Below are 140953 nucleotides of genomic sequence, written 5' to 3'. Positions count from 1 at the left end.
TAAGACTTTCATCACCATGTCAAACACAACAACGGTGCTCGTCGAAAACAGGAGTAACATCACAGCCCACTTCCAGTGGAAGGCGTTTCCTACTGAGGAAGATGACAATAAAGAGAAGAGGAGGTTGGTTTGAAAGATGCATTTCAGTGAGATACATGGCCCAAGACTGAAACTAATGTATGGCCTCAGGGGGGTGTTGGTGCTTTTGAATGGTTTAGGCCAAGTAAACCATCCCTGGCACTAGTGTGTGTTCCTGGCCCTCAGGAGCTCAGCACTCAGCATTTCAGTTCCATTTATATTCTAACCAAGGATGGCATTTTGGGAAGGAAAGGTTGATGGCAATGACTGGATTTCCTCAGGTTCTAATTAGGCTCTTGTCTCTCTAATCTTCTTCCTACACGATCTGGCAACATCCCTAAATATTTCCTGAGTTGTCAGCCCCTCTTTCCAAAGGTGATGCCCATCCAGGTTGTCTTCACTGTCAGCTTCCACCATCAGTGCATCTTTCAGCACAAAGGGACAGTCTGTTCCTGTGCCTTCAAGACTTCTTTCTTGAAGTATATCCATTCTTCCTGGACCCCTTTGTTTTAAGGTCTGTTTGTCAATGTACTCTCCAAATCAATCTCTTGAACAGGCCAAATCTGCCCTCCAGAACTCCAGAGTGGAAGTTTTGCTGATGCCCATCCTTGTTTCACCAAACATTGAGAACTCTAGTATTTCACGGTCACTGTACCCAGACAGCGATGAACAGATGAAGTTCACTTAGGTATTAGGGGATCTCCTGGTGATATCCAGTACCTGGACCCCAGGGAGGCAGCAGACTGTCCTGTGAAATGGATCTAGTAGACAACCAGGACCCTCAGTTCCCCTTAGAAGGGAGTCACCTACTACCACTACCCTTCTTTTCTTTTTAATACTTGAGGCTGTGATCTGTCTGACAGACAAAGTGCAACTGGGAGATTCTCCAGACAGAATTCTTTCTTGAGTGTCATCTGCCAGAGGCTCTGGATCCAGGGTCTCATACCTATTCTGTCAGGGCGCCTGGGTAGGTGGTGGGGGTAAGGAAGGAATTTTATTACCTTCCCAGCAGAGACCCATTTCTATTCCCCACTGTCTCTTAGGTCCCCTCCTTTTGCCTCACCGCAGGAAGGGAAGGGCTCCTCTGGCTTCTGCTGAGCTTCTCTCTGGGTTAGAAGGGTGTAACTCCACCAGTTTATTTCTGTTTCACTCTCCCTAATTCTTCTCAGCTTTTCCATTTCTTCCTTAAGCTCTGCCACTGGACAGAGCAGACCATTCAGCTGCTCACACCGCACACAGGTGGCTTTTGCACTGTCCTCTGATATTAACACCAGGCTCAGACCCTCCCTGCAGCCAGGGGCTTGGACAGCTGCGTCCTTCCCGGGGGGTTCTGTTTGGGTTAGTACACTCCTGCTGGCAGCAGCAGCACCAATGGCTTTTCATTATTTTTAAAACATTGCTGGGGGAAAAAAAAGGCAGAAAGAAGAAAGGGGATAAAAAAAAGGCAAGCACCTGACAACCAGCCAAAAGACACAAGGAGCTGGCTGAACCCTTTTTGCTCAGCCTGATTGTGCCAACTGCCACACAAAAACTGAAAAAAACTGTGCAAACTGCTGTGCCCAAATTGCTGTGGCACAGCCCTGTTTGCTTCAGGCCAGGTTGCTCACACTCCCCAGAGCCATTTTGCATCACTGCAAAGTGGAGTATAAGACTTTCATCACCATGTCAAACACGACAACAGTACTCGTCGAAAACAGGAGTAACATCACAGCCCACTTCCAGTGGAAGGCGTTTCCTACTGAGGAAGATGACAATAAAGAGAAGAGGAGATCTACCCTTGCCTGCTTGAATGGCTGCTGAGAGGGTCATTTAGTGCCCTGGGCTTCTTGATTTTCCTCTGTTCTCTATCTACTTATACAGTGTCTGACTTCCATACAAGCTCTTTGTGTTAAAAGAAAATCCCTATAACTTCTCCAGCTACTTCCCTGGGCTGTTTATTTCCATTTTTTCCCACTTTTCTGCCTCAGCCTGGACCCTAGGTGATCTACTTTTCCCTCAGAAGCAACTAAGTTTCCCCAAAGTAAACTTCAACCTGGTTTTGGTTTTGAGGATTTTTGTCCAATTACATCTGTTTTCATGCTCATTTGTGTCCTAGACTGTCACCAGGACATTTTGTTCTTCTTACTTCCAGCCTTTGGGATGGTTGTAGCTCCAAGGCCACTGTCCTGCTGTCAGAGAAGCATTTGAGATCTCAGAGCAGAGAGGATGTTTTTAGGAGAGGAGATAGTGCAGGATCCTTTCCCTCTCAGGATATTTACTACCATGCACTGGGATGGGACCCAAAAAGCTCTGGATCATGAAAAGGTCTCTCCAGGAGTTTGCTGTCTCCCTCCTGCACAGCAAAGTCCCTTCCCCTCTGAGAGCCTCTGTTTTCATGCATAATGCATATAAAACCTTGAATGTCACTGAAGCGATGCCTGAATTCATCCATTTCCTTTGGAAGTGCTCTGGGATGCTCTTGTGAAAGGCAGAGTAGGGAACAGGGCAGGTCCAAAATGGAAGAAACAAAGAGTGATGCTGGTAACACGTAGCTGCAACCCAGCTTCATCTCCCCTTCCCAGGGAAGCCCTGCAGTGGGTGCTCTGTGATCTTTATCTGATCTTTATCTGCGTCTCCCTGAGCAGCTCAGTGGGAGGAAAAGCCAGCTGAGGTGGCTGGTGGATTCTCCCTCAGTTTTGGCAGAGGCTTTGAGCCAGGAGGTTCTCTGGGGGGTTGCTGGCTTTGGAAGCCTCTCCTGAGCCTGCAAGTGTGGAGTAAAACTACCTGCTGTGCCAGTGAACAACAGGTTATCCTCTGATCCATTTGGGACCCTCGTGGCTTGGGGTCAGCCTTGGCTGGGGAGCTGCTGCTGCTCCTCCCTAACTGCTTTGCTCTCCTGCACTCACACTTCTCTCTGCAAATATGTGGCTTATTAAACCATCTGCTGACCTTGTCTCTCCCTGGGGCTGCAGGCAGTGTGATTTGCTGGCCCCATCGAGTGAGCTGTGGGTGGGAAGCTACACAGACGAGAAAGAAACACAAAAGGAGAAGGGCTTTTTTGGAGATCAAGTTGCCCTCCTAAACAACATGGTCCAGGAGATGAGGGCAAAGGTGCAAGAAGATCCCCTGCTGTTCTCCAGTGACATTTTTTTCATTGAGCCGATGGTAAGTGATAGCTGAGAACCTCATTTTCCTCCTCCTCCTCTTCCTCTTGCTCCTCCCAAGCACCCTACCCCACCCCCTTCCCCCCAGCTGCAGCCACTGGGCAGATCCTCAGCTGGCCCGATGTGCTGAGAGGGAGGACATGGAGTTTCTGGTGCAGCTGCAGAGCTCCCTGCTAAAGAAGCATTTCTGCCCAGCAGGCTCAAGGCAGGGCTGGGAGCCTGACAAAGCCGAGCTCTGCTGCCAGGGCTCGAGCCCAAGGGCACTCACTCTGTGTGTGTCCTTGCAGTGTCACAGGGAGCAGTTACTGTAGGTAGGGACTCCCCCGACACGTGGGGTTCAGCAGAGGCTGTTGCAGCACTGCCAGCTCACACACTGACCTGAAGGTTGCAATGGTTCCCTGGGAAAAGGAGGCCAAATTCAGCCCAAGGTTAATCACAGAAATGCCAATCCCCTCCTGTTACCATGCCTTGCACAATTTCTGAGTCTGCCTTCCAGTGCCATCTGAGCCTGGACACAAGGGTGGAAAGTTGAAATGGGCCTTTGGAGTTCTCCTGCACACAGGGACAGAAAACCTTTTCCTTTTCTGTTTATGCAAGCAAATTGCCACATGCTCCCATCAACCAGAGCCCTGATGCTGAGTATTGGCATTGTGAAAGAGGATGAATGCCTGGTGTCTGTACAATGCAAAATCCCTCCTCATCTTGGAGTAAACCACAGAATAATCCCAACCTCTGCTTTCTCTCAAGACAGGTTAACTAATACTTGTATTTCAAGGAAGGGGATCATGTTCTCTTCTTGCTTACTCCTACGGCCTATCTAAGGCCAAGAGCCACCAGTGCACAGTGGCAGTTACATCCCATGTAGCTGACAGCAGCATGATGTGACCAAGAGCTTGTGTCAGAGCAGTAGCAATGTTGTGGAGAGTGGGAGCTGATCAGCTGAGCACTGAGAGCTACCAGCAGTGTGTTGAGCTGGTCTGGAGCACTTCCTTGGCTCCTTGTCCTGTTCACTCATCATTGATGCTCTAAATCAAGGCTTACAGGCCTGTGGTTGAAAACAAGCAGTGTGAAGTTTGAAGAGAAATGTTTTGCTGTCTCTTTCTGTTGTAGGAGGGAGAAATCGAGCCGAATTCTTCGGCTGAAGTCAAGGTGACCTTCACACCCCCGGAAGCACAGGAGTATGAAAGTGTGGCATACTGCAACATCTCAGGTACAGCTCCTTTGCCCTGCTTCTCTCACCCTCAGTGAAGCCACGGTGCAAGCCTAAGCCCACTGGACTCCCATGGAACTGCTGGGAAGAGTCCCTGGTCAGCAGGGCAGTGCTGGCACATCCCCACTGGCCCTGCAGCTTCCAGGGAGTCTCCCGTGCAAGGCCAGGCATCAGAATGCTGTGTCTGGGTAACTGATCCCAGAACAGCCCAGGCAGTGCAGGCAGAGGTTTTCATGCCACGGCTTTGCCAGCATTTCTTCAAAGGCCAGAGAGCTACAGAGCAGAACAGCTTCAGTGAACAAGCACTGAGCCCCTCTAGAGACCTCCAGGATGGGTCCATTTGACATGGATCCATCATCAGGTGGCAGGAGCTGAGTCAGAAATGTGCTCCCTGACCCTGGATCAGCTCCCACTGCCCAGACACCACCAGACCAGAGGTGGCTGAGCCCCACTGAGCCCAGGCTGTTTGTAGAAGGAGCACCCTTAGCCAGCACCTGCTTCTCTCCCTGTGTGGGAGTTGACACCTTGCAGCTCTCAGGCTGTGGCAATCGAAGCCAGTGCTGAGTGTCAGAAGGGGAGGACTTTGGCAACAAAGTCCTGTGCTACTGGGCCAGGTAGTTTGGTAATTGCCAAACTCTTTCTGAGCTTTGTGCCTTTACTGAATGCATTTCAAAGCTCCTCTAGGTTCACAGGAAGGAAACCACAGAATCATAGTATGTTAAGGATGGAATGGATCTTAAAGATCATCTAGTGCCAAGATGGGACTAGATGTCTCATGGGCAGGGACACCTCCCCCTAGACCAGGTAGCTCCAAGCCCCATCCAGCCTGGCTTTGAACACTTGCAGGGCTGGAAACTCCACAACCTCCCTGGGGAACCTGCTCCAGTGTCTCACCTCCCTCACAGTAAAAAATTTCTTCCTAATATCTAACCTAAATTTGCTTTCTTTCAATTTCTGCCCATTACTCCTTGGCCTGTCACTACAGGACACCAGAGATGTTTTAAACTCAGCAAACTGGTGGCTCAAATTGGAAACCAGCCCAAGGAATGGGTTAGAAATTAGAAGTCAGCCCCAAGGGACATCTCCTGAGGGAAGAGTAGGGTCCGTATCTTCTCCTGCAGCATAAGGAGCTGTTTGCATCCAGCTCAGAGTTGGGGATTAGCGCTGAGGCAGCCTGGAAAATACAGTGTAACAGAGGGAATGATTGTACTGAAATGGACATCTCTCCCCAGGCCATGAATGCAGGATGCCCCTGCGTCTCAGAGGGGAAGGCCAAGGACCCTTGGTTGAAATCAGCTCTCCTGCACTGTACCTTGGGAAGATTTTTATCAACACCTTCTATGTCCATGAGGTGAGCAGCAGGGCTTGGGATGGATTCTGATGGCTCCTGAGGCAGCAGCAAGCCTGGTGGAGCTGTGGAATTCCTGCCAAACTGGGCAGTTGTGAGCAGGGAATATTTGATGTACTGGTCAAATCTGGGGGCTCAGAAAGGTGTGTCTGTTGTTCGTGAAGGCCCAGTCCCTGCTTTTGGGCAGCCTTCCTTAGGGATCAGCTGGGAGGCTTCCTGCAAAACAGCCCCTTGGCACATGAAACCAACACTGGGTCAAAAAGCTGCATGTTCAGAGGCTTTTGTGGCAGTGCCAGACACAAGGCACCTTTGGGCTGGGCTCTGCAGAAGCAGCTGGAACAAACTGGCTGCCTTTGAGCTTCAGTCTGCTGCAAACAGCTTCCAGTCAAGTGTCCCTGCTTATTCCTGCAAGTCACAGGAAAGCCATCAGCCTCCTGCCTCAGTGCTGGCCCTTGCTAAGGGCTTGGGATTCTCTCCCTTGCTGACCAGTCCCTCACCACACTTCAGCCTTGGTGCATCTCTGGCTCTAGAAAAAGAAAAGTGCTCCTGGGAATAAAGCAAAGGATTTTTCTACCCATTTTCCTTCCCCCCAGTAGTGTCAAGTTTGCAAAAAAAATCATGAGAGAGCAACTGAAAGAGGTAGAAAATGAGGCACTGCATCATGGCAGACACTTTCAAAAGCTTGCCTGGGGAAGGGAAAGCCACGCTGAGTTTTCTTACCAAAAGATGGTGCTGTCTAAACATTTTGATGCTGATGCCTCATTATCAATGAATTGTTTTCATGGTATGGCAAAAGGTGAATGAGCAGATGGTGCTGTTGGAACTGTGCTAACTGGGGCAGCAGCAGCTCTGGGGTGATTCACTATGCAGCTGCAGTCAGCCCACGTTGCTCTCAGGGCCAATGAGCTTGGTGATGCTGAGCAGAGGTGCACTGCTCTGTGTCCATGGGACAACCCCAGGGGGACTGCAGTTCTGTGGAGTTACCACTGCTCTGCAGGAAAACCCAAAGGCACAACTTGTCCTGTTGTATCTTTTGACTTCTGCCATTCAGCAGCACAAAGCATCTTCGGCCTTTTCTGGGTGTTAATTGTATCATTAGACAATAACTCACAAGAAGGGAAGATTCCACATGTAATTTCCACTTTGCTTTCTTGCTGCTGCAGGTGAAGCTGATTAACCAAGGAGCTATTGATGCTCCCTTCACCTATATCCCTTCAACCACAAACGCAGACTTCTGCTTCAAGTTTGAGCCTGAGGAGGGCATTATTGCACCAGGTGGGAGCCAGACTGTTCAGATCTCCTTCCATACCACCACCGAGCTGGGGTGGTTTGAGGAAGAATTCCAGTTCAGTGTGGCTGGATCTCCTACACCTGTGATCCTGACCATCACGTAAGGACCCTGGGAGCTCGGTGGGCACATCTGTAGCTGTCTCTGGGACATCCCCCACCTACCTCATTTTGGGGCAGAGCAGAGAAAAAAGGTGTTGCCTGAGATCTTAATTTCTGCTCTGATCCTGGCATTGCCTTAGTGTGAGGATGCCTCCTGCCCTGTGTGTGGTACCCAGGAGCTGGATGACTCCTCCCTGTAGGGATCTTCTTCTGCCTTGGGCCATGGCAGGCAGTGGGATGGATCAGCTTTGGGCAGTAGCTGCTCTGGGATTTCCCACCTGAACACCCAGCAAAGCCCCCAGGGCTTTGGAGATGGGCCAGCCTGGGTGATTCTGCACCAGCAGCAGTGTTTTTAAAAACTTCTGTTAATAATCCATGCCAGATGGGCAGCAGCAGCCTCACCTCACCCCTCCCAGCCATGCTGTGGGGGACAAGCTGTGCTCCCAACTCCTGTGCACAGAGGGCTCTGGTGCCTCCTTTCCACAGCCAGCAAAGGGCTGATGTGGGAGTCAGGGAACTGTGCAGCAGAAACTGTCCCAAGGACTTGGGCATCCTCCCATGGGCTGGTGCCATGGCAAGAGGCAATCCTGGCCCAGCAAAAGGGAGAAGGGCTGATCCCAGGGCAGGCAGAGCTCAGTCCTCAGGACCACAGCAGCATAAGGCCTTGTCCCTGCTAGCCTGAGCCCTGTGCTGCTAGGATAATGTAGTGGGAGCAGGAGAGCTGATGCTGGCTGCTCTGGAGCTTTGGAGCTGGGCTGCTGCTGTTGGCAGGCACTGGGTCAAGGCAGTAAAGAAATGAAAGCAATCTGCACTGGATTATACCAATAAGATAAGGGAGATGGATAAAAAGGAACAAGGAAGTTATTACTTAGCGAGAGAAAAGGGGTGAGTAGGTCTGCCCATAGTGGAAAAACAACTATGCTGGCTTTGTTTTTGGAGGAAAAGTGCTGGATTTTTATTTTGGAAATCAAGAGGGAGCCTTTCACCATCAAATCATTGATTCTCCTCTATCCCTCACCCAAAGTGGCCATGGGGTGTTTCTGCATAAGCAGCTTTCTCCTTGAGCAAGGGCAGGTGTTCTCTTGTTGAGATGTGCAGAGCAGAGCCAGGGGCAGTCCTGTGAATACAACAGAAGGCCCAGTTCACTGGTCCTTGATTTTGAACCAAAAGCCAGAGCGGGCATTGATTGGCATCAACCATGAAATCAACTGGTGAATGTTGTGCAGCTTCAAGTGCTGATTTCAGTGGATGTTGGTGACTTTTGGAGTCTGTCTGCCGAGTTCAAGGACAGGTCCTTGCTGAGCACATGGTGCTGTGTTGATTGGAAACCCAGGGTGCCCTGAGCCCAGGTTTTGTGTCCCTGAGCCACGACAGCCGAGCCTTTGCAATTCCTTTAACCGAGCCATTTCCTCCTCTGTCCATCCAGCGGCAGCGTCACTGGACCGGATTTACACTTCGACCTCGATGTGCTCAACTTCGGGGACATCTCCTTTGGTGAGTGCCCCTGGGCTGGGACACAGCATCAGGGATCTGTGCCTTGCAACAGAAAAGCCTCCCTCACTCGTGGTCTGCCACAGCAGCCTCTTCAGGGGGTGAGCTCCAGGGCTGCTGCTGCCTCAAGCAGCATTTTGCCATTGTGAGATCAAATAGAGGCAAGGAATAGAAAGTTGGTATTTTCTGGCGTCTCTGTCCTGCTTTAAAAGAAAGATGTCTGCCAAGGAAGGTGGGAATCCTCCTGGAATGGAAAGCTGAGCCCCTCCCTCCAAATTATTATCCCTTTGAAATTACAGGCTCACAGGCAAAAAGATGGGAAAAGGAATAACAGTTCTTTCCTAGACTATATCAGGACAGCACAGACAAGAAGGCAAGAGCAGACGTTTCCCAGCCGCCAAGTCCCGTTTTTCTCCTTTGCTGTAGTTACAATCGCAGCAGGAGGAGCTGTGGGCTCTGGCAGGGCAGTGATCCCCTCCCAGACGGCACGGGAAGGAAGGAAGGGAAGGAAGGGAAAGAAGTGTTCCTTTTGCACACTCCCCATGGGCAGGGGGCTGTCGGCAGTGCGGAGCAGCAGCAGGCAGGAGCGGGGCAGGCAGGCAGGGTCGATGCCAGCGCTGAGCTGCAGCCAGGGCAGTCCCGGGGCCAAGCTCACAACCTCCCGCAGCAGCGCCGGCTGAGCTTCCGTCCCCGAGCAGGAGGAAGGGAACCTCCGCTCCCTGCCCAAGCTCAGCTCCGACTGCACAGCCGCCCACGGCATCACGCCACAACTCCCAAAAACCCCGAAGGGAAAAGCCCAGCCCCAGGGCCAAAACCCCCCCAAACCCCTCTCCCCCTTCCCAGACCAAAGGCAACACTCACTACGGGGCCTAAACCCATAACAATGAAGTCCATGAACTTTTTAAGGAAACTCATTGCCTTTCCTGAGCTGTTTCTTCCCCACCCTACATCACCATGGAGGCACTTGTCAAGTTGGCTTTTGAAGAAATGAAACAAGAAAGGCAACAGATAGAAATATGGCTCTGAAACAGGAGATTCATCCTGCTGAATCTGATTTCATTCCTAAGGTCTCTTCAGCTGAAGGCAGCTGTTGTATCTTTGCTTCTTTTTAACTGTTGACTGTTGTCTGCTTGTGGTGACCTCAGTCTTATTTGAGGTTTTGACATCTGTGTTTGTCCTTTTTGTGCCTCTCTTGCCTCCCTGCTGGAGTCATTGCTGGAGCTGGCAGTGGTCACCGTTGATGGGCACAGAGAAGCTCTGGGCTGCACCTGCAGTTGCTTTTTCTCCCCATCTGTGTTCCAGTGACTCTTGGTGGGCAGGCCCAGGGAGAAGTCTCCTGCCCACAGAGCTGGCCAGCCCAGCCAGATGTGCACTGCAGAGCAGCTTGTGGCTGCTCTCTGGGCTCTGCAGGACATGCCCACCATGAGTGGCTGTGTCTCTGGCTTTCCAGGATGGAAAGCAAATCCCAGAGCTAAAGTGGGCTCAACCCTTGCAGGCAGCAATCCCAGTGAGCAGCATGGGTGTGATGTCCCTGTTTGTTGGGTGAGGTGGGACCTGGTTCCTCATTGCTAATCTCAAAGCAAGGCTCGGGTGTGCCCCCAGTTGAGTGGGCTCTGAGCTGTCACGTGCTCACTCTGTTTGGCCCAAACCAAGAGATGCCTTAAGGATCCTGCAGAGAGAAGCTGCATTAGGGTGGTTTGTATCACGTTCTACTTCCTGATTCCATCCTCACTTTCTTTTGCTGTAGCTTCTTCTCAATGATGACTCACTGTTTATATATCTTGAAAGCAGTGGGAGTGTTGGCAGACTTAACAGGGAATTTTACAGCTTGAATTCTCAGAGTAATGCTCATCATGGAGAGATAAGTGGTGCTGGTTTGGGGCAGGTGAGGGAGCTCCTCCCCATCACAAAGAGAGAAGCTTGCAGTGTTGAGCAGGGCTAGGAGTGGGCATTTTCAAGGCTGCAGTCTGGAATCAGTGCCAAAGGGAGCTAAGTGACGATTAATTCCTCATGCAGCTTCTTGGTGAGCTGTAGTTCAGATAATAAAGAGCTAAACTCCAATCACACTTTCATCCTGCCAGGATATTCACACCAGGAGTTGTGACATAATGGGTGCCTGAATGGATATTTGTGTTCTTTCCTAGGCTTTCCCTCCACCCATAGCGTTCGCCTCACTAACAGCTCCGTGGTGCCCGTGACGTTCAAGCTCCGCATGTCGGAGGATGGCACGCAGCCGGCTGTTAGCAGCTTTGATCAAATACTCAGAGAAAATGACCCAACCTGGAAGAGGGGAATTCACTTTTATATGGAGCCAAGGGAGTTTACAATGAATCCCAGCCAAGGGACCATCCTCCCCCAGGGACACCAGGAAATCGAGGTATGGGAAGAGTCCAGCCATAGACGCTTCAGCACCAGGGCTGAAGCTTCACTGGAGTGTGGGAGGGCTTTAGCTCTGGTGCCAGCTTTGAGCATTGTGTGAGTGAGAGATCTGCACTGGTGTGAGGCCTCTGCTAGCTGGCTTGCTTGGGATGTTCCTCAAGGAGCATTGTTTTGTTTCCAAAATCATACACTGAGATCAATACCATATGGTCAAGTCCTGAAGCCATTCTTGTGTTTTTGAGAGCGATTTATTTGATTGCAAGTGGGCAGAGCAAGGATGAGGGCAGAAGGTGGCTGTTAGAGAGATGCCATTGTATAAAGCAGTTAGCTTTTCTTCTTGGTCTCATTTTCTCTCTCCTGGGAAGCAGAATGATTTGTGTTCATAGCAGGGATCTCCAGTGGAGACAAAAAACTCTGCAGCCATGAACTGCCCAGCACCTGCTGGGCTACACTTTGCCCTCAGCTTCCTGCTGTAAAGCTGAACTCTTTGTGTTCAAGTAAGATTTCCTCTTCATTGTAGTCAGATGAAAAATTGGCCCCTTAATTTGAATACAGTGGTGTGTAGAGCTTTAGTCTGATGTTTTAATGTAGCTGACCTATGCCCTGATAGCAAGGTGTGTTTAACAAATCTGGTATTGGCAGAAGGCTTTTGTTACTCTGAGACTGTGCTCTACACATGGACCAGCAGAAGAATTAAGGCCAAATCCTCCCTCAAGAACTGGAGGATGTCACACGTGGGTAATGAGGTTTTGTAAGGAAGAATTTACTGCTCTTCTCTTCCACCAGGTGACCCTGTGTTCCAACACGGTGATGAGGTACAAACGGAGAATGCTGGTGGACCTGGAGGGTATTGAGGAGGGAGTGGCAACACTGATCGTCACAGCCAGGTACCAGCCCTTCCCTGGTCTCCCCAGGCACTGCCTTGCACAGGGTTTGCTGGCTGCAGCTGCCAAGGAGAAGAGCTGTTTAATGACCTCATGTTGTGCCAGCTGGACATGAGAACAGCAGGGCTTGGACAGCAGCCTGTGGTGAAAAGCCGCCCTGCTCACAGCCCAGCATGGTCCTGGCCCCTTTTCTAAAGGGACCAGGAATGCTATCATTTATTGACCTGGGTTTTGGTGCTTTGGAGGTGGGACAAATTTCCTGAGGGCCACCTCTCCTTCTTGCTGCAAGAGGTGGAGTTGTGCTGGTTGCAGCCACCGTGCATTGGTTTGGGACACACCAAGCAGCCTGCTGAGAGCCAGGGTCTGCTTCTGTTAATAAGGGCACCTGGCAGTGGGGAAGTGGCTCATAGCAAGAGTAGTGAGAGCAAGGTCTTAGGAGGGGAAAGCAGCCCTCGATGTGGCAGGTCAGCTCTAGTTTTTCTCCTTCCCTGTGCTTCCCATTTTGAGCTTTAAAGTTCTCAGACTTAAACCAAAAGTCGTTGTTGCTGCAGCAGAATTCCACCCTGCTGTGCTGCTGTGGGTGTGAGTTGAATGCCAAGAGGGATGCAGTTCCCTGGTGCTGTTCCCTGTCCCAGGCAGAGCCATGCAGTCGGTGCCTGGGCTGCCATTCTGTAAAGCAAGTGCAACTGGGGACAGTCAGTGCATGGAGCTGTGGAGTGAAGGAGCGAGGGAGCCGCAGGGCCTGGGGCGGGGTGATCAGCCACTCTGGAGGGCAGCTGGTGTCTCGTGCCTCCAAGGCTGGGGCCAACAGCAGGCAGGGCAGCAGCACCATGGGAGAGAAGGGAGTCATTTTTACTGAGCACTGGAGCTGTGTGTTCCTTGAGCCTTAGTGAGCACTGACCCTTGTTGGGAAGGCTCCCCCAGAGCTCGTGGATCACTGGGACTGCTACAGGAGTCCTTGCAAGCCTTCTTGGGTAAAGGAGGGGCTGAGGCAGCTGTGGCACAAAGTGCTCTGCCTGGGGCACTTGGCAGCCTCTGGTTGCTGCCTCTCAGGGTTTGTTCCTCCTTGACAAGAAATGTTTGAGTGGGAAGACTTAGAAGGCAATTTATCCCTGTAGGGCTGTTAAATGTCCGTTTGACAGTGACAAATGTGTTATGCTCATTTTCACAATCTTTGGGGGTAAACGTTCTCCATTCTCTCAGTGTCTCTGATTCCCTTGGGGTCATTTCTTTGCCCAGATGTCTTGTTCCTGAGGTGCGAGTGTCTCCCCGAGTCTTGCCATTCCATGAGTGTCTCCTGAAGGTGCCATACGAGGGGAAGCTCTTGGTTTTGAATTCCACCAACTTTCCTGTCTGCTACGGGCTTATTTCCCAGGTTTGGCATCACATCCACCTCCTCCTGTCAAATATTATTGAGGAGATTATTAGGGGAAAAAAGGGTTTGGATAAGATCTTGCTGGTTTCTATTCAGTCTTAAAGATCTGCTGAAAACAGGATTCTACCTGAATGTAAACTTTAGGATGCAGTTTAACCTCCTGAGGAAGCAGTTAATGTTCTAGTCTAGTCTTCATGGTGTTTTCTTGTGGGAGATCTTAGAGGGTTGTGAAAAGCTGCTGCATCCACAGACACCGATGCCTGTGCTGGCAGCCTCCTTGCAGGACTCCCTGAGAATGCTAAGCCTACAATTCTTGCATCTTGTTTGTGCCTTTTACCTTTGTCCTGGGGATTTTAAACATGTGTGTAAGTTGCTGTTGCAGTGGATGTTAAGGAGTCTAAAGTTTCTTCAGAGGGGCCTCTGAAGTTGCATTTCATTCTGTCCCTTCCAGAAACGCAAGGAGGACTCTGCTGTACTCTACTCCAGCCCCAAGCCCTGTGGGATTGTCCAGCCTCACAACGTGGCAGAGATCCCAGTTATAATCAAAGTGCAGAAATTGGGCGAGCATCGCACCAGGGTTCTCATCGGCGTGTTTGGGGATGAGAGAAACCCACGGGTGAGTGCAAGGGGAGATGTGGGCCTGTGTGCAGCTGCTCCTGGCTGGCTGCAAAGGGGACAGGGATTCTTCTGGGGAAAACGGCCCGGGCTGCTGTGGAGAAAGACAGGAGGGATGGGTGGCACAAACAGCTCATGCCTTATAGGTGGTAATCTCAGTGTCTGACACAGAAGATAGTTCATCTAAGCTGGAATCGAGGGTAGTTTTAGTTAATTAATCTTTAAAATGCTATTAACTTGGGAAACGTCTGTTTGAAAATGTCATCTCACTGAGCACAAAAGAGCACGTCAGAAGACTTCTGGGAACCTTGAGCTTTCTGTAAAAGAAAGGAAAGGTGGCATTTGAAGAGTGGTCACAAGGATTTAAACTTAGATCAAAACATGAGGAAATGATGATGCCAAATTCCCTGGATGGCACCAAACATCTGAACCTGAGCCATTGTGGCACTGCTTGTAAATCAGTGAACAGGAAGGACAGGCAATGCAGGCTGTGCCGGGGAGCCTGAACTGTTTGACAAAACAGCTGCTTTCAGCTATCAGGCTGCTTACCTTAAAGAGGAGGGTTTCTCCCCACCAGAATAACCAGTTGTTTAACTGTCAGCCTGGTCTTAACTAGAGATTTCTTGCAAATCTTTTACCTTTGGGCCAATAATTTGTAGTTTGAAAGGTTCTCTTACCTTAATCCTTTTTAATTTGGAGGTGAACATGTAATTTTCTTTTTCTTTTTCCCCCAAAGCCCAGCATTTCAGCTGGAGAGGGCTAGCTGTCCCTAAAGAAATAACTTGAGCAGGGTTGAGCTGTTTAAGCTTTTTTAGGTTTCCATATTGTGGTTTGTTTTGGGTTTTTTTAAAAATCTTTCTTGCCTTCTTCCTGGAACAGAGAGTAGAATTACGGAGCTCTGGAAAGCTGGCAAAAATCTACCCAAGTCCAAATCACATAGAGTATGGCAGGATCCGAGCTCTGCAGCCTACTTCAAAAGGCTTTACCCTCTTCAGTGAATGTCTTGTCCCTGTAGACTTCAGGATGGAGGTCGTAAGTATCTGTGGGGCTGTTTTCCAGGGAAATGGACTGGCCAGTAGCAGCCAGGACTTGGTTTTCCTACGCATGATTTCCATATTGCCCTGTGTGAGAGGAGGCAAAATACTCCAATACTCCATCTGAGTGAGGCAAGAGGAGCCTGGCTCTGGAATGGTTTTAGCTGGGGCAGCCCTCAGTGAAGCCAGGTGCAGAGATGTTGGAGCAGAAATTAATTTGGGTTGTGTTGACAAGTTCTCCCTTAGTTTTATCTTGTATCTTTAGCTGTGCGTGTCACATTTTGGAGCTCCGAGATCAAGAGAAACCTGTGGTCCTTTGCTCCCCAGAGCATGGATTTCACTGTGGTTTCCTTGTCCATCTACATTTGCTTTGTGCCAAACTGCTGTTAATAGTAGAGAGCAGGGTGTGAGGTCTGTCCTCAGACTGCTTGGGGGAGGCAATTTTCATGACTGCTGGGGGTCAAGGCAGCTGGGCTGTCCACACAAAGACAAGTGTGGGGGTTGTGCACCCCCCCAGCCTGTGATCTCTGTGCTATTGAAGAGCATTTTTGGGGACAGCTGCAGAGAAAGGCTGTTCAATATGTGGAGGCTGCATAGGGCAGAAGGAGCTGGGGCTGCTCCCCTGGCAGGGGGAGCAGGGCTGCTGCAGCCAGGAAGGGCTGGGCCTGGGGCTGGGTGGCATGTCTGCTGGAGGGGGAGATCTATGAGGGGCTTGAGGTTTGTTCTTCTTCATGCTGGGTGTGTTGAACTTGTGGGGCTGGTGAAAACCTGATACTAAGGTTTGTGTCTGTGGGTAAAGTATCAGGCCATGTGGGAGAGTCCAGCCACAGCCTCCTGGGCCAAGGAGGAGGGGTGTGAGTTTTCCTCTTGCTGCTTTTCCAGCTGTTTGAGGGATAAACGTTACCCTAAAGTGAGGGTTTTTTCCAGGGCAGCTTTTCCTGACTCCACAATGGAGCTCTGCTCTCAGCCTCTGCAGGGAGCACTGCACCTTGGCTGGGTGGTCATGGTGTGTAAAGGTTGGGTTTCCCATGCTCCTACCAGGGCCAGACCTGCAGAGCTGTGCCTGTACAGCTGAGCTGGTGCAAGGCCTTTCCTCCCTCCTTTGGGCAGCTTCCAGGTCTCTTGCCCAGTCTGTGAAGTCCATGAGAAAGCAAATGACAAGAGTTCTTGGGAAGAGTGGGCCATGCCCACAGAGCACACGTTGTCCAGTTTTCTTTCTGCTTCCTGCTTTCCTGCTCTGTTCTAACCATTTGGAGGTGACTTTTCCAAAGCAGAGGGCACTGGGGCACCTCCCACAAGCTGATGATTGGTGGGGATTGAGGGCTTCAGTCCTTCAGGGGGTGTTGAGAAGCACTGATGGCACCTTGGGAAAGAACAGTTTGGTGTTGGGATTTTTCTCACCTAGTTTTGCAGCGATATTTTTCAGCTCTCAGCAGTGTCCTGCAGGCATGTAGTTTCTGCAGTGGGATTTGAGCAGTCATGACTTCCTCTGGCCTTGAGCCTTTTTGAGAAGCCAGGAGAGAGAAAGCAGCTTTCCTTGGCTCACACTCCAGAGAAAGACTGGGGAAGGAACTGTCCTGAGGATAAGCATCCCTTGGGTTGGGCAAAACAGGGTTAATTGGGTGAGTCCCTTACAGGAGGGGAAAATGCAGGTTGTATGACCTCTGCTGTTGCCCAGTACTGTAGCTTCAGGGAAATTAAGCCTTTAGGATTTTTATCCTCCCCTCTTTAGTCTTTCCTTTTCTCATATCCCACAAGACACCAGGGTGTATGGTTCCCATCCTAAATGCATATTATGTTTGTCTTACAGGCTTCCAAATCCTACTGCTTTGTTATTGAACCCAGTGAAGGAGTGATCCCTCCTAGGAGCGAGGTTCCTGTGACTGTCACAGCAACCCTGGATGACACTGTGCTTTTTGAAGACTCTCTCCAGCTGTTCATTATGAACAACCTTTGGAACACCATCTCTCTCAGGGCTTTGAGCTTTGGCACCACAATTGTCATAGACAAACCATTTGCCCCAGAGATCAACCTGGGATACCAGTTCAGGTAGGAGATCCCTCCTCTCCCCCTGTCTCAACAAGGAGCAGTTTTTCTGTAGTCCTTCAGGCAAGATCTTCTTCAGTGTTCAAAGGCCTGACCCCTTCCCTGAAGGCAGAGATTCCTTTAGAAACATGTGATGGCCAGTTGAGAGTTGTTAGCCACCCTCAAAAGCCACTGAAAGGGAAACCAGTTGCTAAATTGCCACTGAATTTTCTTTAGTTCTAATACATTGATGTCCTCACTTGATCAAGTAATGATCTCACCGGCGGCCCCAGAACAAAAGGTTCCTGGAATGGTGCCCAGATGAGGCGGTCCCTCCTTGGGCTGAGGGAGCAAGGGAAGATCCTTGCCCTTTCCCAGTGGCACCTCCCAGGCAAGCAGGGGCCCTGGGAACAAAGACACAGGAGGGTGACAACCCCCACCAGGAAGGCAGGAGCCCACAGAGAGCACTTCTGGAGGCAGAGTTGCCTGCAGAGTTTGCAAAGTTCACTAACAAACAGTTTCTAATTGCAAAATGAAGTTTCTACAAATGGCTACCAGTGCAGAGCCAAGGCTGCTACGAACGAGAGAGGCTCTGCTCCCCTGGAGCAGGCAGATGATTTTTACCAGCTGCTGGAATCATCCAGAAACTGCCTCTGAGCTGGCTTTTAGAAATGCCTGCAATCATACCCCCACACACAAGGTCCCCAAGGGCAGCATCTCAAAGATTCAGTTACAGTTTTGGGCACAGATTAATACAAAATACAGCAACAGTATCAATCACCCCAGAACAAACATTTTGGGGGAAAACACCAGGTCCTGTTAGCCTCACCTGGAAAATGTTACATTACCATTATAAACATATTTCTCTTTCCAATAATGACATCAGAAGGGCAGCTTATCAGCCACTACTTCTGGTCCACATTAAGAGCTGGAAATGTAGACAGTCTCCAAGCTATTAACACCTCAGGTTGCTCAGTGGGAGCAATCTGATGACCAGGGAAATAGCAGATTTTCCATCCTGCCTTCTATTCTAGCCTTGTTACCTGTAATCGTTGGTTCAAAGTAACCAACAAGGGCCGCCGTTACCATCAGCTCTTCTGGAGTGTGGAATGCTACAGCCCAGCTGCGGAGGAGGGCCAGAGTGTCTCAGCCCGCAGCAGCCGCAAGGATGATTCCCAGAGCCCCGAACGGGACAGCCCTGTGTTTTGGCTGGAGCCACCGACTATGGGCCTGCAGTCACACAAGTCTCAGAACATGGTGCTGCGAGGCTTCTCCAACGTCCCACAGGTGAGGTCCCCACCACGGGCTGAGCCTGGGGAGCCATCAGATCCCCTCCCCTGGGCCTGTTCCACAGTCCCTTGGCATTTGCCTGGGGAAATGAGCAGGGGCCTTCACAAAACTGATTTAAGGCCACACATTTCTGTGGCAGCACCAGTTGATTTCCTTGCTGGCCACCATCAGACCAGCTAGACTTTATTGTGATTGCACACCTACCAAAAGCCGGTGCTGATCCCAAAGCAGGGCTGGAAGGAAATATTGCTCTTTTGGGGCAAGCAGTGTTGCATACTGAGTCAGCAAAGAAGGGCAGAGAAATAAGTTACACTTAGACTAGGGGCCGAAAAAGAAAATGAATTAAACAAGCACCAGGTGGTTTATCTGGGGTGAGCATGGAGTAAAACAAAAGCCATGTCAGGGGAGGGGGTTTCTCACAAGTGCCTTTTGTGGTTATTGGGGTGCAGTGTTACAGACAATTGAGCACAGGAAGAAGAGGGGGCAGTGACTGTAACTGTGGCAGGAATAGGGCCCGTGGTGAGTGCAGAGCCAATGCAGGGTGCCCTGCCACTACCCACTGGTGACAAGTGGCTCTTGCTTGCAGGAGGTGCAGGATTATGTGTTCTGTGAAGCTATCATTGGGACAAACCTCAAGAGGGAGAAGATAATAGAAACTGTCATTACCTGTGAATTTATTCACCCCTCTATAAAAGTATCACGCAGACAATTCTCTTTCCGGGTGGACAAGGTAAGTCTGGATTGCATCCTGGCATTTAACAGCATGGCTGAGGGGGGTGTGTGCTTGTGTTAAAGGCCCTCTTTACCCTTCCTGAGGCACTTTGTAAAGTGAGTGAAGATGCTTTTAGAGATGAGACTGGTATTTGACTTCCCCAAAGTAAAATTGCAGTTACAGTGCCCTTCCAGGAGATGGTGGCCACTTCCAGAGAAATGCCAGTTTCTCTGCTCCCTGTAAAGGGAGGTTTTTGAGGATCCTTCAAGGCACGGTGGTGTCTGTACACTGATGCTGTAGGGAAGCTGGGAAAACTGGAGATTCCTGTGAATTCCTGAGGCTGACAAGGAAAAACCCAACATCTCCTGTGTCTCTTTGCCTCCTCTGCTGTTGGCATGGATGCTTTATGGTATAGCTATATGGTACAGCTCTGTGCATTTCCCCAAGCCTCCTCTACTTCAAAGGGCCCCCAGACATCCTGCAACTGCAGTGATGATAACACTGAGGCAGAGCAGGTGCCCTTTAGTCTCTGGATACCAACTCCAGCATCATCTTTCTGTCTCCTGCAAGTTGTCTGAAAAAGAGAAGATGGTTAATGATTTGGTTTCTGTAGTTTCAGGCCTCTCCTCTGGTTCCCAGGCTTCCAGTGAAGTACAGAATCCCTGGAACAGGCAGTTCAGATATAATTTAGAGGCTTTTCAGCTCTCCCTGATTCTGCCTGGGTTTTGCTCGATGCCACGCACACAAACTGATTTATTGTATACTATGGTACAGCACCTGTTTGGTATCAGTACATGCAGAAGTCCTTCCCCAAAGTCTCTGGTTTCTCTAAACCATGCAGGAAGCCCAGCACAATGCATAGACAGGAAGGAAGAGCCCAGGCTGATCAGAGCTTTGAGACCACAGACGCCTTGTCCCTGTAGCAGGGGCTGCAGGACACGTTACAGACAAACTGCTTTTTGAGGCTGCTAGAGCCAGGAAGGTTGTGAGAAATGGCTGCATGTGAGTGAAGATCCTCTAGTGCTGTTCTGCCCAATAGAGAGACAAAACTGGAGACAAATGGTCTGGATTCACTTTCTGCTTGAGATCTTGTTCAGCAGCCACCTCCTCTCAGGAGCCTATTCCCTCATCTGTACTTGGGAGTGTTTCCCTGTCCTTCAGAGGATGCTGTGGTTTCTAAACATGAAAAGCATAAAGAAAAACCTCCTGGAAGGGTAGAAACAAATAGAAAGGGTCAATAGAAATGTATGCACTCCTGAGGCTGAAAAATGTGAGCTGCAGCAGAAGCAGAAGGAGGTCTGTGGCTGGTTGAGGCTGTTTTTCCTTATCTGTTTTTCCTTATCCTGTTTCCATAGAAACCCAGTGATGTCCTGACAATGCAGTACCAGCCTTTGGCTGTAAAAAACACCTGCCTGTTGCCACTGGACCTTATGCTGGACTTGGAGCAGCCATTCCTGGTCTGTGATAAGAACCAGCAGCCCCTCCCAGATGGCCAGGTGAGCAGCCCTGGGCTCCTCCAGTGGGGTCTGAAGAGGAGGGATGTGATGGTGCCTTTCTGTTGGGAGCTCCTTGAGTCAAGAAGTTTATTCTGTAGCAGCAGCAGTGGGCTGGCCTGAGCTGCATCAGCAAAGCTGCTGAAGGAATCAAAATCTTACCTGGATTGAGAAGATCCATCCTGGCTTTAAGGCGCAGGGAGAAGGGAGCAGGCAGCTGGGTCTGGGAATGCCATGCAGTAAAGGTGTCTCCTGGAAAGCATGCCAGCTCTCCAGCAGCCACCCCCTTGTATTGAGCTGAGCACAGAAACCTGAGCCTGAGGGGAATCCTGGCTGGACTGTGGTGCCTGCAGTCAGACCCCTGCTGCAGAGAAATGAACCATGAACTGAGAAGCCCATGCTGGGGTCACACTTTGAGCATTTGCTGTTTCATGCTGTCAGACCTTGGGACATCATGCCACAGGTGATTGATTACTGCTCATGTCCTTGCAGCCTGTGAGAGTGGATGTAGGGGAGACCTGTCATCTCAACATCGCATTTGACCCAGCTTATGAACTGGGTTTTAAGAGCTGGAGACAAGAGAAGATTCTGAAGATAGACATGGTCAGGGGCCATCCTTTTGTGGAGTGCATCACCCTTCAGGGAGAAGTCAACTTCCCAAATCTCCAAATGCCCAGCGCCCTGGAGTTTGGCTGCATCGTGGCTGCCACTGAAGAAGTGCGTTCTCTGGAGATGACCAACTGCAGCCCACTTCCCGTGGAGTACAGCTGGGCATTCCATTCCAACAGCCTGGTGACCAGGTTGAGGTATGTGCTCCTTTGCCCTCTCCTTGAAGCTCTTCTTGCTGGTGTCCTGTTTGTACTTGGCAAAGAACAAAGCTCTTTGCCTGGGATCTGACAAATAACACTGAGCAGCCGTGCTCAGGCTGGATGCTCAGGGAACAGGTTTTCCACCAGTTTGGTGCTGCATAGCCCCCACTGTGGTTTCCCCTGGGAAGGAAAGCTGGGGTGAAAGCTGCTTTCTCAGACCTCTGTGGCCTGAGGCAATGTCCACCTTGACAAAGGGCTCCTAGTCCCAGCTCCCACAGTGCTGCTGGAGGCCCTTCTGGCCCCTCTGCTTTGGGTTGGGTCCTCTCTGCTCCTTGCCTTCCTCCCTTGCCTTGTGCTGGAGGATGCCCAGAAAGCCCCAAGATCAGAGAAAGAGCCACTTAGCACCAGGGCTGATGCTGAACATCCTGTTACCTTTCTTTTCCTTCTTTGCTGAGACAACTCCTTTAGTGCCAGGACGATTTCTTTCCCAGGGATCGGCTTTCAGTGGACACCTTGGAGTCTTCACTCCCTTTTTTTGTCACACTTGTTACTCATTTTGACTTTTCCACCCTGCAACATGTCCCTTATGGGTTCTGAATTGCTTGACAGCAGGACTTGTTCATCACATCATCTCCTATCCCTGCCTCCCAGCGAGTTTCTACTTTAGAGTGAAAAATGTTGTTGTCCGGGTACCATGGTCCTGGGAAATTGCCTGAAAGCACTCATTCAACTAAAGACAGTGGAGTAGATGATTAGGCATCTCTTGGGGATTATGTTGAGAGAGCCAGAAAAGAAACCCAGCCTTAGGTAACAAGCTACAAAGCAAAAGACAGTGATTCTTTGGGGAGCAGGTCATTGCAGGCCCTGAATGCCTGTCTGGGTGGTGTCTGACTGTGGGGAGCACTTGCAGCTCCACAGGGTGACAGGAAGGCACGGCTTGACTGTGTCCCTCACGTGGCATTAGAAACACAAGCAGAGTTACCCTGAGCACCTGCTTCAATTTAAAATGGGGAATGTGGCCTGAGTCACCTGGGAGGGTAGGAAAATGTCAACCAGCCCCCCAACAGTGTCAGGGAAATGTTCCTGATAAATCCCTGGTGGAGCTGCAGAGTTTCTGGTGTTGGGCCCTGGGGGGGCTGTGCTGGCTGGGCACTGGCTGGGTCTGCCCCTCGGTGCCTCAAATCTCACCTTTTTGCTTGCCTTCTCTCTTTTCCTCTCCCACTGTGCTTTTTGCATCCCCACAAGATAGTAATCCCTGTCCTCTGTAGTTCTTCAATGCAAGCAGTTGCAGCTGCTGCAGCACCTCAGTGCCATCCCTGGGCTGCCTTTAGAGCAGAGCTGCTCCAGCCTGGATTGGGAAGGGCTGGATCAAACCATTTCTCAGTTCAACGTGCCAGCACCCACCCAGGGGCTGCATCCTGACCAGGAGCTGCTGGTGCAGGTGTCCCTCCCTCCCACTGCAGGTCCCTGTTCATAGTTCTCTTATTTTCCAGAGATGAGCTTTATCCACCTAAATTCAAACCCCAACCACCAAAGGGGAAGGTAACCTATTTGGATCGCATGGCATCTCGAATGAGACACTTCAAGATGAGAAAGGCGGAGAAAGACAAAACCCAGAGAAAAGTGCAGGAGTTTACCGAATGTTTTAGAGGAAAGGTAGAGTTTTTTGTACATCTACTGCTTGTGTTGCCTCCCCAGCCTGCCACCAACAAGTCATGCTTGTGCTGACCTCCCTTCTTGCTGCCCTGCTGTCCTGTGCCCTGGCAGTGGGCTGGGCAGCAGGGCCAGTGGCTGGACATGGGGTGAGTGGGAGGGAGAAATAGGAGAGTTTCCTTGGAGAAGCTCACTCAGATCCTACAGACCTGTGCTGAGTGTGGGATTTTTTGCCTTGTTTCCTTCCCAATGTAAGATGAGGCTTTTATCTGCATCATCATGGTAAGACTCCAGCTTCCTTCCCAGAGCAAGCTGGGATGAGTCCTGATCTCCATGGAGCCTCTTCCCAAGCCAGCCAGACTGCCTGTTCCAGGGCTCTGCTTTCACCCCAGAGCTGCTATTGCACTGCTGGCCCTGAAGCTGTCTTACAAACTGAGACTTTGCAAAGTGGCTGTCTCTTCCTCCTAGCACAGAAAATGATTTGTTTTTCAGGCACCACCACAAATTCCTGAAACCCCTTGCCTCCAAGTAGGGTTTGAGGGATTCCAGTGCTCCATGGACATCCCACACACTCGCCTCGAAGTGGAGGAGGTAAGAGAGAATCTGTGTCACTTGCACATTGTCAGTGTGGCAAGCAGGGCTGGAGCTCCCAGTGCCACTGGGGGCCCTCAGCACTGGCCACAGAGGGGCCTCCCATCCCTCCAGGCCCATCCCAAAGTGCTGCTAAAGCAGCTGGTAGTTGGAGAGGCCGTGCAGGACACATTGTAGGGCTGCCCAAGGATGCTGTGCAGCACCTATGGAGGGCACTGCTCCCCCTGGAACTCCTCAGGTGGTCCATAGGAAATTTTTGTAGGAGCTTTTGCTGTAGCACCTTGAGAAAGCAGCATTAAATCGGAGAGAGAGGGGAAGAGCCTCAGGAGTCAGATGAGCTGGGCTGGAGTCCTTCGCTCAGCTCCAAGAGCTCTCACTCTGAGTCTCCTGCTTTGCTAAAAGCAGTAAGAAAGGCAAGTTTTTTAAAGGCAAGTTGTGCATCAGAGAGAATTTCTACTGCCAGGAGACATCCCAGTTCACTTTAATGTAATGTATTAATGAAAGCATTGATCCGTGAGTATGGGAGAAGATTTTCCCCATGGTCCCTTCACTGGTCAGTGGCATGGATGCAGGGTGAGATTAGGGTTGGGGAATAGGCCCTTCCAGGTACAGCTGCACTTTGCTCCACGATGCTCTTCTGCATCCATTTCTATGCTCAACACCTCAATCTCTCCTGTCTTCCATCCAGGCTTTCAGTATCGTGCCACTGTCAGGTGTGCTGCAGCCAGGAGAGAGCCAGCAGGTCTCCTTCACCTTCTCTGGCCACCTCAACACCATCTCCAATGTCATGGCGCTGTGCCACGTGGTGGGAGGCCCCACCTACGAGGTGGTGGTGACTGGGGAGATCTCACGTGTCAGCTACTCCCTGAGCCCCCGGGAGATCAACTGTGGCTTACAGGTACCACACACGTCCCCTGGCACAGCTCCTTGCCTTGGCACCACGGCCAGCAGGTTCCTGCCCACCTCGCTCCAGGGCTCCCTTCCCTTCCCAGCCCCTTTGTTGGCTCTGGGGCTTGGAAGTACAACCTTTGAGGGACACATCTGGCATCCAGGCTGGTTTTAAATGGCCATCTCCAACCCTCTGCACAATGCTGGGAATGCCTCTTTTTCAGGATACCTGACACTGCCTCCTGGGGCAGGCAGGGTCCCAGTGGGGCTGCTCTGAGGGATGTGTCCCTGAGACATCGCTCTGCTGATCCACTCCTAAAGCCTGACCTCCAAGGAGATGCTCTTGGCTAAAGCTCTTGCTTAATCCACACAATAATCAAGGGAAGGAGTTGGGCTTCCAGTCACTACAGCTGGAGAGACTGTCCCAGCATAATCCCCACTTCATCTTTCCCAGTTGAAAGCCCACAGATATTTCCAGCTGCTGGCCCTGTCTGTGTTGCCCTGTGTGGCTCCCTTGTTGCATGCATGTTGTTTGCCAATACTTGCATGCAGGTGCCTTTTCTCCTGGAATGCCTCAGTGCTGCCTCTGTTTCTCCTGGCTGTTGGTGACCCCTCAGAGTGCAGAGGGCCTGTGTCCCCTGCTTCATTTATTGCTGGCCCTCACATGGTTGCTACCACACCTCTGTGTGCTGCCAGAGCTCCCTGGTCCTGTGCAGGTGCCCGGTGCCTGGGGGTTCCCCAGGTTCCCAAGTGCCCTTATCTCCTCCATGGTGCCTGCTCCCATGATGTGTCTGCTTGCAACCCCAGGAGAGAGGAAGGAGATTCCCAGCAGCAGGCCTGGCTCTGTAACTTCCCTCTCCTGTGCCTTCTCTCCAGATCTTTAATGAAGTTTCTTACAGCAAGATCACCCTGGCAAACACTGGCAAGATTGAATTCAGCTGGGTGCTAAACCCTTGCCCGGAAGAAAAGTGTCTGCCTGGTTTGTTTCTGGTCAAGCCCACCACTGTAAGTAGCACAAGTGACTGATGCCAGCCCTGAGTCAGGTGGGCCCAGGAGAGTGTTAAAGGGGGGGGTGGGGAAGGGGGAGAAAAGTCAGAGGGGAAAAGCCCAAACCCAGCCATGAGAGAGACAGGGCTGTAAGCAATTTCTGCTGGGGCCAGAGAAGGTCAAACAAGTGCTCTCCTGAGAGAATCCCCCACGGCCTTGGCTGCAGGGTGGCTCTGCTGTCACAGGGCAGACACCACTGGGAGGCACAGGTGTGTGGGTCACTGTCCGTCCTGCTGTAAGGGGAGCAGAGGAGAATTCTTTTTGATAGATTTCTTGGACAAAAATGAGGCACAAACGCAGCGAGTATTGTATCTGAAAACTGTTTCTTGATAAAGAAAAGGCATGGTCCCGACCAGAGTGAGGATAGAAAAGAGAGCAGAGAGAGAAAATGAGAAACGGAGAGAGCAACAGAGGACAGGGACAGAACATCACCGCTAGAGCCCTGGGGAGCTCTGCCGGGTCCGGCTCGGCAGATGGAGCAAGTGCAGTTGTCCTAGTCCTGGTCGTTTGTAACTTTTCAACACATTCAACAGGTTTCCATTCCTTCATTGGTTAAATGTGAATATTGCAACAACTCTTCACCAACATTGCTATCACAACACATTTTCATTAAAAGAACTCTATACTTTAGCAAAACTTCTAAGTCAGCATTATAGACCACATAGTATTTAACAGCTGTGAAAGCCAATACATTTACATACCTACATTTATCATGAAGGTAATGTGATCTGATGGTTTCTTATAGATGAGAACCTGTCTCCTCAGTCTGTCTGTCCCCTGAGCCATCCCCCATCAAACACTCTGCTGCATTCCCTCCCTCTTCTCCTGTCCCTGCAGGGCTCCATTGCACCTGGCAAGAAGCAAGTGCTGGAATTCTCTTACATGCCAGGATTACCAGGGGCTTTCAGCACGACTTACCGGCTTAAAGTGGGTGACCTGGACCCAGAAAATATCTGCCTGAAAGGAGAAGCATCCTTTCCCATGATCAGTATGAACTTGCCCTGGAACATCAAAGGTGGGCACTGCCTGTCTGCCCCCAGGAAGGGCCCCTCTGGTTTTGTTCCCTACCATATACCCATAGGGCAGCTCATGCCAACCTCCACTGAGCCTGGAGGGTTGCAGGACTCCCAGACCAACTCAAGCTCCCTGGTTGCTTCATGAGTCTTGAGCAGAGGATCCCATGTGGGCTTTGTCCCAGGAACCAACCTGCAGAGCCTGCCAGCACATCTGGCAGGGTCCTGAAGGATGATGGATTGAGTGAAAGGCTTGGGAAAGCTGTAAGAGAGGCTGGCAGGGCTTCTGGCAGGGTTGGATGTGCGTGACAGTGAAGGGGATGAGATTCAGAGAGGAACAGCAGCATCCACTTTCCATAGATGGCTTGAAGGATTTCCTTTTGGAAGAAGCCAGTGTTGGGAGGCAGGGACTTCCCAGCTTAAATAGGACTGGCACTTTGCTCACACTTCTCTTTGTGGATGCTTTCTTCCTTCAGGAAATGAAAAATATGAGAAGACACTGAAACGGCTCATAAAACACCGGCAACTATACAGTCCGGGCTATAAATCAGTTGTTCAGAAGACTCAGAGCCCAAAGATCAAGACCTTGAAGTCTCAGACTCCGACAGCTCAGACCTTGAATATTCAGAATCCAGAGACTCAGGACCTGCAGCCCCACATCCCTCGTTCTGGCACTGTAGTAAGAACAGCAGCAGCTCCATTTGGCACATGCCACCCTCTCCATGTCACCTGAGCCCCTTGCAGCCCACAGCAGCTTTCTGGTTCCCTGGTCACACTTGGGACCTCCCTGCCCCCTCACAACCTTGTGTCACCTCAGCATTGCCCCTAGGGCTGCCACTCTGGTCATGGTCTCCTCTGGGGCTGCACCAGCTTCCTGGCTACCCCAGGGAGAGATCCTGAAGGCCATGCTCCAGCAATGGAGTTGATGGTGCCTTGAAGGAGATGCAAGTCCTTGCTGGGGAGTTCATTGGTGGTCCCAGCCCAAGCCCTGCCAGATTTACAGACCTTAACAGCAGCTGCCTGATTGTGCCCTGGGGCTGTGCTGGCACTGCTCATCTCCAAGAGGCACCAGCTTGGTCCCAGTTCCCTTTCAAGACAGCTTTTGTCCAAGCTGCCTTGGTACAGGCTGGGGACAGGCAGGTATCTGGAGCTCTGGAAGGTTCCTGGCTTGTCTGTCTGCCTGGCCAGATCAGCTTTGCTAACAGTGTCTGGGCAGGCAAAGATGCTGGAGTCACTTCCCTGGAGATGAGGTCCTGGCTAAGAGAGCAGGAGGTGTCACAGGCACTGAGCAGCCAGACAGGAGGACCCCACACCCCTCCCAGAGAGAGCAGGGTGGGATCCTTTCTCAGGTGCAAGCTGGGCCTTGGGAAGGACCTTTGCTAACCAGCCACTGTCTTCCCTTTCCTCAGTCAGACGCTCAGCTGCAGATAAAGATGATGAGGATGCTGACTGAGAAGCCTTTTCTAGAGCTGAAGGAAGTTCTTCCATCCCATCCCCCGAAGAGCAGATTCCCTGACAAGGAGCTGTGCCAGAATCTTGTCAAGTGAGTAGGGACTTCCAGCCCCATCTCCAGGTGCCCCGTGGGAACACCCAGCCATGCAGCCATGTGCCCTTCTGAGAGCTCCTTGTGTCTGCAGAGCTGGGAACAGCCTGGACTCCAGAATGGGTTGGTCCTGGTGGCTGTGACACGCTGCATGTCAGCAGTGGAGTGTCCTCCCTTCCCACGCCCCACTCTGAGCTTTGGCCTGCTCAGCTCCCCACAGGTGTGGGGTTCTGTCCCTAGAGCTGGGGGACCCATGCAGGCCTTCAACCCTTCCAGGCAGCATAAATTCTGTCCCTGCCCACTAGCTCTGAAAGAGACAACTCCCAGCTGATGTCTTGGTTCCAAGTAACAGCTGTGCAGCTGTGACACTAAACAAAAGGAGAAGGGAATTGCACATGTCAGCAAACTCTTTAAAACCCAACATCAGATGGCTTGAATCCTGGTGGGGTGGCAGGGCTTATCTAGGTGACTTGGTCTGTCCCTTTGCACCATCATGATGCAGCACAAGCACAGGAGGCTTCAATTCAGGAAGAAGATGCTCTGCAGAACAGCTCATGTGGTCTGGTTGCAGAGCAATGAAGATTTCCTGCCAGGCAAACCTTATTTCTAGACCCCAAAGCAATTTCAGGCTCAGGCTGTACACCAGGCTAGGCAGTTCCACTGAGAGCAGTGGAGGCCCAGTGGACTCACCCATACTGGCTTTTCATGGCAGATGAGCTGTGGCCAGTGTGCATTTTTAAACTAATTTTATTTTCAGGTACCATTAGTAGCTGATAAAACCTAGGACCTGCACTCCTCCTGACTTCCCAGAGTCATTGCCAGGTGGTCAGTCAGGCCATGACTTTCATGGGCTTGAGCTGAGTTTTTACAGCAGTGAATAAAGAAATAGCCGCTGTATTTGTATCCTCCATCCACTTGGGCATGTAGCCACACTTAAGGACTGTGGTTTAAGGTCTGTCCTTACTCTTCCTTGCAGAGTTGAGCTGCTCGAGTATGTCCTGGACATGGGCACTGTCATTAAGGGTTACACTGAGACACAGACTCTGGAGATCTCCAACCCTGGGCAGCTCCATGTGTCCTTCCAGGTCAATGTATCTGTCCTGCAGGACACAGGTAAGCAGTGCTGGAGACACTTCCTGAGGCCTTGGAGGAGGTGTCTCAGACAGATTAGCTTAAGCCCCTGAAGCTGGGGAGGTTTCTGAGCTTTTCCTTCTCAGTGCCCCTGCTGGCAGCTTTAGAGGCAGAACTCTCCTGGCCAGCCATGCCCAGGCACCTGGCCTGCCTGTGACTGCCCTCATGCTCCTGTGCAAAGGCCAGTGGGCTCATCACCCTGGTCACCTCGCAGCATCTTCCACCCTTGGCTCCCACGAGCAGCAAGTTTCTTTGGGCACTCTGTGGGCTTGTTTTGCCAACCAGTGGGGTCTGCTGTGTTTTGGAAGCGCTTTGTTTGGAGTTCACACTGTCACAGCACCTGTATTCAGCCTTTATTGAGGGAGCAGCCTGCGAGATCCTCTGGTGGATCAAAAGAGGCCTTGAGGCAAGGCTGCCCTTCCATCACACAGCTCGCTCTTAAGTTTTTGTCCAGGTCACAGCACGGCGTGGGGCTTTTCCCAGACCTCTCAGCCAGTACACCTGAAAGGCCTTATGGTGCTTATACACATTTTGTGTTTGCTGTGTATCTCAGCTGCTTTGTGTTCATCTGTTCAAGGTTTCAGCGTGGACATGGACCAGATGAATGGCCTGCCCCCCAACCACACCTTGACCTTTGACGTGTGCTTTGAAAGTGCCCACAAGCCAAAGGGTGACGTGGAGGTGGTGCTGCCTGTAGAGGTACCACAGCTCTTGGGGCAGGCAGCAGGCTGGGCATAGCTGCAGATGTCACCTGCACGCTCTGCTGAATTCTCTGTCCTTCTCCAGGTGACAGAAGGCCCTGTGTACAGCATCCGCCTCCGTGCCACTGTGTTGGAACTCTCACTCGACCTCTCCAAGAACAGGCTGCATTTCTCTGACATATTTGTTGGGCAGTGCCAGGTTGATACCATCCGACTCTACAACTGGTTCCGAGTACCCTGCAAATGGTTCTTTACTTCCAACGAGCCTGTTCTGAAGGTAAAGCACAGGTGACATTGAACACATAACTGCTTGGCTGCGTTTTCTTTGTGACTCTCTCCCTTTCTGCTCCTGTGGCTGCCTGAGCACTTGGGTCTACAGTGTGTTTGAGGAAACTTCTGAGGGTCTAGATCAAGGCTGGTTGGCCTAAACCTGTTCCATTAGCTGATGCTTTGCTTTTCTGCCATCTTCACCCATTTCTCCTCCTCCTCTGAGGACAGGAGTTCCCTATCTGCCTGCCCTGTCTACAGGGCTTCCCTCCAGCTCTCCGCTTTGGGGCCACACTTGGTTTGGCTGTGGGTGCTCTCAGCACCATGTCAGTGTCTCAGAGCACAAGGACACCTCACGTGATTGGTTTCTGTGCCCAGAAAAATCAGCGCCAGTCCTGTGCCTTTGAAGTGACGCCCTCCAAAGGAACCCTTGATCCAGGAAAGTGGCAGAACTTGCACATCCAGTTCACACCCAAGGAGGAGGTGAGATTGGCAGGTGTCAGCCCAGGAGGCCTGTCAGGGCTATCTGGAAATGAGGGCCTGGTGCAGAGAGTGTGGTAGGAGCTCTGCCTTCACAGGCAGCTTTCTGCAAGCCCCGTACTCTGTGTGGCTCAGTTCCCCCCACAGAGCAGTCCTGTGAGATGTGCTTTGAAATGCCCACAGGGAGCTTGCACAGAGAACCCCAAGGCTCTGAGGCTGCCCCTTGGCACATGGGGGGGACGTGCCCAACTCCCCTCAGCCTCCCCCTTGCCTGGCTGTATTTGCAGCTGTGACACTCGGTGCAGAGCAGCTGCCCACTCGCAGAGGGCAATCCTGGCATGGCCAGTCTAGGCTCATCCTGCTGCAGGACTGACAGACCAAACAGGCACCACACACCTTCCTGGGCACGGCAGGACAGTCACCTTAGTGGTGTGCTGCCAGCAGTCCCTGGGGCTCTGGCCTGCCTGCACATTCCCCTGCAGCTGGGGATTCAGCTTAAAGGATGGAGCATTCCCAAAAGTGGTTTGCCTGTGGCCGCTGGGTCTCGTAAACTGGCAGTGTGTCCCAGCATGGACACAAGTGCTTCTGTGCCCAGACACAGTCCCAGGGATCTTTTAATTGCTCAAGAAATGTAACCATCTTGTGTCTGGCTTGGACCAGAGCCGAACGCTAAGCAGAGAAGATGACCCTTATTTCTTGCCAGCAAGAGCTCATTTGCCTCTCTCCTGGAGCTGGTGTTTGCCTGATGCAGCAGTGCCAGGACTGTGTCTGGACACTGTAATCCCGAGGGCCCTTCCCATGAGCATTGCATTCCTGCATGACTAGGGGAAAATGTCTGACAGTCCATTGTACATCCATCTGATACCAAGGACCCAGTTACAGTGCACACCAAGATTCATCCCAGTTCCTCACACCCAGACTACTAGAGATGTTCTAGTCCATAGCATAAGTAAATATCTGGTTTCCATTCACCTTGGCAAGACTGACAACACCCTGACCTTGGGGCAAGCATTGTTGTATTTGGGGTCCTGTCACCTGGGACTTCATGGATGAGTTTTCTGCACTTTCCTCTTTTCAGATGTCTTATGAGCATGAGCTGGGGCTTAACATTCGTGGGAGAAGCAACCACTTAAAGCTGCGCCTCTCAGGACAAGGTCTGGAGCCACGGTTGGAGTTCAACCCCCCAGCACTAAAGATGGGATGGATGCTGGTGGACAGTGATGTGGTGGAGGCCACAGTGGTGGTGAAGAACCCATGCAACTTCCCCATTGAGTTTTACTCAGTGGATTTTGATGAGCAATACCTTGAGGAGGAGAAGGTGAGAAGGCAGGTCTGGTCCCCATGTACATGCTGCCCAAGCTTTGCAGCACTCCGGCATTGCCAGGCTTGTGCCAGGGAGATGGAGGCAATCCCATGGCAAAGCCAGCTCTGCTGACATGCTGTGGGAGGATCTGAACCAAATAGTTTGTGTTGCTGGGAGGAAGGGAGGAGACAGAAAATGGGTTTGCTGAGTCTGTGTGATGAAAGGCAAGAAGAGGAATCTTGCATATGGTTTCTCTTCCCTCCACACGCAGATCCTACGGATGGCAGTAGGTTCTGAGTCCCAAAAGAACTTTTATCTGCCTCCACGTGCCGTGGGTGAGACACTGCCCCCGGAGCTGCTGCACCACCATGAAGAACAGAGGAGGACAAAGATTCAACAGGCAGAGCTCAAGGCAATGGCAGAAACCAAGGCCGGGGCTGAGGCTCAGACCAAGGCCATGGGCAAGGCAGCAGCAGGTCAGAAAAACAGTGAGGGTTTGGTGGTGTCTGTTTTTTGCCTGTGATCACAGCAGGGACTCCAGCCCATACAGCCTGAACTCTCTGTCACCTTGCTCTCCAGGGAAAGCCCATGCTTTTAGCAGCTGCCTGTTCCCCACCTTGGTGGAAGAACTCTTGGCTGAAGGGCTGTGGCAAGTGTAGCCAAAGCAAGCTCCTATCTGCCTGCCATAGACTGGGGAAATAATCAGGATATTTCCATGTGTCCCTTAGCCATAAAGACTAGGACAGGATGAGTTCCTTAGCCAGTAGGACCAGGTCTAATATCACTGGCTCTTTTGTATTTGCACCTTCTTAGCAACAAAAGAACAAGCTCATCTTGCTTTCACCAAGTCTCCTTTCTTGGGATCTGAGGAGATGGGGAGGATGGTGAGGATCAAAGGTAGGCAGGAGGCTGACTTTTCCCCTGGTTTTGCACTGCAGCATACCACAGGACTGTCCCATTCTGTCCTGAGTCCATGGTGAAAGAGACTAGGAATCCTATCTCTCAGGCTGTCATGCACCACCTGGGCATTGCCCCGTCTTCAGGGAGGCATGAAGCGCAGCAGCACCAAGGGATTGTTGTCATCATCCATGGGGCACCCCGGGCAGGTACGTGAGCTGCAGCCCAGGGCTGCAGGGAGAGGGGCAAGCAGGAGGAACACATCCTGGTGCACCATGGTGCTTAAGGCAAAGTCCTCAGCTGAACAGGAGGTGGAGATGATCCTCTTGGCTCTAGAATTCAGAGCTCATACCCATGCTGCAGCTGCCTCCCCCGTGGCCTCCCCTGGAGGACCACTTGCTTTCCCACTGTCCTTTTAACTTTGAAATCTTGTTGGAGGTTTTTCCAGGGCCTGTCCCTGCAATGCCTCCTGTGCCAGTGTCACCAAGCAGTCCTCCTCTCTCTCTCAGGAAAGACAGAGACAGCAGCAGGCCTGTGTCAGTATTATGACGCTGCTTACGTGTCCATTGACACCGTGGTGAAAGAGGCCATGGCCAACGACCGGAGCCCAGCGGGGCTCTGTGCCCGGGAGCTCTGCACCCAGGCTGCCATGGAGCTGGAAGGCAAAGAGGAAGGTGATGCTGGTAAGGAGAGTGCTGGTAAGTACCCAGAGCCAGTGCTTCAGAAACCCACCACGACTGTCCATTTCTGCTTACTCAGAGCAGCAATTTTTCAATCCTTGGGTCTCTTAGGGAACAAGGGTGAAGTGCATCACTGGCTTGCCAAAAAAAAATGAAATCAATTTTAAGGGTTCAGTCAGAGGTTCTTTTATATTTTGCTGCCCTTCTTGGCACATGCTCATTTTTCTAGGGGTACCAACTGACCAGGAAGTTTCATAAAAGTCTCTAGTCTCACATGGAGAACAGCCCAACAAGCTGTGTAACCTGACAGTGGGCACAGGTAAATCTCTGGAGAAAAGAGCTCATCTAGGGGTGGCAAAGCATGCCTGTCTCTTTCCCAGATATTTGATATTTCCTCAAAGCTGAATTGAGCTTGCCCCTCATGGGCAGCAGGCAGAACTGCTGCCCACCTGAACAAGGAAAAAGCCTTCTGAAGTGGCTCATTAAGCACCAGAGAACTGTGAGTGTAACCTCACAAATGAGAGGAAGGGAAGGTCAGCCTCCCAGAGCCATTTCTAATGAGAGACATGTTCCAGATGAGCTCTTTTCTCCAGAGAGTTACCTATGCCCACTGTCAGGTTACACAGCTCGTTGGGCTGTTCTCCATGTGAGACTGGAGACATTTATGAAACTTCCTGGGCAGTTGGTACCCTGAGCTCTGCAGGGTGAGGCCAGACCTGGCTCGGTGCACAGGGAAGTTTTGCATTGCTCAGTTTTGAACCTGGCTGGGTTGGGAGCTGTTGGAAGGAAAGAAGAGTCTTGGTCCCAGCTGGGCTTTTCCCACAAGGAGGATTTAGCTTCAGTGGAGATGGGTGATCCATGTGGGACATGGCTGCAGGTCTCCATATGGGAATGCAGGATGGGTGCAGTGTGTGAAAACAATGTTCCTGGAGGACAAATCTTTGGCTTGATCTGCAGGGGAACTGCTGTGCGAGCAGCATCACCTGCATGCACAGTTGTTAGGAGGGACATAGTGCTGGCTTTAAAATCAAGTATGGGATGGTGTGCTTTACCATGCTGGTAAGAGAAGCAGGGAAGGGGCTGCTTCTGGGAAACAGTGCTCCCAGTGCCCAGCAGACTGGGGAAAAAGTGCCATGTTCCTTCCCAAGACTGTGCCCATTGCAGCGAAAGGTGCCTGCTTGCTTTACAAAGCTCCCCTGTGTCCGCTCTCCCCTGTGCAGGTAAAACCCCTCAGGGCAAGAATAAACAAGCCTCTGGGGAAAAAAACAAGAAGGATGCCAAAGCCAAGACCCCTCCAGCACAAAAGAAGGACACAGACAGCAAACTTGACAAAAATGACACCAAGGTAAACATGATCAGCCCTGATTGATTCCTGGAACTTTTGAATTGTCTTTGAGATGGGCAGGGACTGCTTACATTAGAGGCTCTGTGCCAGCCAAGGCCTGGTATGTTGGTCCATAGTGCCATGACTTGGGCTGGGAATGTGCTCTGGCAGACAGCTCCACTGGTTCTCAGTGGTTTGCTGGCAAAGTGCAGTCCTGGCTAGTGTGGCTGCAGGCAGTGAGCAATGTGCTGGGAGGCTGCAGCAGGGGCTTGCAAGCTTGGGTCTCTGCTGGCCAAGGGATGGGCCCTCCAGGACCATCCCCTGGAGCCCTCAGCCTGCACTGCAGGGTTGTTCTCGTCTCCACTAGTGAGGAACCCAGCTCCAAGCCCAGCAGTGGGAGTTGTTCAGGGCTTTCCACTGTTGGTTTCTTTTCCTTACAATGGTTCCTATTGCAGTTCACAGTTTCCACTGCTCCTGCACCCCAGCAGCTGAACATCATCAGCAGTCGTGGGGAAGAGCTGAACTGCTTGAGCTGTGTGCTGCCCGAGGAGCTGCTGGTAGACATCCTCAGTGAGAGGCTGAAGGTGTGTGGGGTGGGGGAAAAGGAGAGATTCCTGCTCCAGAGAGACAGGCACTGAGGTACGACTCAGAGAGGAGGAGGAAGGAGGTCTGTACATGCTGCTGGAGGATCCTGGACTGTGTGCAGGGAACCCTGGGGGAAGCTGCAGCTGCCCTTAGTTGGCCTAAGGACAGATCCCAGCTGCTCTTAGCTACTGCACTTGGAACAAGGACAGCTGGTGCCCTGGGACATCTGAGTTTACTGTCTACCTGCAAGCCCCCTGTGTGCAATGGCTGACTTACTCTTCCCTTTATTCACAGCGTAAAGACTGCTCCAAGGGAGTGATCTTTGATGGCTTGGAGAGCCTCTTTGCAAGCAGCCTGGAATCTTCTCTGCTCTGTGTACTCAAAGCTGTCAAGAATCGTCATCATATCTTCATGGTGAACCTGCATCAGGATTATGCTTCTTGGAAAGCCAGGGATGAAGCTGAAAGCGAGAAGAAAGGTGAGATATCTCCATCCCTCTCAAATCTTTTCTCTCAAGCCCTCAACCTTACCTCTGTGTATCGGGGCTTGTGGCAGAGCTTGTAAGAAGTGTTTTTATTAATCTTTCCACCTTCTGCCTCAGTGTAACCAGCACTCATCTCAGAGTTGCAGAAGATCTGAGGTTTTAAGAGTCACCCTAATCTCTAACATTAAAGCTTGGGCAAAAGTGCCAGCTGCTGTAGCTCAGTGACAAACTACTGTCCTCAGCCTTGGTGCACTTAGGCCATGCAAAGCACAGGACCTCACTGCCCAGCCTTATTTGGGGGATTGAATTCTAGAGCAGGGATAGGAGCTCCCCAATATCTCCTGGGATGATAGGCTGGGTCAGGAAAAGCTGTGAATCCTTGCAGCTGACCCAGATCACCCAGCTCTGCTTGCAGTCACTCATGGTTTCTCCTCTGGTTTGTGCTAAAGATCTGCAATGGGAAAAAGCTGTCCAGAGAAAAGCAGAACGCATCTTACGAATAGATGAGAATGAGTATGATGCCCTTCCTAAGGAGAGGAAAGCAGAAGTGGATAAAATAATACAGGAAAGGAAGGACATACGGAGGAAGAAGTGAGTAAGCGTTCCCATGGGTTACTGCTCTTCCATGGGTTATTGTCCCTGGAGGGCTTCCCTGCTGCAAGGACTCTGAGCTCAGAGGTGCTGGATAGCACAGGCCAGAAGCAACACAGGGATGGCCACCCTTAGCTCCCTGGCTCCCAAGAGAGGAAGGACCTTCTTCTCTTGAGACAGAACATCATCTTCTCCATTTGAGTGGTGAGCCCTCCTGGCTTAGATGCTGCCTGCAGGGAGCTGGGCTCTGGGCTGGCCTTGGCACTGCCTGTAGAGGTGTCTTTAGGTGCATGATGATGTTGAGTCACACCTGCTTCATCATCTCCCTTCACCAAAACAGTGGGATTGTGATATGGACAGGTGTGGGGCACAGACCAAACCTTGTTTTGGGTCCTGGTCCTGCCACAGCATTGCAAGTCCTCGCAATGCTGATCTGCCAGGGTTCTCCTGATGGTGGGACACCATCCATAAAAGCTCATGCCCTTTAGGCTCCCCTTCAGCTGCAGCAGTAGTAGGCGAGCACAGGAGAAGCTCTGCTCCAGCAAGGCAGCCCAGCTCAGGACACACAGGCAAAGTGTGGGGCTGGGAGTAGAAGGGGGCTGAATGAGCTGAGTAAGAATTGTAGGAGAGAGAAGCAGATGTTAGCAATCTGTGCTCTGCTTTAAACTGGGCAATCAAGAGACAAAGGGCGTTTTCAGGCATCAGCACAGAGAGCTGGTGGATCAGCCTTTGGCAGTGGGCTGGGGGTGTCTGGGTGTGCCTTAAGAGGGAGCTTGCACAGTCACAACCTTATGATGGCAAGGCTCAGGTTTGGCTGGTCCTGGAGGTCCCCTTCCACCAATCCCCCTACTTGGGATGTTCCCAGCCTCTGTTGCTTGAGGAGAATTCACAGAAATAGTCTCAGGGTCAAGGAATGAAGTGCAGGCCCAGTCAGGACTAGTGAGGCCAAGTTTCTGGTGGTGATTCTCAGCAATGTTTTCTATTTTGTTTGCTGAAGGGAGCTGAAGCAGCTGGCTAAAAAGCTTGAGGAGGAGGCAAAAGCCTTAGAGGAAGAAGAGAGGAGGAAGGAGGAAGAGAGGCAGAAGGAGGAAGAGAAGCGGAAGAAGGAAAAGAAGGGTATCTCTGTGGGGAAGCAGCCTACAAAACCAGAGAAGGGGAAACCCAAAACCCCAGAGACCAAACCCCCAGAGAAAAAAACTAAGCCTCCAGAGAAGGAAACCAGTGCTGCAGAAAAGATGGAGGAAACCAAACCCTCAGAGATGGAGGAAACAAAAATCCCAGAAAAGACGGAAACCGAAGCCCCAGAGAAGAAGGAAGCCAAAATCCTAGAGATGAAGAGAACCAAAATCCCAGAGAAGTGGAAATACAAAGCCCCAAAGATATGCAAAATCATAATCCCAGAGAAGGGGGAACCCAAAGCCCCAGAGAAGGGGGAACACAAAACTCTAAAGAAGGGGGAAACCAAAGCCCTAATGAAGGGGAGAACCAAAATCCCAGAGGACCTAGCTGAGATGGAGAACTTAATCCTGAGATTTCAGATCTATGAGTCATCGCAGCAGAATGTTGCACAGGTTTTCTCCTTCTGGGACAGGGTTCAGGGTATTGTGCAGTTACCTGTGATCCAAAAAGGAAAGTCTTCAGCTGAAAGCAAAGGTCAGAAGACCAGTAAGTCTCAGGAGAAGGTGGAGAAGAGGTCTGAACAAAAAAGTGGAGACCAAAGGAGTCTTCAGTCATTTCAGCTGGACACGCAAAGTGAGGTTGGAGAAGGGGCAGTCAGAGACGAGCAGGTTGGGGTGCCGTGTTTGGACATCGAGGTCTCAGATCCAAAGGCCATAATCGGGGAGATCCTGAGGGATGGGAAGCTGCCAACAGAAGACGAGGTAACACCCTGCAGGGCTCAGGTCTTGAGCTTGCTGTGGTCTTGGGCCCTGGAGCATTGTGTCCCCCCAGGTGATAATGGCACAGAGCCTTGTCCAGGTCCCCGATGGTGTTCCACAATGACTCTATCACCTGTGTGGATGGGGAGGTTATCACCATCCCCAGATGGGCAGGAAGTGGGAGTGCTCTGTGTACAATTATCCCATCTGTTCAGAGTTTCCCAGCCTGGAAATCATAAACCGTTCTAGGACAGGGCAGCTCACGGTCATTGTTTTCTTCAGCTGAGTCACTTGGGAGAGGTTTCTCTCCTGGTCCTGCTTGTAGCTCTTGTGTCTGCTCTGGAGCCTGCTCACTCCACTGGGCATAACAAAGCACTTGTACTTCATGTAAATTAAAAACCCCATTGCCAAAAGCTCAGTGCCTTTAAAGGAGTTGTGAGGATGAAGGTGACAGAAGTATAAAGAGGATTTTCTCTTCTGTTTTAGCTGCTGAAATATCTGGGACTGCATCCCGACGGCCCTCCCCTTCCCCATGCTGCTGTGCTCTCCGTAGTCGAGTACCCGGAGGAGCGGCTGGGCTCTGCAGAGCGTCTGGAGCCCTTCACCCTTGTGGCACCTGAAAGTGCTGCTGTGGAAGATGATCTGGTGGGTGCTCCAGCGGTGCCAGCACTGAAGGTGCCAGGGCAGGGACCAGGCTAGACGGGGACAGGGGGGAGGGGTTGGATGGAAAGGGAGCATTGTGGAGAGGTAGTGAAGATGTGATGGGGCCCCATGTCTGTAGGTCTCCTATCTCTAAGGGATGGGACAAAAGAGACAGTTCTGCTGGAGACAGAGCAGTTCTGTAAGACAAGAGGGAAAAAAACACTTAAAACCATGAAGTTCCTTTGAGGAGAGGGTCCTGAGTGAGAAGGGGTGTCCTAGGCAAAACAAACAGCAATAAAGAAGACCAAGTCCACGGGCAGGTGGACTTTTTTATTTTTTCCCTCTTCCGTTGGTGAACAAACCCCCATTTTGCTTTCCAGGATGGGGATGTCTCAGGGCTCAGCTCTCCCTTCCTTTTCTCTCTCCCCTTAGGCCAAGGCCCCAGAGGCAAAGAGCAGTACTGCCAAGGGCCATCCAAAGGCAGGTAAAGCAACCAGCAGAGACAGCTCTGCAGAGAAGCAGATCTCCACCGGGAGAACAGAAAGTCCCCGGGATTCCTCTGCAACAAAATCCAAAAGTACAGTTGGAAGTGCCTCAGTCCCCACAGAATTCCTCAGGTGAGCTGCACGGGAAGAGGTGATGCCTCTGCTTCTTGGTCCTCTTGCCAAACAAAGTCCATTGTCTCCAGCTCCACAGCCTGTGCCAGTGCCTCCATGGGATGGCAAGTGCACCCTCCTTGTTTCATTTGCTCCTCAGCAACGTCTGAAGCCTTCTCTATAATTGCCAGGCTGAAACGTTACCGGTGGATAGTGCCTGCCCACAGTGAGGTGGAGCTGAAGGTCCAGTTCTTCGCCAAAAAGCCAGGGAGGTTTGAGCAGACGCTGAGGTTTGAGCTCGTGCAGTCAAAGCGCCAGTACGAGCTGCCCTGCCGTGGCACCGGCGTGTACCCCAGCATCAGCCAAAACCCACGGTAAGGCTGGCCCTGGCAGCCCCCCACACCACAGCTGCCCCTGAACTCACAGCCAGGGCTGGGCAGATGGTGCTGCCTGAGGCCACCCAGCTTCTCTTCATGTGCTGGGAGCTGGGAAGGCAGGTGGTGCCTCAGCCACCAGGAAGGGTTATGGCTTTCTGACTACATTTCCTACTTGGAGCATCTCATAGCTCCTCCTTCCCCACTTTCTCTGCCCAGGGTGGTGTTTCCACAGTGGAGGGCGACCATGGAGGAAGATGAAATCATCTTCAAGGAATATGTTGAGAGCACAAAGCAATTCCACTTTGGACCACTGCTGTGTGGGAAATCAAGAGAGTGGTATGTGCTCCCTGCTGGGCCCTGTACTTTTCTGGACGTGCCTGGAGAGACATGCTGTCCTGGTGGCACAATCCAGGGCAGTCCCTGGCAGAGTCCTGGGAAACACATGGGTTTGAAGACACATGGGTTTGAAGGACCACAGATGTGTGAACTTGAGCAGATAAGAGGCAAATGAGCCTTGGAGGAGCTGCTCTGCCTACCCAGTGGGTGCCTTGGTGGCCAGAGCCACGTGCTGCCACCAGTCCAAAGGTGACTTGGGGGGCAACTTTTGTGTCCCCCCACATGTCAGCTTCAACCCGTAGGAAATGAACTTTATGGTGGTTTTTGAGGTGCTTTGAGCTCTGCAGGTAGCCTGATCGAGCAATTATTCTGTAGATGGTTTTGTAAACCTTTCACTAATCTGTAATTATTAATAAGATTTTATGGTTGACCCGCCAATGGGTGTTGAGGGGAATGTACAGCAGGAATTACATTTCCCTGTGATGACATTGCGTCCCAGCTGCTGGATAAAGTCTGCCTAAACACATTGTCATTGAAGCTATTGTGTACTTCTACTTTTACTGTCACTTTAAAAAAAAAATATTTAACATTAAGTTCTTATCTTCATGGGAGCTCTGGAGGACTAGATCTATTTTGACAGCCCGAGGAAATGAAATTGAAATACATACAATCTTTAGCCAGGTTGATGGATGGTCTGGGATCTCTCTTTGCTTCTTTAACCCTTTCTCCTAACTCCTTTCTCTAACTTTCACTCCAAAGTCATTTCCACACCTGAGAGAAGGGTCATTTGTTATCTTTTTGCATTCTTCTTGGGAATTGATGCTTTATATTTCTTTCTCAGACTCTGAGCTAACCAATAAAATCCAAAGCAGTTTCATGACTTTTATGAAAGAGATTAGCTAAACTCCTTTTCCAAAAGCCTTTCCTTATACCCTGCAGGGAAAGCACCCCAAGAAAGAGGGGGAGAGAACCCATGTGTCTGGTGTACTGTTATTTTTCTAGGCACCCTTGAATTTACATTGTATTAAAAACTCTTGAAGTGGCCTGAGTATCATCAGGCTTCTGGGCTGGAGGCACCAAGTCCAGGAGAAGGCATCAGAGTAAGGCAGGAATGAGCACATACCCATGCCCCTGACTGGGATCCATTTCCCTCCCTTGTTTGTTAGAGCAGGGTCTTCCAGCACTGCTTCCCGGGGTGCACACGGTGCTCTCCTCAGTGTGTGGCAAAGGCAACAGTGTCCTCTGCAGCCTTTTCCCCTTTTGTGGACAGGTACAAGGCCCAGAACTGTCCAGGCAACTCAGAGAGTCTAACCATCCTCAACAACTCCCCCATGGTCGTAGAGGTCGAGTTCTCTTTTGAGAAAGACCAGACAGCAACGACGTTCCTTTTGGACCCTCCCCACATGACACTGAAACCAAAGGAGAAGCAGGTAAGAGAAGGGCAGACAGAGCAGGCACCGTAGAAGTGCCCATGGGCTGCTCCTCCTGCTCACACACAGAGCTCTTTCAATTTCTCCCTGTGGGGCCGTGTCTAGGAGCTGACCATTTGGGCATACCCCACTTCCCCTGGCTTCCTGGAAGACAAACTCATCTGCAGCATTGAGAAGAACCCAAACCCAGTGGTCTTCAGCCTGTGCTGCCATGGGGTGCATGTGAAGCTGGAGGTCAGCCCCCTGGAGGTCTCTTTTGACAAGATGCTTCTGCACGGGTCAGTTGTCCCCACAAGCACTCCAAAACTTGTGACAAAGAGAAAACATTTGACTGGTTTCTGGGGCATGGATGGAGCTGCACCAAGTTGCATTCAGTGGCGAGGCTGGTGTGACCATCCAGCAGCTGATGCCACGTACCTTCTCTCTCTGCAGGACTGACAGCAGGACCTTGGTCCTGAGGAACAACGGCCTGCTGCCCATGGTCTGGCTGCTCAATGGGCTGGATGACCTTGTTGAGGACTTCTCCTTGTCACAAAATAATGGCATCCTTGCTCCCCGCTCAGAGTTTGAAGTGACGCTGTATTTCAAGGCTGAGCAGATTGGCATCATTGAGAAGACCCTCCGACTAGAGGTGAGAGGGACTGTGCCCTGCCTGGCAGAGCAGGGCACAGTGAGCAGCCATGTGCTGCTAGGGACAGAGTCAGGAAGAGCTGCACTTGCCAGACACAAGGGTGCTGTGACCCCAGCTTCTGCCTCTGCACAGTATTTGCCAGAACATGCAGTGCATCCACAGCCCCCCAGACAAGCAGACACTGCATCCTGGGCCTGTACCACAACCACCTTGTCCCTGTGAATGGTTGAAGGTTGTTGTTTGGTTGTACAGACTGCAGCATGATCTCTACGTTCCTCCTGGACTGTGTCTGAAGCTCTTGCATAGTACAACAAACTCTCCACCTGGGATTTTGTTCCCCATGGTTTAGGGGCTGCATTTTAGACAGGGTGCTAGGTGATTGGAGAGGGTTGTCAATGCCACCTACTCTGAGACACCTCACACTACTTGTGGTTGTTCTTACATCCCTGTGCCTCTCAAAGATGCTTTAGCAGCAGCGTTCCCTGCTGTAGGAGTGCAGAGTTGGGCTGATAGGGTTTTTTACTGCAGCAGAATCCCACTGGGGCAGCCCATGAGAGGAACAGGTTAGCAAAGCTTGAGGTCCACCAACACTTGTGAAGCCAGGGAGGCCATAGGGGAAGCAGCCAGCAGAGACAAGGACTTTCAGGCTGTCTACCAAAAGAATAATCTGAACAGTGTTCGTTTCTTGCTGCCTCAGGTTTCAGATGCAGAAAACATCCTGGGGGTTGTCCAGGCTGAAAACATTGAAGTCTCTGCAGAGGTCTATGATGTTTCTCTGAGCATGGACTACATACCTGAAGGTCAGTGGATGCCTCCCAAACAAAGCAGTCCAGGTGCACTGCATTACCTTGGGAGGTGGGCAACCAAAGCACTGGGATGGGATACAAGGATGGCATGGATACATAAAGCATGTACCCTGCAACCTGCATGACCTAAAGCATTGTCAGGGAACTGACAGCCTTAAGTCTCTCCCCTCTGAGCTTTGAAGTGTGCAGCTTCATGTGCAGATTGGATCTGGGGGCTTTGAAACAACAGTGACATGAACAGGCAGTTGGCAACTCCCACAGGCTCAGCACAGCATATAAAGTAATTGGATTTGTGCTTGGCAGCTAGGAAATGGAAGGCAAGCTCTTTAGCTACTAAGCCTGCAGACATTTTGAGTGTGAAGAGAAAGGGCAGACAAGTAGCTGGAAAACACTTTCAAGAACAGAAACTTGCTGGAAAGGGGTTTGCACCAAGACCTCCATGTAGCTTGTGGCCTGTTGTATTCTGCAGCAGCTCACAAATACCGTGTTTGACCTCACTCTGGGTTTTCTGCAGGTCCAGAAGGAAGCTTGGAATTTGGAACCATTAATGTCCTGGATAATGTGAAGAAAATCCTAAGTCTAAAGAACAAAGGGGTATACAACATTGAGTACAGGTGAGTCCTGCTGCTTGGGTTCCCAGGCCTGCATTCTCCCTCTGTCAATGGCTAGAACCATTTCCATGCTGGCTACCTGATGGTAAATACAAAATCTGGGCTCTCTGATCTCAGTTATTCTACCAGAGAATCCAGCCACAAGCCAGCAGTTCTTCACAGCTCAGCAGGAACCCAAAGGAGAGCCCCAGAAATTTCAGCCACTGAAATACTGAGATTCATTTCCTTTCTTTGATGGTCATCTCCTTTCTCTTTCTGAGACTCTGTAAGGAAGTGAATGAAAAATTTCAATGTCAAAGTTTCTTGCAGTAACCTCATGATTGTCTGAACACTCTGTCAAGATCCAGGATTCCCTGAGGAGAGCTGGATTCTCCCTTTTTTTTCTGGTCCTATGCAAAGTCCTGGCTGTGCTGGTGGCGCCTGTACTTGTAACTGCAGAGATCTCCATTCCTTCCCTTTCTCCACAGGCTCACGCTGAAGGGTGCAGGTCCCAGGATGCGAGAGGCGGCATCCTACTTCACTGCTGTGCCTCAGTCAGGCGTGCTGGTTGCCTCCCAGCCTGCTGTGAATGTTGAGATACTCTTCCACCCCAAAAGTGAAATGCTCCTCAAGAACAGACCCATCCTGTACTGCCAGGTGAGCTGCCTGGGCCAGGCTGTGTTATCACACAGTGCTTTGGGAGCGTAAACAGGATAGGTGTCTAATGGAACAAGGGCTTTAGCTGGAGAATCCTCTCTCCTACCTACACAAACAAAGTCTTTCAACACCATTTGGGAGGCCTCCTAAGTGGAGCTGAGAATCTGACTCTGGAGGAGGTGCTTAAACAGGGCAGGGTAGACTGGAGGCCTGGGGGGCCAGGCTGAGGACTGGGGTAGAGGCTGGCCTCTTTGCTATGTTTACCACCCCTTCCTGTGGACACAGGTGATAGATGCCAGCTCAGGTCAAGGAGGCCAGACTGTCGCCAACATCCCAGTGAAGGTGTCGGCCAAAGCCGTGTACAGCAAGTACAGCATTGAGCCTGCCTCACCCATCAACTTTGGAGCCATGATCAAAGGCACCAAGAAGAGCCAGATTGTCATGCTGGAGAACAAAGGCATGCTCAACTTCAAATTCTGCATCCGCCAAGCACCCGAGGATGCATCTGCATCAGAAAGCAAAAGGTACGAGAAGCCCTGACCACCCTTCCTGTCTGAGGAGGCACCACCCCACGGCTGGTGTGCGGCAGGCAGCCAGGAGACCTGGGCTGTTGTGCATTTGCATCCCTGCCTTGGGGAGAGGGAGCAAAAAAACACCTCAGTATCCCCATGTGTAGTATGAAGCTGGTGATAGAGCTGCTCAGTCCAGCAATGGGAGCTGCTGGCTACTCTCTGGGAGCCATCAGAAGCACAAAGGCTTTCCTCTGTGAGGAGGAAGGCCAGCTTTGGCCTCAGAGAAAGAAAGGCAGGGTAGCTCAGATGACAGATACCTCTTCTTTCTCCTTTCAGTTCAAAGGAAGGGGAATCAGCTACAAAGATCTCAACAGCAAGGACATCAAGCTTCTTGACACAGGTGGGTGACTCCTGCTCCCCAGCAATGCTGCTGCAGGGGATGTGAGAAGGTGCTGCTGTGCCCAGGCTGGGGGCTCATCACCACAGGGTGGGATGTAGTCTGCAAGACCAGTATCTGCTCAGTCCCACTCACAGCCCTGTACTCTGGCTGTGACCTGGAGTTGTGGGGTCAGCAGAGGGGAGCAGGTCCTGTGTTTGGTAGCTGCTAGCCAGCATAGGTCTATGAACACCTCAGAAGCAAAAAACATCCCCCACTCCCAGTCCACAGAGCTCAGACAACATTGCTTTTTCTTCTTTGCAGTCCCCTACCTCTCTCCCATCATTTCTCACAGGTATTTCTGCTCTCCTCTGTTACCTTTGGAGACTGAAGGATCACAGCTACCACCTTAATTCTTTACACTCAAACTCCTTTCTCTCTGCCCCTTGGGAGAGATTTGTAGCTCTTCTTGGCTTGTTGCTCTCAGCCTGGGGCTGCCTTTGGGCCATCCTTCCCTGCCCTGGGACTGGGTGCTTGGGTCCAGCTGGAGGCCAAGGCAGGACATACTCTTTGCTGGGGTGCTCAAGGCACAACTATTAACCATCAGGCTCTCCTGGAACTTTTTCTGCAGAGTCACCTCAGTCTTGGCATGTTCACGGTGTCCCCCTGCTCCGGCTCCATCAGTCCATGGGGCCAGCAGAAGATCACAGTGGAATGCCTCGCAGGGCAGGAGGGGAAATGTGAGGAGCAGCTCTACATTGACATCCCGGGCAGAGACCCCAAGGAAAATCCCCTCGGCATTCCCTTCACCCTGATTGCCGAGTCCTGCCTCCCAGGTACCTACTGCCCCCAGTGCCCTTGGTCACACCTGCTGCTGATCAGCACCTCAACTTGCTGCTTGGGTAGAGAGGCATGCTAGCCGTGGTGCCCCACCTTTAAATCATCAGAGATTCCAGCCCTCTTCAAGTCCACCAGTGGACTCATCCCTCCCAGGCTGAGAGGGATGCATGGAAGGATAAAAGGAAAGCAGTGCTCTCTAAAACAGACGTTGACTGAGCTCCATCCTCACAGCCAGCTCCCCCACCCAAGGCTGGGTTTAGCAGTCACTCAGGCAGAAAAGGCTTATCAAGCCTTCTGAGAGGCCAGCAGGGTCCAGATAAACTCATCAGGGAGGCTTCTCCCTGCTCATTCCTCTGATGTGTCCACAGGACTTGCTGAGGATGTGATGTTAATCTTCGAGGCGTACCCTATCTGCAGCAGCACTGACCTCGACCGCAAGCTGCAGTCGGTGAAAGGCACAGGCCTGTTTGTCAGAGATGAGAACAGATTCATCTTCAACAAGATTCTGGTTGGGCAAGAGGCTGAAGCTCATTTCAGTATCTACAGTGCAAGCAGCCTGCCATGTGACGCGGTCCTCTCCATCAAACCCCTGCCTGGAGAGGTAAGAACGGGAGGCCAAGGTAGTGCTTGCCCTCTAAGGGCGGGGTGAGAGCCTGTTTTGTTCTGCACATGCTTTGTTGCCTGTGGCCCAGACTCAGCTAGCTCAGTGCAGGTCAAACTGCAGGGGAGAGCAGCAGAGCCAGGGAACAGTTGTGTGGAATTCTGCATGTCTTGGGAAAGGTTTTGGCTCACACCTCTGGGTCTTCAGTGAGAGAAGTGAATCCTTCTGAACCTCTCCTGGAAGCACACACAGAGAGGGGCTGTTATGAACTGACATGGCAGGGCTCAAAGCAGAGCATTTCCTCAGGCTCCCTGGCTTTTCCTTCTCTTTGAAGGCCAGTTCTGGGTTATTTGCAGAGTCTTCCATGCAGTGCCCATCTCCCATATAGGCTGGGGCAGCTTCCTGCACTCAAACACCCAATGCTTTAGCACAAGGTCAGCATTCCCTGGGAGGATGGGAGCCTGCCCAGAGAAGCAGGAAGGAAGACACAATGTCTGGGGCTGTTCTCAGTAATGCATTTATGTATAAAACTCTTTCATGTTGAAAGGTGTTTTCTCCTAACACTGCTCTCTGGATTCCCCCAAGGAACAAATCCCTATCAACAACATTTTCAAGCTGGATCCAGTCAAGATGTCTGTTCCTGGCTCATCCTGTGCCATTGCTACAGTGACCTTCACCCCGCCAGATGAGCAGAACTACAACTGCACTTTCAAGGCTTCCCTTGTCATCCCAAAAAGGTAACTGACCCTGTGAAATATTGGGGAGGCCTCACTGATAGCTGCCTCTCCCCTGGAAAGGCACAGGCCTCTTGTTAGCTAATGCTTTCAGTAGCCTTAGGCAGAGCACTTGGCATGAGGTGATCTGGGAGGCAGTAACTCTTAGAGCAGAAAAATGAGGCTGATGGTTTAGCCTGTATGAGCAACTACGAAGACAGGCTAATATTAGGTAGCCAACTGAAGTTACTGAGATATGCTGCAGCTGGGCTGGGGGTTTCCAAGGATAAAGGCTTGGATGAAGCAGTTTCTGTACCAGCAAGTCAGCAGTCACAGTTTCCTCTTTGTTTCTGTAAAATTAGGTGATCCTCTGTGATTCCCTGGCATTCATTAAGCTTTTTTATGTGAGTGATTGGAGCTGGTATGAAGGAGTCTGGTTCCTCTGCCCTGGGACCTGTGTACTGGGGCTTTGGCCTGCCCTTCCTCAACCCTTTAGTGGCTGAATTGGAACAAGAGAAGTCTAATTGCTAATGAGCAATTGCTTTTTTACCGTTCATGGAAATGATCTTTACTGATGGTGACAATGATGTGGTTTTGCCTTTTTGCTTTTGTACTGCTTTCATGCTGTGCTTTTGCTTGTTGCATCAGTCTCATCTCACTGCAGCCAGGGGATTTGCCATATCTCATCTGGTGCCTTATTATTTACCTGCTGTATTGCATGATTCAATTAAGTGAAATTATTTTTAACTGTTATAGTGAAAGGCTCTGACTCCTTGGAGAAGGTTCCTCTTGTGAATGTCCCTGAGTGGATTGGGAAGAGGCTGGTAGGGGGATGTGTTGTGGGGTACAGGAGCACCAGGCAGGGAAAACACTGTGGCCCTTGCTGCTTCGCCTGCCCAGTGAGAAATGGGTTAAAGCCAGCTGAATTGTTTCTGCGCCTCTCCTGCAGCCCTGTGAAGATTAAACCCCAGACCCTGACCTTCGCCATCAGTGGGAAGGGGCACGAGGCACAGCTGACAGTCGTGTGCCCCAGCGCGCGCAGCAAGAGGGGAACAGCCGTGCTGCGCTTCAGGAGGCTCCGGGTGGGGAGATCCCAGGTGCTGCCCCTGGTCGTCCGTAACGATGGCATCATACCTCTCAAGGTGAGGAGGACCTGCTCGAGGAATGGTCTGGTTTGGGAACCAGTGCTTGTGGCACAGGGGAAGGGTCCCATAAAACATGGCAGACCCGGGAAGAGGGGTCACAAATTCTTTTTAAACAAGTGACTGACTCTCCAGGGAGGGAGTTCTTGGAAATTTTCCATCCAGTCTTTCTTCTTTAAGTTGAACACAAGAAAGGTGGTGGAGTATTTTCCCCATCTCTCAGGTCACTTTTGTTCTCATGGACATGTGTGATTTCCCAGTTCCATTAGATTGTATTAGATCCCCGTTTACTACATTTTAAGTAGGCTTAGATGTGGTTTAATTACATTCTGCTTGTTACTTTCCATCCAGTTTAGTTCTGTGTCAGTTCTATCCAGATGCCTCTGAATGCCCTTTTTTCTTGTCTGGTTTGACTTTTGTGCTAAGTGCTGTTAGTAGTGGGAGAGGTGCTGGGCTCCCATGCAGGACCAGCAGCACTGTGGTGTCAGTCCCTGTACTCCCACCAGCATCACTGTGCTCTGGCTTCTCCTCTCTCAGTTTATGCTACGCCTGGAGCACGACTATGGAGCGTTCGTCTTGAAAGGCAGGGCCTCCACACTCAAGGTGTTCCACACTGAAGATGAGGACTCCATCGGAAATGGTAAATTCATTAACCATGAAATGTGATCATGCAAAGAGGGAAAATGTGTGCCCTGCTCTTGGCTTCTCCAAGCAGCAGCCAGATGTTAGGCACAGTTTTGTTCCTTGGGCTCTCTGTCCCCCAAGCTTTTCTTGGGGCCTTTTTGCAGGGTCTCCTCCTAGCAAGTTGTAGGAAGTTCTTCTGTTCTTCTGGACGTGGTGGGTTGAGTTGTGGGGGACTGTCACTACCTCAGTGGACCCTCTGAGGTATTTGCTGCACATAGGAAGGTACCAACCTGAACAGACACAGCCCTTGAGCACACAAACAGCCAGCAGAAGCCAAAAGCACTCTTTGGCTGAGTTTTGTATGTGGCTGGAGCTGGCTGGAAGCAGATGGAATGAGGGCTGGACATCAGTCTGAGGTTAAGCTGCTTTGGTGGCACTGTGTCTGGAGGTGGCAGTCTTGTGAACATAGGAAGGGGGTCTGAAACTACTGGAGGTAGAACCTGTGCTTAGAAGGCAGCTGGTTTCAACCTCTTATGCCTCATATATCCTATGGAAATAGTTCCTCTGTACAGCTGTATCACTTAACTCTGATTTCCATTGCTGTGCAGAGGGCAAGCCCACAAAGCCTTTCTTCCTTCTGGATCGCGGGGAGTCGGCAGAGTTTGATGTCATTTTCAAACCCACCCTGGCTCAACGTCTGGAAGGGAAGATTCGTCTGTTGGTGGGGAACACCTACTCTAACAAGATCCTAGTAGAGCTGGTGGGTGAAGGACACAAAGACAAATTCGCCTTTGTTGGACTAAAGGAAGATGCAGAGGAGAGGGATGCTAAGAGCAGTCTGGAGAAAGACATCATTGCTGGTAAGAGAGGAGAGGCTGCCAAGGTGGAGCAAGGAAGAGGACAATGTCTGATCACGTGTGTCCTCTCTCTAACCAGGCCTGGGCTGTCACCCATGGGACTTGGTGACCTGTGATGGCGGCAGCCATGCATGCAGAGCAGTGTGTGCTGTGCTGCCCGTTGCTGGCTTTGGGATGTGTCAGGGTGTTTCCCTGGAAGTGGTGGGAGGGGGAACTGCCTGGGGAACTCCCTCCAGAAGGAGGAAGGCTTGCACAAGGAAGCATTGAACATACAGGTGTCTGTGCACGTGAGGGGGTGGGTGGAGCTCCCTGCATGCTGAGCTCCCTTGCTCTCCTCCTTAACAGCTGTCGGAGTGAATCACTTGGATTTTGGGCACTGTCCTGTCGGGAAGCGCTGCCGCAGGACCTTCGCCATCACCAACCGCACGCGTTACCAGTTCATGCGCTTTGAGCTGGAGGCAGACGGCCCATTCCAGATCTCCCCCAAGGTGAGCGTGGACTGCTCTGCCTTTCCCCACTGCTCAAGCCCTGCCCTGATGTTCCCAGGAGCTGGCAGGGAGCCCTCACATACCACTGATTGCCCATTCCAGTGCCATGGAGGAGATGATTTGGCTGGGCCAAGGCTGCCAGCCTTGCAGAAAAGGCTCCATATTATGGGAGGTGGCACCTTCTGTTCATACTTTTGTCTATCAAACTTTACATAAATCCACTCTGAGGTGCAGATTCCTGGCACAGCTGCTCACCACATCAGTCCCTTTTGCTGTCAGTCCTACCCTTGGCAGTGCTTCCAGTTTGGTCTTGATTCTCCCTAGGTGGGACACCTCCGTCCTCGCCGTTCCAAGGAGATCACAGTCACCTTGAAATCTAATGTGCCAGCCACCTTCAGGAGGCACCTTGTGAAATGTAAGGTGACCAAGATCGACTTCGCTCTGCCACCAAGGAAGGTTCCGGACTGGGACGACCGAAAGTGCATTGTCTCATGGAAGACTACCCGCAGGAAAGACCCAGGAGACAAATTCTATAAAATAGAGAAGGTAAGAAGCAAAATAGCAAAAAAAGCCAGCCCAGCTTTTACAAAAAGAATCACCATGACACCATCACTGCTGGCTGAGCAGCTGCCGCTTCCTCTGACATTGGACAGCCGTGAGGTTCACCAGCAGTGCATTGCAGGGGAGAGGTGGATGCACAGGGACCAGATACACCCCTCAAGAGGGGGAAGCCTTTTGACAAGAGACCTTTAGCCACACACAAACCATCAGTCTGTGCCACAAGCACAAGTGTTGCGGCCCATGTTGAATGGGGGACAATGTTTTATGATTTTATCCCATTTTGTGGTGTTAGAAATGTCTTCATCTCATTTGGTGCCTTTTCACCAACACAGAGTTAAGTCTCATGCACTCTGTCTCTTCTTTTGAAGTGGAGAGACATCCACTTCTCCTGCATATGCTGTTGAACTCCAAGTTTTGTCTGCATGGATACCAGAGAATTTGGTTGTGGTCTCTGTATTGTGTGAGATATCTCATCATGGAGTAGCTCAGGCACTGTGTGACAGTATGGAGGAGTCCAGAGAAGGATCATCTCCAGAGACTCTTGCTTTTATTGTCATTATTGCCACGCGCACTCATCTTGGGTAAAGGTTCATTCTGAATTTCTGGACCATTTTAAGGCTACTAAAAACCATCCTCTTTTCTATCAGAACATCTGCAGTTGGAGACCTTCCTAGTGAGATCTTTCATACCCCAAAATGCCCATCCCCAGCTCCTAGCAGTGTGGCTGTTGCTCCACACAAGACATCTGGAGAGCACTTTCCCCTAAGACAGGAAGGAAAAGGTGCTTTCTAGAACTCTTCAGTCTTGGGATTCTCCATCCACAGAGCTCCAGCAGGGAAACTTAAACCAAATTTTGAGACCTTCTGGATTTATAGGGGACCAGGAAAAGAGTCAGTCCCTCTACAGGGTAGAAGTACAGGGACTGGAACACAGCTAGAGTCTCCATGGATATATTAACAGCTGTGTTAGTGAGTGCTTGGATCAGTGGATAGAAACAACTACTGTAGCAGAGCAGTCCCAATTTTGTCATCTTTCCAGGAAAGTAAAAGTGGATGGTCCTTTCTAGTCCCTCTATGAGGCTGATCTTGGAGGCCAGAAGAGTCCCTTCTCAGCCTGACCTTCTGGGCTCTGCTCAGCGATTCCTCCCTCCTCTGTTTGCAGGTGGTCGAGCCAGTCCTGGAAACGGATCACACTGTGGTGGAGGACAGCACCCAGGAGGCCGAGGTGTACCTCAGTGCTGCTGTTGCCTACACCCAGTTGAAGATGAACACGATCGTGGTTCACTTCAAGGATACCTTGCCCTTCCAGACAAGGACAGCCACGTGAGTGCTGGAGGCCAGGCACAGCTCCTCCTGTGAGCAGGAGCTGCCTTTGCCCAGGGCTGGCCCAGTGCCTGCTTCCCAGAACTCTGCCCAGCCCAAACCAGCGCAGGCCCATTTATGTGCACACAAAGCCAAGCAGGAGATGGTGGTCAGGAGAGCCTCAGTGCTGCCACACCTTTGTGCCAAGAACAGCCATGGGTTTGCTCTCACTGCACGTCACCTGTCCTCATCTGCTCAGGAATAAGTTTGCAGTCAAACCAAGACCTAAAATCCAGAGTAAGCCCCTTAGTGTCAGTGTCCTGGGCACCATGTTGGCCCTTTCCTCTTAAACATCCAGACTTGGAAATACTGGTTTGGGCCACCCAGGACAGCAGTCTGAGCATGGCAGGATTGCCTGGGAAGAAGCTGCTCCTCAGCAGAAAGTGATACCACGAGTTCCTCAGACAATGTTACTGTACTGTTTGCTTTATATTTATTAGACATTTTTTAAATTCCTCCTTCTTGCTTTTCAGTTTCAGAATGCAGAACACAGGGAAGGTAGCCCTGGAATACTTCTGGGAGGAACCTGCAGATAGTAAACCAGTGAAGAAGCCATACTCAACTGCTCTGATGCGTAAGGGCATTTCACGCCAAAACATGAATTGCTTTTTCATCCTTGCCCAGATGTCCGCTTTCATCAGCATCTTCCCAGCTGCAGCTGGAGAGTTTTCTCCTTGTCCCTCTCTGCCTTTCAGCCTTTTCTGTTCTTGCTCTGCCACTTCTGCACTGCAAAGAACTGAGCCAGGCTCTGGGGAGAGCCACATGCTGGGTCAGGACTGGGAAGGGGGACATCAGGTCATCTCTTTGAGAAGTCTGAGACTGGGAAAAACAGTGGTGTAACGAGTGACCTGCCCTGCAGCCACTGTCTGTGTGCAGTTCCCCACTCCAGAGCAAATGCAAAGTCACTGTCTAAAAGCAACTCTCCTGCTTTGGCACAGGAATGCGTGCTGCAGGCAGAGACTCTGCTCTCAGACGCTCTATTTCCTGCTAGAATAAAGTACTTGGCCAGAGATGCTCCAAGTGCATCCCGGTTCTCTTCCACCTACGTGCAGCAGGAGGCAGAGTTGCTGGGAACAGGTCTTTGAAAGGTGTTCTCTCGCTCCCTGCAGGTCGGTTCCTCTCCAGGTATACTGTAAAGCATCGCAGAAAGCTGCTGCGTCGTTACTGGCGGAGGCTGGCCCGTCCTCCTAAAGTGCGGCGGAGGCGGCGGCAGCTGCGGCGGCCTCTCAGGAAGGAGGACTTTACCCAGTGGTGGTGCCAGCTGGTGCGGGTGGATCCCGACCTAGTGCTGGGTCCCCTTGAGGAAGAGGATTCCAAGCAGCAGAAACAGCAGCAGGGTTCCAAGCAGAAGCAGGGTTCCAAGCAGAAGCAGCAGAAGGGTTCCAAGCAGCAGCAGCAAGAGCAACAGCAGCAGCAGCAGGAGCAGGATCCCAAGCAGCAGCAGCAGCAGCAGGATCCCAAGCAGCAGCAGCAGCAGGATCCCAAGCAGCAGCAGCAGCAGGATCCCAAGCAGCAGCAGCAGCAGGATCCCAAGCAGCAGCAGCAGCAGGATCCCAAGCAGCAGCAGCAGCAGGATTCCAAGCAGCAGCAGCAGCAGCAGGATTCCAAGCAGCAGCAGCAGCCCTCTGAGAAGGAGCAGCTGGATTCCAAGCAGAAGAAGGGTTCCAAGAAGCAGAGCCGCTCCAAGGAAAGGCAGCTCTCTGAGCAGCAGCAGGAGCAACCCGAGCAGCAGCAGCCCAAGGAGCAGCAGCAGCAGCAGCCCGAGGAGCAGCAGCCCGAGCAGCAGCAGCCCGAGCAGCAGCAGCCCGAGGAACCAGGTCCTTCCAAGAAGCGGCTCCGCGCAAAGAAAAAGCTCCTCCCTCCGCAGCATTTAAGTGCCTCCCTGGAAATCTTCCCAGATTTCACCGATGAGCTGGCACTGTTCTCCATCGACCCCTACCGTGGCGTCCTTGCTCCTGGCCAGAAGCAGACCTTCCATGTGAAGTTCTCCCCGAAGACTGTGGGGAAGTTTAAGACCATCATGTACTGCAGGTGGGAAACGTCTCCGCCAACTCGAGCTACTGATGGGCGTCACTGAATCACAGGGAAGGACAGGGTGGAAGGGACCACAGTAGGTCATCTGGTCCCACTTCCCTGCTCAGGTGGGGTCATCCCAGAGCACAGGGTAGTGTCCAGAGGGCTCTAGAATAATTCCAGTGAGGGACACTCCACACCCTCTCTGGGCAAGCTGTCACCTACACAGGAAAGAAGTTCTTCCTCAGGTTAAGGTGAAATTTGAAAATGTTCGGGTTCTGCCCATTGTCTCTTGTCCTATTGCTGGGCATCACCAAGCACAGCCTGGTTCATCCCCTAACACCCACCCTTCAGTCCCTCTGATTGGGATGGGGAGGTGGGCATGGAGTCAGGCAGCCCCAGAGAGGCGGCAGAAACACCCCCAGGAGCACAGAAAGATCATCAGCTGGCACTGGTAGGGAGGCACTGGGAAAAGACACTGTATGAAACATTAAGCTCCTGGAGGGTTGTGAAATCTGGAACGAGAGACCCGGGGGACCAGGGCTCTGCATGGAGCCCTGTGTGCTGTGGTTGGTCCCCAGGCATTTAACTGGTCATGTTCCTGCCCTTGCACCTCTGTGCAGGGAGTGCAGTTGTTTAATCTGCTGCTCACTGCTTGCACAGAGAGAGGATGCAACACTGTGTGCTCTGCAAGGAGACAGAAAAGCAGCTGGCTGGAAATGTTCCTCTGGCTAATACCAGTTCCCTTCTTCCTAGGATTCCTAACCGGCAGCCAACTCAGAGGAGGGTGCGGGTGATTTTGAAGGGCAGAGCCCGGCGGCAGAAGAAGCGTTTTGGGAAGCCGAAACGCTCGGCGCTCCGGCGGGCAGAGGCTGGCCCGAGCCCCAAGAAGCAGGTGCGCTGGAAACTGCCACCTGAGTGACAGCGTCTGTGTCAGCTGGAGCATCCAGCAGGAGCCAGCAACACCGTGTCTTCTGCTGCTGATGGTCTCCCACCCTTCACCAGAGATCTCTGAAGCTACCTTTCCAAGTTCCAGTGAACACCTCTAGCTTATCTTTTAATGACCTAAATTAATGAACTAATTGTTCGTTAATTGTTAATGAAACAATTGGCAATAAATTGTTAATTGTCAGCTTGTCTTGGTTGGAAAGACAGACATCTGCGGGACCTCTCTGGAATGGTGAATGTGACCCTCTTCCCTCCAAACTGGTATAACTTTGAAATTAAGGGGCTTTCAGGCAAAGATATGAGAAAAGGAGTAACAGTTCTTTACTCGTATGTATAACAAGGCAAACAAAAACAACACTGGCAGCAACAAACAGAACCAGATACCCACCCACAGCCTTCCCTCGGCTGCAGGCACTTCCTCTTTGCTGTAGTTGTGGTCACAGCTGGGCAGGGAACAGAAGCAGATAATGAATAAAGCAATTACTAGAGAGATTTTAATTAAGCTACGCCAAGGAATGCACTGGAGGGCTCAAGCACTGTGTGATCATTTCAGAAGGACTTTTTGCTGTGAGGGAGTCTATACAGGAATCAAGCAGAGACTGAACAATGCTCAATTTGTTAAAAGGTAAATAAGAAAGTGATGAGAAAATACTCTGGTGAGGGAAGAGCCCTTAGACCCTTTCAAAATATGCAAATGAATTACACTGAGTTCCCCAGAATACACAGATGGAAATGCCTTCTTGTAATAGTTGATCACCTCACCCCCGGGGTAGAAGCCTTTCCTACCTCAACTGCAGCTGCCTCCAAAGTGGCTAAGATGCTATTAGAACAAACCATTCCCAGATATGGGATAACTGCAAGAATGGACTCAGATAAGGGAACACACTTTACTTCAGAAATTTAACATTCTATATGTGTTAAATTAGACAAAATTGGAAATTTCATACCCTGTGGCACCCTCAAAGCTCTGGACGTGTGGAGAGAATGAATGCAATCCTTAAGAACCATATTACCAAATTAATGATTGAAAGCAGATTAGCATTATTACAGACCAGAACTGCTCCAAGAAAGGACATAGGAGTTTCTCCCTATGAAATGTTAGTTGGGTTACCTTATCTGGGAAGGGAGGAGGGGTTGCCAATGGCTGAAACGAATGACTTCTATCTCAGAAATTATTTGCAGGCAATTGCACTCTCTCAGGGATCTTAGAAGAAAAGAGTTGTTACCCCAAACATCACCTCTAGACTTTCACATACACCAGGTTAAACCAGGAGATTGGGTTCTAATAAACTCTTGGAACGATGATACCTTATAACAGCAGCATGGGAAGGTCCCTTTCAGGTACTTTTAACAACTGAAACAGTTCCCAGGACCGCAGAAAAGGAGTGCTCTCACGCCTCTCAAGTCAAAGGGCCAGTGGAAGCTCCTCCCCAAACTTGGACAGGGGTACAAGGAAGTGACCCTTCAAAGTTACTCTTCAAAAGATGATTTAGTAGTGAACAGTCAAGGGCAAGACTGGACTGTCCTCTGTATGTGCCACCTGAGAGCCTTTTGCTCCACTGTGGGCTGCAATCCCTCGGGCGTTGAGCAGTGGGAATATAAGGCAAACCAGACCTTGGCAAAAGAGGAATAGGAAATTATGTTCTAAGACTCTGCAAATTGCTGGATGGAGTGCCATGGCTTCTGTGCTTCACCTCTGCATCTCTGCAGTGTGCTGTTCTAGTGCACAGAACTCAGGAAGCAGGTATGGATTCCGAGCAAGGAAACCTTTGATGCTACAGTTACCATCTGAGCTTTGCAGCATCCCAGCAAGCAGGGCTGGAACTGCTGATGGCAGGCACTGCACACAAGTGTATCTACATCCTCCTTCACTTGACTTGGAGGAGAACTACGGACAGCAACCAGAACTGACAAATCAGGAACTTTTAAATAGACTGAATTTAACGCCGACCTAATTAATCTTATTTATAACTGCTTCACAAAAGGAGCCACTTTGTGCTCACCAGACAGGGCAATTAAATCAAGGGCTTCAGCAATAAAAGGATAATAAAAGGAAAGGGTGGATTGTGAAAGATGAGGTGATATTTTGCTGAAGCCAAAAGGTTGTTAGGTTAAAGAATGAAAGGTGTTGGTTCTATGTGGTGTTGTTTGGATTGTTTGGATTTTTTTCTGGTTGGTTCAGTGTTGGTGCTGGAACACCATGACCTTCCCAGTGCTGCATTTGCTTATTTATTATATTAAGAAGAAATAGCCACTGGTGTCCCTCTGAGGGAATGAGGGAAGATGACCCTTGACTACATGGGCCAGAGAAGTCAGCAGTTGGGTTTCTCTACAGAAAAAGACAAATCCTCTCTGCACTCCTTGGCAGCTCCAGCTGCTTGTCCGCAGTGTATTTAATCTTGGTTTTACATGAGATGTGGTCATGCTTACTCTGGAGAACTGAAAACTGCTTCGGGATTGAGGAGGAGCCAGGACATCTGCTACTGTGGCACATAGTCTTGGTCACACATCCCACCTCAAGCTGCTGCCACTGGAACCCCTCAGCCCCTGCTGAGTCCCAAAGGGTGGCTGAGACCGCCGGTCATGAGCTTCCCGGGGCTTGGTTTAACCCTTTCCCAGAAATGGCTTTTCCTTTAAATACTGCAGTTGGAAATCAGAAAAAGATCTGTATGGGGCCTGCCTGCATCCTGCTAAGGGGTGTCCTCATGCTATGGAAAGACTTCAGCAGGACAGAGGGGTTTGCTTATTAACTCCGGGATAAAAGCAGCAGTTTTTAGCCTGGATGTGTCAGCCGAGGAAGCAGGAACTGCCGCACGATGGCATTGTCTGCTGCAGAGAGAGGCAGAGGCTCTTCCAGCTCAAAACTCCGCAGGAGCCTTCCCTGGGGGCAGAGCGCGGTGTGAGCTCCTCGCACTTGTGTTCAGGATAAGGTTACACTGCCACTAGACTGGACTAACCCTCCCAAAATGGCTTTTTCCTGATGGAGGAATCTCTCTGTTCCCAGCTCCTGGCTGAGGTGCTGGAGCAGAACAACCGGAGGCTGGCAGGAACCTGCTCTTGCGCTGCAGTATTGCAGGAGGGGATGTCGCCTTACACTGAGGGAAACTGCAAGCAGCTCTTCGAGAATTAGACGGTCAGGGACGAAATTAAGTCAACTGAGACAAACATTTATTGGTAATGAAACAAAACAAAAAGAGTTACTCTACTAAAGATGGCTAGAAAAGACAGAGCAAGAGGGAGAAAAATGGGAAAGGAATTGGTGGGGCAGAGAGACGGGGAGGGCTGGACACAGGTGGCTCAGGGACACAGGTGGCTCAGGGACACAGAGATGAAGCAGGCAGGGAGACAGGACAGATGTGAGGGTGAGCAAGATCCAGCAGGGGCCTCAGCAGGCAGGAGTCAAAGCAGAAGCAAGACATAAAAGGCCCCCAGACTCAAAAAGCAAGTCTTAAAGCTCCCCCAAAAGCAAAAAGCACAGTCCCCAAAGCCTCCCTCCACTCAAGGAAGTTTTGAAAAAACCCCACGGTTTGTGTTGCAGTTATTTTTATGCCCTGTCTCCTCCCAAAGCCTGCCTGCTGACAGGAGACCACTGGCCCAGTGCAATGTTCCAGAGCAGCCCCTCAGCAGAGACCTTTTGCCATGGATTGCAGAGTGTCTCTGGGGTACCGTGCTTTTGGGGTTCCCCTGCTGACAGCCTGTCCCGTGTGACACATGAACTGGCTGCCAGGCAAAGTCTCCCCAGAGAGACAAGGCTTCCCTCCATCTCCTCGGTGCCCCCTGGATGTGGCACATATATAACCCCCTCCCCATGTGCCTCTGACAGCCGTGGCTGAGACAAGTCACAAGTAAATTGGCTCCTCAGACAGGGTCATATGCTGTCACTTTTTGACACTGATGTGTGTGTGCCACAGTTTCCCAATTAAAGGCCTCAATTTTCTCTTGTTTTAAAATGATTTTAGGTTACCTCCTCCCTTTTAACTTCAGTTGTTCCCTTTCTAATGTTGCTTGCCAGCAGCAGGGGATGTGATCACTGTACCTGTCCATGAGAATCTTTGATAGAATTCTTGGCAGCTCCCACTTGCCTCTGTATTTATCTGAGGAGGGCTGAGGTGCCGTGGGTCACGTCTGCCTGCTCATCCAGGGAGCTGTCTGATGGTTGTGCTGTTCAGTTGTTTCTGTAGAGCTTTTGAAGTCTCCTGCATAGCCCTGAAGCTGGAGCATGACTGGAAGATGTGCATTCTGTGTCCCTGATGCTTTTTGCCCACAGTACCTCAGACCACTGAACACTTAAAAGATTTCTTGCCTCTCCTATAGGAGTGTTTTATTTGATAGGGCACACGTTTTCAAAAGTAGCTCACAAACCTTTTTGAACAGCTTCATGTGGATTTCTTTTTTGATGTGCTTGCTTCCCATGAGCTGACACCAGATTCTTTTCTTTAGGTGTGTTTGTAGGGCACTGCCTTTTGTCTTCCTTTCTTCATGTTCCTGCCCACGCTTCTCTCTCAAAATAGAGAAGGTTCAACACCCCTGCCACCACCACCTTGTTAAAATAAAAGAAATAACCTGCAATGTTGACTTTCTGGAGCAGTGTTCAGCTTTTTCTAGCTTATAATTAAACTTCTCTTTTAACTTGATTTACCCAACAGTAAATTTAACTATTCTAAACTGAAGAAATTAAAAGCTTGAATTTTTTTTTTTGAAAGATTTGAAAGTAGTATAAGCCTCTTCCATCTTCCTCCTATGGGAGTGACTTCAAGGTGATTAGAGATCCATCCTCTTAGTGCAGAAATTCCTTTTTGGGCTACGCATGCTTGACAATCCCACTGATTTCAAGGTCTCTGGGGAAACTTGGGTGACATTCAGCAGAAATAATTCTGATGCTGCAGCTCAACCAAGATAGTGTTGGTATTTGGATCTGATTTAGTAACACAATTCCCCTTCTTCAGCTGAGATTCCAGATACTAGTCAGCATCTCCATGTTTAAAGAGAGGTGCTGGCTCGTTACCTGCCATGAAAGGACATTGCTTAGGTCATGATTGAAATATGAAGCCAGAAGGTTTCTATATCTTTTTCTTATGTGGGGAAAAAAATTATCTCTTTTTGTACTGCATACCCCTAGAAACCTCAGTTTCCTTTGTCCTACTTCACATCCCATGTTATTCTCCCTAATTTATATTTTTGGCTGTAGATATAAATTGCATTTTGAATTATTTCCTCAAAGACTAAGGCAAATGCCAGCACTTGAACTGTGATTTTACAAAGACACTCCTGCTGAGTTCCAAACTCTTGCCTAAAATGGTTTCCAACTTTTAATTTAAATCATCTGATAAATTGACCAGATAGACTTTATATATAGCTAGACTTTATAATTACCTCGAAGTAAGGGGAAATCAAACTGCATGCTCAGGAAGTAGTTGTGGCCCTTCCATTTTACCCTGAAAGAAAAAAGATTTATCCAAAGTGTCCAAGTTTTCTTACAGGTTTTCTTACACTGGATAAAAAAGATCAAGCAAATGATAGTTTACATGGTTACCCAAGTGTGTTATGTCATACAGGGAAATAGCAGGTGTGATCTAAACTCCCACAGAGGAAGATCATTTCATGAGGACTTTAAAGCCCTCTACTTATGTCTCAAAAAGACAGAAACTCTTGAAACACACAGAAATCACAATCAGGCAGTGCCAGGACATTGGGGCAGTAAACAGTCCTCATTTTCACTGCTTAACTGGGACTACAAACTCCCATGTGGCCAAGTTCTGCCATTCATCTTTAAATACCTTCTGTGATCACTTGTTCATGATAGTTCACAACTTAGCAATATTCTAATCCATCTGCACAATTTCAGGAGGGAGAAGAATAAGAATGCTGCCCCTGTACAACAAGATGTGTTTGCCACAATGAAAGAAGTCTGAGAATGGTCTACGGGCTCTCATCTCCTGACCTTTTCTCCTCAGAATTTCCAAACACACTGAAAAATCCTGGAGTTTATTGGACCAGATCTGAGTTCTCAAAAGACTGGAGCACTGAAGAATCATTTTTCTTGGTTGCAGCCTGGAAGGTTTGCTATGCAGCTTTTACATTAATTTTGTCTCCAGAAATCACTTTTATCTAACATTTAGCTGATTATTGTTAAAAAGCACATCTGAAATTATTTTAATTCTTCTTCAAAGTCCCTAAATTACGTCCAGGTGTTAGAAACATAAATTACTTTTTGGTAGAATTGCTTTGTTAAGTCTAGGGCTTGACAGGCCTCAATGATCTCAGAGCTGGGGGAGGTTAGCAAAGCTTGGGAAGAAGGATGTGATTCTGATAGCAGGCACAGAGAATGCAGAATTTACAGGCCACAAGGACACTTTGCAGAACTCCCAAGATAAGGAGGAAACTAACAAAGTCAACTCAGCAACCATGCTAAAATCATCTCCAACTGGGTAGAAGGCAATTCAGCCAGGGGAATATTGCGACCACTACCTCACAGCCACTGACCCAAGAAACCCAGTGTCTGAAAAGAGAGAGGCTGAGCCTGGGACTAATCAGCATGGGAAGCCAAAGAATCATTTAACCAGTCAAAGGCAGAGTACCAGTTAATAAGAGAACCAGGTAGCTTTTAGCTAATGAATGCTGACACCTTTGTTTACTAAAATGGTGTGAAGTTTTGATGGTCAGAGAGCCAGCCTCTCAAGGCTTACCCCCCAGCTCCCTACTTTGCACAAACTAGAGCAGAAAATAGAAATACCTGGCCTTGGTGTGGAAATTGGCACTATGCAGTAGGCAGTGAGCCCACACTGGGGTGAGAGAAGAAACAGAATGGCACAGTCAGTCCTCTTGTGTAGTTACACTGCTGTCAGCAACTGGTCCAATTTCAGACTACAATGCCTTTTTTCCCATTATCTTCCAGTACGGTGAACTACAGCTACAGATGGAATAAGTCCATAGAATCACAGAATGATAGAATGGTTTGGATTGGAAGGGGCTTTGAAGGTTACCTCATTCCAACCCCCTGCCATGGGGAGAGACATCTTCCACTATCCCAGGGTGCTCCAAGCCGGGTCCAACATGACCTTGGAAACTTCCAGGGTGGGGCAGCCACAGCTTCTCTGGGCAACCTATGCCAGGGCCTCACACTCACAGTAAAGGATTCATTCCTAATATTAATTCTAAATCTACTCTCTGTCAGTTTGAAGCCATTCCCCCTTGTCTTGTCACTCCAGGCTCTTGCAAGCAGTCTCTCTCCATCTTTGCTGGAGTTCCTTCAGGTACTGGAAAGATCCACTTGGGTAGCCCTGAAGGTTCTCTTCTCCAGACTGAATAATGGTAATTCTTTCAGCCTTCCCAAGGTCATAAAACTGCAACACTTATCCTAATGTTGTTATAAATATTTCATACCATGCCATTATCAATAGTATAAGCTTACCCAAAAATCTTCACTGGTATGCTTAACTATAAAATTAGGAACTACTTCTCTAGGTGAACATGGCATTAAGATTTTTCAGGCCCATTTCCTAATTTATGTGTTTACTTATTAAAATCAGTATAAAAAGAAGACAGATGTGGTTTTGGTTTTGCTGTGGGTTAACTCTGACAGGCAGATAAACTCCACACGCTTTCTCATCTCTCCTCTGCAGTGGGGTGGGGCAGAGAGTCAGAAGGACAACACTGAGAAAACTCATGGGTTCAGATAGAGACAGATTAGTAAATGAGGCAAAGCTTTATGTGCAAGCAAAGCAAAATAATGAATTTATTCTCTGCTTCCTAGGCAGGCAGATGTTTGGCCATTTCCAAGAAAGCAGGGCCTCTGCCATAACTCCAAATGTCCCCTTTCCTTCTTCTTCCCCCCAGCAGTGCTTGCTCAGCACGATGCCATGTGGGAGAGGATTCGCCCTCCCAGCTGGGTTCTCTCCCAGCTCCCTGTGCACCTCCTTGCTGCTGGGGTGGTGGGAGAAGCAGAAAAAGCCTTGGCACTGTGTAAGCACTGATCAGCAATAACATCAACACTGGTGTGTTATCAGCACCGTTGAGGTTGTAAATCCAAAACATGGCATCACACCAGCCAATGTGAAGAAAAATAACTCCATTGCAGTAAAACAGAATACAGGTTCTGAACCCTGTCTGCAAACTCAAATGCATTTATTCAGTGAAAATCCCTGTTTCTACCAGCCCCAGTGAGATGAAACCTAGAAGCTATGTAATGAACAGTTCCATTAGCATCTTAAAAGTACTCAGAGGAAACCAATCTCCTAATAAGCTGCTGTTTATGTTTGGTTTTATGGGTATTTTTTTTTCCTCCATAGGGAGAGTAGAAAAAATACAGGGAGAGTAGAAGAGAATACAGCAGCATGCTCAGCTGGTTTACTAAAATCAATGAGTTGGAAAGCAGTAAGTAGCTATGGAACTGAGGAAAAGAGAACTTTAATAGACCATGATAAAACACTCCACAGAAAACACAGTTAAGCTAAAGAGTATCCTTTTCCTTTCTGCAAAAGGCCCATCACAGAGGGCATAACCAGGGTGGTACAGAAAGCTGCATCCAGAGCTTGTGGGGGGAAAGAGAGTTCATTGTGTTGCAATGCCTATGGAAATTCTGTGCAGTGTCAGAGCTCTTGCAAAAGCTGTAAATTGGTACAATGCCTTCAGGCTCAAATTCAAGCTAGAAGCATGCTCCCAGAGCAGCAACCTTTCTGTCACTGCTCTTGGACTGCAGCTTCAGAAACAGGCAAAACGGACCTCAGCTTAGAAAACCAAAAAGCTTATTTTTGGGTTCCTCGAGCAGATTCAGGAACCACCTGTATTATACATGCAAATACTTAACACGAAAAAAACAGGAGCCTCAAAAAGGCAAAACAGCTTGGTAATTTGTAGAAAGTGACTTTGATCAAAAATAAATGTGTTAATAGTCTGAAGATGACATTCACAGTGCTCCTGGTGATCTTGTGCACTGTACTGTAACAGTGGATAGTCACTGGACATAGCCAGCAGGATACCTGGATATGCTTTTCAAACTTATTCTTAGTATTCATTGAATTATTCAGTGAATTCTCATCCTTCTGTACACTTCAGCTCTGCTGTAAACTTCAGAGACTTTTTTTCACAAGCTTCTAACAAGTTACTCTGGATCCCTAATTACTGAAACCAAATTGAATCCAAATGCCAAGTGGGATTACTCTTTCTCAAAGCCTGGAGTCACACAGAATGGAGCAGTACTTAAATCATCCTGTGCACCCCATACACATAACAGTCCAGTTACTGACCATTGTACTTACAAAGGGAGATTCAACACCTGCAATCATTTTTTACTTTTGCTACAAATTACCTTCAAGAATAAGCCACAAATAATATCTTGAACCTGTTTAAATTCAGGGATGGCATTGCAAGTCCCTAAAAAATTCTAAGGCTACCTCGTGCTGTTGCAGTGATATAGAGAACTGTAAGAGTGTATTACTAGTTGTTATTCATATTAGGTAATAATGGCTCAACTCAGCTTTGCAAAGCAAGAAACAAGTCATGGAGAGTTGAAATGATGGAGTTGGAACAGTGTAGCCAATCTGCTTTTTATGAGAGATGCTCTTAGAGGTAGTAGTAATGTACTCACCTCTTGAAACTTGGCTCCTTGTGATCTACTATCCGACTCTGCAATTTTTTCTGCCCTTTTTTCCCTACATTTCCTCAGATGAGTACCAAAAGAAAACACAGAACTTCAATGTTACTACCAAAATAATGTATATTTTTTTCAAAATAAAAAATATGCAGAGCTTTTAGAAAATACTACAGAAGTGTTGGAATGTATAAACAGTACAAGAAATTGAACAGTATTTTTACATTATACTACATCAGCCAAACAAATGGATAGTAAGGCTTGAGGAACAAGGATATAAATGAAGTTTTGGTAAAAGGGCTTATTTTGGTATCTATGTGATAACTGCCGTCACCATGATGTAAATACTTCACAATCTATTTAAATTTTCCTAAGTTGTATTATTTCATGATCAGCTATGATTTATTTAATTTCTGTTGTACTCATCACTGAATTATCTGAGCACAATCTCTGAACAAGACAAATGTTAAAGTAGCAAAGGGCTGCAATAACTGAGCAGCCAACAGGATAAATCATATATTGGCTTTGCCAAATCCTCTCTGAGAGCTTTCATTTCTTTTCCTCTTTGGTTTAAAATGCAACACATTTTCGTTACTTCTGATGATGCCAATGAGCTCTAAACTGCATCTGCTAAAGGGAACTGTACAGTTCTTTTTAGTGCCTATGATCAGAGAATTGCTTCATTGCTGCTATGATTCATACAGAGTTCACCAGCAAGAGAAAGCCCCTGGCTAAGATAAAATAAAATAATACAATTATCTTAATGTAAATCAACCTTAGGAAATGGAGGTCTCTCATTTTTAAAAAGCCCAAACAAATAAATCTAGCATCCTGAACTCTTGGACATTCCCTTGGAAATATCTTTTTTAATTCATTCTACACAGGGATACAGGTGGAAAAAGGCACTAAACCAATTTTCCTATTGATAAGAGGTGTTGTGGACTGTAGGGCATCACAACAGCTTAAATAGGTGTTCTGAACATGTTTTCAAAACATAATTTCTTTCAGATTTCTTTTTGGCACTAGACAGAATTCAAGGACAATAGACTGTAAAAAACCAATGTTTTGGAACTCAGTGTATTAAAAACTGCCTTGATAATGCATTAAGGTAGCCAGAACATACATCACTATGATTTTCTAATGTAATTTATAACTACTAGAAAAATAAATAATTTAACCTAACAAAACTGTTTATAATACTTTATTCTAAAGACAAAGCATGACTTATGCTCTGGAGAAAATTACTGAGATTAAAATTACATCCTAACTGAGGATTTGTTTTTGCCATTTATGTGTTGCTTCCTTTGAGCAAAGTGATTACCCCTCTTTCAGGTCTTCTTGTTCCTGTAAGGAATGGAAACTGATACAAAGACATCAAGTCTTTCTTGAACACAAACCTCATTGTTCTCCCAAAAGGAAGTGGAGTCAAGTACATCAGGAGTATCTAGTAGGGAATATTTCTTTTGCACAATGGTCCAAGGGTTGTTTGGTTTGCTTTAGTTTGGTTTGGTTTCCTCTCCACACAGCATCAAACCTTGCATTTAACTCATGTACTTCAGTTTTTTGATCAACCTTCCACGAGGTCTGTGTTTCCAGTACCAGCTTCAAATTCTTCCTCTAACTTCCTCCAGGATTATGGAAATACTGCAGTCAGATTTATCCTGAATGGCTGTTCCACATCACGAAATTCAGGCCTGAACCCTCAAAACAATCTGATGTAGTCATATATAGCTTCCTTTGCTGAACAAAGGAACTTTATGTTCTGAAAGTAAAATATCTGAATCGGGAGGAAATGTTGACTGCGACTGCCAGCATTTATCCACAAGTACACTGCTCCATTTCCCTTCCTTTCTGCACAGATTTTAAACATCACTTTCTCAAAGAAGAGATATCCCCAGCTTGACCAGCAGGTACAGAAGGTGATGAAAGAACTCTTAATTCCCTTCTGCTCAGGTTCTCACAGCATGTTCATTAATATTGTCACTGCTTGTCTATATTCATCAAATCAAGTTCTGTGTTTCTACTTTTGCAGGTCCAATCTACCAGCTGCTGAAGTCAGTGGAAAGCCACCATTAGAACACTTTTACTGAAGGCTTAAGTGATATGAATGGCCATCCTGCAGACTGTTTCTAGGCTGTTTAAATTTACAGTCAACTGTCAGAATAAATCCTGCTTTTACATCAGTGTATGCTTCTGTACTGAATCATCATCAAATGTTCTTAAAGAGGTGCTCAGGGATTAAATCAAACTAATGGAATCATGATTATGCAAAAATATCTGCTATATGTTACTTTGGTTGCCACAACTGACCTGGGCAATTACTGGTCCTACCATACATCATGTTTCTACAAAATGGCCATCCTTCAACATTTTGACTTGCAAACAGTACCCAGTTAAGGTATTTAGGAAAAATTACTTTTGGTTCAGGACCGAGGGGTAATAGAGATAGCTTTAAATCAATATGAGGAGGCTCAATCAGAAGACTCAGAAATCATTGCATAACAAATGCAGTTTGAAGGCCCAAATTCACTTTGGCTGTTGCAGACTGGAGTGATGTGAGTGAGCTATCCCCTAGTCTCTTCATCATTCTGGACGTCACTTAGTTGCCATATGTTATCTGTTTTACTTTCCCCAGTCACTCTCTGCTTCACCATTCATTTGAGTTAGAACTGTAGCAAGATGCCAGCAGAGTGAATCATTTGGAGACAAGTGCATGTTATTCTTTATTCAGCTGCTCCCCGCCTGGTCATGCATTCAAATGGCCAGATCTAAAGTGACAGAACCTTGTATTGCCCATTACAGCGCTGAATTAGCCAAGTGCAGGGAGCAGGCAGGGATATTCATGGTATTACCAGGGGAGCAAGGGAGGAATAAAGGTTCCTGATCTTTGAAACAGCTGGATGTCTGCACACACTGATACTCGGAAGGAAGTGAATGGCATTGCTTTAATAGGTCACACATAAAATTCTTGATGGTGTTGATGAGCTGGTCCTGAGTCTTTGTCAAAACATATCTTAAGGACAACTTAAGTGGTGTTTGAGGCATCAGATTTCACTTCTGATAAAATCTGCTTGAACTTCTTGAGGTAATGGACCTAGTGAAGCTTCCCTGAGGCTAGTACTATTTCTCCTTTGCTCCTAGCATGTATTTATTTATTGCTTTATTTATGGCAGGCTTAGATGACAAATTCTCAGAAACAGCCTTTTAAAAATACATGATCTAAAAGTTTTCACAGACTACAGAGAAAAAATACCCCAAAATTGCAAAAGAATATGAAAATTCTCTCCATTCTTCCACTGTCTCACTTTACTGGAAATTAACAGTACATTACAAGTTATAGCTAAGATATTTCCAACATTTTTAGCTTCCTTTAAATACTTGAACACTGAATACATGACCCAAGGTGAAATAAATGGACATTGTGAAATTAAGGAGTATTGATGAACTCAGACCACTACAACCCCACAGCCTAAAGGGAGGGTGGTCATAATCCCCAACAGATGACAGAGAGGTCCTGAAGCTCTTTAAAGAGTCAGTTGCTGCAGGTGGGGGTGGTTTGAAGGAAGAACTGTACCCACAGGGAGGTCTTGCTGTACACACAGCATGCTGCAATGAATTTTGGAACTCCATCAATACATGCACCATTTTAGGCTGATTTACTCAAACCGTGGGGCCGTCCACAAATTGGTACAGGGATCCAAAACTGAACTCAATACTCAGACACTCCATCAACATCCATGGAACCACAACTAGTGATCCCCAGAATCCACTCTCAGCTGCGCCAGGGGAGGCTGCAGGCACTGACCCTCACTAACACAGAGCTAAGTGGCTGACGTCCGAGCCTCTTTAGGGACCCAAACCAGGAAAGTCCCAGGGAGCTCTGGTGGGTGGGTGCCTTGCAGGACACTCTGGGCTCATATTAAATGATTTAGCTTCCCACAGGAACCAGAAAGACTGGTGCTGATAACCAGGTAAAGATCTGTTGTATAAAGGCTTAAAAGTGCTCTAGAGCAGAGTCTGAAGCTTGTGTTTCTTGCTGCAAAGGTGTGTGTCAGTTGTGAGGCAGCTGCCTGCCTGCACGGTTCTTCTGGCACCAGGAGTGCTCACTGAGCTGGGCCCGAGAAGAGCTTCAGCACAAGGAGCAGGGAAGGTGTGACTCTGCACACTGGGCTCCCCAGTGAGGATCAAGACCCGGGCATCTCGAGTGGAGATTTAATCCACAATGCCATGAGCTCTGAGGCACAGAGGGCGGCTGGTCCAGTCAGACAGCCTGGCCTCACACTCAGCTCAGCGGGCTTCAGGGTCTGCGCTGCCCTAAGGTGACAGTGGGGCTGTTCAGCCTGGAAAAGAAGAGACTCAGTCAGGGGTGATCTTATCCCTCTCTTCAGCTACCTGAAAGGAGGGTGGAGCCAGGTGGGGATCGGGCTTTTCTCCCAGGTAACAAGTGACACGACTTACTGAAGCTGCACGAGGGGATGTTGAGGCTGGACACTGGGAATAATTTCTTCACAGAAAGATGATTAGACATTGCAATGGACTGACCGGTGAGGTAGTGAAGTCCCCATCCCTGGCGGTGTTTAAGGACTGGACGCGGCTCTCAGCGCCACGGTCTGGGTGACAAGGTGGAGATGGGTCACCAGGGTGGACTGTGTGCTCTTAGAGGTCCTTTCAAGCGGCCCGGTTCTGCCATTCCCGCCGGGGGCTGCTGCGGGCGCTGCCCGTGCCGGCGGGCGCGGGGCGCCGCGGGGGCGGCGCGGGCGGAGGGCGCTGCGCAGCCGGTGCAGTGCGGCGGGCGGGCCCCGGCGGCTCCGCGGCCATTCCACACGGCGGCACCGGCCTCGCACGGCGGCACCGCGGGAGCCGCCGCAGCCCCGCCATGGCCAAGGAGGGAGCGCAGCGAGCCGAGGAGACGGAGCAGATGATCGACAAGGAGGGCGGCAGGGAGGCGGCCGAGGGCGGCGCGGGCGGCAGCCTGCGCGCCGGGGACGCCAAGGAGATGCGAGCCGTGGTGCTGTCCGCCTTCGGGGGGCTCAACAAGCTCCGCGTGTCCAAGAAAGCCATGCCGGAGCCGCAGGAGGGCGAGCTGAAGATCCGCGTCAAAGCCTGGTCCAGTATCTCCCCTCGCCCTCTCGTTCCCCCGGGGGCCGGGCGGGTGCGGGACCCGCGGGGCCGGGTGGGGTGCGGGACCCGCGGTGCCCGCGCTGGGACCCGCTGCCGTGCCCTGCGGCCGGGCATCCCCGCGCTCCGAGCGCGCCCTACGAGCCCCGCAGCCCCGGCTCTGGCGCCGGCTCCCCTCACCTGTGGCATCCCCGCGGGGAAGCCCCGCTCCCGGCCGCCGCCGCCGCCCCGTCCCTTCCCCGGCGGCGCCGGGACCCCCGGCTCAGCGCTGAGCCCCGGGCTCTCCGGTCCAGGGCGGGCAGCGGGGTTCTTGTGCGCTCGGCAGCGGATGCGAAGGGAAGAAAATTGCCAGCGGTATTTCACGCTACCAGCTCGGAGAAGCGGGGTGGGGTGGGGAAAGCCTGGCCAAGTGCGTTCGGGTTTGGGTTTCTGTGAGAAATGTGGATGCCAGATTGTGCGTGTTGCTCAGCACCTGTCTCTTTCCCTTCTGACACAGTGGCTGTTGTTTTTCTCTTGGGAATCACTTACTTAAGTCAGCATCCTTTTTCATCGGAGCTGCTGTGGCAGCGTGGCCAGAGCTCGGGATAATTTCCCAGTGTTAGTCCCTGTGTCCAGGTGACAAGTAGCTACGGTCTGGCAGCATCCTGAAACGAGCTTTCCTAGATGGCTTTTTTCTTTTTTTTTCCTTTCCTTTTTTTTTTCTTTCTGTTTTCACAGACAAGCAGAGCAGACTGATCTTCCTAGATTGCTGGTTTTTAGCGCACATGTTCTTTCGTGAAAATAGGATTCATTTTTTTGAGTGACAGAAACCACATTAGGATCTTACTACTTGATGTTTACCAAAGACTGAATTAATTTTGCCTAGGCAAGGATTTATCTTCTGTTGTCCTTTTCTGCTAGAGGAAAACATGGTGCTTCTGGAAGATAAATTCCAAGGTGAAGGCCAAGTTGTTTACTTTAGAAGGAACTTGTGTTAAAAATGTTACTGGTATGGAGGAGTGAGCTTGTTTTGAATCATGTATCAGTGGATCTGCTTCAGATTTGGAATATCCTGGTAGGTTAATGTAGCTGAGTGTCTTGACCTGTTCAGATGCTGTACTTTCCATCCTGCTCTTAATGGGGCTCATAAAGTTTGTGATCATTGTGAGTATTCCCGCTACCAAGGTGTTGCCTATGATAAATAGTGATATCCATTAATCTGCGTGAGTACTAGTAAATAATGGGCTGGGATTTTTTGCATTCACATTTGGTTTTGGTTTTTTTTTTTTTAATCTCTTCTAGCAACAATGGGAAATGCAAGAAATTCTGTGCTAAGTGAATAGAACTAATGGTTCTTGTTTCCTGAGTGGTTTTTTTTCCAGCTATTGGGATAACAAAAGTTAACATGCAAAACTAAAAATATTATTAGCACATGGATATATTCCTCTAAATGTGTCAGGGGGATACAGCATTTTCCAGTATCTGTATGAATTCCACTTTCATGGAACCAGTAGCTGTGTATGTATCACAAATAGCAAGCTACCTGCACAAGAACACTTGGCTGTAAAATAGAATTGTGCAGCCCCAGCTGCAGCTGCTCTCCAGGGCTGCCGTGTCTGTCGGGCTGTGTGAGTTGCAGGCGTGCTGTTTGACATCAGCAGAGCTGCTCAGCTGCTCCACAGGTAACTGCCAGGTTGCACAATGCCCCCTGTGTTTCAGGAGCTTCTCTTCATGCTGGAGGAGCCTGCAGGCTGGAGAGCATCTGCTTGTCATTCCTGACTGGAAATGGCCACAGGGCTGAAATGTCACCAGGTCACCAAAATGTGCTTCCAGGCAAGGCAAAATCAATTTGCTGATCCTCTTGACCCAAGCCTGTAAATGCAGAGGATTGATTGGGATGATGATGGACTTGGGAGACTGAGTGAAAAGGGCTTGGCTTTGCCCAGGGCAGCGTGCACAGGTTGATGTGGGCAGTGCTGAACACAGGCAAGATGGGTTGTTCCAGTCATCAATACTTCTCACAAAACACACCTTCTGTTGAATCAGTTTTGTAGTTGACCACCACTAGAGATGATTATTATTATTTTTTGACTCAACAAATTGATGGAGAAAAATAAGCTTTATTTTAAGAAGGATATGCACATGCTTGATAAATAGCATACAACACTACACCAGTAGAAGAACAAGTTCTGTGTGATCTCTGAATTCCCTGTGGATAAAACCAATTGAATCACATGTTTAAGCTGTATGTGTACACTTGGTAGTATGGTACTAGAAATGGAGGAGATGGAGGATAGCTGCCATTAGCACTAAGCCAGATGAATAATTCTTTTGAAGGTCTGGAATATCAGTGATCCAATTGAAAATGTGTCAGCTGAGATGAGTCATGTGTTAGGCTCATTCAGTGACTAAGAAATGGAACAGCCATCGATGTCCAAGCTGAGTCACAGCTTCTGCATATTTCCTGAAATAATTTTTGATTGATAATGATGAGGCAGTTGAAACTCCTGTGTTTGTTTGTATTGTAATTTGCAGGGAGCAGAACGTTGGGATGCAGAGTGTTTCAAAGATGAGGCAAGGAGCTGGAATGAACGGAAGCCGTATTTCAGACGGGTTGTGTGAATAAGCGATGGTGTCCTATGATTACCTCCCTCTATTGTTCTTTTTTCTCTTATAATTATTTCTTCCTTGTGTACATGTGCATTATGAGGAATGAGGCAGAAGTGACCCTTTTGACTCTGTGACTGTGAGATAAAGACACTCTAAAAAAACTGGAGCAGATAAAAGAAATCCTCAGTGTAACAGAGTAGCGGAAGAGAATCAGTGTTGCTCCTAAAGGCAGTCTGTTCTTATGGTCTTGTTTTCTGCATAAAAATCATGAGACCTGATAATTTTAAACCTTTCCTTTATGTATAGACATGGTTGGTTTTGTTGGGTTGGTGTTTTTTTATTATTATTTTGTTTTGTTTGGTGTTTTTTGTTTGTTTGTTTGTTTTTTGTTTTGGTTTTATTTTATTTTATTTTAAGTTTGGGCAGTTTGCTGGCTGTGGTTAAGAGGAAGGATTTTAAGGATGCAAAACTCAGTGCTCCTCTTGTTTGCTCTGTGGCTTTATGTTATTTTCAGTAATTAATTTTAGTGGATTTTTACAGTGAAATAAGAAAGACAGATCAAAAGCAGCGCCTCTCCAAACCATGTCATGGAGTGTTCTGCCTGATTTGGGAGTTTGAAATGGAAGGTATTGGGCACCCTCAAGTGTGTGGGATAGAACAAGGAGAAACAAATTGACTGTTGCTTTCCACACTTGAGAAAAGGGAAATAAAAATGCAGCAAAACTAAACCACGAGTATAGAGAATAATATTCAAGGTCCTCAAAAGAACCTGGTGTTAAGGTAGAGGATTGCAGACTGAGAAAGTCAGATTCAGATCCAAGGGTAATTTCATATTTGATAAAGTCTGTCTCCAGCAGTGCACAGTTAATCCAGTCTGTGCAGGTCACAGAGACATCCCTGCTCTGCCACAGGGAGGTTCTTGCAGAACCCCTATGTCAATGTATTGATCATGATAACTCACATCCCTCCCTATTTTCATTTGCATCCAGCTCTTGATTTAGGATTAAAAACATGCTGTGTACTGTTTGTCACTGGATTGCTTTGCATTTACACTTCTCCCTCTGCATATGCCCTTACTTAAAGTTCAGGAGTCACTTTCTCTGGCTGCACACCAGAACAGGCTGTCCTGGTTTGCAGTGGTGCAAGAAATAAATTGTGCTTACTCTCTAAACCTATGAGACATATTTTCTTGGGATGTTCTGTGCAAACTTTTCCTGAGTGTGCTGTTGATTGAATCCCAGTGAAAGAGCTGGGTGTCTTGGGTGTAGTTACAAAACTTGCCATCCATCTTTAGACCCTCTTGGTTATTCTAAAGAAAGAAGAAAAAAAAAAAAGCTGAGTTGACCAATACACCATAATGCCTTGCAGGCATTTTGCTATTTGGAATTTCTCTTTCATATCAACATCACAGTGGTGATGTAGGAGGTGGGCTTACCCACTGGATAAGAAGGGATCTTTCCAAAATAATTTCAAATTTGCCAGCTTAACTGTGTGAAAGCCCCTCCTAACCTTCCAAATGGTTGATATTATGAGCTTTGTGTGTGAGTATGGTGAAAGTTGTGGGTTCAGGTTGCTCCTAAACCCTCCACACAAGTATGAACACTTACATTTGGTGGGATTTCCTTCCCCCTCCCCAGTGACCTACATCCCATGAAAGCCATGCTGTTTTGCTTGGGCTGGGTGTCTGCTCTGTCTGTTAATTTGTTGGGTCTGTTCAGTCTGTCTGTGTCTTGATTAGTATCTGACTAAGGCTGCATCTAATAAATCCTTGTGCCCATCAGTAATGTGATGTATCCAGGCAGTTGCTGGTGTCACATGTGTGAGTAGGACTGGCTGTGTGCTTGGCTAACCATAAAAACAGGGCTGTGTTGTGGAACAATGGATAAATGCTGAAGTGTATTTCAGCCAGTTAGGAGTTTTAAAGTTTTAACTATGGCATTAAGGCCAGTAATCAATATATGCACATAGTAGATAAGTGGTGCCTTTTTTTTTTTTTTTTTTTTTGTGGCTGCCTAGAAAACCACAAAATTTTCCTTAGTAAAATTGGACACAAAAGACAATGCAAAAGTCCTTTAGGATTTTTGCAAAGATGAGACTGCCGGGAAGGACCTGTATTTTTTCCTGAGCATCAAACCTGAGGACTTCAAAGACCTTAATAACTTTTGAAAAAATGTACAATCATGATCCAGGAAGGAACAGTTTTAAAACAAAAGCCTATCTGGTACTTAGTAAGTTCATGCCTGAGTTTAGAATGCTGCCTGAGACAAACACAAGATGCATTCCTGGGGTCACATCAAAGGTTAGGACAGTTAGATCATGTAGCAATAAATATAATGTGTGAGGCTTGGGGTTTTCTTCTTAAATTGACCCAGCTTTATTTGCCAGCTAGTAGTGCATTGGTAGCAATCAGTGCTTCACTGCATTGAATTCTGAAATGCCTGTGTGACTGCTGAGCAGTCTGGGGCTGCTGGCAGCTGTGCTGGCCTGGCACGTGCACCCTCTGCCCAAGGCTCAGCATCCCAAGAGTGGGAATGTCTGCTGGCTCCCAAGGACCCTGCAGAGCCCAGCTTTTTAATGCTGCCCTGGAGTTTTCTGGCTGTGCCATCACTTGGGACAAGTTTTCCTCCTTTTCTTTGATCTGTGGTAACAGTCTTGATTTTATTTTTTCCTGTGTTTTACAGTGGTTTGAACTTTATTGACTTGATGGTGCGACAGGGGAATATTGACAACCCTCCTAAGACTCCTCTTGTTCCTGGGTTTGAATGTTCTGGAATTGTAGAAGCTCTTGGAGACAGCGTGAAAGGATTTGAGGTAATATTTTTTTTTTATTTTCAAAGTGAGAGTTATAAGTCTCATATAAGTAATCACCAGTTTCTAATCCCTTCTGCTCTGGCAGTGACAGCAGCCTTCACCACCCTGTTGAGATCTGAAAGGTCAATTTTTCCTTGCTGCTTCCCAAGCGTGAGAATGACCTCTTGAATTAGTTTCTGAATCCAGCCCTGTCATCTCCTTCAAATCCTTCCTGAAAGTCACTTGTGCCATGTGCACATCCTTGATGGCTAAATAGGAACTGGAAAGCATGAGTGATGTCCTTTAATAAAATGAAAGAAATTAGGTTAACTTGTTAAGTTTCCTTTCTTGGCCATGTTTCCTGTCAGCACTGCTCTTTTACTCAAAGCCCAGGCGCTACTGATTCTGGTTCCAGCTTTTGATCTCGAGTTAACAGAGCCCTGTTTACAGTAAGCATTGCTTCTTACAACTGTGTGCATTAATGAGGTGATGATTAAATTAGGATTCTGATCCTGGATATAGGACTTAGTCCGATTGCTCAGGAAAAATATATATTTCACCTGACAGGTTGTGATAAATGACAGATAGTTGATGTATATAGTAAAGTTGTCATAAGTGGTTATGGAATCTTTGGTATCTCTTATGGCATATAAGCAGAATTTTGTCCTGCCTCCTATTCTGTTATTGATACTAAGCATCCATATTCACTGCAAACTTGCATTCTATTGCCTAAGTATGTTGAAAATTTTGGAAATAAATTCTGGGTTAATACATGGCAATCCTATCTCAGTTATTTGCAGAGTCGGTCTCAAAAGGTAATCAAGTTCTCTGAATTCTTACTATTTCTGGATCTTAAGAAGAAATAAATATTTTTATCTAAAGACAAAATTTTTCTCAAACAGCTAAAATTTGTCAGCTGGATGAAGACAATGGCCAGTTTAGTTTCAACTATGGTTTCAGTGGTGCAATCTTCTTAGGGGATTTGTCTCAGTTCCCTTCCTGCCCCACCTCTGCCTTGAAACAAGTTGCAATCTCTCGATGTATTTTGTTACAAACAACGACTGAATGATAATTTTGCCAAAACCTTTTCTGCTTCAGTAGTTCTGCTCTAGCATCTGTACTTCATAGCTGTGCTCCATATCAAACAATATTCTCTGAAAGGAGAGTATTCTCTAGAAAGCCTCTACTCCAGATCAGCTCTCTCATTGTTAGAGTTCTTGCTATTTTTAAAGGGCATCATAAGGCCACAGCATATGGTGCTTATTTGAATAATGCTGCACCTGAGTGAATTTACTGTGCCACTTTTCAAAGTGACACCTTTGCTCTGCCTGTGGAGCACCTTGTGCACTGCTGTACCCCTGTCACTGCTGTACCCCTGTCACTGAAACAAGCCCTAGGGGTTTGTTTTTTACACATAGCCTTCACAGCCAGGTTGTGTTTGAGTGCTCTGGAAAAGGGCCCCCACTCAGAGCCACTGCTGTGCCAGGCTATGAATCCATCAGCAGGAGAACATGCCGTGAGGATGATGGAAGGACCTTCTCCTGGTTTCTTCATGGAGTTCTTGCACAGGGTAGGGACACACCAGATGCTTGGTGCCTCCTCCACAGAGGTTGTTCCCTCTGCCCACAGTAATGGCAAAGACTGCACCCTGTATCTTCTGGCCTCCTTTCCCTGGGTAGATCTTTTCCACTTCAAGCCTTCCTAAAATAGGTGTAATGCCTACTCCTTCTCCCCTTCAAAGGAAAAGCTGCTTTCTGATGAGAACAGCTGTATCAGGCTTGGTCTCTCTCCATTTTGGGCATGATTCTCAAGAAATGAGGTCTAATCTGACTAGGCTCTGAATAGTGTCTGTGGTAAAATGTGGCATTTAACGTTACCAAGAAGTGCCTTGGGAATCACCAAGAGGGACTTTGCATTCTTTTTGGCAATCACTTATGATAGAGGCCATATTAACATCTGCACTAATTAATCCTAGCAGACTTTCTATTTTAGATGCTTCTCTAAGAGCAAAAGGGAACCACGGAGAGAATACCAGCGAGGCATTGTTAATTTGAATGTTTTTCAAAAGGAGGAGGCATTTCAGTGAAATTGGAATGACAGCTCTGTTTCAGCATTCTCATTCTAAAAGAGACAATCCTTCAGAGCTGTCAGCAGCCCCTTAGCTCGGAGCAAACCTGCAACATCCCAGAGCAAAGTGGTGACTCAGGAGACCAAAATGTGCTTGTGCTGTAAACGTTTGCCTGAAGGCAAAAGTGTTGTGCTTTACTCCATACCTGCAGCTCCTAAAGTATCAGAGAGCATTGGTAGAATGGAAGAGAGTATCAGGCAGATAAGCAAAGTTATTTTAGAGGGACAGCTGCTGTTAGATTTAGTTAAAACACAAAGCCTGGAGTTTGATGCTATTCCTGTCTTATCCTGTGGCTCCATTGCAGAGCTCCTTTCATGGGTCAGGATGTTGTTTGGGTTGGTGTTTTCTGGAAAGGCAAAGGGTCTAAGGCAAGGTAAAAGATGCCACGGGGTTGCTGGTGGTGAGGAATCATTGAGAGTTTGTAAGAGCTGTGCCTGTGAAGGTTTTAAACACACTGGCCAAGCATTTGCTCAGTGGGGCTGTCCCCTGCAGACCCAGCAGCCCAGTTTCTGCTTTAAGGTGAGTGTCACTGTCCAAGTGTGCTGTGCCTTGTTGTTACTCTGGTCCATCTGAGAAGAGTCAGCATCTCAGCTTTAAAACCTGAAGCTGCAATGAAGGCCATGTACAAACAGTTGAGCTTGGTGTGCCTGGACCTCTGAAGGGTTCCTAGGAGCAGCCAGCTGTATCCAATATTTACAGAAAGCCTTTTTTTCTCCACAGTGAATTGTGCTTTCACTACCATATATTTTCAGAAGAAGCTGACCAGAGAAATGTTGCATTGAAAGATAATATTTCATTGCTCCTTTAAATCATGTCAAATTCACTTTGTAGATTTGACAGTGCCTTAAAATCCATAGGTATATTTTTGTTGTTTAAGGTGGCTTATTTGAAGTTGTAGAACTAAATTCTGCTCTGACACATGGCTGTGGAGATTACAATCACAGATATATCTTGGTAGAATCGGTTAATAAGATGATAAAAATAGAGAGTGGGTACAGATGGTGCTATCTTCTGAATGAGAGCTTTTGCAGCCCTTTCATGTGCTCCATCTACCAGAGCACAAGGCCTTCCCTTCTCAATCCACAGAGAGGAAAAGTAGCTCTAAATTAGTGTGAGGACTGAGAAAACAAAGTGAAAGTTATCCTAGGTATAATTTTCTTTATTCCATGCTTCTCATCAATATAATTATAACCTTTCCCCCTCATCTCTTTCTCTTTAGCAAAATTCCTGGTTATTGCTAAGAATGTTTTTATTATTTACATTTGTTATTTGGGAGCTTTGCTAGCAAAAGATGATCTGTGTTAGTGATGATAGAAGACTGCTCTATCAGAGAAGAGTGGAGCAAAAAAAAAAAAAAACCAAAAAGGAAGAGGTAGCTTTAACTTCCTTTGGTTATTTTTGTTGACATTAAAACCAGTAAAAGCCCAAAGCTGACCAGCTTAATTGCTCTTTTTCCAAAGATGTGGAGCACCATTTTCCTCCCAGCCAGGCAGTGACCCACACCTTGAGCAGGAGGCTTGCAGGTCTCACAGGTTGCTCTCTACAGTCTCAGCTGCAGTCAGATCCTCAACCTTGTTTTCTTCCTTGTTTGTAGATTGGAGACAGAGTCATGGCTTTTGTGAACTACAATGCCTGGGCTGAAGTTGTGTGCACCCCAGTAGAATTTGTCTACAAGATCCCAGATGACATGAATTTTTCTGAGGCTGCTGCATTTCCCATGAACTTTGTAACTGCCTACATGATGCTCTTTGAGGTTGCTAACCTGAGAGAAGGCATGTCTGTGCTGGTTCACTCAGCAGGAGGTGGGGTGGTAAGTTGGAACTTCTCTTCCTTTCCTGTCCCTGAGTAACTGAAAGTCTGATGCATCTTCATTCCTGAAATGAGCCAGAGCCTGCAGGTTGATGTGATGTTCCTCTGTGTGAAGGATTGCACTGGGAGGAGCTGCATCTTTTGTCCCATCAAAATGCTGATGTGAATGGTTGGCAGGAGCTTTTGGTGAAATAAAAATGTTATGGTTCTAGAGTCTTTGAAAAAAATCTCATGGAAAACCCCCTAACTGGCTGTCAGCAGATCAAGGATCAAGCATTGTCTCAAATATTGCACACCTGAAATTACACATGTTGTACTTCTGTGTTAAAGGAGGGTGTAGTGAAAAGAATAAATAAGCTCCCTGGGAAAGGTGTTTGTATGTAACCATAATTTTCTTTATAGTAAATGTCCCTCTCAGAACACTCCTGAGAGTGTGCGTGGTGCTTTCATTGTGAAAGATTTTCTTTTCCCCTTCTTGCAGAGGGATTGAAAGCAGTGAAAATTTCTCATGTGAGCCCTGAGGAAAAGGTACAAATTTGAAATTGTAGCCAGTGGTGGCTGCTGCGTGTTGTAGTTTGGATGATTCCTGAGGAGGCATTGTGTGGCACGGGCAAAGGATGAATCTGTGGGAATACCAGGCCACAGAGTGAAATAAAAAGTCAGCATTTTGTGCCCCCAGTTCCTTGAAGTATCTTTAAGGAAAAATCTCTCTCTTTTTAAGTATTAAAGTTTTGTGCAAAACATTGTGATATTGACTGGGGAGTTTCTTTACACTTGAAATTATGCAGTCCTCTTTCATAAGACAGATTTTATGAGCTGAGACCATTAGCAGATAGCAGCCTTTGAAATGGGAGCACCTTTTCTGTGTTCTTTGCCTTATTTATGCTAAAATAATTTTCTGTTTTCTCCTGAGGTCTGGTGGGCAGCCCCAAACACGCCATCCTTAATTCTGCGCCCTTAGCCCTTCTCTCAGGTTCTCATATAAATGAAGGCTGTAATCAAAGGAATAAATTCATGAGTTCCCTGTGCAAGGTATTTTTAGCCAGCCATAATCCCAGGGGCAGTGAAGGGTCTGTCCTGTTGGAATTCTGGTGTAAAGGAATGGAATTTATAATCGTATTATAAAGCACAGTCCAGCCCGGAGTGCTGGGGCTGACTATTGTTCTGTAGGGTTCAATCCCTTCCTCTGGAATTCAGGGCTGCTGAAGCACCATGAGGCCACACATTCAGGGCAATATTCCACAGCAGCCAAAGTCCCAGCTGTAGCTCTGAGGCCATTTGCCCACCTGGCACTGTGCAGACCCTTGGTGGGCTGAGCACGCAGGATCAGCCCCAAAGCAATCCCTGCACGTAGCTGTGGATCCAGAGAAGTGGAACCCCTCCTCCTTCCTCAGATTCCTGTGGTTGTTTCACTTTCTGATCTCACTCACCTCTGTTATTTCCTCCTCCTGTTCCTGAAGGACTGGCAATGCTCTGTTAATGCCAGTTCTCACATCCCTTCTGCTCTAGTGCCCAGCCCCTGTGCTGGGCTGTTCCTGGAAGGAGCTGCTGGCTTCCTCTCTCATCCCAGCTGTTCAATGGGCAGCTTTTGGCTGGTGCTCTGCTGTGGCTGCTCCAAACCCTCTGTGAGAGAAGCTAAAGGAAGGATGGGTCCTGCTTGGCTGCCAGGAGAACAAGGAAAAATCAGATCCATCACTTGCTAAATATTTAAATAAAGCAGAGCTTCCCAGGGAAAGGCCAGAGGTGCAGGAAGAGCAGCCAGTAAGGGATGGAGAGCTCTGCAGGATCCAGGGGGACTGTCAGGAAGGGGGAGACAGGGCTGGCCAGCCTGCAAGCCAGGATGCTGATCACTGTCCCAGGGGAGAGGGCCTCACACAGCCCCTTTTTTCTTGTAAGGGAAGAGCATGGAGAGCAAGAATTGGAAATTTTCCTATTGCTTGGTAGATTTTCCAGGTGAAATATCACTCTGAAGATGCTTGGATGTTTTTTCTTTCTGCTAAGCAGACATTAAGATTTCAGAGGGGTCTGTGTTACTCTAATAATGTGTCTGCTAATCCTTTGAAAAATCTGACAGTTTCAGATTGAGCACATCATTCTCACAAAGGTCTCAGTTAATGAACAGAAAACTGGCACTGAAGCTGCCATAGGAGTTATTTTTGTGCTGTTGCTTTAATAGATAGAATGCCCTTCCCCACTTTCAGCAAATCTGTCCAGTTTGTTTCTAAATGTCAGAGGAATTCCAGAACACTTTAATGAGACAATAGGCTCCCTGTGGGACTAGAAGTTTCTAATTGTTCATTTCTCATTATGCAAGATCATTATTTTAGCTGCTTCAGGCAGTTTATGAAAAAGAACTTGTTGCTTTGAAAATGTTTGTGAGATTCTTTGTTCTGGCTACTCAGTCCTCTTTAGGAGGGTCCTGCAGCTTTTTCAATAAGTGGAGACAAAGAAAATTCTCTAGGACCTTTACTCTTGTGTATTATCTCAGTTTATTTATGTGGCCTTCTTCTGTTCATAGATACTTCTGGTACTGGGGTAACTATAGCAATTGTATTCTCATCTGTGCCTGCAGTGTGATTAGCAGGTTTAATGTCTGCCAGGATGCTTTAGATAAGTCAGTTTATTTATTCCAGAAGTTCCAGGGGACATCAGAAGATTAGGGAGAGAAAAAGGAAACACACCAAGATAACCTGTCTTGAAAAAGGTCTCATGTGCTGTTGTGAGGTCCCACAGGATGAGGTGAGGGATGAGAATTTGACTCTGTGTTCTCAGAAGGCTGATATGATATATGATATTATATGATATATGATATGATATGATATGATATGATATGGTATGATGATATACACAAACTATACTAAACAAAGAGAGAGGATACATCAGAAGGCTAGAAAGGAATGAATAATAAAAACCCAGGACTGCCCAGATTCCTGACACAGCTGGCCTGGGGTTGGTCATTAAATCAGCACAATTCACATGGAACCAATCCAAGATGCAGCTGTTGGTAAGCAACCTCCAGACCACATTCCAAAGCAATCAAATAATTACTGTTTACAGTTCTTTTCTGAGGCTTCCCAGCTTCTCAGGAGAAAAATCCTGAAGATAGAAGGTTTTTGAGGAAATATCATCCATGTAGCAGAGGAGTGCCTTCCCTGCCCTCTCCCCTGGCCATGCAAGGAGATGTGGCCCTTGTAGGGAAGCCCCTGGGCCAGGGGACATGAGGACACCCCCAGCTCTGCTCCTGGCCCCTGGGACATTGCACCTTCCCCTGGGGCAGGAGGAGCTGCTCAGGGCTCACGAGGGGGATTGGAGGGACAGATGACATCTGGTTTCCATGGGGCCAGCTTGTTGATTTTGGTTGCTTGGAAAAGGGGCTGCTTTGCCTCTCCTGGCTCTTTTTTCCCCCTTGGGACAGGGGCAGTGAAGGGAGGGCGACTCTCAGCCCCCACCCTGGGCAGGGAAGGAGGCTGAAGATACTTCAGGAGCCTTCTCAGAAAGCACAGAGCAGGCTCACAGTTGCATTCCATGATTCTCTCAGGCTCTGACAAGAGATGAACACTTTTCAAGCCCTGCTGCTGACTCAGATCTAACAAAGTTGCCATTTGCTCCCCTTTCTAGGCCTCTGCTTGGCAGGACGCTTAGAACTTCTGATTAAACTGTTAAATTGGGTAGCAAGGCAGTTCAATAATTAACAAAAAATAGAATTGTCTCATACAAATAGAGTTTAAATCCTTTAAGCTGCAGAAATGTTCAAGTGCCCTTCTGAACTGATTGCTAAATCGGGGAGAAAGCCAGCTACCACTAAACATCATAAATAGACTTTAATGCTCAAAAAAAACCCGACTTTGCAAGAACATATGACTTACTGTAGGGCTTATATTGGTCTGTCTTAACTGTATAACACTGCAATTAGTGCTTGAAATGACTGTAAGACAGTGGAAGAGTAGCTCCCTTCACAAATAAACTCCCACATCTCTTTGAAGTGAAGCAAAATAACAACTGAAAAAAATACCCCAAAAAACCTGGGCAGTAATGTGCACCCTGCTGGGACTGCTCTTCACCAAAAGGCAATTAGTTCTTTAAAATAAAGACTCTCTAAGTCAGTGCATTCAGTGCAAGGTATGAGATTATAAAGTTTTGTTCACCATTACTTATGTAAACTGCTGAATTAGTATAAATACAGGGCTGTTGTAGTAAAAAAAAAGTTGAAAAAAACATTATGCTTTTCTCCTTGAGCTTCAATAAATCCAGTCCCTATTTCTGTGATATCTACCTGGAAAATTAATTCCTCCAGGGCTTTATATTTGTGAGAAAGAACCATTATATCCATTTGCTTGTTTGTTTGTTCTTCATGTCCTTCCTATTCTGAATATTTAGAGCACAAAGCTTTGGTTATTTACCAAGATTTTGTAAACACCAGTCTCATCACTTAACTCCTCAGACTCAAGGCAGAATTATTAGCCAATTCTTTAGCATTTTGATCTTGCAGATGCTAAAAATAAGCCACCTTCCATGCAGGAGCATTGATTGCCTCTCCTGGAGCTGTTGTCTGACCTTCCCTTTCAGGCTCAGCAGCAAAGGAAGTGCGAGCAGAGTAAGTTACAGATGCAGTTCTCATGCTTGAATTTGAAGGGTAAATCTGACTTGGCAACAGATTTAGGCCATCCTGGCAGGATTTGTTACTGCTTGGCAGGAGCCCTCTTTTTTATTGTGTCTCCCCTGCATACATTGCAAATATTTGAGGATGTGTTCCCAGCTGAATCACTGAAGTGGTGATATTTTATCTGACAAAGAACTGGCATTTCTTAGTGAATCTAGTCACCTGCTATCACAGACAGCATATAGGAACCCTTGCAAGAGAATGATCTAATTACCTCCTGAAAAAACACCAAAGTGTTTATCCATTCAGATTCTCTCCACATTGTCTTACCCAGTGAGAAAACCTTCCAGACTTTATTCATGGCTAGCAAATGCATCTCTGTTCTTTTAGAGTTAATATGGCTTTTATTTAATGATGTTATCCATTAGTTAAAATTAGGTCCTCTTTCTTCTTGGGGCACATCTTTTTGGTAGGATATGTATGTTTACAACAAGCTCGGCATGAAATCTCTCCTTGGCCGGTATTTTTCAGGCTGAAGGCAGGTTTGTTTGCTCATACCCTGTTTTTCTAAGGTTAGATGTCTGTTTCCTGGGTCATCCTCCAGGCAGGTCCTGCTCCAGGCAGATGTGGATGTGTTTCCTGGACTCTCAGCTGGCTGGGAGCACAGCAGCAGCAAGATGGTAGGAGAGCCTGATCCTGTTAAAACAGATCTCACAGCATCCCTGATCCTTTTAAATATTGCATGGGTCCAATGTCTGCACTTAGCAGGGAGGAGCACATTAAACAGCACTCCTGGGTTTGAGTCAGAACTCCTTGAATGTGAGTAATTAGAATTGACTCTTCTCCTGCGCTGGTCCTGGCCAGCCCACTGTGCCAGGGCATTAATCCAGCCCACTTTGCTGGCACCTTCACTGGTGCCAGAGCTGCACTTGCTGGCTTCATATGAGCAGTTCAGAGCTGTTCTGCATTTGATGAAGAGCTTTCCTCTTGTTTCATCTCCAGCAGCCAAGGAAGGAGATAAATCAGCTCTCACGCTGTGTCCCCGCGTCTGGGCTGCTCTCAGCACCCAGCTGCTGCAGCCAGGCAGGGCAGTGGAGGCTGAGCTGCTGCTAAAGGCTCCTGCAGCCATGGATGTGCTCCCTCAGCAGCACCAGAGAGTCCTGGTGCCACGGCCCAGCCCATTTCCAGACACTGCCTCACAGCATAATCTCTCATCAAACACAAAAGCCCAGTGAGACATGCACAGAAAGCAATTTCCCTGAGCAGAGCGAGCTGCAGCCTTTGAAGAGCCTTTCTTTTTGCCTCTCACAGCCCTGCAGTCCCCAGAGGACACGTCCTGTCCCCAGGTCACAGGCAGTGCTCAGCTCTCCCCTGGCTGTTCTGCCTTGGCAGGTGGGGTTTGTTTCCCCTGGCAGAGTTTTGCTCGGGCAGCTCCACTGAGCTGCAGAGGGTTTGTGCCGGATGGAGATCCAGCCCTGAGTGTTTGGTGCAGCTCAGCTGCACGATTTTGCAAAGGGGTAAGAAAAACACACCCTGCTAATTGTTGCAGAAAATGTTTTGAGGGTGAGAGAGATCATTATCTCAGGGTCACTCTCCCCCTGCTTCCACTCCAAAACTCATTTGTGCTGCGCTGAGTGTAGCAGATGCTGCCTTACGCTTGTCCAATAATCACATTTTAGTTTGTCCACTCTGCAATGTTCACCCAGTGTTTGGTTTCCAATTTCCTCTGCTGTAATTGGGAAATGACACCTCCAGGAGATGAAATGTTGTGTATCAGACTTCACCTAACACCAGAGAAGAGTTTTCCTGATGCCACAAGATCAGCAGGTGATTCCCCTTGCAGTTTTCTTTCAGGGTTCGAGTACTTCACAGCACCTTCAGGCATGCTTAGGTGGAGTGAAACCATTTTGGAACTTGGATTCTTCTCACATCTGGTTCCAGACAAGTTTCTTGTGCAAGATTAAGTCTGAATGCTCTTTTTAAAAATGCTGTAGCACCTTTAGGCTGCAGAAATATATCACAGAAATGGTAATTCTTTACTGATGCAGTCCTACAGGGTGGTATCTTTTACATTGTTAATTGTCCCCTGCTGCATGGTTTACATGGTAGCTTTTACATGGTTTATTCTCTCAGGCTGCCTCAGTTTACATAGTAGCAGAAAGATGCTTTCTTAAAAGGATTCTTCCCCATCCCTGCGGTAATTCAGTGTGCAGCTGGCATGTCAGGCTGGGGGCATTAGGTCAGACCCTTTTGGAAAGCCCCTCACTTGTACACCTTATTTATATTTCATCCAGCATTAGGTTTGTGTTAATAATGAAATTAGATCAGTAAGTTTCATTCTATTCATGCTTTCTATATTGACTTGTAAATATCAATGAATTTTTTTCTTTGAAATTGTTGAAATTCAATAAGCAGTATATTTCACTGTTACTTCCTAGAAAACTACTTTTCCATTTTTTTAGGTGATTATCTTGGTATGACAAGTTTCCAATCCTGCAGGCTTAGACTTGAGTTTTAAAGCAATGGAATGTAAAGAATTTTTTTTCCTGGATCTAAAACTACCGTAGGGCTATAAATTTATATTAATTTCTGTAATAATCATATGTGTAGATTAGGTTCAACATACTGGTTTTATGAATTCACAGGATACCTTGAAAAGGAATCCATCAAGCAGACTGTGAAGCTGGGGAGGCACATCCAGCATTAGCAGACATCCTTCATTCCACAAGCTATTAATTTCTTTAATCTAAGCCATTCAATACAAGCCATTCACTTCTCTAAGGTTTCACCACATGATGTTCTGCCTCACTGGGAGTGTTCAAAAAATGTGTGCATGTGGCACTTCAGGATGACTTAGTGACAAAATGTGGTGATGGTGCTGAGCTGGTGGCTGGACTTGGTGGTCCTAGAGGTCTTTTCCATCCAGAATGACTCTATGATTCTGTGATAAGGAGTATGTAAAATATATGAGTATATTAAAGGTGATTAATTCCAGTTCAAGGGAATATTGTGTAACCGTGTCTACCCCTTCAGTGAATCTCCTGATTTATTTTCTGCTCCCAAATACTGCTAAATTCCATTAAAGGTAACATTAATTGTCCAATTTATAATTTTTATTTTTTGCCATTAAAACTTACGAGTCTCCCTAGGTTCAGAAAGCAAGAATCCGGTCAGTACTTTTGTGTAGAAATTGGCGTTGTACATGAAAAAATTAGATTTGTGAAGAATATTTTTCAGCACATGCTTGCATAATTTAGCACTCTCTTGGAAGGTTTTGGAGCCCATGCACTATATCTGCTAGCATGGTTCTTGCTTCCAAAGCCAGGCTGGTAGCAGAGCTGATGTGGTTTTGCCTGGGCAGGGAGGAGACAGAAAAGCCCCTTGTTCCTGTTTGCCACAGGGCAGTTGTCAGGATCCAAGTGACAGGACAGGGCTTCAGCAGCAAAACCCTTTGTGGATGCTTCATTTGTGAATCATGGGTATTCTGAGCACTGGTCTCAGTATTTGCAATTAAAAGGTGACTAATCCAGAGGCAGCTGCATGGTTTGAGGGATTAGAAAGGAGATTTAAGAGTGGCTTGTATAGCCACTGGTGCTGTTTTGCAGCTTAGCTGAATTCCACAGAAATTAGGGAGATGGTTGAGTTCATAGGTTGAGTTCAGTTCTCCTGTTTTGAAGGGGAAAGCCTGAAAAGTCCAATATCAGCCTTTCTTCCTACATTTCTGATAGAGAGCCTAAAAATGCTTTTCACAGAAATAAATAAGAGTCAACTTCAAATTAAGATTTCAGAAAACTGCAGAAGAGTGTTTTGTGGAATTGCTTCAAAACACTTCATCCAATTATAAAAGAACTGGTCATATGAGTCAGTTGTAGACTTCAAGGATCTACAGAAAGCTGGAAGGTATTCCCAGCTGGACTGGGATTTTAGATGAGCTTATCTCTGGGGGGAGGGAGAGGTGTACTACAGAGTTTGAGTCAGGAGGAAATAGATTATTCACATCCCAATGTTTTTGTGCATTTCTCCCATTCATCTGACTGTCAGTTTGCGAAATGTTAATCGTCTTCTGAAGGATGAAAATCAACATGCTTTCTTCTTGAATATTTGACCTTTTAAACATTCAGTGGTTTTGATTCAGGATATACTCATTAGCCCTTCTCTGCCCAAGTTAGATTGAAAATGCAGAAAACTAATTAGAGAATAGATCAATAATGTCAGAATTTCATTCAACTGCCATGCATTATAAATTACTGATTTATCTAAATCACCGTGGGTGTTGGGTTTCTGCAAGACACAGAAAGTGAGAAAAGATGACTGCTTATGAAAATTATTAAGAAAGGAACAGCCACAAAATCCCCAATTTTTTTTCTTTTAATTTTATATTTTGTTATTTGTAGAGGCTAAAATCTGGGAATGGTTTAGAATGAGATGGTAAGTAATAGAGAAATGAAATATGAGAATAGTGAAACATTTTCTTCTCCCTGAAAGCATTGCATCTTTCAAGATGATGTCCCTGAGGAATGAATTTTCCTATGATTTTTGAGAGATTAGAGATTCCAACCCAGGAAAATGATGGATAATTTTAAAAAGAAGAGGTCATTTTTGATTTGGGGTTGGATTTACAACGCCAGGAGTAAGCATCATTACCTGTGAGCTTCTCTGAGCTGCTGGACAGGCTGTTCAATCTGCTGTGGTGTTCCATCCCTCATCTGCAAAGCAGGAATGGGAATGATCCCTTCTCTTGCTCTCTTTTCTGTGTCTGTTTGCCTGTCTAAAGGATCTCCTAAGCCGTGCCTTGCTGAGCAGGCATTTACAGAGTAACCCAGCAGGAAACCTCTCTGAAATTCCTGGGTGCCCCCATATATAAATAATATCCTTGCCCTCTCTGGTGATGCTCAGCTTGGGGTCACATTCAGCAGAATACATGAGGATGCCAAGACCTCCAGGGTACGCAGGGTTAGCTAATTATCCAGCTCTAAATAAAACCCAAGGGCTAATTACTGGGATGTACAACTAATAATCAGGGTTTCTGGTTGGAGCAAACAGAAATGTGTTTGTCCCTGGGTGGTTTTACTAGTCATGCATACAGTTTACAAATGGCAATCTTTAGGCTGTAGATGTAAGTAAGAGTCTGCTGAATTCCATCTCACAGTTTTTTTAGAATGACAGTGCCATTTTTTTAACTTCGGGGTGTATCCATGTAACTGTGCTGGCTCCAGTGGAATAATGTTGCTGCAAGAAGAGGTAGGGTGTGGCTACCAAACATCTGGTTTGCTTTTGTTGGTGTTTTAAGAGTAAAAACAAAAACCTAGGGTCATAGTAGGATGAGCTTTTAGAATGGTTTCTGAAATCTAGATGGCTTCCCTTCTCTCAGCCTCGTGAAATTAGAGGTCAAAATTCAATAAAGGCCTTCTGGGGCCCAAAACTGGAGACTCAAAGTACAGACACCTGATTGCACAAATTCTTCAATGCCCCAAGTGCCACCTAAACGCTGGCATAGCATCTGATGGACCTCACTAGGTTCCTGCCCAGACCAGGAGGAAGAATGATTTTCCTGCACATGCTCTAGGCTGTTTTATCCCTTTTGCTGTTGATCAGTTTTGAGCCTGGGGCCCTGCCTAAGCAGACCTCTCTTAGTGTGACTGGGGGCCATTCCTGCATTTTGAATAATCAGTAATAGCTATTGTCATCCATAAGATGCAAAGCAGATTTTCTTTATTATGCAGCACTTGCTACAGCAACTTGCTGTCTCCCACTGAGTCCATAAGGAGACATGATCCTACTGCATTAGGACTGCTTTGTCTTCAGAATATCCTTGTGATTTAGGAGTCTTTTTTTCCTGTGGCTGAGCTGCATTTCAGTGGAAATAAACTAACTGGGGAAGTGCTTGCACATGCTTGGTCTCGGGTTTTGCTGTGTCAGGAGCCAATGGGCAGCTGCAAACTCTGTCAACCAATTTCCATGTCAGTGAACTAACATAATAATGTGTTTGCAGGGTCAGGCTGTTGCTCAGCTCTGTTCAACCATTCCCAATGTTACTGTTTTTGGAACAGCTTCATCTTTCAAACACGAAGCAATCAAAAACTCGGTAACTCACCTGTTTGACAGGAACGCAGACTATGTTCAAGAAGTAAAAAGGTAATCTTGTGTTTTCCTGAGTCAGGTCTGTGTAGTATCTGGCAAAACACTGTGAAAGGCACCAGGCTGATCATATTGATGGGAAGATGCTACATTTGTGAGTTTGGGAGCTGTAGTTTATTCCAGTTATTCCATCTGTCCACTAGGGACAGGGTAGTAAGCATCTCCCAATGTCTTTTGAAGCAACATGAAATTTTTCAATCCCTGTCCCTATTGGACATCTGTTGTGAGCAAAGTTAATTAATTGAAAGAAATTAAAAGGTCTTAACAGAAGGTTGTACTTTGCCTTCATTTGCATATGTACTTGCCTACTGTAATGCACCAAATAAGACATTTTCAGTGGATTTGTAGGGTATCCAGGTTTTGGAGTTCTCTGGTGTGCTTTTATCTGCCTGGGTTTTTATCCTATGCCAGGGATTAATATCAGAGCACTTGATGTCTGCTTTAATTTCAGATCCTTAGATTTTGTTTGTTTGCATTCAGATTAAAATCATCCTGTTGCCTTTTGAAGTCATGTGTGTGTTTCTGTTTATGTGCTTTCAAACACTTTGCTTTTCAGTCTGTCTAACTGTTGATACTGGTGTTGGTGGAGGTGGCAGAACTTCTCTCTGGGCTGTTAGCACTGCAGGCTGGTATTGCAGGAGAAATCAGGGTGGGTACAAGAGATAAAAAACCATGGGTGTAACAAGGTTATATTCAACAAGGTGATATTAAACACCTCAGTGCCAGGAAAGTTTGTGCTTCTTTCCTGGCACAGAGGTGTTTAATGTCAGCTCAGTGAGAAGTCCTGATTGCAAGACAGAAGTGGCACCCTGTAGAATGTGCCAGTACTCTGATTTCTTACTCAGATCCTTCCATTTTCCCTTTGCATTGAAGAGATCTTTAACAAACCTACAGCAGTAATTCTGAGAATGCTGCTTGGACAAATTGTCTCTTGGCAGCAGCAGCCAGGGGGATGGTGTAGTTGTTTGGTTTGATGGATATTAGCTGTGTCCTGCTTAAAGTGTTCACTTCTTAAAAGTCTGTGAGCAGAAAAGGATGGAGCTGTGATGGAGATAGGGCAGTGTAGGAACCTGCTTTATTGCAGGTCACTGGGGCATTCAGCAGGGAGAAAACTCAAAAAACAGAACAAAACCAAAGCAACCACCAATGACTCCAAGCAAATGAAAAAAAACCCCAAAAAATCCTTAAGAGATATTATGAATGTGGAAATGTTCATGGGGGATGAGGCATCAGTTCAACCAGGGAAGCCACCAAAAGCTGATTCATTGTAAAATTTTTATTCCTTTACAGTGGAGGCTCATCCAGTGGCCTGAATAGAAACAATTTATTGTCCCAAATGTGGCAGCAGAACCAGGGAGTGAAGTTGCCTGGTTTTGCTGCTGTTTGTAACCAATGTATGTCTGGGTCTCACCTTTGTTTTGTGAGGAAGCTGAAAGATGCATTACCAGCCTAAATCAGGACATTCAGTGTATTTTTTTTTTCTTCTTCAGCACCATATTGACATTGCATTGACAGAGCTGTTGGAAAGTTATAAATATGTTTATTGAAACAGTAAAAAATGGCCTGATTGTAACACTTGTGCTGGATTTCTAGCTCTTGGTGACTTCTCTTTATGCTTGATTTAAGCCTTAGCTGATATCTAGTTGATAAAATATCTGAAGAAGAAGACTCTGCAAATAACTTTACAAGTAATTTTGTCTGAAAAGAAATTAGGATAAGATCTGTTTCCTTACAAATTCAGGAAAATAATATTAGATGTGAATAAGAAATTATAAGAAAATTTTTCTCCATTCACAAAACAAGCATTCTCTGATATTTCATTCAGTCCAAAAAGGACTTTGTGTCTGTTGCCTGTCTTTTGATAATATGATTTTACTGAAAGCCCTGAAAAAGAGGGAACAAGATGGTTTCCCCCTCTTTAATGCCTAAGAGGCATGGGTTGGCTAGCCTGAAATATTTACACTGTGCCACTGAATGAGTCTGAATTGTATTTTGATGAGGGTAAAGCTTTCACAGCAAAGTCTCAGAGTCCTTTCTAAAGGACCTGGAAAATGTTGGCATTTTGTTACCAACCAGCCTGACCAGCCCTGTGTGTCTTACTGCAAAGTAAGAGATTTTTCCTTGTTTTAGAATCTCAGCAGATGGAGTAGATATTGTTTTGGACTGTCTTTGTGGAGAAAACACTGGGAAAGGCCTCAGTCTTCTCAAACCACTTGGGACTTACATTTTATATGGTGAGTGGGAAAAAGCAGTTACACATTTCAGAACTAAAGCTTTGCAGAACTAAAGCATCCACACCCCTTCTTCCAGAGCTGGTGATTGACACGCTGTGCTTGCTCAGTTTGATCATTTCCAATCTAGAGTTTTAGTGAAGTTAACCACGGACTAAATTATTGATCAATAAATGGTAATACAAAAAAAAAAATTTAAAAAAATATTTAGAAAAGTGAGTCCAAAATTGAACCTACAGCACAGATTGTTAAGCAGCATTGGGTGATACAGGAGAAGCTTGGGAGAAAGGTTGGATCTCTCCCTCTGGGAATCATTGTGTGGCCAAGGAAACTGCAGTTTTTGTGAGAGAGAAGCTTGAAGGACAATTTCAGGGAGAATGCTGTTGGGTTTATTTAACATGACTTGGAGGACTCCAACCCAGGCTTCTGTTCACAAATTTCCACTCCTGTTTGTGGACTGCTGCTCCTGTGGGGCAGACACATCTGCCCAGGCTGCCCTGCTGTGGGGAGGGTCCTGCTGGAGGGCACAGCTGAAGGGATTGCTGCATTTAGGGGAAGATGCCCAGCAGAACCTAACCTGTCCCCAATTTGATAGATTGTCAGTGTCAGCTCAGAATTCCTGTAAGCCTGGAGGGCTTGGTTGCCTTGGCCACTTCGTTATTTTTTATTCTCACAGTATTTTTACTAATCTCTTTTAAACCTGGGCATTTTTTTTTCCTTAAATATGAATCACAGAGATGATTTTACATGTACTAAATGGTCTGCTGTAGCTTGTAATAATAAGTTGTGTGTGAATGTGCTCATCTTTTACAGGTTCATCTAACATGGTTACTGGGGAGACAAAAAGCTTCTTCAGTTTTGCAAAATCAGTAAGTGTCTCTGTGATGATGCTCTTTCCTCTAACTTTGGTCCTTTCTGTTGCATTTTCATCTTCATCATTTTCATTTATCTCTGCTGAGTTGTTGCTCCTGATGTTGTGTTTCTGTGCCATGTTTCCTTCTGGCAGCACAGCTGGACCAGAATTGGATCAGTGTGCATTTCACATTGCCAGGGAAATTGCCTGTCAGACATTGATCTCTTACACAGCTAAGTTTAGACTGCATTATTTATTTACTTGTGGCAAAATATCACATCCATGGATATAATTAACTGTACCCTGAAGGTTTCTGGTATCTGAAAACACTGTCAGGACCATGCAGTGAACTAAAGGAGATGTGTCTCTTTAATGGCCCTGTGTCCAGTCATTTCCAGATTTTCAGAAGTTTGTTTCATACAGAAAAGCATTTTTCAGTTCTCCATGTTCAAGTGACATCAAAGAGATGATGATGTGGCATTTGTTTCCTAATTGATGACATCAACAAACTCAAAGCTCAATTTTGTTTTTTCTTCAGCTTGCTTCAACAACAGAAATCTTTGCAGAAATCCTAGAGATCAAAAGTAGGACAAATAAACCATATAAACTGCCAGCAAGAAATAAGTTAACCAGGAGTGAAAGCAATTCCTTCATACAGGAAAAGCATAGGGAAAAGTCTTTTCTGAACATCTGTCCTATGACTTTTTTGCCAAAATCTCATTCAGTGCTTCCAGCAAAACCCCCTTCCCAGGAGGAATTGGCTTCAAAAGCCTCTGTGTAGCTGAAAACAAGATAAGGCAGAGACTGTAGCAAGGAGCTGTTCTTTGCCTCCTACATTGTCTTAATGGTTGTAGTGGGAGGATCCCTGTCATTGTCACACACTTGTGACCAAAAACAAGATAATCATTGCTCTGCAGCCTTTTTACTTTTTATCTTTGGTAATGTAAGAATATCCAGATGCATATAATGTGTAGGGTAGGTTGGCCCAATGAAATAAGTTTCAGCTGAAGTCTTTTTCAGATAGTACTGGTATTTATTGGTGGAATAAATATTAATAAATTGAAGGAATGAAAAAACATACAAATTTTGTACACAATTATAACTAGTTTCTTTATGTAACTACGCTGCAAAATTAACTCATAAAAATTATATGAAAATTCTAATTAAAAATTTACCCGTTCGAATGAAATGCGCAGGGAAGTGGCATCTCTCATTCTCAATGATGCTCTTGGGCTAAATGAAATAAAATTCTTTCATCAGATGCTATGAGGGATGCTCAAGTGTCATAAACAGAATCATGGATGTAAAGCTGATAGGCAGTGCCTGGCTCCCTTGGTTCTGAGCAGAGTCATGGCCAGGAGCTGCCAGGGAACATCTGGGCACCCCAGGGGCTGCCTGGAGATAGCAGGAGGGCAGAAGGGGGAAGGAAACCCAAACTCCTTGCTGCCAGACCCTCTCACAAACCCAGATGTGTTCACCATCCTTCTCACAGCCTGACCTCCTCCAGCAGGGGTTTGTGTTTCATTCCTGCTTGTCAGCCAGCTGCACACCCCTTTCCTCATCCTTAAATCAAATCCTTGCTGCTTCTCTTGGCTGCTGCCTCAGACCTGGCAGATGAGTCATTTATCACATCTGCACAGGCAGCTTGCTTGTGAGCTTCCCTGCACAATTCTTGAAGAATGTTTTTCTAACCATGCTGTTGTTTATTGGTTTCCAGTGGTGGCAGGTTGAGAAAGTAAATCCTATCAAGCTGTACGAGGAGAACAAAGTCATTGCTGGATTTTCCCTGTTGAATCTACTTTTCAAACAGAATCGAGGTGGCCTGGTCAAGGGTGTGATGGACAAACTCCTAAATCTATATAACAGTAAGAAGATCAAGCCTGTGGTTGATTCATTATGGGCTTTGGAAGAGGTAGGAGTCCTCATTTTGAAATTTCTGAAAAATATGCACTTTTAAAGGTAAAATCATATTTAAATATGTTTTCTAGTTATTAATGTGTTCTGCTTTTTTGTTTGTGGCTAAGTTGCCTCTAGAGCCCCTGCTATTTGTAAAATCCAAGATCCAGAGTTACCCACATATTTCTCTACTAAGTATATATTTATTGAAAATGCTAATAACAAATGTTTTTTCAATCTTAAAAAGCTTTGTTTTTCCTAAGTGCGTGAAACATGTGACAACAAGTGCAGAGTGAAATGCAAACAATGGAATTGAAAACAAGTTAGGTTTTTTTTCCTCAGAGTGCATTTTAATACACAAGCTTTAGTTTCAGTGCCACAGTTACGCTGGCAAACCTTGGAAGTTTGCAGGTTTTCTGGCAGTTATTGAAAAAGTGTCAAAGACAAAGAAATCAGAACTCACTTTAAATGTAAGTTGCAATTGTGGACTGTGGACTTCTTATGGTTCTTTTTTTAATTCCTCTAATTGCTCAACTCTCCTTAAAGACATGCAAAGGAACCAACCTGCTGCCAGCCTGGGCAGTCACAAACCCCTTGTCCAAAGTGCTGTTCCAGACATTTATAGTTAAGATGCTGGTGAAGGAAGAAAAGTATTTTTGGAGGTGTGAACAGAAATTACCACATGAAGAAACAACACAATTACAAAGCAGCAGGCTAATCCTGATGGTTCCTGTGTCTGTGAAGTGCACAGAGCCTGGCACATCACTGGGGATGTGTGTCTGTGACAGCTCTGCTGAGTGGGGCTGTGTCTGTGGTGTTGGATCTCACTGCTCAGAGGGTGCTGCCACAAAATCCCGTCTGTGTTGGAACACGGTGGGAGCTGTTACCATGAGGGAATAGTAACCACCACCACCTCAATCCCTGAGCAGTGCTGGGTTTTGCCAAGACTGTGGCTGGCCTGTGAGCTGTGTTCTGAGCCCAGCCTGTCCTGTATGTCCCTGCAAGTGCCCCAGTGCATCCCGAGGTGCCGCTTGATGCGGCAGAGGTGCAGAGGGTGCAGCCCCTGTGGGCTCCTCCCTGGGGACAGCTTCCCCAGGAGCCTTTTCCTCTGAAAGGTCTGCCTGAGGCCACAGTGTCACCAAGAGCACCCAGGGACACTGGGGCTGGCAGCTGGGGACACTAGGGGATCTCCTTGGCACCCACCTGCTCCGGGAATGTCAGATGTTGTGATACAGAGCAGCTGCAAATGCTCTGCTGCTGCCTGAAAGGGAGAGCCCTTTGCAGAGCAGTATGAACCAGAAGTGGGATCAGATTTATGGTTTTGAATTTTAAAAACTCTTTTTGAATTGAATTATTAAGTAAACTTATGAAGGAACTTAAAAATGTAAGTGGCATGGGTCTCTAGACAGGCATTCTGCAGTTTCTTTGTTCATGTAAAATACATACTTTTCATGCACTGGTGAGTAAGAGAAGGATAATTAAAACAGTAACAATAGCTTAAACAATGCTTGATTGAGCACATGCCATAACATGAAAAATTACACATGGCAGGCTGATCTCAATAGTCAACATGATGGGAATTTGTTGGGAGACTTCTGTTTGGTAACATTTCATCTAACATTTGGCAGCAGCATGCACCATCCCCACCAGTAGATTGTGATATGTGTAAATACATCTGTTGTAAAGCACAGTCTAGAAAACTCCAGCTCATTTGTCACACCTGCTGGCTTTCCATGAGCTGTCTGGGAATTGGCAGAGGAGCTGTCTGGCTGTACCTTAAGGGATATGGTAGTGCAAGAGTTGTTTATTTGATTGCAAAGTATTACTGAAATATTACTCATCCAGGGCATTATAATTTTGGGGGTATATTTTTGTGGTCATAAAAATAACATAGGGCTGACTCTCAGATTAATATGAGACACAGAGAATGTGTCATGGCTGAGGACTAAATGGAACTAGACTGAAGAAAGGTTGGTGCATTTCTGTTCTGTTTTGGTAGATTTTTATTTTCAATTCCAGAGCTTGAATGTCTCCTTTCAGAGGTGGACATTTGACTGTTTTTCAATTCCTGTTGGGTAAACTTGATGAGCTCCAAATGTCCACTTTCATTTGCCCTCTCCCAGCAGGCTTTATTAGAGACTAAACCAATATATGACCAGCTTTTACCAGGTTTCCTCAGGAAATTTCCTGACCCATAAGATCACTGAGAATGGGCATTAACTAGAGAGTGGCAGAAAGGGGGACTCCCTACATGGGATTTGAAAATGAATGGCTGGTCAGTTTCCTGAGGAGGAATATTGCCTTTTCCAGAGCCTCATGGGGGAATTCATGTATCCCGTCTGGCAATTCTGCCCTAGAGGTAATCTTGAGCCCAGTCAGAGACATTCAAAATGAAAATATCGTAAGGAAAATTCTTAAAGGAGCCTTCACTATGGGACACCTTCCCAAATGTTTTATTTTAAATACCTGAATGTATCATCACATGCATTATAGGTTTGATGTCTGTATGAAAGGCATATCCCCAGCACATCCCTTCAGTTCTCTTTGTTCACTCTGCATCTGCATTTGTTTTCAGGCATTCCTTTGTGAAAATATCAATTCACAAATTAGTGCAGACTCTAAAGCCAACGTGGAAGACACCTGGTTTTGTTTCAGAGCTGTATCACAGTACAAATGCTGCTCTTTTCAGTCCTGCATCAGTTTCCACCCACGTGTCAGAGCAGAGGACAATGAGGTACAGCCACAGTGGTGTTCTCCTTTGCTGCTCAGGGCTGGTTTCCTTGAATGATGACCCCAAAACTGAGGGCTTTATGTTCCAGTGCACGTGAGAACAGCCAGAGACAGGCTTTGTGTCAGTTTTCATCAGTCTTCATGGAAAGTAAAAAAAATACTTCATTCTTCTAAAAGCCTGGTATGGTTCCTTGAACAGCATTTATTTCTTCATAATAAATGCAGGAGCACACAGTTTGAATTTTAAAGAATATACTGGTGAGAGAATATTGTAATGGCAATTTCGAGTGGCAATAATACAGAACTTAGAGAAAGTTATTAGATTCCCATTTGCCTATTATGCAGTCTGTGCTAATGATGTCCAGTTGATTGTCAAATTATTTTATAGCTAGAACTGCTCAGAAATGATTAGATGGACTTAATTTGAAACTGTTCCTGTTGAACCATGAAGGTTTGCCTGAGTGTCCATGAGATCTTTCTCACTAGGATTTAAACCCTTCAAGTGTCCTCCTTTCTCTGCTTTAGGGCTGCATCCAGAGGCCACAAAGTCTGGGGAAGGATTCCTGGTTGCACTGGCCTTTGTTTTAGGACAGGCATTGCTCTGCCTCCTCAGTGCAGGCTGCTTAGACAAATTTGCCAACTGACTGAAAAGAGGAACTGAAGTGACTCAGTTTTCTTCAGTGCATCAGATTACTGCTGCCACAAGGGAGCTCTGGATCCAGACTCTTGACTGCTGCTGTGGAGCAAAACCATTTGTATTGCTGTGTTAGCTGCTGCTGTTTGTTTGGGAAGGGTAATTTTAATCTCAAACTTACATCCATAAATCCCAGTAAAGCCAAGTCTTGTCTCAAGTAGGCAATTAGAGCCACTTTATTGTGGAAAAGTAAGAAGGATTTAACTAAAAGAGACAGTAACAAAATCCACAGATACTTTAAAATGGAAATAGAACTTGGGAATTGCTCATCATGAGATGAATGAAGTCATACAATAAATTAGCTGCTGGTGAGATAGCTTGCTGCTTTGCAACTATTTGTTTATGCATTCAAGTGTTTAAAAGATGAGATGATTTGTAGTGGCACATGCTTGAAATGGAGCTCTGTAGTAAAAAGCTGATTGGTAGGATTGCATTTCATTACAAATAGAGTTTAGAACAGAATTTGTATCCAGCGAATATTTTTTGATCTTTTTAGTTGTTTCTTGGTTAGTGCCTATTTACCACTCATCTCCATTCTGATTAATTTGTACTGTGCATTTATGCATTAGCATTCTCCTGAGGGTCTGTGAGTATTTGGCTTTACACAGTAGTCAATTAGTAAGCATGATGAGAACTGACAGTTCTCAAAAAAAACCTAGTGTGTTGAATAAAAACGTGCACATTGCACTTTTCTATTAAAATTCTGTGGTTTTCATCTCTTTAGAGTTGCAAAAGAAAATTTATGTTCAAGGGAGATTGACACAGAAGTCATATGTGCCTTCTTTGGTGATTTACTGAGCATGTGTAAAACAAACCCCACAAACTCTTGCACAGGAACTGCCAGTCATGGTCAAAGTCATCAAAATATCTGGGGCACCTTTCCCTCTACCTGAAGCTGCTTGTTTCAAAAGGGACTCTCAGCAGTCTGAAAGTTTTCCAACTTGGGCATTTTGATCCATGTGGGTAAGGAGTGAGATTATGGAAAAGCATCCTGCCTGCAGGTCTGTGCCATGTCCCAAAGGATTCACTGCTTTCCTCTCCCTCAGAGGGTTGGAAGCAGTGCCCTGCCGTGGAGCAATAATGGATCAAAGGGTCCTGCTGCCTTAGGGCCACTAAGAGAGATGAGATGAGATACTGAAACCTGTGCCAGAGAGTTCTCACTCACTCTTCAGGAGTAAGAGGGGAATGTGAAAATGTCCTGGCTGGTACAGAGTGTGTGTGTCACCAGGTGTCACTGGTTTGCAGTGATAATGCAGTCATGCCTTTGGCAGAGCCTCACTTAGTGAGCAGCCATGCCAAAACCATAGCCCAGACCCAGGAGTACACCATGGCACCCAGCTGGGACCAAAATCAGTGGAATTGAGGCACTAAATATTACAGAACACGATATGACTATCAGAGAGCTCTAGTGACTGTGCCTTGTGTCAGTACATAGAATATTTTTAACTGGAAAGAGCCCTGCACCTTCATTTAGTTTGTAATGAACACTGCACTGAGTCACTGGATTGGTTTGTTTTGGGGTTTTTTTAATAATTATGAGAGATCTTCCTGTAAGGTTTGTATTATTTTTCCTTTGTGTGCAAATAAAACTGATAGACAATGCAGAGAACAGATACATGTGAGAACAGCAACACATGAGAAAATGTGCCTTTTAAGGAATTACTGTATCAGCAGCTCTAGCTGTAATATAGTTATTATCTAAGTGAGATTTCCTGCTCTTGAAGCCAGGGCTTTTCTCTGGTAGTTTGCTAAGGAAACCCAAGCTGGGTTTAAGAACCTGAAGCTAAAGGAATGCAGTGCAACTGATCACATTCCAGTGACATTATAGAGTACCTGCTGGTACAAAAATGTCCTGTAAAGGGCACATTTTGTCATAGGAAGCTGTTCTCACACTCTTTGTTCTCTGCTTAGCTATCAGTGTTGTTAGCAGGCAAAGGAAAGGAGTAGGAGCCCTACTTTAAGATTACAACTTTATTGAGTTCCAAATCCGGTGACAAGACCTGGATGAAGGAACATTTTCCATACAGAATTTATGGCATGTTTTGGGGAGGGCAAAGCAATCCCAATAAGTCTGGTTTTAGCGCTGCTCAAAGGATTCAGGTACTGCAAACCTGTGTTTTTCCACTGAACTCATCCTCTCCTATAAATTACCACCTCAGTGCGGGCTGTTAAATATCAGCAATATCATTATTTGAGAGGCAGGGGGATGGGAAATCTCAAACCCATGATAGCAGAATAATAGCAGTGAACCCCCTAAAGGAGAGACTTTAATTTCATCAAAAGCTATTTATGCATTTCTGTGATCTTGGCTTCAGGGTAAAAAGTCTGTCATGTATCGCTGGAGTGAGACCTAGAGAAAATTGACCCATTAGTTACTTTTAATGTAGAAAGAGAGCAATCTAATAATACCAGATTGGGCTGGTATCTTGTTAGGAATACTAAATACCATCCCAGGTCTATTTTTTTTTTTTTTAATAGCTACAATGTCATAATAATGTGTGCAGGTTTTTTTGTCTTTCTTGCTTGATGAAAACATTCTCCAGCAGAACAAATTACGCCTTATTTGAAGTCAAGGACTTCTACAGTGTTTATTCTTCAGGGTATACAAAATAACAGAGTACCAGAATAAAAGTGGAAGTAAATTTATAACCAAAGTAATAACCCACTCTGAAATACAGAAAAGATTAATTTTTTCATAAGCATAAAACAATTTACTTTGCAGTCCTATGGTGTCAAAGGAGGGAAGTGCAGCTCCTTCTGTGAAACCTCCCACGAGCTTGGCAGTGTGTCTGTGCTGTGCTTACTCCCCCAGCACCACAGAGCAGACTCTGCTTGTTTTGAGTATTTCTTTGTCAGAACAACTTCTTTGCTGCTGCTCATGAACAGCTTTCCTGATGGGCAGGGGTTAACTCTGCAGATATCCTGTCCTCTGATACTGCCTTGGAACTCTCTTTGTTCTTCTGACTGGATGAAATAAATACTTCTAGCTTGAAGTAAATTTAAATGCTTTATCTGTTCATCACCATTGTTTTTGTGTGTACACACTGGTCTAACACAAGCTTAATACAAGATATCAAAGCACACAAAAATGCATGGAGCTGTGTCTTAGGTTTGAAAATGGAGATGTGGGGAAAGCAGACCGAGAAACAAAACTTGGATAATTCAGGGCAGCTTGATTCTGTGGTCACAAACAAATGATAAACAGAGGCCAAATATCTTTCAAATCTATTTGAAAGAAAGACCAAATCTTTCGAATGTGGGGAATCTCAGACTCATGGAAAGGTTTGGGTTGAAGAAGACCTTAAAGCCCATCCCATCCCATCCCATCCCATCCCATCCCATCCCATCCCATCCCATCCCATCCCATCCCATCCCATCCCATCCCACCCCTGCCATGGCAGGGACCCCTCCCACTGTCCCAGGTGCTCCCAGCCCCAGCGTCCAGCCTGGCCTTGGGCACTGCCAGGGATCCAGGGGCAGCCCCAGCTGCTCTGGGCACCCTGTGCCAGGGCCTGCCCACCCTGCCAGGGAACAATTCCTCATGGCCAAGATCCCACCCAGCCCTGCCCTCTGGCACTGGGAGCCATTCCCTGGCTCCTGTCCCTCCAGCCCTTCTCCCAAATCCCTTTCCAGCTCTCTTGGAGCCCCTTTAGGCACTGGAAGAGGCTCTGAGGTCTCCCTGGAGCCTCCTCTTCTCCAGGCTAAGGGGAAAGCTATTCCACCTGAATTTTATCTTGCTAGCATTAAATATAACGAACATAAATTCTAAAGGAATGAAAACTGGGCCATGAGTAAGGTGATCTTTAATTTAGGCTTGGCAAAGATTTTTTTCCCAAGATGTCTATCTGAAATAAACATTAATTAAAACTCCAAATTATTTTGTTGCTGTAGGTTTAGATGAATGAAACATATCTTGGAAGTACTGGAGATTAATTACTTATTGCAAATTTTTTCCCCTCTAAAACATTTTGTACACCTGACTATGGGAACTTTGCTGCTCTTGGGTGAATTAAGTTCCTTCAAAGTGCCCATAAAATTTCATTGGCTTTTCTTATGCATTTAATTCTGTTTAACAGGACTTCATGTTACTTCATAATTCATTCTACCCTTCCTACCACTACCAGGAAGCAATAGCATAACCCAGTAGTCTTTTTAGATTCCCACTCTGTTGATGGCAATGGTTATGATTTCATTAAAAGCCTGGGATAGAAACAAGACAAGACTTTGATACAGGCATGGGGGCTGTGTAATAAGGCCTCAGATACATGACATTAACTGTGATTACCACAAAATCTGATTGGGTAAATGAGCTGTTTTAGGAAACCCAGACTTGTTAAGTATGTAAGCAGAAGTCAATTCTTTTCAATTGCTACATATTATTCATAAACACTGTATGCAATTCAAGCTACATGAAAGGAATTTAATTAGACAAGTAATTTATTTCTGCTCTATGCTTTCGAGTATTTTTTTTACAGCTTCTGAATTTTAGCTTGATTTCTTAACATGCCAGTTAAATACCCAGAGTCCTCAGAATGTTCCTTTGTGCACAGTGAGCATATCTGTGCTGTAGCACCCATTTAGCAGATGAATAACAAAAGAGAGGGTGGATGTCATTACCTGCCCTGTGCCGTGCAGCACGGTAGTGGAAGGATCATGGATCTGAAAATCTCTAATTGCCAGTTCTGGCCTCTCCCAGCCACAGCCCCGGGCTGTGTCTCAGCATCTCCAGGAGCCTTCTGTGACTGAGTGCCCGGAGGTGTGAGTTCCACCAAAGGTCAGGGAGCTCTTTCCTTCCAGGGGAATGGCATTTCCTCGTGCTGGGATGAAGTGGCAAACACGGGAATGTGTTGTGGCAGTGTTTCTGATGAGCATTGATCCTGGGCTCAGATTTGCTGTTGCAAAGGGTAGAAGCTGACCGGCCTGAGACTGAACCTCTCCATTTACATAAATACAGCCTGCAGCCTTTCCTGATCTACTTAGTAAGCACTCTGCTAAGAATTAATTAGTTCTGGAGACACAGAGGCAGAAAATACTTGGTGGAAGGCATGAGGCGCTGGAGGTTGAAAGTGCAGTGGTGAGTCATGGCTGTGTTTCTGGGGCAGGTCAGGCTGTCACTGCTGACTGCCCTTGTGTGCCTCAACAGCTCCTGGAGCTGCAGGGAAAAGGGAATAAAAAGTAGATTTGGTTCCTGATGGATAGTGCAAGGGCAGGGAGAAATAGGCAGGAAAATAATATAGGAAGCATTGATGGATTCCTCTGAAGAAAAAGTGTGCACTATTAAAGATAAACTAGTCACATGCTTCCAGTTAATTAAATTAGCAACAGGAGGCTATATGGGGAGAGCTGCTTTGCCATTTATTAGAAAATAAGGACAAAGCTGTTATATTGAGCATGCTGCTGATTAATTACTGTGAAAAAGCAGTATTTTACAGGAGCAGTCTGCCTTCTGAGATATATTAGCTGGCTTCTAAGTAATAAGTTGGCACACATTCCCTATGTATGGAGCTGATCTGGTGACGCTGCTCCTCTGCAAGGAAATAAACAGAGACCTGGTCAGTGAAAGCTTTGCTTTCATCAGTGACACCGACACGTATGCACAGCCCCAGAAGACAGAGTTTATTTCTTCTGTCTTCATTTTGTATATTTGGCTCTAACACAGTTGTTTTACACTTCATTTTTGCTGTCTGTGTCATGAAATGTGAGCACTTCTCAAGAGACAGGAAAACAGGGTGCCATGGGATCATTTCCCTATTCAAAAACAATTTCTACCCTTCCTGAAGTATCAGAGAGCAAAAGCTACTTGCTTTTATACCCTTGGTCCAAGTGTGCTTCAATCCATTCCTTTTTATTTCTACCTGATAACACAAGGAAATATCTGCCTGTCTTCTTCCAGTCTTGCATGTGGATGAAATATATGCCAATACATTATTGCATCCACCAGCAGAAATAGTTTTAAATGAATTTTAAGAGAAAGTTTCCTGAGTCTCCTCCTCCACAGAGCTGGTAGTAGCACTAATTGGCAAGGGTTGGAACAATGAATGTTTTCTGTCACTCAGAAATAATTGCTGGATGCTGTGAGTGAGACTCATTGAAAAATAGCAGGTACTAGAGGGAAAACATTAAAAACAAAGTTGTCAAAGCCACATTTAGATGCTCTTTCACTCTTGTGCTGGGCTCTGCTAGTGTGTGTAGTTTCAGCCACAGAGCCTTGGATTTCCCTCTGTCAAAAAATTCCACTCAGGCTTCTTTGTTAATTAGTTGGGTGGTTGGGGAAGAAAGCTCTTGGTCAGTAAGTTGGGCTGGCAGGGAGTGCTAATGTGAGAAATTCAGCTTTTCTCTAGGGATAGCACGAACCAGAAATCTGAGGTTTGTGTTAACAATTCCTCCTGACTGTTTACATTCTCTGAGAAACTTCTTTTAGTCTGCATTCAAATTAAAGAAAGACCTCTTTTCACAGATGCTAGGGATTTAAGAAAAAGAGATAGAAATAATGAAGGCTGCTTGGTGATGTTGAGAGAGTTGAGAGGTGTCATCTGTGTATATCTGGCACAACAGAGAATACAAATAATTTGGATTCCTCCTGCCTTTGAAATATTTCCATTTTCAGACTGATGCTTTTGGGTGAGGTTTTGGCCTCTTGATTTGAAAAAAAAAAGAAAATGAGAGTAACTTTTTTTGTTTTGTTATTCTGGCTGTAATCTATGAGTCCCTTACTTCATTAATCAATGAATGCCCAGAAATCCACTTAAGGAGTCACTGAAAAGAATCAAAAGGGAAGTGGGAGATATAGGAATAATGAAAATATCTCTACAGATATTTAAATCTGATGGGTCCATTTTGTGTAAATGATTCTGCACTGGCAGCAGCATCTCTGAGGCCATTTCTGTTGGCTGACAGGGAGCAGAAAGGTTAAGAGAGCAAAAGAAAAAGGGCAGCTTTCATTCCCTGCTGCACTACTGTGGTAAGAAACAGCAGCAGAGGCTCTGCCTTGAGCATTTCTGCTGTAAATTCCAGCTCACATCTTTCTGCTTTGAGGAATGTTGGGTGCTTGGCCAATAAAGAGAGAACATTGACATAAGCTTTTAGCTGCAGTAGAAGGATGCTTAGATGTTAATAGATACTGAACTCTGGCACAGTAAATTAAATTAAATGGGCCTTTTTGGTTTTAGAAATGCCTTTCTAAGGTGAGCATTCTGGCTCATTTCCTGGGATCAGCTTATGGGTATACTTGTGTTACAGTGGCCAAAGAAAATGTAAATTATTCGTTCCATCAGCAAAACCAATTCTGTCTCTCAGCAACTGATCATGTTGATGACTAGTTTTGGCAGACTGGTAGAAATTTTGGAAATCTCTTGAGCAGTAGCACAAAATTACTCTCCAGAGTTATTTAAATTTATTTTTTCTTTGGTATTAGTATTTCTTTGGTATTTTTTCTTTGGTCTGATTCACTTACTAAATTGCCTTTATTGCAAAGAAAACATAGGTTTTGTGTTCTGTTTCACACAACTTTGCTAAGATCCAAAAAAAGGCATCAAAAATCAAAACTATCAAAATAACACTTCATTTTAGTGCATAACAATTATTAATCAAGATAATTGTTCTCACCTAATGATAATGGCTCATATATTCTTTTCAGTCATTTTAAACACAGATGAATTTTAAAAGCAAAATTACTCTTGGGCACAAAGATATCTCTTAGCATAATATAATCTAAATTTAATGTGATAATTGAGAGTTCTATGTGGTATTGCAGCTTAGTAATAATATTATTGCTGATTACAGATAATGATTTAAATTTACACTGAGGCAGTGAAGCAGATACATTGTCAATACTAAAAGACTCCTAAATATACATTAACCTGTTGGGAATGATTGAACCCAAAGGTATTTTGTAGGGAAAAACTCTGTGCTATGAGCACTAACTTTGAGAAAACAATACTAAAAGGAAGCAATGCAATTTTAGAGTTTCAAATGAGCACTGATTTTCCAGAGTTTTGATTGTACAGAAAATGATAGTTTGAGTATCAAAGCTCAGGCTTTGAAGGTGGTGTTGCAGTGCTCACATCTGAAAACGTTGGGCCATGCCTGTAAGAAATGAGGCTTCACACACCACAGGCAGCTCCAAATCTTTAAGTGAATTCAGTTGGGTAGAATAGACTGTGGAAAAGTGAATCCCTGACCACCACCAAACACCCACCACCTTGAGAAGAACCTGAGGGCTTTTTCTATTGTATGCTGTGATTATGTCCTGGCTAAAATATCCTAAAGATCCTAAACTAAAATATCCTAAAGATCCTAAACTTTCCTGAGCAAGAAGGGCATAACCTTTGAGTTGTTCAGCAGCTGTAACACCATCCTGTATCTTTCCCTCTGACCCAGCATCATTCCCAGCTTTCCTGCAGTTCAGCCTGCTTGCAGTGAAGCTCAATGTGTGCTACTGGGGGTCTGCCCATCTCCCTGCACTGCTGGGGCTCATGGACCAGCCTTTGGGGGTCAGGGCACATCCACACCTGGAAATGCCACAGAGGGAGGGGAGGAGCTGCCTGGGCTGCAGCAGGGATGTTCTGTCACACAGACTCTTGTGCTTCAGCTCTGTGCTGCCCATTCTGGCAGTCTGAGCTGGGGCAGGGGGATGCTGAGCTCAGTGCTCACACTCCAGCATTGCACTTGTTGGGAGATAAATCAATTTTATTGCAGTCACGCTGGTGCAGCGCTAACGGGAAGTTAAGGTCTTTAATGCAGGCTTAGAATGAGACTTTTTTTTAACAGTGCCAGGAGAAATATTAAGTAATAAAGCAAATAGAACTGCAATATATATTGTAAAACTGTCAACCAGCAAACAAGATAAATTCAAATACCTTTCATCTTGCCTGGATGAATTATTTCAATCTTGCTGTAAAGTGATGTAGCTCAAGCTGAGGATAAGCATGAATCACACTCTCTATCATAACAACTGAATTACAGTTTAATATAACAGAGGGGTTTGTTTTTGTTTAGTTTTAATGAAGTTACAGAGTGGCACCCAATGGTAAGATCTGACTTGGCAAGCTTTTTGAATGATTGAAAAATACTGTGATAGGGTACAAAAAATTAGGTTTGCAATCCTCATGGCACTACTTTCTGGAACAAGAAAAAAAATTACACAAGGAACTCAAAAGAGAAGTATTTTCTTATTTCTATCATTAAGGACCTTTGGTATTTACCTTGATGAGTTTCAAGGATTTACATAATTAGTTTACTGATTGGGGATGGATTTTACTGAAGATAATCCATTGTTGCAAAATAACATGGAAATTGTTTTCAAAGTCACAACACTAATGTGTTCTGCTAATCTGATCCCAGTAGGTGGATTTTCACATGAAGCTTCTCAGACTTTAGAAATTAGAGTGTCAAGACTTTTTACTGATTACCATCTGGAAGATTGAATGTTTACTGTATTTTGTAATCACTAAGTTTAGTTCCCATGGTTTTGGAATAGTGATTCTGGAATAAAGCACAATTTCTGCTCCTTAGTAGTAATAAAGGAAGACTTAGGAGGTTTTTTAATATGTAGATAAATCATATAGGACTTTTTCATTTTTTTATTAATGATTTGAGTATCCCATATTGTGAAATAAGTAGCTCAAAAGAGAGCTTAAGGACAAGTCTGAGGAATATGTAATAGAAGGTGTTTGGGTGAAAAATACTTGACTCATTTGAATCATTTAGAACGTAAGATGCAAGGTTACAGGGCTGAAGCCATGCTGGTCACAGGTTTTGTGCCAGACTTTTAAAAAAATTCACCTGCCCTTTAGGAAAGGTGCAGGACAAGGATGTGTTTTCATGGGTCACATAGAAGAAAGTAAGGAAAGTCAGGGAAGTTAAAGGAAGAAAAAAGAGAAGCTACTCTCATGCAGGTTGTGGTGCTTGAAGTGTGGCTTCAAAAGTGTTGATGAGTAATGCAGAAAAAAAAATGTTGGTGCTGGTAAGAAATGGAAAAGCCTGTGAAAGACTGTAGAAATGAGTTTTGTGTGAAGATCCAGTTATTGGATATAGTGGCTCTAGTGAATCACAGAACTGGAACAAGCCTGACAGACTCATCAGGTGGAACTAATACAAACCATCAGCATGGAGTGCTGGTAAAATAATAGAAGATATAAAAGGACGTTGCTTGTGGAAAGTTTTCTGTAGTATTGCATCTTCCTGAAAGAAAGAAAATCCTCTCTAGTGAAGTGCACACAATAAAATACCTCCTCTATATAAACTAAACTCTTTTGTTGTGAATAGGCAGAAATTTGAATAAGCAGATGCTGATAAAAGCTTGGAAAGCAGCAAGAAAGTAATTACCTGTGGAGTTTTGGTTTTGTTGTATCCAGAGGGGGCTTGGAGGGGCTTTTGGTCCAAATATAAAACTAAAAAGAAATACCTTTTTTACACCATAGTAGCAAGGAATTGATAGTACAAACTATCTTATGCTTACAGACACAAGCCTAAAGGGCATGTGTAGATCTGCATCACGTCAGGGTTTCATCCACACCACTGTGCAGCCTCTGGGAGGACAAGGACTGCTGGTTTGAGAGAGACAAAAAAACAAGCAGCATATGGAAGGGGCACTCTGAGTTCTGTGTCATTCCTTCCATTATTTGACCCCAGTCCTGGAAGCTGTAATAGCCTGAACACTAAAGCAGGGGTGTGGTGGGAAGGGCCCCTGCTCCCTGCTGGCACACAGCAATATTCCTGTGCAGCTCCAGAAAGGATGGAGGATCCTTCCCTTGTGTGGAGAGGGCTCTGCTGGATTCCCACAGGGAGGGAACCAGGCAGGATTGCTGCTGCAAGGCTGGGCAGGGAACAGCAGCAGCACTGCCCTTCCACAGCCCAGGCACTGTCATTCAGAAGCAACACAGCTCCCCAAAGAGCAGAGGGCTTAGGATCAGGTCTGCATGTTCTGGGGGTGGAGGAGCAGGAGGGTTTAATGGCACTCATAACTACTGGAGCTGAGGGCAAGAGAACAAATCAGATCATCTTGTGGGTCGGTGCAGTTTTTCTCCAGATGCTTTTCATAGAGATCACAGGGCAGCATTGCTGAGGGAAGAGTTTAAAAACTGATGGCATGGAGCTGGATAGTCAATAACAGCATAAGATGTCTTTTTTTTTTTTTTTACTGCATAGTGATGAATTTAATAAAGTTTATTTCCTGCCATAATTTGTTATAGCAGATTGTGATGGAGTACAGGAATGCAGCAAACTGAGCACCATGTATTGATTCAATTTAGGCAGCAGACTGCTGCACCCTAACAGAGTACAGAGGGTCTCTTTTCCCTGTGGCTGCCAAAATTCATTTGCAGCTGAAGGAATCTTCCTCACCATAAGAACTGCTGCTGCAGACCAGCATCTCTGAGTAGCCCCAGCCTCAGGGGTGTCTGGGCCATCCCTGTGTGCACACCTGGCTGCAATTTGCTACAAGATGCATGAAAGGTACCACAAAGGGGACGAGTTCTGAGCTCCTCTGCTTGTGGCTTTGATGTGCTCAACACCATTTTCCTAGCATTGGGACCATGATTTTGTGATTTCCACCATCACTTCAGCCAGTCCTGGAGACCCAGTGGCTCACAGGAATAGAGTAGGAGTGCTGGCTTTGTTGCTGCTCTAAAAGAAATATCAGTGGAGGACCCTAAAGCTGCATCCTGATTCACAGGATGTGTCTTCTCTCAAGCTCAAATGTGTTCCAGGGATTTCATCACCAAATTTCTACCCCACAGAAACAAAAGGAATAAAGTAATCCTTTTCTATAGTAATGCAGGAAAAATATTACTTTCTTCAAGCTTATCTTAATAGTAAGTGTTGCTGAGAAGGGATGTGCAGTGTAAATCAAATTGAGTGTCCATTCTGGCTCTATTCAGGTTCTGAGATAATGCACAGTCTCACAGAAATTTACAGCACTTTGCTGCAACTGAAACTTTGTTTTCAGCTATCAGTGCTGAATGCCCCTGAGCTGTCCTAACCTGCTGGAATTCCCTGTGTTGATGGATCAAATTTCAGGCTCTTCTCCTCTTTTATCATGCAGAAAAGCTCCCACCAAGCTGATAATCTAGGCACTGCTCTTTAGTACCTCTAAATATTTAATTTGTTGTTGATTCTGCCTTTTTTTTCTGCCTTATCCCTGTTGACTCTGTAAGTAAATGCTGGCAAGATTTGGCTCAGTTATTCTGTAATTACAAGGCTTTAAACCTCTTTTTCTTTGAATTTTACTGAGGCAAAACAAGCACTCATTGACGTCAGCAGGAGCTTGTAGGAATAAGGAAAGAGTGAAAACAGCACAGCTCTGCAGCTGTAGCTCTCCATCCAGAAGATGTATCACTTAATAGGTATCTCCAGCAGCCAAGGGAGGACTCTCAGTTTGCCTGTAGCATCAGTTTTTATTCCTTTGACATTTTTCTCATCTTGGGTCTGGTTTCAGTCCTGCTGCCATGGCAACATCCAGAGAGGCTAAAAGGTACTCCAGAGAAAAGGTCTCTCCTCGCTGACAGGCAGCAGAAGGGAATAGGGGCCACTGCTGCTGTTTGCAGCTGCAAGTAGCACTGGGGGGATGAAAGGGATACAGAAAGTATTTTCTGCTTGCACATGTGCAGGTAAAACCTTTGGTGGAAAAGTTCAGTGTGACAGGGCATAAACACTGGTGTTGGATAAAATCATTTCTGCTTTCAGAGGGGTTTGAGCAGGGCAGGACACTGATGGGACACGACATGAAAACAGACTTCATGATCCAAGTTTTTCCTGTAGGAAAAATACTCTATTCAGCTCAAAATCCTTGCTAGTGATACTGAATTTTTACATTTTGATTGTATCCCTGGTTTCTCCACGCCCATGTAGGCGTTTATGAAAATGGGGCCCCGCATACCCTGAGTTTGATGTGTCTTCTTACATATGCTCAGTGCTCAATTTCTGCATCTTAAGAGCTGGCTGCATTCAGCACGGGCAGGAATAGAGCCTATTCAAAATCCTGTAAATATTATGCTGCTTTTCCATCTGCCATGCAAGCTGCTGCATACCCTCAGCCTCCAGGAGAACAGAGAGTCTGGGAGGTCTCTTCAGAATTAATGGAGTAGGTGAGACAGGAGAATCCAGGCTGGCTGCAGGTGTGGGATTGTCAGCCTCCCATACACCCAGCTCCCACACAAACTGGTAATTGAAGGATTTTGTCACAGCAGATAAGTTCAACACTAGAAGCACTTTTCTGCTGGCTATTCTGCTACACAGGGCAAGGGAAATATTCCTATGAGGAACGCAGATCATTCCCAGGGAAGTGTGCTGTGCTGAATACAGGTTATTCCATTGCTCTCAAGGGAAATAATCCCCCACAGCAAAGGATGGCTTTGTCCAAATAGCTGTGTATGGTAGGATAACTGTCACTAATCACACAGGAAAACAGGGTTTTTATTTACAAAAGCTTGTACAGAAGGCAGCCTGAGAAAGGGAAATATTGCAAACTCACTTAAAAAAAATAAAAACAAAAAGGCTTTGAAAAAAACCAGCATGTTTCCCACTGAAATTTTATCCCACAACATCACATTGCGTAAACATGAGAGAGATGTTTCAAGATTATCAAGGAGAAAAGAACGGGACTAAATTTTGACAGATGCCTCTTTTGGGAAGAAAAGGGCAGTTTGTGAGCACAGGAGCCAGGGGCTGCTGGCCACGTGTGTGTCCTGGCTGCCCAGGGAGCCGTGGTGCTCTGTTGCCCTCCATCACACACCGTGGCTGTCCCTTCACTGAGCCCAGGGACTGCAAAGGGACATTTCCCTCTGCTTCCCTGCCCTGACAGCCTGGCAGGGTCTGCAGGGAGCAGAACAGCACAGCTTCCCTCAGAGCTGCCAGCAGGTTCAGGAGCTGCTGCCCTTGGTTCCTTGAGTCTCTTCCCTTCCACAGAGCAGACATAACCCAGAATTCAGATGCTGTGGTTTTTCCTTGCAGGGACTGCAGTGTTAGTTTTAAAAGCCATATATACCAAAACCATGAAAGAAACTCTCCTGGTCTGAGAAGTGCATCTGCAATTAGAATGCAGCTCACAATCCATATTAAAGAGAGCATGGCTTTGTAATAGAACACAGCAGTGAGCCTGATAAAAATTATTTTGCTCTATAGCACTAATGAAAGCTATAGCATTAAAGCTCGGCTTATGTGGGATCTCAGCTAGAATCAACTGCAGTATGCATCTTTTTTTCTTCATTACTGCCTAGAAATAATGCTTAAATAATTATTCTTTGTAATATTGTTTGTAATTCTAATGGAGGTAGCTCTGGGCTCATTGCAATAGTGCCAGTTATGAGCAGCAACAGCCCTAGAATGAAAAATGGGCATGTTTTTAATTCAGATTATTTTTCCATAAATGTGAAGGAGATTTGGATCATTACCTGTGACACTTGGGTTGCCAAAGTAACCTTGACTAGCCAGCTGATGTTTGCACAGCTCATGGCACTGTCACCATGGAGACCTGTCCATGTGATTTTGCAGGCATGATGCAGTTGCAGGCGTCTCAGAGAGGAATTAATTGTTGGTGAGCAATGCTCATGCAGACAGCTCTGCCCTGGCAGACAGAGCCTGCACTCAAACACCAGCTAAATTCTTCACTTTTGCTTTAGTGCACAGAGAGGACCAGGGCAAGGGTAACAGAAGGGAGCTCCCTGGGCTGTTGTAAGGCAAACACTGAGTTCTCCTGATGGAAAGTTCATGCTCAGATTGGGAGGAGTGGTCAGAGAGTGCTGATCTGTGTAAAACCCATGCTTGAATGATAATGTTCATTTACAGAGCATTTGTTTGAGTGATTGAAGGCTATGGAACATTCCAGGTATTCCTTTTTTCTCCTCCCAGTACCTGCTCTCCCTCATTCATGCGTGACCTGGTGATGTCAGGGAAGTTACTCCAGTAGAGCAGGGGCTGAAATCTGTCTGCACATACAGGATATTCAAAATTCTCCTCCAAAAGCGGCTGTCATGCTGTGCTTTCCATCCTGACCTCTGATGAACCTCACAATGGGACTGTGAAGTGGATTTTGGGTCTGTTTTGCACAACACCAAAGCAAAGACCACACAAACCTTTTGATAAGAGATATGGTTCTGTTTCTGATGGTTAAGCAGGCTAAAGGGTGCTCCCTCCTTTCTCCTTATTCTTTGGAAAACAGAAGTCAGCCAGCCTGAAGATAAAATCATTTTGCTGTGGCAAAATGCTTTGTTCCACCTCTTTTACTTAATTCTGAATGGGCTGGATGAGGAGAGCAGGTCAGAAGGTGCTGTTACTATTTCTGGGTGCTACAGCTGTGATGAGCAGGCTGCAGCAGGAGCAGGTGGGGGTTCTGTGCCATGACCTACACCCCTCAAGGAGACACAGCCCAGGCTTCAGAAACTGCCCAAGAGCCAGGATGGAATGGGTGAGCCAGCAGAAGAACAGTGTCACTGGGCTTGGGGCATGCAGTGACATTTGGGGAACTGCTGTGAAGAATCACTGGAGCAGCAGTTTGGAGATGTCTGTGTTGGACACTCTCTAATGTGAAAAAAAACCCACCAAAAAATGGATGTTTAAAAATAATACTGGGCAGAGGTGCTCACAGGAGGGGGGGTGGGTGGAAGGGACTTGGGTTGGTGGCCAGATGCAGGGAGTAAATGTTGCTCCTTTTGATTTTGCTTTTGGTGTGAAGAATCAGCTGAAGGATTAAAGAGGGGGGTGTAGCTGGAAAAGCAGGGTTTTAGACTGGTAGGTGCAGCACAGCTTAAAATTTATGAGGGGGATAATTTCATGGCTAGAGAGGAACAGTCATGACATGCTGGAAGGCTTGGACATTTTCAGTGTGCAAGCAGAGGATGAAAGGTGAGATTCTTTGAGATGATGTATAAAAATAAACAGTAATCTTGAACCTAAAGGTGTGGAACTAATGAGAGGGAAAATTGCAATTGTAGATCATAACCTGAACTGATGCTCTGCTTCACTGTGCCCATCTGCTACTGAGGGATGTTTCCTTTGGGTGCTGATAACCTTTGTGACAGCTCGTGATGATACAGTGTTGGAATGACTGGGGAGTTTTAGGGATTACACTGAGATAATTGAATTAACATCACTCCTGATGTGGATTAAATTTGTAATCTTATCATAAGATTCTTTAGCCTTTCATACCATGGCCTGATTTATCAAAAGGGGAGTGAAGGATTCCTTTATTGTGAATAGAAATCCTTTCTAATACCTCAGGGAAAAACACTGTCATCAGAGGGCCTCAAGAAAAGGAAGGACAAAGCCCTCTGCCACCTTCCAATAAACCTGCCTTAGCTGACAGTGAGGGGGTAAAGAAGTTGTCTGCAAAAATGGAACTGTAATCTGTAGATGGGAGTTTGTGCAACAGACTGCATCCAGCCTCATACAGCTAAAGAAAATCCCCTCTTCTCCTGCACCAGTGTCTTTCAATGGCTTTTTTTTTTTTTCAGAAGTAAATGTAGAACTTCACTAAAAAAAAAAAAATCAATAAAATTAATCACATTACTGAGCTAAACAGCATCATGTAGGATGATGAAAACATTGTGCTGTGACATTTCCACTAGGAAGCTTTTCCATGGCATGTTGCCTTCATTGTTTCTCCCTCCTGAACTCCCCATTACTGCCGTGGGCCCGAAGCCCCCAGTGTGCTGTGCTGGCAGAGAGAGTGGTTTCATGATCCAGCTCCCAGTCTCGTTCATTTTCCTCCTGAGACTGGTTCCTTGTAAGAGCCAAATGCAGAAATGGATCATTATGTTTAAAATAACATCTGAAGGCTTGAAAATAGCATCCATTTCTTAGGTAGGCTGCATTTCTCTTTCACACTGCGAAATGGTGCAGCAGATAATTAGTAATACATTTTCCACTTAAATTTCCCTGTATTTATAAAGCAGTAGGCTGCTCTTGCTATGTTCTAACAGCAAAATGAAGTTCCTGAGCCAACTGAATGTCAGCAAGAATTTAGGAATACATCAGTAGAGATTACTGTGGGCTCCTGGTTTTGAATGCAAGCAGACAACAAATTAGTTTGGTAGTAAAATGGGTAAGTAAGTGGGGGCCTGACTGTAGCAATACAAAGTTGGAGCATAATTGTTTGTTTCAGGCATGTATTATTTATAGAGGATCAGACTTGCACCCAGGAAAGTGTCTCTATACAGGAACTTTCCAAAGGAAAAGGAACCAAGACAGCAGAGGTGGAGACCTGAAAGGAAAGACTTAAGAAGAGAAGCCAGACAAGAAATCTGTCCCAGTTACTGATTCCACCTGGGAAAACTAAAAACAAACAAGAAAAATCCAAGGAGAATATAGGGAAAAAAAGGAGAATTAAGGCAGGGGTACAATATGTATTTCAGGGAAAAAAGTGTCTTTTAGTAGATTTTAAATAGACTGGGTTTACACCCTGACATCAAAAGCTGTGGAAAAGCAGAGTAATCAGAAGCTGGCTGCAAATATGTAAATACAGTGCCAGCATGTTATATTAGTTGTTCTGTTTGGAATACACCTTGGTTTTCATTGTTTTAGCATTGCAGGTACTGTTTGAGTAAAAATTGTGTAGTGCTTGTTATTTTTAATTTCAATATGAAAATCCCTTGTGTCTGGTCAGAGTGGTTACAGGTAATAACATGCTTGAATTGGAGCTTTTGTAACCTATATTTCTCAAAGAGAAGAGTATTGCAAATTAGTCAGGAGCACTGACAGAGACTTCATTAAACTTCTCTAAGTCATTTGTGGGTATATGGTGATTCCTGAAAGCTGGTTTCTTACTTGCTGTAGTAGTGCTTCACTATCTGCTATTATTACTACTTTACTATGTAGAAGGAAGAAATTGACATAATTATTATTCTCTTTTTTCTATGCAAGCTTGTATTTTACTTTGAAGGAAAATTGCTGTCAGCTCACTAAAGACAGAATAACCGTAATGAAATCATACTGAGGTCCCAGAGCATCCACAGGTGCTGTGTTCAGTAGTGGAAAATAGTTTATGCCTGTTACTGTAGAGGATTCACTTTTGCTTTTAATGAAATAAAAACTTTGCAAATCATTAACTAAAGAGAAATTGAAATATGAGTTTTCTTGAGAGGTACTATATCAATTCAGTGTATCATTGCCAGGAGCAATGGCAATGACTACTGTGTAATAGTTCTGGTTCCATTGCAGAGCTTTGACAGAAATTGTGTCAGTCTGGGGGCTCTCAAGGCTAAAATCTGCAATTTGGCTCTAGGTCAGACACAGACCCTCTCAGGGCTGAGCCATCCTGAAAGCAAGCACAGGACAATGGAATTTTGTACTTTATTCCAGTGGAAACACCTCATATCAGTAAACACCCCTTTGCACTCTTTCCAATCCTAGAGCCCTCTGATGATGATACTACACAAGAATAATTTCAATTAACACCTCCACATAAACAAAAGTAAAATCCATTTACTTGGCTTTGAGCTGACAAATGCAAACAATATAGCAGCCAATATGGAATAATTGGTGAAAAGAGATTTAGGGATTCTGCTTACAGAATGCTGTAAGAAGAGGGAAACCCTTGTGATTCTTTCTGCTGGAAGGGATGTTTATTTTGAATCAAACTTCTGCCACTTTAGGGAACCTCCAGAAAATTCCAGAATTTCTACAAGCCTCCCTGTACAACCAATTAACCCTGGGTCTGGTTTTAGCCAAGTGCAGAGGGATGCACTCTCTTCATTAGGAATATGCAAACACTGAGGCACAAACTCACAGAAGCTCCTCCCTCTGTGAAAGGCACAGAAAAAAACTAAAAGTTTCCCTATGGTCTGTGCAGAACAATTTAACCATACTTGCACAGCAAAGAAGGTTTTTAACCCTCTCTGTCCCCTACAGGAGAAGAGGGAATGGTTTTAATAAGCACCTTGGGAAACAAGTAGTTGCAGTCTTGGTTGAACAAGTGGACTGTTAGCAGCCATAAACATAAAATTACTCATTTCTAAAATAGCTCATGGTCTCTTAACTCAGACACTGTGTGCTGAATGGCATTGCACCAGGACAGAGTTGGACTGACTGGGTAGGTAAGTTGCAAATAACACTGAAAGGCACAGATGTTGTATCAGCTTTTCAAATTCTTTTCAATGTTTTTATATATTTTAATAGCTCCATCTGGATGCCATAGCCACTATTATTGTTACAAGTTTTATTGTTCCCTCTGCCTCTGCCTGCTGTTTGCATTTGCAAGTTACTTACAAGTGTCTTGGAAACAACTCCTGAACCTTTCTCCAGGGGCTTAAATTTGATATTGTGAAAAAAGCAGGGAAAGCACATTTTCTCAAATTTGCCTTGCTAAATACGATATGGTACAAATTAAAATAAATGTTGCATGCCCTGCTTTCCACATGATGTTCTGGTTATAAATTTCAGTGGATGGGCAAGTGTGTTTGCTGATTTCTCCAATTCTGTTATTTATGCTGTGCTGTAACCTCCTAAAATCTTGATTTAGGTAATAACAGACATAAAAATTATACAGCTGCTGCTTCTCCAGCATCATGGCTGGATAAAGGAATATTATCCACAGTGCAGAGCCAGTCTGACAGGATAGTTCAGTGTTGTTTATGGTCTAAGGTAGCTTCATAAAAGGTATTGTGATTTTGTGGACTGCACTTGAGGTCAGCCTGCTATCCAGTGGGATTCATAAGACTGTGTTTTCTGAGGTGAATTTACCATAATGCCCTAAATTAGAAAGCCATTGCTTTTGCAGTGCAATTTTTCTTTTGTTCTAATGGAATTTTTCTTAAGCCTGGTATTTAATAATAGAGGGAACGCCTCTAAAATTCAAGGAGTAATTCTGAGTTCACTGCAGTCAGCTTCCCAAGTAAGGCTGACAGATGGGAAAGATATTTTGTGCTGTGCCCAGGATCCATTCCATTTAATTGGAAGTTGAATGTATAATATTTAAAAATCACATAGACATTCAGGGAATATTTTTGGGCCTGGACCCCAATTCAGGCTTTTAAACATACTGGGACCCATCAGGTCCCAGGTCAGGATTTTCTTTCAAACATATATGCCATTATTCTTAAAATATTCAATAGAACTATGTCACAGGTGCTAAATCCTATTAACATAAAACTCATTTTTGTCTCAACTGACCCTGTTATTCTGGCAAAGAGCAGCATGATGAGGATATGGGACAGCCTTTATGGGCACATTTTCAGTTCCTGAAGTTTCCCATGGTGGAAGTGAGGAAACTCTTGACATCTTCCAAGTTTTAGTGATTTATAGAACCATAAATTGGAAGAGACCTTAAAGCTTATCTCATTCCAGCCCCCTGCCATGGACAGGGACACCTTCCACTGTCCCAGGGTGCTCCAAGCCCTGTCCAGCCTGGCCTTGGGCACTGCCAGGGCTCCAGGGGCAGCCCCAGCTGCTCTGGGCACCCTGTGACTCAACAGTGGTCTGTATGCTGCACATTAAACATTCAGTGCAACACACACACAAATTCAATTTATCAACAATGAGCTCTCCTGAGTTGGGAAACTTCATACATCAAAACAAGCTTCTCTCCAGTGCACTTGTAAGAAGAGGTCCTTGTGCCTTTCTCTCATGCACTAATTGCAGCCAGCTGTTAAACAGATGGGTTTGGTGATACGGTAGGACACCAGTTATTTAACATCTTTATTTAAAAAATAAGGAAAAAAAGTGACAAGAATAAGGCAGTAAATGTTTGCCTAGGCAGCAAGACCCACAGTATTGCATTAATCCCAGCCATGGCCTGGGCGTGGTATTTCCTCTGTGGTAACCCATAAGAAATTGAAAAACATCATAGGCCAAATTGAAAAATGTTTCATACTTTCAGTGAAAGTAGGATGGCTTGATAAATATTCTGCAAAGGTGGAATGCAGTGAGCAACCCTTTAGAATTGCCTCCCTGAGCCTGTGTTTCTCCCTGCACCTCAGCTATCCATCACTTTGCTTCTGCATTAACCTTATGGATGTGTTTTGCTGTTCAGAGTCTGTCCTCAGGACTCACATCGCATTTTGGCAAACACAATGCAAAAGCCAGGCCTCTCAAAGTCACTAAAAAATGTTTAACTCCTCATCTTCTCTCAGGCAGCTCTTTGAGTGACCTTGCACAGAGCACGCCCTGAATGCTTCACTGGTTTTGGAAGGGAGGGACTCGGGGTTCCCCCAGGGTATCACTGAAAATTATCAATAGTGATCTTTCTTTCAGGTGAAGGAGGCCATGCAGAGAATCCATGACCGAGGAAATATAGGAAAACTCATTCTGGATGTGGAGAAAGCACCCACTCCCCTGGTGAGTGCAAAGCACAGACATGATGCACAGCCAGGCAGTGACTTCGGGACACATGTCCCTTGTAATGCTTTTTTGACACTGATTTCTTTCAATCTGTAGCACCCAAACACCACCAGTAACCATAAATTCTGTGTTTAACCCAAGAGAAATGTACTTGCTGAAGTGCCAGCAGTTACTCCTCTCTACTGAATCACTATCTGCTTCTCCAAAAATGTGCCAGCAAGTGCTGGACTGGGGTAAAACTGCCATGTGTCTTTCTGCCCTTGGGTTGGAAAACAGACTTTTCTCAAAATAAAAAATTCCTCTATTAATAAGCAGATTGAACAGGAAAAACCCAGTCAATATTGCTGCAGTGGGAAAACATAAAACTGCCTTCTGATTGCCATACTAAAGTTAGAGTATGCTTTTGGTAAGGATTTAGTTTATTGGTTTGTGTAATATATGAAGTAAAACACGTAAATATTTCCAGAAATATCCTGAAGGAAGACAGTAGTGGTGGAGCTCTGGTCCACTAGATTTGAACCCCTTAGGAAGGTCCAGAAACCTTTCAGAGAGCAGTGGTAAATGAAAGCCAGGCTCTCCTGAGCATTCACTGATGGTGTAGGAAAGAGCAGTAAAGAAGGTAATGCAAACCTGACTTTAAATCAATACTGATGTGTGAAGTTTGCTTCCAGATCTGAGAAACCTCCTGTTTCAAAAGAAAAGAACCTACACCTAGAGCTAAACTCTTACTCACTGTAAACTGCCCCCCAGTCTCATACAAATTCTCTGCAAGGAAAAGGAAGGCTTTGAGGACCTCACATGTGGAACAATACACTTTCACCAAGGGGTGTTAACTGAAAAATATGAGTAACTTCAGAGCAATGGTTTTTCTGCATTAAAATCAGGCTGTGTTTGGGATTTTTATTTCCACCAGAGGCTAATAATCAATCAGGGAAGGAACATCATTGCATTTCTCTTTAAAAAGTAAATGGGTCCCTTGGCTATTTGGTTTTGAAGTAGTTATAAGCTAATAGAAGAATCTTCTTGTGTCCTAAGAGAGGTAACATGGGTGTATAAGAGAATCCAGTCACACAATGTGTGCTGTTATACACTACCCCCATCCAGTGAACCAGACTCTTGTGCCTCCACAGACCTGTCCCACTGAGAGGGTGAAGTGCTGGAGGGTCCTGCACCTTTACACAGCTTGTAATAAATATTTCCATGTGAAAAAACCACTGTGTACTCCTTAAATGCTGTTCTGAGCTACAGATTCCTGCAATTGCCTACTGCCTGTGCAGGCATCTTCAGTAAAATATGAAAATGCAGTTTCTTCCCACTCCTGTATGATCTGGGATCTGCACTCTGTCGTGGGTGTATCCTGCCAGCATCTATAACTGTAAAGTTTCATTGGGTTTTTAATGTATAAAAGAAAGGAAAATGGCCCTGAGTTTTCACACTGTGCCTTAGATGGGGCCACCCATTAGAGCAGCTACGGGAGCTGTAACCCAGAGGTGCCACGTGCTGTAAACTTCCTACACCTCTGTGTTTCCTACCCAACCTTACTATCAGTTTACTACAAGTGCACAGAGCAGAGTCCTCGTGTGCAGCTGTCCTCCAGACAGCCTTCTGTCAGGAAACAGAGCTGTGAGCCGTGGGGGAGCAGCCTGCAGGTTTGGCTGGAAGGGTGCAGAGCCGGCAGAGGCTGCGCACAGACACCACACTCCTTTCCCTGTGGCAGCCCTGTCTCCTTGAGTTTCCAAGGTCTCTTTGTGCAGTGAATCCCACTGAAATGAGGAGGAGGCAAAGGGTGAGGAAGGTGCTGTGACATCCTTGATCTCTCACGGTGCAGATGGCCAACGACAGCACGGAGACCAGCGAGGCTGGGGAGGAGGAGGAGGACCACGAAGGGGACAACGAGAACAAGGAGCGCATGCCCTTCATCCAGTAGCAGCCAGAGGTGGGCAGGCAGCAGGAGCCGAGAAGGAGAAGGGAGCAAGACTGGGAAATCTCTTCTGTGCATCAGTGAACAAATGCTGTAGTACAGTGTGTGTTGTATTTGTTTGCAGTCAGCTGAGCTATGAGCTGTTGATCATTGTTGTTTTGAACTCAAGTGCCATTCTCATCCGGTGCAGTATTACCACATTTCTGTGTAATGCCCAGTTTCCCTGTAGGAGTCCCATGGATTTTTCTGTTCTTGTTTGAAAGCCTTATTAACTTACTGTGTAATTTTAGATGGGCATCTTTCTCATGCAAATTTCCAACATCTTTCATTAAGTTATTTGGGAGGTTTGGGCTTTTTTTTGCAAGTTGGAAACAGTAAAAAAAAAAAAAAATCCCTACTTGCTGTCTGAAAGATTCTAGTAACTGGAGGGATAATTTTCTATTTCTGGCTTTTCAGTGTTAAAATAGTTTTCCTTTAATGAACCACAAATAAAAGTTGCAACAAAGATTGCTTTTTATTTTCCTCAGTCATACTTTATCATTTCGCAAGCAATCCTATCTTCATTTTCAAAAGTACCTCATCCAGAATCATGGAATCTGAAATTGTGCAAGAAATCATTAATTGAGAGGCTTTGATCAACATCTTCTGGTAAGGACATATTGACTCATATGTCAAATTCAAACCAATTTTAAATTTCATTTTTAAGTTGCATTGGTAAGAATCACTTATCAGGATGTGGAAAAAAATTTGGTGGTGGAGTTTATTGCTCTGAAATTGCTAATGTGCAGTCAGTTGTCAGGCTGGAGCTGAATTCCTGCAGAAGTTAACCCTGTAAAAAATGAGGTTTAGGCCTTAATCCCACCACAAATCATGTACAGGGATAACTTCTATCTAGGTGAATTGTTCTATCAAAAGCTCTGCTCCTTATGTACAGTTACATTTATAATTATTAACAGGATCAAGTATTCAAAGACCAGCTAGTCTTATCTACCTCCCACTAGTGGAAACTATATCTAAACATGAAAAAATAAATACTTTTTCCACATCCTTCCCCTATCCAAACAGCAGCTACTCAGGTCCTCAACTGTCTTGTAAAACAGTTATTTTAAAATTACTGTGATCACGTACAGTAGAAATGCTGAAGGACTGGCAGAGACCTTGCATAATGCCTACAGCTTCAAATTAATATTTGTTTTTTCAAAAGAAGGTATTTACCCAGACACGATTAGCTGTTCACCAAAATCTACAAATAGCATGTTGTGATAGAAGCAAAAATTAATACAGAAATATGAAAAGTGGGGGTTTCTCAGAGTTTTCTCAGCGTGAGAGGACTTCTGGGTCTAGATGACTTTTATGTGTGGTTTTAGAAGATTCTCGTTAGGTTTTTTCTGTTTGTTTGGTTTTGCTGCCTGAGAATTAATGTCCATCTCTTTACACTGTACTCATGAAGTCGCTGTCAGATAATTGTGCAGATGGTTCATTCCGAAGGAGTTCCCCTTGGGTCAAACAAATTCAAAAATAACAGCAAGAAATAACTGTGGGGGAAAATGCCAAAAAGCTGTTGAACTATTGATCCAACCAGAACTTCATTTTTCTCTTCACTTCATTATAGTTGAGTTTATTTTCAAGCTGGACTTTCCTATACTTCCAGTGCCATTTCGGGCCCAAACAGGGACTTTTTCCACAGAAGAAAATATGTATTCAGTGAGAGTTTTCCATTTATTGGGCTTGCCAGTTGGACTTTTAAGAAGAGCCATTAGGTTTTCATGACTCATCAGCTGACAGCAGTAGGAAACATGCCCAATTTTGTTTTGCAGCTAGTGTAATGATGTTGTCCTGCAACAGACCTTAACATAACTAGGAATTTTGATTTGACGCCAAAGTGAGCAATATTGCTGGTGACCTTCGAGCTGGCAGTAAGTGGCATTCTCAAGGCCTTAAATTAGTAGGGCAAGCAGAATAGCAAACCCATTCTTCTGTTCTAAACCACAGTCTGGTGGGCTCTGCTTCTAAATTACCCTGCAAGACAAATATGGGTGATCTTGGTCATGGCCACAGACACCACAGGGACAACAATCACTTAATTTTGGCTAGTTCTTTCTGGTTTTGTTAGCAAGGCAAAAAGTACTCTTCATGTTAACTCATACCAATTTTAGGGCCATTTTCTGATCAGCAGAATATCAGGTACTTGCAGTGAGTACAAAGGAGTGCTGCTGGAGGTACCTGAGTGCAACGCAGCTGAGTGTGACCATCAGCAGGCTAAACTCTGCTCTGTGTTTTACTGGCACCAATAGAGCATGCAGGGAGGTTGCTGCTGATGTTAATGGAAGTTTTCCAGGCATCCATTCTGGAAGCAGGGTGTGTGCTAGCAGAATTTGGCCCACAAGCCCTAAGTACCTTTCAGGAGACCACAAGCAGTAGTGTCACACTGGCCGGGGTGGAGGCTGTGCTGGTCAAACTGGTGGAGCCCAGGCTCGTCACTGACCAAGTCTTACTGTAGCAGAAATGAAGGGTTGTGATTACTACTGACAGTGTTGTTTAAACAACTCTGAAACAATTGGGTAGTTTCTTCAAGTGAAACAAATTATTTCTCAATTTGCCTTAAAGGAACTGTGAAAGCTTCTTTAACTTAAGCCTGATTGAAGTGAACTGAAACACTGTTTAATTGTATTTGTTGCTTTAGAGCTTTTGTTATATTGTGCCTACAAAGCAAATTATGTTTACACAAAAATATAAATAAAATGTTGAGCATAGCATTATCCTTGGTCTCTATGTTTTATTCTAGTGTTATGGTCACTTTAGGAAACTGACTTGGAACTGCTCAAGAGGAAAATGTGAAGGGGGCTTATTTTCCATTTTGGTCACTGTGGGATATGCAAATAATTTACTTTGACTATTACAGAGTAAATCAACGTTACTAAAACTGCTGTGTGCTTCTTTACAGACCATTAACAATGTAGATACAAAATTTTGAATGTCACAGTCTAAGAAATTCAAAACATTATATGGACACCTTTTACCAAGTGTGTAGGGAAGTGTATTTTGATACAAAGAGAAACTAGAACTCAGACTGCCACAAAAGTTACCCTCAGAGAGACAGCTCCTGTCAGATATAAGAACTCCCTAATGGAATAATCTTAAAATAGAATCCAAAAGCAGTCATCACCAGATGAGCTTATAGAAAGCAGGAGGACATGACTGAGTTTTCAATCCCACTCTCCTGGGCCTTGGTTTCAACCCAGGGCTCCGTGTCTTTGGAAGAGCTGGTGATGGCTACCAAGCCCTTCAGTCATCTCCAGCCTGTACTGGAGTACACATGGCTTTAAAAGTCTGCACTGGCTTTAAAGGTCTGCACTGGCTTTAAAAGTCTGCACTGGCTTTAAAGGTCTGCACTGGCTTTAAAAGTCTGCACTGGCTTTAAAGGTCTGCACTGGCTTTAAAGGTCTCCCTACACGAGACAAAGTGAATGAACTTCAGTTTAATATCTAAACAAAGAGGGAGTGTTGGCTTTGGCTCATTTTAGCCATGCAGGACACATTCCAAAGCCTGTGATGTCCCTGGAAAATCTCACTTCAGTAGTTACCAAATCTGCTCTATAATCTCAAAGCTCATAGGAGCAGTGCTGAGTGTGAAGAGTAAATTTCTCCCCTCTGTTTTTAAGCTTTAATAAGCCAGTAATGATCAGTGCATCCATAATCACGGGGTCAGGACGAGGCTGAAAGCAAACAGCCATAGGCTTTTGCAAATTCTCTGTGATTATCACCAAAGCTCTGCCTTTGCCACCTTTCCCTCTGGGCCCTGTCACATATTCTACCACAGAGCAGGATGTGGCAGGTTGCCTTTGTGCAGCATCTGCATGAAATGCAAAAATACACCTCATCCTCCATTTGGTGCTTCTCCTCTCACTTTCTGGGTGCTCAGTGGTTCCTCCTGATTGGGTTTGTCAGGAAAGATTCTCCCAGTTTGGCCACGACTGCCAGCACAGCCCCCAGCTCTGGGAGAACTGCGCAGGACTCTGTCCCCTGGCAGCACTGGGGTCCCTTGATGTGAGCCAGTGCTTTGTTCCACTGCAGAAAGAGCCAGAACAGAGCACACACTCTGACAGCTGGGTGGAGCAAAGCACCTTCCTCCCAGGTAACTTGTGACAACGTGCTGGTGTTCTGCTGCCAGGGAGCAGCTCAGAGCACCGACACAAGCCCTGCTCTCCCTGCTCAGGGCTGGCTGATGGTGCCCAGCTGGCCCTGCCCAAGCTCTGCTCCTGTGCTTCCCTGGCATGGCTCTGCCAGCTCCCACCAGCACCCTGCAGGAGCTGCAAGGCACTGGGGGAACAGTGAGGAGGAGTGAGAGGATGAATGTGGGGGGAAAATGAATTGTGTGCTCTGCCCAAGAGAGGAGGATTTGAAGCATGTTTTCTGTTGATTCATGTGTGTGCTTGGAGGGGGTCCCAGCTTTTCTCTGAAGGGGTTCCACAGTCCCTGCAATATTCAATCATCATGGTTGCTCTCAGGTTGCACTTCAGGAAATCATTTTTTTTTACTTTCTGAAGGATATGGGTCACATCCACTCCCATGCCCCACAGAAACTCCAGATGGACATAACACACGTGGATTAACCCTTCTCATAGGGAAACCTTTCTCCTCACTTATGGGAACTGCAGGCATTTTGGGCAGGATGAGGGAAAATACGGAAGGAACAAGCATTGACAGCCCTCACAGTGATTGTCCTGTCTCTCAAAAACTCCTACACCTGCCATCATGTAAGACCAGCTTTCATTTAGGAAGGAACAGCCTGCACAGTTGGTAAAAGCTTTAAAACTGTCTCAAATGAAACACCATCTAAAAAAATCAAAGGAAGACTCTTTCAGCTTCTGAAGCCTCGTGATGATTAATGGTTGATACAGATACCACCATTCAAACTGGGCACTCAGGGATTAAATGGGATTCAATGAAGAGATGCCACTGGCACTTGTTAGTTTAGGACCAGCAGCTCCCAGATACTGAAAAAGGGATGGTGTCTGTGACTGAGGGAGGGCTACAGAGGTGGGGCCTTGCTTCTTTTCCTTCAGAGATTAAGAGGGCTTTGATCTGTCTGGAAGAGTTTTTTCCCTTGCACAGTGACCAGGCTGAGATGTTACAATCAGCCCAAAAGAAGTGGGAAAGGTTCTAAAGGAAAACCTGTTTCACTGTGAGTGCTGAGGGGTTGGGGAGTAGGAGCTGAGCATTTCTCTGGGGCAGGTTTGCTCTTTGAACCACAGGGGTGGAGCACCTGGGCCTGCCATGCCCACAGCTCCTGCAGTGTGTCCCTCCTGCCCAGCCCAGGGGCTCTGCCAGTCCTGCTCCATCAGCCCCTGCTGGAAGCACCTCTGCTTTCCCTCTGCCAGAGCTGGGGATATGCCATGTTCTGCCAGCCACTGGCTGTGTCCCTGCCAAACATCATCTCCCTGAGAAGCTGCAGGGTGCAGCACAAATCCTGTTGTGCCTGTCTGCTGGGGAATCTGTGGAAATGTGTTTCCATGAGAGCTGGGGCTCACTGTGTCATGCAGCAGGACATGATGCAGCATCTTCCTGGCCTGGAGGAGCACAGTGAGATGGCAGAGATGCTGGATGCATTATCTGTGCTAAGGATTTCTCTCCTTGGCTGGCCAGGTGATAAGCTAATGCCAAACATTTGTAAAGGCTGGTGTGCCAGGTTTGCTGAGCAGTGATTGCTGTGTCTTCTGTTGTGACTGACATTCTGTGGCCTGGAGCCCTGCTAGATCAGAGATGTTTTCCAGAGGCTTCTCAGAGAAAACATTTCTTTTGTTACTAACAGAGAAGAGAGATGATGATGATAAGTGAAGTGTTTTTCTAAGTCAGTTTGATTTGGCAGATTATTTTTCTGTTTCTCAGCTGCTGTTTTTTTTTTTTTCTTCTAGTGTCTGCATTTCATATTAGAAATATTTTCCCACTGTAAAAAAAAAAAATGAAGTCTCCTGCAACTCGCCATGTATCTCTTTGCTTGCACAAAAACATCCCTTTGAGTTTCTGAACCATTTCTGCTGTAGAAAGGAAAAATGAAATTATTTGTCCAATGCTATAGTACTGCCATTGGGTTTAAGGACTTATGGTTCTTTGGCATTTGCTCTCCATTTACCAAAGGTACCCTAATTAACAGCTGCTGTGCTGGAAGATTTCTGCATGGCTCACAGCTGTGTCTCAAATCCCACCTGCTCCAAAGCGATGGAGGTGCACAGAATCATGTTCTGAATGCCCTCTGCTAGAGCCCAGCCAGGAAAGCTCCATAAAAATATAAGGGTTTGAGAGATAATCATCTAAATTTTCCTTGCTTTCCCATCAGATAACTCAGAGCACAAACCACACTGAATGTGGCCATTAAAAGAACTTTCTGCCAGTTTCTTGATCATTCTCTCCATGTTCATCAGGATGCCTCTGGTGAGGGCGTCCCAGGGAAAGGGTGACCCCCAAACCCAGCAAGTGCCTGGATTCAGAGGAGGCTGCAGCTCCAGCCCTTCCAGCTGATCCTCCCCTGGTGAGTAGAGCTGAGTTTGCTCCATCCGAGGATCAGCTGGGAAATGGTATTGCAGAGCAGGCTGTAAAACAAGTGCCAGCCTGAAGTCTGATTGCCAAGGGATGCTGAACCCACCGAGCAGGGTGTGTTTGTGCAGGGGGGCACTCGAGAGGGCAGTGCCAGGCTCAGCACAGGCACAGGGCAGCAGATTTACAGAGGGAATTGTCTTTAAGTTCTCACTGGAATGATTGATCTGGAGCCCCTCGCCCAAAGCTGCTGGGTGCCCCTGGCTGTCCTGCCCCACACTTGCTCTTGCCAGTTCTTGCCATCCACACACCAAATGTCTCAATTTCTATGCTGTATTTCTTCCAGCACATTCCCTGAGGTTGTGGTTCAACTGCATAGAGCATTCCTAATACAGTTCATGTGAGATCTTAGATCTGTGTTTTGTTCAACATGTCAGCTGTGGATAAAGTCATTACAGTGTTCTGTTCACTAATCAACCAGCAAAACAGGAAAATAAAAGGGTAATTGTTGCAAGCTTCCTTCCTTATTTTCATTAGGATGGCAAGCTCAGCTCAAGCTGGAATCTCACAGGTCTCATGCCCCTTTGATGGGGACAGCGTCAAGCTGATTGTCCTCTAAATGAATCCAGTCATAGCTACAGCATTAAAAATTCAACAAGCAATATTTATGTCCCTGCTGTAGCTTATTTGGTGGGGGGGAAAACCCACAGGACTCTTTTTTAAATCCTCATTCAACTCTCCATGTTAAAATACACATTGATAAACCAAATTATCTTTCTTGAGGATACAGTATCAGTTTATACTGGGGAGTTTTGAGCCCCTGGTGCAAGTAAATGATCTAAAATGGAAAATCCTTGCTGTCAGAGGACCTCAGCTGTAGGTTTGTGCTCTGGGATGGACCAGTTGGGGATGTAACTTGTCCCTTTGTTACATGTTGTATTTATTCTATGAAGAGCCTATAGTATTATTATAAAAAGCACTATTGACAAAAGCAGGACAAACTATCCCCAATTCCTTAAAACATTTCTACAGCATAGAAACCCCAGCTGTACAGACATAGTTGACCTGATGGGTGTCTGTGTGCAGCTACTCTTCCAAGAGTAGAAGCACCTAGAAAATGTCAAATCAGCCTGAGCCTGATGCTTTACTGGGTAACACAGGTATGAGGCTGTACAGCAAAGGGGATCTACCCTGAGCATTAAAGAGGCAGAGGAGAGCCTGCTCTTCTCTCTTCTAGCTTGTTGGATAAGCAATATAAAATCAGAGCCGACCTGATCATTCCTAGGGCGCTGAAGACACCTGCTGGAAATGGGAATAAACTGCAGTAAGGATGTGCATGACAGAAGGAATAAAGAACAATCTCTGAGAAGTTTATGTTTACATAGTGCCTAAATTGCTCAGCCAATGCTACAATATTTTCCATTTGAAATTATTATTTGAACATATTTGAATAAATAACCTGTTCATTCCTGCTGTTCTTGCTGCCACTGAGGAACAACATTTCAGTTTCTAAAACCTGCAAGTCTGAATGCAGTCTCATTCCCTTCACCCCTGATGTGGGAAGTCGTGGCAGGAAACCCCAGCCCTTGAGCAGAACCTCCTTGGTGAGGTGCAGCCACCAAAGGCAGACATGATCACACTCCTGACAAGTCCGAATTTCCATCCTGATGAGGAAAATCCAACAAACATCTACACACCCCAAAATACAATCCCTGCTCTGCCCAGCCCTCCTGGCAGTGCAGGGCTGCACTGCTGGAAACCTGCTGTGAGCCTGTGGCTGTGCAGCTCAGGCTGTCTGGAGAGTTTCACAGGGCCTAAACCAAGGCTTTGTCCAAATCAGTTTGCCTGGCACTCATAAGGATGAGCAGAACCTGCTGAGATCATGTTCATGTGAGGCTGGAAAACCTCATATTAGGGCAGCTATGATGATCAAAACCAAAATATTTCAAGGGAGAAATTAAATGCCCAGGATGTCTTCAGGTCATTTCCAGGAAGGTAAAAAGGCAGCACACATTACAGGAGAAAAAATAGCATAACAGGTAATTTGTGTTTACAAAAGAGAAAGAGATACATTCCCACACATATCCTGAGGGCTAAAAGAGCTGAGCTGCTGCCAGGAATTTCCAGCATGGAAACTTTGCCAAGTCCACAGGAGTAGCATTTTAAAAGACACCATTCAACTCTTCTATTTGCACCTGGACTGCAAAGAACCTGATTTAAATTTTCTCCTAGACTCCCTTATCTTTAGAGATGCCAGAGTCAGCTGATCTGTAAAAGGTCCCCTTTTTGAGAAGGATTGTGGTTTGTCCTCTGCATACATTTCACATATCCAGCAAAACATCTCTAAATAAGCACCTATTTCTTTGGGGTCCTTCCTGACTAAAAAAACAGGCAATGACAAGCAGAAAAACACTGTGCACCTTCTTATCTTTACAGCTAAAGGCCTGAAGGAAAAAAGATTTGGCAGCTCCATCATTCCTTTGAGGTACCTGAACTCCATAAGAAAGGACTTGTGCCAGTGCAGAATGCATTGGACAGAAACCTAAAGAGCTCAGTGGCTTTTCCCTCCTTGCTTTGTGTATGTTTGGTGAATCTCTTCTGCATTCAGACCTCTCTGGCCTGGATCAGCTGTGTTTTCTCTGCTTTACCACCTGTAATCCACAACCAGTGCCATTGCAAGAGAAGGATGGGAATACAGGTGAGATGATTTGGTGCTATTTGTGTTAAATATGTGTGGTAGATGGAAGACAAGCCTTTCTGTTGCATTTTGCAAACCATCTCCCCTGCTCTCTGCTTGCTGTGAGACCCAGCTGTGAGATGCTTTGTGACAAAGACCCCAAAATAAGAGATACAAAAAGCATTTATTCCAGAAGCTCAAAATACTGCCCTGATTCATCTTTTCAGTTCACATATACTATTGTATCTCTTTCCTTTTTTTTTAAAGCTTGTATTTACAGCATGGGAATTGAAAAGCATTGGACCTGTAGGCAGTAACAGCTCAAATGCCACATTGAGTAGCAGATTTATTGATCAATCAGGAGCAGTGCCAAGGTGAGGCATGTGATTGGGAGAGCAGAATCACATATCTAAAGACATGACTGTCCTCATTTCAAAACTCACTGACATTCAGTGCAGGTCACTGGTGGGCAGCCTGGTTCTGCAATAAACCTGGAACCACCTTTAATTCTGTTAGTCAAAGCAGATCACTCATACCCAGCAAATTTCCTTTCAAAACACCAAATTAGCATGACAGAAAAAAACTTGAATCGATGGCAAAACCCCAAAATATCTTTAATAAGTTTCAAAAAACCCCACATACCATAAGGCTAGCCCTTCACTTCTCTAAACACAGCTTGTTTGTACAAATTTCCCCAAAATAACTTTTGGTGTTGGGATGTCAGCCATGATCCTGCCTCATGCCTCTTAGGACTGAGATCAAATCCTTAAGAAAGGCTTTGCAAGACTTTTCAAGGCCAAAGAAACCAAGCATACAGTAATTTTCCAAACATGACTTAGTGCTTGACTAGGAGAGTTTGCAAAATTTACTACCTTAAATTGAAATAAATAAAAATCAACCAGTGGGTCCCATTTACCCAAGACAGTCATAAAACCTGATGTTTTGGAAGTGATAAACCTTTTACTTACCTTTGTGTTAAACCTTTTACTAACCTTTCTGTTATCTGCTTTTATTGACCATCCTGGCTCTTCAGATTGCCTCACTTGCAATTCCTCAGTCTGGCAACAGCTCTGATGTTTTCATTTTCTCTTTATACTCTCAGTAGAAGGGGCAAATAATTACTCACCTACTCACCAAATAAATGGCTTCATTTTCCTAAAGCTGGGCTGAATTTTCTAGAACTGAAATGCTGCAAGAAGAACAGAGTTTTCTCTGATTCCAGGAGCAGATAGAGCCCATCCATTTCCCATTTGGTTAAACATCCCACAGCACAGTTAGCTCTAGAGCACTGTAGGTCTCAGTAAAACACAGACAATCTACTGGCAATGTGTGAGCAGTTCACTTCCCAACAGACTGCAGCACTAAATCTTTTTTAAAGCTATTTTTTACAAGTGCTCTTGTACATCTGCCGCCAGACCTATTTCAGGAGCTCAGCATCCAGTTCTCATCTCACACTGGCTTCTCATACTCTGTGCCCCATTGCATGTTCTTTCCATAAACCCAGGGTGGCTGAGAATGGAGAGGAAAAAAAAGCTGTATGAAGGCTTTTCCTGAGCCAGTTCAGAGGAGCATATAAAGGTAGAACTGTCTCTGCAGGAAACAGGGTTTTACCTTGAAGAGTCACTGTGGAGAAACTGAAAAAAGCCTTTTACCAAAGGATGTTTATGCTCTGAATGGTCTGCTTGTCTGAAAGCAAATGGAATGAGGTGGGGAGAGGGGAGCCAAAACCCCAGTGCCACTGCAACACAGCAACTCTGGCTTTTGCAAGATGTTTCTTATCAGACAGGGCACTTCAAGAGGGTCTCATTGTGAGCTAAGCTCTTTGAGAGAAACCCCAATTCTGTCTGCATGCACAAGTTCTACTGTAGTGGTGTAAATAAAAGAATCCACAATCCCATCCTAGTCTCTAAAGCAATGAGAATATTTATATTTATATTTATATTTATATTTATATTTATATTGTATATTCTGATAAGGAAAGTGGATTCATTTGTTTCAAGAAAAATTACTTCTTTCAGTGTATAATTGTGTTCACTCCCTGGGCTATATTATATTACTGTAACTGTGCCAGTAAAAGAAAAATTCCACTTCTAAATGACATTATAATGCTGATTTCAAGCCCATACACAGCCCAGGTACTCACTTCAGGGAGTGTCACTCCTGTGTAGTTCCATTTCTTGCTTCCTCACAGAAACTGCGAGGTTACATCTTCTCAGCAACATATTTTGACTGTTCTCTGGATCTCCTGCTCACATACTATACCCAGGAAGTTAAACCTGCTTCTCCAGTTGCTATAGGTTAGTCATAAATGTGGAAACTCTTTTTGGGTACTCCAGAGGAATTCTAGCCCTTATATCCTTGTGGTCTATCCCAGCAGCTGCAAGGGCAGCTTTGTGATTCACTTTTTGGGAGTGAAGTCCAGCTGAGCTACTTGCAGACTGGAAGAATGCTCAGAGAAAATACTGAATTAGGGGGATTAAGCTTTCAAAACAGAATTTCAACTCTGTTCTTGCAAGGACGTTACATGGTGTACTCCAAAAAGCAGTTTTTCACTCAGGCTCTTGGCCAAGAACTGTCAGAATACCAAATCCATGTTTTCTTTATCCCTCTGTTTCTAGTGACTCGTGTGCTGCCCCAGTAGAGTACAAATCTTTCTCTGTCAGCCCCATTTTGCAGGAAGAAAAGGAGCCTGTGTTAGCAAGCTCAGGTTCCTTGGGGCAGGAACAAATCCATTCTGGTGCTGAGACCTTGAGCACACACACTGAAGAGCCTGTTGACCCAGCTACTGCTCCAGCCTCTCCCAAAGCCTGGGGACAGTTAAGCTCCACATGAAACAGCTCCAGGGTTTTGCAGCTCCCTTATCAGGCAACCTGAAATTAGCGCAGATTAATTTGTCAGGTTGAAAGCTGCAGTGGCTCAGGATCAGCTTCATGTGCAATTCCTCAAGATCTGAGAAGGCACCAAGTGAAAAACTAACTGGAGACAGCTATTGATTCAGCCATCTGCCCTTAATTGACTTATATTGATGCCCCAATACCATTGGGATAAAGTATGGATCAAGCCTGAACTTTGGGCTTGTTCTAAAGGACAGATTAAAACTTGAACTAGACCCTTGCAAAGCTCCTGATTTTCCTCTCTGCCAGCCCACATTTCAGTTCTGGGGTGCTAGTTGGAATGCCAGCCCTTTCCACATTTACCATGGACTGAAATTTGCAGCTGTTTTGGGCAGTTCTGGGGGGTGGGACCCACAACAACCATCTCTGATGTGCTGTGCTCCAAAATAGCTCTGAGGGCTGAGCAATGTTGATCCAGAAGTTTCCCTACACAATCTGCATTAATACCTTGGAGTAGGACCAGCAGAACTAAGTTTGATCATATCAGGATGCATTTATGGAAAGTTTCTTAGGTAATGGTTAAGAGATGTTTGCTGGTTGCAGACTATGAGAATAAAGGGAGTTGTTCAAAGGTGTCCATGACAGACAGGGCAGGTGTGGTTTGCACTGAAAGTACTGAAATGCCTCAGTGGGGGTTGGAAACAGGCAGTACACCAGCATGTTCCTAAATCTCAGCTTTTTTTAATGAAGTAGTAAATCCCTTGATCTTACAGTCCTGATTAAAGACAAAAATGTCAGCAATGTGAGAAGAATGTAATCAAGGCAAAGAGAGATGGCAAAGGGATGTCAGGAAGAGCAACTCTGAAGAGCATGAGCTGCACCAGCCAGCACCCAGCAATGGCTCTGGTGTCCACATTTTAATCAAACCCTCTTTTAATGGGGGAAAAAGAAAAGGAAAAAAGAAAAAGTGGGATAGATGGGAATATTTTTGTGACAATTTCATTTGTTCAGCAAAATCAGGGAGAGGTTCTACTTCATATAGCAATCCCAATTAAAGGCAGCCCCCCAGAAGTCCACAGACCCCTAGGGCAAATGAAAGAGATTCAAACTCAGCATTCTCCAGACTCCAGGGAGACACTGTGCTGCTTCAAGCACCTTGTGTTTTCCTCTGACTCTACAATCAAAACTTGGGAACCTTTGGGAGAACACTGCTACCTTTTGTTCCCCTTAGTAAACCCTGCTGATTGTTGTTCTCACCAGAAATGCAGTCATATCTATCAGGCAGTGATTAACTCTTCATAAACCAATACATGCACTCCCCACATAATGTGCTTTTAATGTATTTATCCTCTGTGTGGGTCTGTAGTTGCAGTGCTTGCATTTAATGAGGGAGCAGCAACCTGGCTGTGCTTCAGTGGAAGGTGCTGGTCATGTCCTGACTTAACCAGGCTGGGGCAGAGCCCTGCTGGGCCAGCCCCTGGCACTTGTGGAAATCCTCTGGCTGCCCCTCCTGGAGGCTGGCAGAGCACAAGCACCCGGTGAGGCAATCAGGGCAGTGTTCAGGGCTGGGACAGCTGAGCTCAGAATGGAAACAGCACTTTCAGATGGGATGGCAGAACAAGGGGGTGTCTTATGCTACAGCCAGCTGAAGCATTAAAGGCGTTTGGTGAGCACGGAGTGCAGCCCAGCCTGCCAGCACACCCTATAAAGCTGAGCTCAGGCAGTCCCTGCTGAGATGGCTCTGGGTGGCCTCTCTCAGAGCTGCTAAAGGGAATCTCTTCAAGCTCCCTCTTAGGGTCTTTCAAAGAGACATGGCACAAACTGGACTTGTGATTTTTCTGCTCATAAGCTTACTACTGCTGGATCAGACCATCAGCCAGGCTTCCAAGTTCAAAGCCAGGAAGCACAGCAAACGTAGAGTGAAAGGTACTGGGTCTGAAGTGGGAGGAGGGATAGAACCTTATAGACTATGCAAATTTACTGTGTACTTTAAACAGCACTGCATGAACCAGAAACTAACATTACACAAATATTTATTTATAAAGAACACTTGAGTCTATAGCATATCTGTCTTTTAAATATTTTTATGTGAGCTAGCAAAGCCACAAATAAGGTGCCAGAATGAATTATGAAAATAGAGCTGTATAACATTTGCAGATATATTGCTCTGTTCTGGCTGTTCACCTCAGTCAACATTATTTAGAACTCACAGGTACAGCTGAGAGAGGACTCTGGCTGATCATTCCTAGTTATGTAGCTACATTGACTAAGATCAGAAAAATGGAAATTCGTGTGTATGGGGGAAACAAGTAGAAGTATTCAGGCTCCAGGATTATTGTTCAGATTTTTGTACCATTTCCTAATTTTAACAGAATGCCTGTCTACTCTTTGTGGAATATTACTCCACTTGTATGAAAAGCACTGTGAAATGCCAAGTCAAACTAATTAGCAGGCTAACATCAATGAATTAGCAGAAGATAAAGCATCAGTTCCCACAGCAAAGCTTAAGAGTAAACACAAAACCACAGAATGTTGTTTAGAAATGTCTGTGCATTTAATTTAAAGATGTATTTCTAATAAAAGCAGCTATGATGGAGGCTCACTGATGGCAAGTATTTGAACTCCTGTTTAATTTTAAGAAAATGTGGCTTTGATAAAGCCATTGTACAAGAAGACTGAGCTGCTCTGGAGCCACACAGTTGTAGACACTTCCTTCTCCTTTGGGATCTCTAGGGTTTTAAGCTTAGGTGTCCTAAGTACAGGCTGCTTATACATTTTTTGTGCTAGCACAGAGTAGCACTGATTGGAGAACAGAGAATTCTGCCTTGGTGAAGCAGGGGGCCCTGAAAGATATTATGATGATTAAAAAAAAAAATTGAAAAGAGGACATTAAAATGGAGTTATGTGCAAATTAGCTTCTTTTCTTGTCCCATCATTTTCTTGGTGCTTTTTTAAGTGCTATAAAATGCTGATTCAGAGTGATTATGTGTTGCTCAAGCCCCCAGGCCCCCTCTGTACTGAGGGATAGAGGAAGGCTGATCCTGGGAAGTAGAGATTGCAGCTCAGCAAGCGCATCTGCAACATTCAGGCTGGGTTTCATTTGTCATTCCTCCCTGTCCTAAAACAAGAGTTGTGTGAAACTTTCATGCTCACAGAAATAACATTGCTTTGAAGAAACACAACTCATGTCCTGCTGTTTTTCATATGTCATGTCCGCACATCAGAGTATACAGTTTCAAAAGAAAAAGGGACATTTTCTGTAAATTAGACACCAACTCACTAAATAATGATTAGCTGTAACAATCCGTGATTTTCAAACAGTTTTTAGGGCAACATCCATTATAAAATAGGAGAAGGAAAGGTAAAGGTGGGTTCCTCATGTTTTTTATAGGAATCCCAGAGGAATGTTTTCATTAAGAACAAATCTTTTAAAAGAATCAAAATGCATCTCAGCTATGCAGAAATCCATGACATTTTGAAACAGCTTTTAACATGAAATTTTTTTCACTGTGTGCATATCTGTTAATTTCTGTATGTTCTTTTTGTGTAAGAAAAAGATGACCTGAAGACCCAGATTGACAAATTGTGGCGAGAAGTAAATGCTCTGAAGGAAATACAAGCACTCCAGACAGGTAAAGCAGCTTATGCTGGTCAGTGGCTTCCAAAAGTTCTCACTGCCTCTTGTCTTCACTCCCACCCCTCTCTTTAATGGAATTTTATGACTGAGGAGTGCAGCTCCATAAAACCATGGTGTGCCATAGCTTTGCCAAGCAAGTGTTGAAGGAAGCATTCAAGTAAAATCATGTCTCAGCTACTGGGGAATGAGTGGTGACTCTCCACTGAGAGCTAGAACTACTTTTGTCTTTGCTATGCACAACTTCAAGCTCTGAGTTTTGTATCATCAAAGGCAGCACAGTGAGGGCTCCTGGGTCTGAGAGTTCAGGTGGTCAGTGAGTTAAGTGCCCAGCTTTGATATGAACATGTATTCAAATGTGAATGTTGCCATAAAACTTCAAAGTTATATCCACTGTGAGTTCAGAAATATTCAGGACCAACGTGCAGAGTCCTTTAGGTATTTAAATAACCAGATGGAAATTTCCAAACAAAATAAGAAGGGTAAATACACATGCACCTACCAGACAGTTGTGCTTTTTCACAGCTGTTGACACAAAACCTGGCATTTAAACATGTACAAGAGGACATTACAGAGGAAATGACATCATTCTCATGAAACAGAATGTATTTTCCTTAGGGATGGTAATATCTGGGTTGTTCAGTTTTATGTCTTGGGTTACATAGAGCTTTTGGGGCTTTACAAAATATTTTTATTTCAAATGTCTAATAAGAAGGCTTTAGAAGTTTCTTAAAAGAGGCAGCCTGTGCTAGACAAGTAACTCTTGTTTAAAAGTAATTCTTGTGTTGCTTCCAGAAGGAGCTTGAGAGGAAGCATGCAGTGGCTTAGAAATGAAACCAGAACTGGGATACTTTCTCTCCTCAAAACTTATTTTGAGCTTTATTCTAAATTTATAACCCACACTGTGCAACTGGAGTCCAATCCTGGCAAAAAGACACCTATCACCCCCCTAGCTCTGACTGTCTTTGCGAATGTCCTTGTAACAACTGAAAAAAGGAGCTCCATTTTTAGCTTATGAACATTTCCAAGACACACCATAAAAATCTGATTTCTTCTTTTGCTTGAACTTCCTGGGCCTCCTTTCCACACAGAGTGAAATGTGAAATGCTGCCACACACCATTTTGCAGCACACCCTCCCTCCCTAAAGACCTCCAGTCCTTATCATTGCTGCAGCATTGCTGAAGTCTCTCTGATCTTTACCATTAATATAAATTTGTTAAAGAGTTCCACATTTAATAAATTACTTAGGCCATTGGACAGGTTAAAATTTGAAGGTTAAACCCCAACAGAAAATTATGAATCTGAAAATGCAGCTAAGGAATGCAGTGAATACTACAACTGGAAATACTAAAAACTTGGGACATAGAATGTGGTCCAAAGTGATTTCCATATCCTATTGATCAGAGACAATTATTTTTTTACAAGAACAGATGACAGGAAATAAAAACAGATTGTAGAAAATATCAGGACAGAAGATGTACATAAGTACAAGGTGATCTTAAGCAATAAATTAAATAATATGCAAGTAAAAACATGCAGGATTCTAAAAATAATTGTTACAAGAACCTATTCCAGGCCTTTGGTACCTTCCTCAGCTCAGAAGAAACACTCCACCAAGGAAGGTTCACCTTGCCATCATTATTTTTCTTGGGAGAATCAGTTTTTCACAAATCTACATTAGAAGAGCAGGAAGGCAAAGTTTAAGGATTCCCTCCTGTGTTCCTGCCCCCACAGACCTCGGGCTGGAACAACCCCAGCAGCAGCTCTGCAAGGCAACTCCAGTGACAGAGCAGCTGCCAAATTAACCCTCTGGTCCATTCAGACTTTACATCAAGACTTCCCCAGCAGAAGTAAAAGCAAACAGATTTATAAATTTAAATTTTTAGAAGATTGAGTCCAGATTGTTCTGTAAGCTCAGTAATAAGTGTGCACTTTTTTAATGCACTTACAGATTTAAGTCACTTTACTGGATTTGGATTTAGAGTTTGAAGGGGGAGACTTTGCTGGAAAGAAAATAAATAAATTCCAAGAGAGGTGAATATGCAATCTTCTACAGATAGAATTACACTTTTAGTAATCACTCAGAGTTTGTATTACAAATTTCAAATCAATATTTTCCTGGTGAGCAGGACACATTTAATACAGCACATTTCTGTCCTGCCTTTGCTTGCTGGAAACTGAGCTTAGATAAGATGGGAAAATTTACTTTACTTAAATATCACCAATATTAAAAGACATTTAGATCTGTATTCACCATAAAGCCAAATATAGATTTCCCGATAACCAATTTATATCTGGTAACAAAACAAGCCTCATCCATTCCATCACTTTCAGGACTGCTGAAATGAAGTAGAAAACGTGTGAAAGCAGCACTATTTGGTAAAAGGGGCACTGAGAACAGGCCTGGGTTATATTTCAGCAATTTGTTCCCAAAGGCACGCTGATGTGCTGGCTGCACACAGGGTCCTACATGGAGCGGAGCACCAGCAGGTAAGCCTGATCTTACTCCAAATTTCAGGCCCACCCTGTGGAGTCAGAAGCCGTTCACTTGCTGAAGGATTTGTCTGCTCAAGTTTCAAGGTGCTTTTGGAAAATTATTATTATTTGGTGGCCGGACTGGCACTGACGTTGCACTCCCGTCTGTTCACAGTGTGCCTCCGTGGGACCAAGGCTCACAGGAAGTGCTACCTCGTGTCAGAAGGCACCAAGCACTTCCATGAGGCCAATGAGGACTGCATAGCCAAGGGGGGAACGTTGGCCATCCCCAGGAGTAACGAGGAAACCAACATCCTTCGGGATTACGGCAGGAAGAGCGCGCCCGGCGCCGCCGAGCTCTGGCTGGGTGTCACGGACATGGCGCACGAGGGGAGGTTTGTGGATGTCAATGGCATGGCACTGCTCTACTCCAACTGGGACCGTGCCCAGCCCAACGGCGGCAAGAGGGAAAACTGCGTCCTCCTGTCCCAGGCAGCCCAGGGCAAGTGGGTGGATGAAGTGTGCCGCACCGCCAAGAGATACGTTTGTGAATTCCTGATCCCATAATCACAGACACAAAAGAGCAGGGCCATGTTTGGGTTATCAACACACACTTTTGCTTACTAACCCTGCCCACTTAGGGAGTGGTGAGTTAAAACTATCCCTCTCCTGCCTTGAACTCGCTCTTTCCTGAAACACAAGTTTTCTCTGTTAATTTATTTTCTATTCATATGCTAAAAATGTTTAGTGAGTACTCTCATTACGTACAGGGATATATATTATGTTTTGGCTTACATCGCATCATATTTTGGCATATTACTTCAGCCTGATGTTTGGGCTCCTTCACCTGCTATTTCTGTATTTTAATTAGAAAATAGCATGGTAACCCTTTCCAGTATGAGCAGAAGGGATCCTCTCTGTTCTAAAGTTTAAGAAGGACTTTGGGATCATGTGAGCTCCTATGAAAAGCAACCATCATCCTTTACAAAGTCTAATTGGAATAATCTGTAGC

At 46.1% G+C, this 140953-nt stretch overlaps 3 protein-coding genes across 3 annotated transcripts in view; all 3 read left to right on the top strand.

Moving 5' to 3' along the window:
• The window catches only part of HYDIN (HYDIN axonemal central pair apparatus protein), a gene marked incomplete at both ends in the record, with an annotated part of 69405 nt that extends 14000 nt beyond the window's left edge, over positions 1–55405 (top strand). The window contains 62 exons of the mRNA XM_084215304.1: positions 1–123; positions 3030–3222; positions 4332–4431; positions 5664–5782; positions 6943–7169; positions 8595–8662; positions 10804–11036; positions 11825–11925; positions 13162–13297; positions 13749–13913; positions 14792–14944; positions 16757–16995; positions 18006–18258; positions 18848–18991; positions 20329–20469; positions 20959–21272; positions 22769–22931; positions 23421–23519; positions 24208–24417; positions 25284–25412; positions 26292–26469; positions 26944–27146; positions 27877–28010; positions 28987–29123; positions 29719–29840; positions 29928–30119; positions 30371–30592; positions 31668–31907; positions 32164–32368; positions 32831–32998; positions 33299–33487; positions 34690–34814; positions 35249–35377; positions 35673–35856; positions 36312–36453; positions 37451–37487; positions 37590–38333; positions 38817–38975; positions 39405–39589; positions 39760–39942; positions 40162–40281; positions 41552–41711; positions 41817–41989; positions 42144–42342; positions 43040–43142; positions 43663–43762; positions 44227–44395; positions 44681–44919; positions 45244–45307; positions 45915–46119; positions 46492–46724; positions 47310–47461; positions 48387–48579; positions 49117–49219; positions 49812–50063; positions 50406–50548; positions 50873–51094; positions 52271–52431; positions 52944–53044; positions 53580–53849; positions 54369–54501; positions 55240–55405. The exon at positions 1–123 is cut by the window's left edge and continues 79 nt beyond it. Coding sequence (XP_084071430.1) covers positions 1–123; positions 3030–3222; positions 4332–4431; positions 5664–5782; positions 6943–7169; positions 8595–8662; positions 10804–11036; positions 11825–11925; positions 13162–13297; positions 13749–13913; positions 14792–14944; positions 16757–16995; positions 18006–18258; positions 18848–18991; positions 20329–20469; positions 20959–21272; positions 22769–22931; positions 23421–23519; positions 24208–24417; positions 25284–25412; positions 26292–26469; positions 26944–27146; positions 27877–28010; positions 28987–29123; positions 29719–29840; positions 29928–30119; positions 30371–30592; positions 31668–31907; positions 32164–32368; positions 32831–32998; positions 33299–33487; positions 34690–34814; positions 35249–35377; positions 35673–35856; positions 36312–36453; positions 37451–37487; positions 37590–38333; positions 38817–38975; positions 39405–39589; positions 39760–39942; positions 40162–40281; positions 41552–41711; positions 41817–41989; positions 42144–42342; positions 43040–43142; positions 43663–43762; positions 44227–44395; positions 44681–44919; positions 45244–45307; positions 45915–46119; positions 46492–46724; positions 47310–47461; positions 48387–48579; positions 49117–49219; positions 49812–50063; positions 50406–50548; positions 50873–51094; positions 52271–52431; positions 52944–53044; positions 53580–53849; positions 54369–54501; positions 55240–55405 — 10849 coding nt within the window. The remainder of the gene's footprint in view (positions 124–3029; positions 3223–4331; positions 4432–5663; positions 5783–6942; positions 7170–8594; positions 8663–10803; positions 11037–11824; positions 11926–13161; positions 13298–13748; positions 13914–14791; positions 14945–16756; positions 16996–18005; positions 18259–18847; positions 18992–20328; positions 20470–20958; positions 21273–22768; positions 22932–23420; positions 23520–24207; positions 24418–25283; positions 25413–26291; positions 26470–26943; positions 27147–27876; positions 28011–28986; positions 29124–29718; positions 29841–29927; positions 30120–30370; positions 30593–31667; positions 31908–32163; positions 32369–32830; positions 32999–33298; positions 33488–34689; positions 34815–35248; positions 35378–35672; positions 35857–36311; positions 36454–37450; positions 37488–37589; positions 38334–38816; positions 38976–39404; positions 39590–39759; positions 39943–40161; positions 40282–41551; positions 41712–41816; positions 41990–42143; positions 42343–43039; positions 43143–43662; positions 43763–44226; positions 44396–44680; positions 44920–45243; positions 45308–45914; positions 46120–46491; positions 46725–47309; positions 47462–48386; positions 48580–49116; positions 49220–49811; positions 50064–50405; positions 50549–50872; positions 51095–52270; positions 52432–52943; positions 53045–53579; positions 53850–54368; positions 54502–55239) is intronic.
• A 14491-nt stretch (positions 55406–69896) lies between these two features.
• VAT1L (vesicle amine transport 1 like) lies at positions 69897–121793 on the top strand (the record flags this gene model as incomplete). Its single annotated transcript, XM_084215463.1, has 9 exons — positions 69897–70126; positions 75409–75538; positions 79240–79455; positions 90047–90189; positions 92323–92426; positions 93237–93292; positions 94994–95188; positions 119780–119863; positions 121695–121793. The coding sequence occupies 9 exons, from the start codon at positions 69897–69899 to the stop codon at positions 121791–121793; spliced, it is 1257 nt and encodes a 418-aa protein (XP_084071589.1).
• Positions 121794–135642: 13849 nt separating this feature from the next.
• CLEC3A (C-type lectin domain family 3 member A) lies at positions 135643–140508 on the top strand (the record flags this gene model as incomplete). Its single annotated transcript, XM_084215196.1, has 3 exons — positions 135643–135757; positions 137383–137463; positions 140117–140508. The coding sequence occupies 3 exons, from the start codon at positions 135643–135645 to the stop codon at positions 140506–140508; spliced, it is 588 nt and encodes a 195-aa protein (XP_084071322.1).
• Positions 140509–140953: the final 445 nt, after the last annotated feature.

This window comes from Fringilla coelebs (assembly GCF_963513975.1).
Source record: "Fringilla coelebs genome assembly, chromosome: 14".
Taxonomy (NCBI): Eukaryota; Metazoa; Chordata; class Aves; order Passeriformes; family Fringillidae; genus Fringilla; species Fringilla coelebs.
The sequence above is the reverse complement of the archived record's forward strand: the minus strand, read 5'-3'. Positions and strand labels throughout refer to the sequence as shown.